The sequence below is a fragment of the Notolepis coatsorum genome, assembly GCF_963971535.1.
Source record: "Notolepis coatsorum genome assembly, chromosome: 16".
Lineage (NCBI taxonomy): Eukaryota > Metazoa > Chordata > Actinopteri > Aulopiformes > Paralepididae > Notolepis > Notolepis coatsorum.
Window position 1 is genome coordinate 10,396,743 of NC_140180.1, and position 144,179 is coordinate 10,540,921.

At 45.7% G+C, this 144,179-nt stretch overlaps 1 long non-coding RNA gene across 1 annotated transcript; it reads left to right on the forward strand.

Annotated features, from left to right (window-relative positions):
* Positions 1 to 65,162: 65,162 nt before the first annotated feature.
* On the forward strand, positions 65,163 to 102,962 carry LOC311242365. Its single transcript, XR_014620614.1, has 6 exons — positions 65,163 to 65,281; positions 79,705 to 79,764; positions 87,736 to 87,855; positions 100,317 to 100,413; positions 101,077 to 101,144; positions 102,094 to 102,962. It is a non-coding gene; the product is annotated as an uncharacterized lncRNA (long non-coding RNA).
* The last annotated feature ends 41,217 nt before the right edge of the window (positions 102,963 to 144,179 follow it).

Below are 144,179 nucleotides of genomic sequence, written 5' to 3' on the forward strand. Positions count from 1 at the left end.
ATAACAGACCTTTCATTACAATACTATAATAACAGTAGCCACTGCCAGAATAGTGACACATGTATCGTGTGTGGTGAGCACACGCATGCATGCACAATGAAGACAGAAGATTGCGTTGTCTCAATCATTTTAACTATAAAATGAGCTCAACGTATGAGCTCAATTTCCAACAAAAAGCATCAATTGTCAAATAATATTGATCACATTAACTAAACTAGATGTTTTTGAGGAAATTAGAAAGGGAACAACAACTTAACCCTTGTGTCTTATCAGATTCTTATTTTTTTGATAAGTTCAAGTTCTTTAAGTTCAAGTTCTTTAATAGTTGTCATACAGAAGTACAGAATACTTTCATACAAAATGCTTCTTACTGTTACGCTCCAGAGACTGTGCTAGACAAGATAGTATCAAATAACATAATAACATAATATAGCATGAATTTAGAAGAAGAAAATGAGGTCACAGTTGTTCGGTATAGACATATGTACAATGTTCTGAGTTACCATATAATATACAATACACAACTATGCAGTGTACTAATGTACAGTACTATCTAGTGCAAAGCAGAAATGGGATGAGGTACAATTTTAGGTACAATTTACAGTAAGGTGTACGAGTTGTAGTGCAATCCTTCATCCATAAATATAAAGTGTGGGGAGTGGGTGCTACAGTGTGTTTGTTTAAAGTGGGTGTGTGCTATAAAGTGTGTGTAGTGGGTGCTACAGTGTGTTTGTTTAAAGTGAGTGTGTGCGTGTGGATGTGTGTGCTATGTGTGTTTGGTGGTTGTTGTTGTGTAGTGTTCATTCATTGTTCGTTTAGCAGCCTGATGGCCTGGGGATAGAAGCTACTTCTGAGTCTTTCTGTGCTCGCCTTGAGACTCCTGTATCGCTTGCCTGACGGCAGCAGTTCAAAGAGGCAGTTGTTCGGGTGGCTCGAGTCCTTAATAATTCTCTTAGCCTTCCCCTTGCAACGCTTGTAGTAAATGTTCTGGAGGGTGGGGAGCCCCCCTCCGATTGTGCGTTCGGCTGAACGTGTCACTCTTTGTAGTCTGCTTTGGTCTTTTGCAGTGCTATTCCCAAACCAGGAGGTGATGTTGCCGGTCAAGATGCTCTCTATTGTACATGAGTAGAAGTTCTTAAGGATCTTCTGGCTGACTTGGAACTTCCTTAGGCGCCTGAGGAAGTAGAGGCGTTGTCGTGCCTTCTTCACCACACTGTTAATGTGTATGGTCCATTTCAAGTCCTCGGATATTTGGGCTCCGAGGACTTTGCAGTGATTATGTTTGTAGCCAATATATGTGGCAAAGGTGTGTAATCTTTGAATTATCTTGGAATTATTTTGACTTTCTCTTTCATAAATTGTTTATTCAACTTCAGCCCCAATCATAACCACCACATATTGATGTCAGATCTAACAACTTATTTCAGAAAAGTGGGAGTATTTCATTTTTTATCTGAAGTTGAATAAAATATTTATGGAAAAGAAAGTGGGAAATTATTGCAACATATAATCTTTTTATGGCGTTTTTCAATTTAGTCCCCTAATATGGTAAGAGTATAACACTTTAGTTTTCAGACACAAGGGTTAAATTATTTATTTGTTTCTTGGCAGGTTTAACATTGGGCTTTTGACAGGGGAGATGATGCATTGCATGGTAACGTTAGCTAGCTAACATCCACATGTTTATTTTTTATCACTGACTAACCTGCTGGTTCCTTGACCTTGGTGCAAGAAAACATTTGATAAATGTTGCCGGATTTAGCAGCATCTCCTGTAAGGGCCTTTCTTTTTCTTTGTTTTATCCCTCTCTGCTCCACCCTTTCTCTTTCTTCCACTGTCCATCTTGACATCAACGTTAATTGACTTTCGCTCTACTGTATCTCTCCCGAGTCCCTCACTACCTGGCTCACTAGATAGTTCTCCAACTCTGTCGCAGACGCGTGAATACTTTCCCTAAGCCAGTTGTACTTTTGCGCGATCTGATTGGCCACTGACGTTTCTGGTCATGTGACATGTGCGCCAATCGTGGGACGGCAAGTGACGCAGACAGTAAAATCCTGGTTGTTCCCCACCCACCTATGGTTATCTAACTATCACACCGCGCCGCCGCCACAACTGGAAACAATGGCCTGGAAAAAATAAATAATTATAATTATAATAAAAAATAATTATAATTTCTTTTTTTTATATACGTTCTTTTTTTTTTTAAATCTGTACAGGCCAGGCCACCGGGAAAACTCCCGGTGCTCCCGATGGCCAGTCCGGGCCTGTTTACTATACTTTACTCATAGTATATATTCAGATTCTAATTATTTATTGCCCAATTCATTAATTAAGATTATGCATCTTGGTCATAATTCAAACAAACATGCACACTTCTAATGACTGCATTGTTGATAGAAAATAGCTTTGAAATTCACACAACAAACTAGAATGAATGAAAGAGCTTGGATCCAAGCTCTCAATACTGAATTGACTCAGTATGGGTCTCAATATGAGAACATTTACAAGCTCTGCTCTGTTTCTCCAGTGATCAACAATGGTGTCACATCAACTCATCACCATTCTGGATGACTTGAAGAAGGAGGAGCTGAAGAAGTTCATATTTTATTTGAAGGATAAAGGGCATGGCTACATTCCCATCCCAACATGCCGGCTAGAGAACACTATCAGACTGGATATGATGGAGGTGATGGTGCAGACCTATGGTCCTGATGGAGCTCTGAAGACTACAGAGGAGATACTGAAGCTGGTTGGCAGGAATGATCTGGTGGCAGATCTACAAACAGGTATTCTTGTCAGCCTGTCTAGATGAGTTCCAGCTGTCCTCTCTGTTCTGTGTAGATGTGTTCCAGCTGTCTTCTCTGTTCTGTGTAGATGTGTTCCAGCTGTCTTTTCTGTTCTGTGTAGATGTGTTCCAGCTGTCTTCTCTATTCTGTGTAGATGAGTTCCAGCTGTCTTCTCTGTTCTGTGTAGATGTGTTCCAGCTGTCTTCTCTGTTCTGTGTAGATGTGTTCCAGCTGTCTTCTCTATTCTGTGTAGATGTGTTCCAGCTGTCTTCTCTATTCTGTGTAGATGTGTTCCAGCTGTCTTCTCTGTTCTGTGTAGATGTGTTCCAGCTGTCTTCTCTGTTCTGTGTAGATGTGTTCCAGCTGTCTTCTCTGTTCTGTATAGATGTGTTCTTACTTATTTTGTCTTATTTGTTCTTCAGCAGTCAGGGATGGGACAGGATCAACCTCCAAAGCATCTGGACCCATTAAAACTGGTAAATTAAATATTAATTCTAAATGAATTTATCCTGATGTACAGTAGGTGGAGAGACTCTAGTGGTGATTGATTTTTGTAAATTATCTGTCTGCTGAATAAATGTGGCCATATCTGCCTGACATCAGAAAAGAAACTGGATGAGTTTGACCTGAAGAAATATTCTGCATCAGAGGAGGGTCTTCTGGGACTGCTGCCAATGGTCAAAGCCTGCAGTACAGCTGTGTAAGTATTCTGTCTAGATAATTAACAGCTCTGTAAGTGTTCTGTCATATTTAGATAATGAATTGTTCTGTCTAGATAATATCTAGATAATTAACAGCTCGGTAAGTGTTCTGTAATATCTAGATCATTTAGTGTTCTGTCTAGATAATATGTAGAAAATGAAGTGTTCTGTCTAGATACTATCTATTTGTGTGCTGTCTAGATAATGTCTAGGTCATATTCCCTTGATTAAATTCTGAAAGTAATTTCTGAAAAAAATTCTCTGAAGATGTTCTATTTTCTATTTACATTCTATATATTTTCTTTCTGCTGCAGGAGAGGAAACTGTAAATCAGTTGCTCTACTGAGTGTTAGGGTTGGTTTAATGACTACTGACTACTTTTTACCTGTATAAATAAATATTTCCTGCATGCTGGGTTCATTCTGGTTTCCTTCACATCCATCTTCCTTCAGGCTGGAGGGCTGTGAACTCTCAGAGAGATCCTGTGAAGCTCTGGCCTCAGTTCTTAGCTCTACTTCCTCCAGTCTGAGATGGCTGGACCTGAGTGACAACGACCTGCAGGATTCAGGAGTGAAGCTGCTCTCTGTTGGACTGAAGAGTCCACACTGTACACTGGAGATACTCTGGTCAGTATTATATTGAGACACATTTTACTCAAAGAAATTTAACAATGTGTAGAATTGTAAAAAGAAAATAAATGTATATTTGTATATATGAAATGAAGTGATTTTAAAACCCAAAGCTTATAGGTGTATCAACTACATTACAAGGTCACTCTGTCATTTCCATATTGTAAACTGTTGCCAGAGAGCTGATTACCAGAGCTGAGGCTTTGTGTAGCATCACCATTGTGCATTTATGTTTACCCTTAATATTGATTTCAATGGGCAATGATAGAAATGTATTCAAATAAAATACTTGTTGTTGATTGCATTTAAACATATTTGAGAATTGTTGGCCTACATTATATGTGCGACATTTCATCCAAACTGGATCAGAACTGTAGGAGCTATGGCTGGTACAGACAGACACACAGACAGAATCACAGACAGGAGTGAAAACAATGCTTCCTCTCACTGTGTGCACTGGTGTAATTAATTCATAATTCACACAACTTCATCTTGTTCTATGGTTGTTGATAAATCCTTCTTAATATTCATGTACTTTCTCATCCTTTCTTAATAACTTTTTTTTAAATTTCCTTTTTTTTCATCTTTGTTCTATTTTCTATTTACATTCTATATCTTTTCTTTCTGCTGCAAGACAGGAAACGATAGTTATATGAGTACTGGCTGAGCGTCCCGCCCTTTGAGATACCCCTTATCTCCTGTACCTATTGTACTCCATCACGAAAACAACTTGTACACCCACACCTGACCGGGTCCTGCCTCTATGGAGGCGTAGCCTATAAGACCATGGCCATGGTCACCAACACACCCTTCCTCGCCAAAATCCCGTTCTCGCGTCCGCTCTAACCCATATCTCAAGCCGCTTAAGAGCGGGACGCTCAGCCAGTAATCATATAACATCGTTATATATTCGTATCTGGCTTATCGCGTCCCGCTCTTAAGCCTATTGAGATATGGGTTAGAGCGGACGCGAGACCCGACAGATGTACCCCCTGAGGACCTGTAAGCCCACATCAAGGGGTTCGGGGAGCCCTGTCACCCCATCCTTCCTAATGAAGGGGTGGCGCAGTCAACTCCACCTGAATGCGAGCAAGAGGGAACTAGAACCCCTTGAACACACAGCACAGGCGGAACCACGTGTGACCTAACACACTGTGGCCCATACCCACACACTCCTGCTACCCTACCAAAGGACGGGAAGCAGGAAAGGCCACAGACCCCAGAACCGCCTGGGAGACAGAACCCCCGGTCATGTCCATGAGGTAAAACCTTACAAAGGGGCCCGGGGAGGACCATGAAGCTGCAGCACAGATGTCCTCCACCGAGGCCCCACCCAGCAGAGCGGCAGAGGCAGCCACCCCACGAGTGGAGTGTGCCCAGATGCCCCCAGGGGGATCCTGCCCAGCCAATGTGTAGCAGAGGGCAATGCCCTCGCACAACCAATGGGACAGGCGCTGTTTCGACAGTGCCTTACCGGCACGAGAACCACCGTAACAGACAAAAAGCTGATCGGTAACCCTGAGGTCCTGAGTACGGCTGAGGTAAATTCCCAAAGCACGGACCGGACATGACAGGTGAAGGCCCGCATCTAACTCACTAGTGTGAGGAGGAGGACGAAACGCCTGAACCACAATATCCCGGGAGCGGAAGGAACTCCGGATATTCTTAGGCATGAAAGCAGGATTAGGTCGCAGAGTGGCACCGCAATCGGCCCGAAAAGACAGGCACTCTGGACGTACCGAGAGAGCACAGAGCTCACCCACGCGTTTAGCGGAAGTGACAGCCAGCAGGAACGCGGTCTTGAAAGACAGCCGTTCCAACGGCGCCTGCTCGAGCGGCTCAAACGGGGCCAAGGACAACCGACCGAGGACCAATTGAAGATCCCAAGTCGGAGCCAAGGAGCGTTGCACCGGGCTTAACGCGTCGAGCGCCAAGCAGGAAACGCTTCACAAGAGGGTGGCTGAACAAAACAGTCCCCTCAATTCCCTCATGATAGGAGGATATAGCCGCCGCATATACCCTCACCGTCGAAGCCGACAGTCTACCAAAAAGAGACTGGAGATAACTCAGGACAGCATCCAGGGGGCAGGAGACTGGGTCCCAGCCCCCCGCCTTACACCACTCTTGGAACGCACGCCATCTGCCCGCGTAAAGCGCGACAGTGGAGGGAGCATGTGCACTCCGGATGGTATCAACCACCGAAGGGTCCATCCTCTCCAGACTCACCCTCCCACCAGCCACAACAACAGCCGTTGGCCCAACATCGGATACTGGAACAGTGACCCGTCGTGCTGTGAGAGGGCCGTCGCCGACCAAGGAATGACCCAAGGAGGAGCGACCAGAAGCTGGATCAAGACCGGGAACCACACTGACGTGCCCCGGTCCGGCGCGACCAGGATCACCGTCCTGCGCTTCCTCCGTATCCGCTCCAACAGCTGACTCAACAGCTGTACAGGAGGAAAGGCGTACAGAAGACTGGGCGGCCATGGAAAGGTCGAGAAGGCATCCACCCCCAAGGGGGGATGATCTGCTCGACTGAGCGAGAACCACAAGGGGCACTTGTGAGAGCGTCGGCACGCAAACAGATCTACCGAGGCCTCCCCGAACCGATCCCAGATCTGTCTGACTATGTCGGGGCGGAGTTCCCACTTGTCGTAATGAGGACCGCCCCGAGACATCATATCCGCCCCCATATTCTCTGTACCAGGAATGTGGAGCGCCCTCAGACTGCGCAGCCTGCGGGATGCCCATAGCCAAAGTTCGACCGCCGCCCGGAGCAGGCGGATGGAACGAGTCCCACCCTGCCTGTTGATATACGCCGCTGCCGTCATACTGTCTGTCCTGACCAAAACGTGTTTGCCTACCACCAGGTGGTTGAACCGTTTGAGGACCAGGAGGACCGCCTTCAACTCCAACACATTGATATGCGGGGTAGCTGGGCCAGCATGAACCCCCGTCCAGCTGCCCCCCACTGCGTGGGTCCGACATGTCCCTCCCCAACCCGTGAGAGAGGCGTCGGTGAAGACCGTGACGTGTGAGCGCCTGCTGCCTATGGGGACCCCAATGGTGAGGATACCCAGCCTCCTCCAGTGGGCGAGATCTCCCCATATCGACAAAGGAACCGTCAACCGTTTCCCTTTGTCCCTCACCGGATCTATTCTCATAGAGAGAAACCACCTCTGTATCCTCCTCATGAAGAGGAGGCCAAGAGGAACCACCGCGTGAGCAGATGCCATAATGCCGAGCAGACGCATCACTTGCAGCGCCGTGACCGTCCCTCCCAGACGGAAACCCCCGAGCGCGCAACGGAGAAACACCCGGCGCTGCTCCGAGAGGGTTGCAATCATGGGCCTTGACCTCAACGTCAAGCCCAAGTACTCCACCTGTTGACTGGGAAGAGGGGTACTCTTCTTCCAATTCACAGCAAAACCCAGGCTGGTGAGGAATTCCACCACCAGCCTGGTATGAGACCTGGCAACTGTGTTGATATTATAATACATAAGATTGGTTCCGCCATGTTGTGGGAGTACCCGGACCGAGGACCGGGGTACAGGAAGAGAGCTTGATGTACGGATGCACAAGAGAGACAGTGCCTTGATGTACGGATAGACAACGTAAATAAAAGCCAGTAAAGAAACCCTAGCCTAGCCTGTTTATTCCTAGTTAGGAATACTGGAAACAACAAACATAACATGGTGTCAGATAATGGAAATGGCGACGCGGAGTTGAATCGACGTCAAGAAGGAATGTGCTGGATTCCGACGAAGGCACAAATGTGCGCACTGCTAGCGAGAGGATCAGCATGCGAGCATGTCTAGTGAAAGTGAAAGTGATCAAGCTAACAACGTGAGTGAAAACGTTTCAACCAATCAAGAAGGAGACCAAGAAAATCCTGCACCCGTAGTGTTTCCCGTCATGGATAAGCTCAGTCCTCCCACACCCATGCAGTTCAGTGGCAATCTTGCTGATAATTGGAAGAGATTTAAGCAGAGATTTAGTATTTACTTGGCTGCAAGTGGGGCGGGGGGAGGAGATGAGAACAGAAAAGCGGCTATATTTTTGCATGTAATAGGAGAAGATGCATTGGATATTTACAACAGCTTTCAGATAGATGAGGGAAATATAACATTGACTGAGCTAGTGACAAAGTTTGAGGAGTACTTTGTGCCCAGTAAAAATGTCACTTTTGAGAGATATAAGTTTTTCTCTGCCAGTCAGAAAACAGGTGACAGTTTTGATCAGTACTTAACTGAACTACTTACGTTGAGCAAGTCATGTGAATTCGAAGATTTAAGAAACTCATTAGTCAGAGATAGAATAATATGTGGAATTCCTGATAATGGGCTCAGAGAAAGATTACTACGTGAACATGATTTAGCGCTAGAGAAAACAGTTCACATGTGCAGAGCAGCAGAAACCACTCGTGCACAAGCAAAGGAGCTGCGCACGGATGAGTCGGCAGCAGTGCATGCCGTGAAAAGAGAGGGACAGCGCCCAAAACAGTTTGTAAAACAAAAGCCTACAGAGCAAAGTCCCAGGAGTCCAAACAGTAGATGTGGAAGATGTGGAGGCAAGCATATGTCTAGGGCATGCCCTGCTTATGGGAAAGTCTGCCACAAGTGTGGGAAGGATAACCACTTTGCGAAGTATTGCAGAGCACAGTGGAAGAAGAGCCAGAGGAGTTCTTTGTGGACTCAGTAGTACAGTCTAGCACGGCAGAGGCGGCAGAATGGATAGTCCCATTAACTGTGAATGAGACCATAATTCCATTTAAGATAGACACTGGTGCACAGGTCAACCTGTTGTCCATAGACGATTACAGGACCCTCACAGTTAAGAGCAAAATACACCCTGTGAAAGTAAAAGTGACTGGTTATACAGGAGAGACTGTTCCAGTTAAGGGGTGTTGTGTAGTGACTCTAAAGCACAAGGGACAGCAGTTAAGGGCACAGGTGCTCATAGTAGAGAAGAGCGTACAGCCAATCCTAGGTCTGAGTACTTGTGAAAAGCTTGACTTAGTGAGGAGGGTGTTTGTAGTGAATTCCCAGACTAGCACAGACCACAAAGCAGTCATGCAGGAGTACAGCGATGTCTTTGAAGGACTAGGATGCTTGCCTGGTGAGCACAAGATATGTGTGGATGACACAGTGACTCCTGTAGTGCATGCGTGCAGAAAGATTCCATTTGCACTGAGAGACAAACTAAAAAAGGAGTTAGCCCGCATGGAGAAGATGGGCGTCATAAAGAAAATAGATGAGCCAACAGATTGGGTGAGCTCACTAGTAGTATTTAGATCCACGGGATCTAAACAGGGCTATAAAGCGTGAGCATTTCAAGCTTCCAACAAGAGAAGAGATCATGTCACAGTTTGCCGGTGCTAAATGGTTTAGCAAGCTGGATGCGTCAACAGGCTTCTGGCAGATGAAGCTGGATGAGGCAAGCTCAAAACTGTGCACGTTCAATACACCAGAAGGAAGGTTTCGCTTTCTGCGTTTACCTTACGGTATTCTGTCTGCGCCCGAAGTTTACCGCAAGACAATCCATATGATCTATGAGCACATAGAGGGAGTGGAGACCATGATGGATGACATCATCGTGTGGGGATCCACAAGAGAAGAACATGATGCACGGCTGAGGGAAGTACTGGATCTGACACGCAAGTCCAATCTGAAATTAAACCGAGACAAGTGTGAGTTTGCAGTGAAAAGCCTTACCTTTGTGGGAGATGTGATTTCAGAGCAAGGTGTCAAGCCGGATCCAAGGAAGACGTCGGCCATAGTGAACATGGAACGTCCACAGAGCAAAGAAGATGTGAGGAGATTTCTGGGAATGGTCACATACTTGGCTAAGTTTATCCCCCAGTTGTCTGCCCAGTCAGCACCACTCAGAGGGCTTCTAGAGCAGAAGAACGAGTGGGAATGGTCTCATGAGCAGGAAGAATGCTTCAAAATGCTAAAAGAGATCTTAACCAAGGAACCAGTGCTCAAGTTTTATGACCCAGAACGGAGCACTAGGATATCGGCAGATGCTTCTCAGTACGGCCTAGGAGCAGTACTGCTACATATGTATGACAACAGCTGGCAGCCCGTAGCCTACGCATCTCGTGCATTGACAAGTGCTGAAGTTAGATATGCACAAATAGAAAAGGAACTTTTAGCCAGCACATATGCATGTGAACGTTTCCATTAGTACATATACGGAAAGGCTTTTGAAGTGGAAACAGACCACAAGCCCCTAGTATCAATAATGGCCAAGCCCCTCAATGATTGTCCTCTGAGGATTCAGCGACTGTCAATCAGACTGCAGAAATATGATGTGAACATGGTCTATACACCAGGAAAATTCATGTTTACTGCTGACACGCTCTCACGCGCAGTCAACAAAATGGAAAGTCCAAATGAACAGAAAAGCATAGAAATACAAGCCTATGTTGACATGATTGTCACATCACTTCCTGTGTCTGCTGAGCGAACAGAGAAGATCAGGAAAGCAACTGAACTAGATGACACAATGAAAGAGCTCAAGAAGACCATACTGAAAGGGTGGCCTGAGCAAAAGCGTGAATGCCCGCGTCAGATCCAAGATTACTGGGCATGCAGATCAGAGCTCTCAGTTGCTAATGAAATTGTTTTCAAAGGAAGCAAGTTTGTCATCCCGGCATCCATGCGCAAGGAAATGCTGCAGAAAGTGCATGAGGGACATTTGGGTGAGGAAAAATGTAAACGTAGAGCGCGTGAAGTAATGTACTGGCCAAGACTCAACCAAGACATCAGCCACACCACAGCTGCATGTGAAATATGTCTCACCTACAGGTCTAAACAACAAGCAGAGCCGCTCATGCCCCACCCTGTACCTGATCGCCTGTACCAGAAGGTCGGAGTCGATTTGTTTGACTGTAACGGTAAAAGCAACATTGTAGTCACAGATTACTACTCCAACTACCCGGAAGTTGTAACACTGCAGTCAACATCCAGCAAAACAGTCATAGCCTACCTGAAAACAGTCTTCGCGAGACATGGAGTTCCCTGTGAGCTGTTTTCAGATAATGGGCCACAGTTTTCCAGCAGCGAGTTTGCTTCGTTTGGACTGGGGTTTTCACCACGCCACCTCAAGCCCGAACTACCCGAGATCCAATGGGCTCGCAGAGAGTTCAGTCAAGATCGTCAAGGCCCTCATGAAGAAGGCTCAAGATGGACAGGAGGAGTTCCAGAGGAGTCTGATGATATACAGGAGTGCCCCATTGGAAAATGGTTTGTCCCCAGCCCAGATGCTGATGGGAAGGCGCTTACGCACTAACCTTCCTATCCATGAGAACCTGTTGACACCAGAAGGAGCGCACAAAATCAGCTCAAGGAAACAAGAACAAAAAGAGAAACACAAATTGCAACATGACAAGAAGGCAAAACACTTACCAAGCCTCAAGCCAGGCGATACAGTCCGTATCCTGGATCACACAACAGGCACATGGAGACAAGGAGGACGCGTGCAAAGAGAAGTTTCACCACACTCATACCAGATCCAGACAGACCATGGTGCTTCTCTGAGACGAAACCGTGTGGATTTGAGACCACAGGTGACAGTCCCAGAGACAGACTCTCAACAACGAAGCACTGCAGAGGTGTTAGATGCTCCCAGGAGTGAGCAGTTTTGTCAGAGTTCCCCAGACCGCAGTGACTCTGTCATGCCAAAAGGGGGCAGTACGCCCTCTGAGACCTGCTGCAGGCCTAAAAGGACTGTTAAACCTCCTGAGAGACTTATTGCACAGTGCTGAAAGGCATGTGGACTGTGGACGTGGATAGGGTAAAGACACTTGATGATGAAGGTTAAATGAAAAAGAAAATGTAAAAAAAAAATAAAAAAAAAAAGGATTGTAAAGAAAGATTTGATGCATATGCTTATTGTTTGAATGCATACGTTCATGTTTAAAATGTATGTTTATTATTGGAATGTACAGGTTTAAGAACAGTCGGAAACGAACGTTTTGTTATAGACGACTACAGGAAAAGAACAAGTTGTTTCTGTTTAAAAGAAGGGAAGATGTGTTGATATTATAATACATAAGATTGGTTCCGCCATGTTGTGGGAGTACCCGGACCGAGGACCGGGGTACAGGAAGAGAGCTTGATGTACGGATGCACAAGAGAGACAGTGCCTTGATGTACGGATAGACAACGTAAATAAAAGCCAGTAAAGAAACCCTAGCCTAGCCTGTTTATTCCTAGTTAGGAATACTGGAAACAACAAACATAACAGCAACCTCCACCGAACGACTGAGGAGTAGAATGTCGTCGAGATAGAATAGAACTCGTAACCCCCGATGACGTAAGGGCTCCAGCGCAGTCGCCACGCACTTGGTGAATGTGCAGGGAGCCAGAGAATAACCGAACGGCATCCTCTGGTACTCGTACGCTACGCCCTGAAACAGGAACCGTAGGAACTTCCTGTGAGGAGGGTAAATGGGGATGTGAAAATACGCATCCTTCAGGTCTATGGAGGTGAACCAGTCTCCCCTTCTGACAGCAAGCAGAAGGAGTTTGACGGTCAACATTCTGAACGGTCTCGCTACAATCAACCGATTGAACGCGGACAGATCCAGTATAGGTCTGACCCCCCCTGTTTTCTTGGTATCAGAAAATAACGGGAGTAGACGCCTGACATTGCATCCTCTCTCGGAACCACAACGACGGCCTGCTTCGCCAACAGAGATTGGATCTCGTCGGCCAGGGCTGTCACTGCGTCTGACCCTGACAATAGGGTCGGCACCAAACCTGAGAACGGAGGGTGGGGTTGTGCGAACTGCAACACAAGCCCCTGCCTCAACGTTCTCGCCATCCACCCCACAAGATGGCATTCTTGTCACCATATGTGAAAATAATCCCACAGCGCACCCGCTGTCAACTGACGCTGGCCCGCCAGGAACAGTGGATAGTTGGCCCGGTCCCTCCCGCTGTGCAACGCACCCAAGGGGGGACCCCGACAGAAAGGGCCGGTTTGATATGGGAGAAGCTGTTATCAAACTGGTTGACACACACCCCCCCCCCCCTGAACACCCCTCTAGCGCATGCTGAGGAGTTGTTCCGCAGCTAGACACGCAAGGCATGAGGACCCCATGGGCTCCTACACGCCGAAGCCCTGCAGTGATATTGCTACCACCCAAATCACGCCCGCCTCTCATTTGCAGACCACTGCCGCTGTGACGGGAGTGGGAGGCATCAGCGTGATACCCCGCCTGGCGAAGGCGAAGCCGGGGTAACCCTTGCTGTGCATTCAACAGAAGAGGCCTCGAGTCCCCCTGCTGACCACTGTAGCTAGTGGCAGCTGTAACACCAGGCTCATCCAACACACAACGTGTGGTGCAGGAACCACGCGACGGAACATTCTCACGGACAGGCTCAGCCATCAACTGGGTGTCAGCCCCTGTCCCCATGAGAAGTGAAGAATGGGGCTGCATACGCTTCAAGGAAGGTTCGCGGCCCGCAGCCAAAGGAGAACGATCAGAGCCCCGCTTCCGTGGGTAACAGAGAGAGGATTGAACGGGGAGCGGGCTGCTGGCGGCAAAGTGACGACGGCTTGTTTTACCAAACTCGAATTCACCCAAAATGGCCGATCCCTCGGCCGCCAAGGCTGTCGGCCTTGTGGTACCCTGTTGACTCTCCACCCAGGGCACCATTGGCGGGGGAAACATGGCCGCCTGTCGAGGATCTCGCCACAGTCGTTGACGAGACCGTGCTCCCACCTCTGGCTGCACAGCGTGAGGCGGTGTAGGACCCAGATCAACAACCGCCTGCGCCTCCACAGAATGCCCAAAAAGACTATCTGTGGAAAAAGGAGTCGTGAGGAGAGAAAACCTATCCTCTTCCCCAAGAGGAGATTGCTCCAACCAAACATGCCTAACAACCAACGTTGATAGCATCCTAATCCTCCCCGCAGTTATAGCTTGCGACTGAGTCAAGATCTCCATAACACCACAAACATGACATGTTTACAATGTCGGCTGGACCCAAAGTCCTACTACCCGACGCCAATGTGGATAGGAAACTAGCCAGCTGAGCCATAACACTGGCCGCCACCAAATACCATCCTGTAGCAGTATACAACTCATCCGTCCATACTGCCACCCTCCGAGCCGATTCGCTATCAAGCATCGGCCGGACGGGACGTCGTTCATCCCCGCCGGGGCACAGGAACAAAGCTACCTGGCTACGTAGCCACGGTACACCCGGCCTGCACCCTGTTGTTAGCCTGTTTACCTGTAAAAAAGGTAAATAGGACTCAGCGAAACCCCCCACATCAACCACCGACTGACCTTCATCAATGAAGCTGGTAAGAGGAGGGAAAAGCGGTATCACGCGGCGGGGATTATTAGAACAACGACCCATTTCAGCGTCAACGTTAGCATTAGCAGAAGTAGCAGTAGTAGCATTAACGTTAGCAGCGTGCTCCAGGATTGCCAGGAAAACGTCCACTGCAGTGGAACGATCACCAAGCCACCCCGGCCCTGGCGCCGAAACATACTCCACAACATTACCAATACTGACATTGATGCCTAATGACACAGGCCTTACATTTGTACAAGCCGACTTGATAGCCAAACCTTGTACGCTGCCCCTCGGTCTGCCGCCGTCAGCCGAGGAAACATCAGCACAGGCCCAATGTGTCGCTGAAACATGCTCCGAAGATGCCAGGGAAAAGCAAACCTCCGGTAAGCTTTCAACATTACGAACTTTCTCTAATCTTTTCATACTACTAGTTACATACGGTGCACCGCATCCAATATGATGGAACGAAAATAGAGGAAGGGTGTGTTGGTGACCATGGCCATGGTCTTATAGGCTACACCTCCATAAAGGCGGGACCCGGTCAGGTGTGGGTGTACAAGTTGTTTTCGTGATGGAGTACAATAGGTACAGGAGATAAGGGGTATCTCAATAGGCTTAAGAGCGGGACGCGATAAGCCAGATACGAATATATAACTCTGTAAATCAGTTGTACTACTGAGTAGGGTTAGGGTTAGTTTAATGACTACTGACTACTTTTTACCTGTATAAATGAATAAATAATGAAATATTTCCTGCATGCTGGGTTCATTCTGGTTTCCTTCCCATCCATCTTCATTCAGGCTGGAGGGCTGTGAACTCTCAGAGAGATCCTGTGAAGCTCTGGCCTCAGTTCTCAGCTCTACCTCCTCCAGTCTGAGAGCGCTGTACCTGAGTAACAACGACCTGCAGGATTCAGGAGTGGAGCTGCTCTCTGTTGGACTGAAGAGTCCACACTGTAAACTGGATACTCTCTGGTCAGTATTATATTGAGACACATTTTACTCAAAGAAATTTAACAAAATGTAGAATTGTAAAAAGAAAAAGAAAATAAATGTATATTTGTATGTTAAATGAAGTGATTTTAAAACCCAAAGCTTATAGGTGTATCAACTACATTACAAGGTCACTCTGTAATTTCCATATTGTAAACTGTTGCCAGAGAGCTGATTACCAGAGCTGAGGCTTTGTGTAGCATCACCCTTGTGCGTTTATGTTTACCCTTAATATTGATTTCAATTGACAATGGTGGAAATGAATTAAATTAAAATACTTGTCATTGACTGATTTTAAACATATTTGAGAATTGTTGGCCTACAGTATATGTGTGACATTTCATCCAAACTGGATCAGAACTGTAGGAGCTATGGCTGGTACAGACAGACACACAGACAGAATCACAGACAGGAGTGAAAACAATGCTTCCTCTCACTGTGTGCACTGGTGTAATTAATTCATAATTCACACAACCTCATCTTGTTCTATGGTTGTTGATAAACCTGTCTTAATATTCATGTCCTTTCTCATCCTTTCTTTCCCAAGACTATTTTTCATGTTCATTCTATTTTCTGCAGCTCACGCCACTGAAGGCCACACCAAAGCAGACAACTTTTTAGGGTTTCTATGACAACCCTTTCTAGTAATTACTATCAAATGTCTATATAAAGTAAAGTTGGTTAACTTTCTGTAAGCTATTATCACATGATCTTACTTTTTTGTACAGTATAAAACCAATATTTATTTAATAGGAATTTACTGTAAATAGATGGGAAAGTAAAAGCGTAATGCTGACAAGATACTTTTAAAGGGATTTCAAATAGGGCAATTTGAATGTAATTTTGAGTTTTTATATAGCAGTTGGGCTGTAAAAATACAGAGAATATATAGCAAATATCTGTATTAAAAATATATATTTCTAAATACTGAAAGTTGCCTTATTTTCACATACAGTAAAATGATGAGTATCTTATGTGTTTTACATATAATTCAATGTAATTTAACATTCAACACAATTAAGCAAATACATGTATTTAAAGAAAAAAGTACCTGTAGAATAACTGAAGGTTTTTACTGTTTTTTAAATTATATTATTTTCTTTTTTTAACATTATTTAACATTACATTTAAAGTTTAACAGCAAAAAAACTGAAAGTTGCCTTATTTTCACATACAGTAAAAGGATGTATATTCTAGGTGGTTTTACATGTAATTTAACATTCAAGACAATTAAGCAATGGAATAATCCTGTAAAAAATATATATAATTTCTTATTAAATCAATTTACAGATTACAACCTTTATTTAATGGTTAATATTTGTGTTATTTACTGTATTTTTATGGTATTTACACTTAATAATAACCCATTAGAACCCACACCTATTTCTACTTCAAGGAAAATTATGAGGGGCATAAGACTGACTAAATAGACTACAAAGAACACATTTCTGAATTTATTTTCAAAATTGCGCCCCCTAATGGCAAATATCTGAAAAGTTACATATATGTCACATTGGGCGTTAAGCATTAAACGTATTCCTAATTCCCATGTAGTGCACTACATGGTACTACATGGTACTACAGCCAGGGTACTACAGGGTACTACATGGCACTACATGGCACTACATGGTACTACATGGTACTACATGATACTACATGATACTACAGGGTACTACATGGTACTACAGGGTACTACATGGCACTACATGGCACTACATGGTACTACATGGTACTACAGGGTACTACATGGCACTACAGGATACTACATGGTACTACATGGTACTACATGGCACTACATGGTACAGGATACTACAGGGTACTACATGGTACTACATGGCACTACATGGCACTACATGGTACTACATGGTACTACATGATACTACATGATACTACAGGGTACTACATGGTACTACATGGTACTACATGGTACTACATGGTAATACAGGATACGACATGGTACTACATGGTACTACAGGGTACTACATGGTACTACAGGGGACTACATGGTACTACATGGCACTACAGGGTACTACATGGTACTACATGGCACTACAGGGTACTACATGGTACTACATGGCACTACATGGTACTACATGGCACTACAGGGTACTACATGGTACTACATGGCACTACATGGTACTACATGGCACTACAGGGTACTACATGGCACTACAGGGTACTACATGATACTACATGGCACTACAGGGTACTACATGGTACTACAGGGTACTACATGGCACTACAGGATACTACATGGTACTACATGGTACTACATGGCACTACATGGTACAGGATACTACAGGGTACTACATGGCACTACATGGCACTACATGGTACTACATGGTACTACATGATACTACATGATACTACAGGGTACTACATGGTACTACATGGTACTACATGGTACTACATGGTAATACAGGATACGACATGGTACTACATGGTACTACAGGGTACTACATGGTACTACAGGGGACTACATGGTACTACATGGCACTACAGGGTACTACATGGTACTACATGGCACTACAGGGTACTACATGGTACTACATGGCACTACATGGTACTACATGGCACTACAGGGTACTACATGGTACTACATGGCACTACATGGTACTACATGGCACTACAGGGTACTACATGGCACTACAGGGTACTACATGATACTACATGGCACTACAGGGTATTACATGGTACTACATGGCACTACAGGGTACTATATGGTACTACATGGCACTACAGGGTACTACATGGTACTACATGGCACTACAGGGTACTACATGGTACTACATGGCACTACAGGGTACTACATGGTACTACATGGCACTACATGGCACTACATGGCACTACAGGGTACTACATGGTACTACATGGCACTACATGGCACTACAGGGTACTACATGGCACTACAGGGTACTACATGATACTACATGGCACTACAGGGTACTACATGTTACTACATGGCACTACAGGGTACTATATGGCACTACAGGGTACTACATGGTACTACATGGCACTACAGGGTACATGGTACTACATGGTACTACATGGTACTACATGGTACTACATGGCACTACAGGGTACTACATGGTACTACATGGCACAACATGGCACTACAGGGTACATGGTACTACATGGTACTACATGGCACAACATGGCACTACAGGGTACTACATGGCACTACAGGGTACTACATGGTACTACATGGCACTACAGGGTACATGGTACTACATGGTACTACATGGCACAACATGGCACTACAGGGTACTACATGGCACTACAGGGTACATGGTACTACATGGTACTACATGGCACAACATGGCACTACAGGGTACTACATGGCACTACAGGGTACTACATGGTACTACATGGCACTACAGGGTACTACATGGCACTACAGGGTACTACATGGTACTACATGACACTACAGGGTACTACATGGTACTACATCACACTACAGGGTACTACATGGCACTACATGGTACTACATGGTACTACATGGCACTACAGGGTACTACTACATGGCACTACAGGGTACTACATTGAAATATGACTGATATTTGTTTTAATATGCTTTGAACAATTGAACAATATAAAATATATTAACTAAATATCATTGAATCAGACAAATGAACTGAACAGATCATAATAATTGTTCGCATTGTGACATATGTGTCACAGCAAATTTTCATGAACATTTTAAGGTGATATGCCCGGTGTGACGTATGTGTCACAACGATTTTTATCAATTGTTTTCTTTATCATTTTATTCAAGAAATGTGTTCACAACAGGTTATATATCATAAAGACCATGTTATGTAAGCATTATAATTCTTAAATGGGCAAATCTTACCTTTTAGCAAGAAAAATCTAGCTTTTGAATGTTAGCTATTTCTGTAATTTAGTCACCACCATCAGTCATCATTGTGGAAAGGTGGTTTATGGGAGCACAACATCACATGGTCTGTCACATGACCCCACCAGGAAGTTCCACTGGTGTCCCTTTGGGACTGCATGAGGTAAAATCAAGAAAAACGCTTTATATGGACATTTCCAGGACATGTAAAGTATGAGTGACACCTGTGTCACGGTGGGTCCTAATGGGTAGTAGAAAAACAAAAGTAATCTGCAAAATAATACAGTGAATTTCCTGTGAAAAAACTTTTTTTTTACAGTGTAGCTGAGGCTTTGTGTAGCACCACCCTTGTGCATTTATGTTTACCCTTAATATTGATTTCAATGGACAATGATGGAAATGTATTCAAATAAAATACTTGTTGTTGATTGATTTTAAACATATTTGAGAATTGTTGGCCTATACAATATGTGCGACATTTCACCCAAACTGGATCAGAACTGTAGAAGCTATGGCTGGTACAGACAGACACACAGACAGAATCACAGACACGAGTGAAAACAATGCTTCCTCTCACTGTGTGCACTGGTGTAATTAATTCATAATTCACACAACCTCATCTTGTTCTATGGTTGTTAATAAATCCTTCTTAATATTCATGTACTTTCTCATCCTTTCTTTTCCAAGAATCTATTTTTTATTTTATTTATTTTTCATCTTCGTTCTATTTTCTATTTACATTCTATATCTTTGTATTTCTGCTGCAGGACAGGAACCCTATGTAAATCAGCTGTACTACTGAGTAGTAGGGTTAGGGTTAGTTTAATGACTACTGACTACTTTTTACCTGTATAAATAAATATTTCCTGCATGCTGGGTTCATTCTGGTTTCCTTCCCATCCATCTTCATTCAGCCTGGACAAATGTAAACTCTCAGAGAGATCCTGTGAAGCTCTGGCCTCAGTTCTCAGCTCTACCTCCTCCAGTCTGAGAGAGCTTATCGAACTGAGTTACAACAACCTGCAGGATTCAGGAGTGGAGCTGCTCTCTGTTGGACTGAAGAGTCCACACTGTACACTGGAGAAACTCTGGTCAGTATTATATTGAGACATATTTTACTCAAAGAAATTTAACAAAATGTAGAATTGTAAAAAGAAAAAGAAAATAAATGTATATTTATATATATGAAATGAAGTGATTTTAAAACCCAAAGCTTATAGGTGTATCAACTACATTACAAGGTCACTCTGTCATTTCCATATTGTAAACTGTTGCCAGAGAGCTGATTACCAGAGCTGAGGCTTTGTGTAGCATCACCCTTGTGCGTTTATGTTTACCCTTAATATTGATTTCAATTGACAATGGTGGAAATTAATTAAATTAAAATACTTGTCATTGACTGATTTTAAACATATTTGAGAATTGTTGGCCTACACGTATATGTGCGACATTTCACCCAAACTGGATCAGAACTGTAGGAGCTATGGCTGGTACAGACAGACACACAGACAGAATCACAGACAGGAGTGAACAATGCTTCCCCTCACTGTGTGCACTGGTGTAATTAATTCATAATTCACACAACCTCATCTTGTTCTATGGTTGTTAATAAATCCTTCTTAATATTCATGTACTTTCTCATCCTTTCTTTTCCAAGACAATCTTTTTAATTTTCTTTTTTTTTCATCTTCGTTCTATTTTCTATTTACATTCTATATCTTTGTATTTCTGCTGCAGGACAGGAACCCTATGTAAATCAGCTGTACTACTGAGTAGGGTTAGGGTTAGGGTTAGTTTAATGACTACTGACTACTTTTTACCTGTATAAATAAATATTTCCTGCATGCTGGGTTCATTCTGGTTTCCTTCCCATCCATCTTCCTTCAGGCTGAGGGGCTGTGAACTCTCAGAGAGATCATGTGAAGCTCTGGCCTCAGTTCTCAGCTCTACCTCCTCCAGTCTGAGAGAGCTGGACCTGGCTAACAACGACCTGCAGGATTCAGGAGTGGAGCTGCTCTCTGTTGGACTGAAGAGTCCACACTGTACACTGGAGAAACTCTGGTCAGTATTATATTGAGACACATTTTACTCAAAGAAATTTAACAAAATGTAGAATTGTAAAAAGAAAAAGAAAATAAATGTATATTTGTATGTGAAATGAAGTGATTTTAAAACCCAAAGCTTATAGGTGTATCAACTACATTACAAGGTCACTCTGTCATTTCCATATTGTAAACTGTTGCCAGAGAGCTGATTACCAGAGCTGAGGCTTTGTGTAGCATCACCCTTCTGCGTTTATGTTTACCCTTAATATTGATTTCAATTGACAATGGTGGAAATTAATTAAATTAAAATACTTGTCATTGACTGATTTTAAAAATATTTGAGAATTGTTGGCCTACAGTATATGTGCGACATTTCACCCAAACTGGATCAGAACTGTAGGAGCTATGGCTGGTACAGACAGACACACAGACAGAATCACAGACAGGAGTGAACAATGCTTCCTCTCACTGTGTGCACTGGTGTAATTCATTCATAATTCACACAACCTCATCTTGTTCTATGGTTGTTAATAAATCCTTCTTAATATTCATGTACTTTCTCATCCTTTCTTTTCCAAGATTTTTTTTTAATTTTCTTTTTTTTTCATCTTCGTTCTATTTTCTATTTACATTCTATATCTTTGTATTTCTGTTGCAGGACAGGAACCCTATGTAAATCAGCTGTATTACTGAGTAGGGTTAGGGTTAGGGTTAGTTTAATGACTACTGACAACTTTTTACCTGTATAAATAAATATTTCCTGCATGCTGGGTTCATTCTGGTTTTCTTCACATCCATCTTCATTCAGGCTGACCGACTGTGAACTCTCAGAGAGATCCTGTGAAGCTCTGGCCTCAGTTCTCAGCTCTACCTCCTCCAGTCTGAGAGAGCTGCACCTGGATGACAACGACCTGCAGGATTCAGGAGTGGAGCTGCTCTCTGTTGGACTGAAGAGTCCACACTGTAAACTGGAGACTCTCAGGTCAGTATTATATTGAGACACATTTTACTCCAAGAAATTTAACAAAATGTAGAATTGTAAAAAGAAAAAGAAAATAAATTTATATTTGTATGTGAAATGAAGTGATTTTAAAACCCAAAGCTTATAGGTGTATCAACTACATTACAAGGTCACTCTGTCATTTCCATATTGTAAACTGTTGCCAGAGAACTGATTACCAGAGCTGAGGCTTTGTGTAGCATCACCCTTGTGCGTTTATGTTTACCCTTAATATTGATTTCAATTGACAATGGTGGAAATGAATTAAATTAAAATACTTGTCATTGACTGATTTTTAACATATTTGAGAATTGTTGGCCTACAGGATATGTGCGACATTTCACCCAAACTGGATCAGAACTGTAGGAGCTATGGCTGGTACAGACAGACACACAGACAGAATCACAGACAGGAGTGAAAACAATGCTTCCTCTCACTGTGTGCACTGGTGTATTTAATTCATAATTCACACAACTATATATTCATGTACTTTCTCATCCTTTCTTTTCCAAGACAAATTTTTTTATTTTCTTTTTTTTCATCTTCGTTCTATTTTCTATTTACATTCTATATCTTTGTATTTCTGCTGCAGGACAGGAACCCTATGTAAATCAGCTGTACTACTGAGTGGGGTTAGGGTTAGGGTTAGTTTAATGACTACTGACTACTTTTTACCTGTATAAATAAATATTTCCTGCATGCTGGGTTCATTCTGGTTTCCTTCACATCCATCTTCATTCAGGCTGGATGACTGTAAACTCTCAGAGAGATCCTGTGAAGCTCTGGCCTCAGTTCTCAGCTCTACCTCCTCCAGTCTGAGAGAGCTGTACCTGAATAACAACGACCTGCAGGATTCAGGAGTGGAGCTGCTCTCTGTTGGACTGAAGAGTCCACACTGTAAACTGGAGACTCTCTGGTCAGTATTATATTGAGACACATTTTACTCAAAGAAATTTAACAAAATGTAGAATTGTAAAAAGAAAAAGAAAATAAATGTATATTTGTATGTGAAATGAAGTGATTTTAAAACCCAAAGCTTATAGGTGTATCAACTACATTACACGGTCACTCTGTCATTTCCATATTGTAAACTGTTGCCAGAGAGCTGATTACCAGAGCTGAGGCTTTGTGTAGCATCACCCTTGTGCGTTTATGTTTACCCTTAATATTGATTTCAATTGACAATGGTGGAAATTAATTAAATTAAAATACTTGTCATTGACTGATTTTAAACATATTTGAGAATTGTTGGCCTACAGTATATGTGCGACATTTCACCCAAACTGGATCAGAACTGTAGGAGCTATGGCTGGTACAGACAGACACACAGACAGAATCACAGACAGGAGTGAACAATGCTTCCTCTCACTGTGTGCACTGGTGTAATTCATTCATAATTCACACAACCTCATCTTGTTCTATGGTTGTTAATAAATCCTTCTTAATATTCATGTACTTTCTCATCCTCTTTTCCAAGATTTTTTTTTTAATTTTCTTTTTTTTTCATCTTCGTTCTATTTTCTATTTACATTCTATATCTTTGTATTTCTGTTGCAGGACAGGAACCCTATGTAAATCAGCTGTATTACTGAGTAGGGTTAGGGTTAGGGTTAGTTTAATGACTACTGACAACTTTTTACCTGTATAAATAAATATTTCCTGCATGCTGGGTTCATTCCGGTTTCCTTCACATCCATCTTCATTCAGGCTGGATGCTGTAAACTCTCAGAGAGATCCTATGAAGCTCTGGACTCAGTTCTCAGCTCTACCTCCTCCAGTCTGAGAGAGCTGCAACTGAGTAACACAGTTGAGTCCACACTGTACACTGGAGAAACTCTGGTCAGTATTATATTGAGACACATTTTACTCAAAGAAATTTAACAAAATGTAGAATTGTAAAAAGAAAAAGAAAATAAATGTATATTTATATATATGAAATGAAGTGATTTTAAAACCCAAAGCTTATAGGTGTATCAACTACATTACAAGGTCACTCTGTCATTTCCATATTGTAAACTGTTGCCAGAGAGCTGATTACCAGAGCTGAGCCTTTGTGTAGCATCACCCTTGTGCGTTTATGTTTACCCTTAATATTGATTTCAATTGACAATGATGAAGATTAATTAAAATATAATACTTGTCGTTGATTGATTTTAAACATATTTGAGAATTGTTGGCCTATACAATATGTGTGACATTTCACCCAAACTGGATCAGAACTGAAGGAGCTACTGTATGGCTGGTATAACAGATACTAGGGATGCCCCGATCACGTTTTTTGCCACCGATACCGATCACCGATCGTCGTGAGCCATATCGGCCGATACCGATCCGATACCGATTGTTTTTGATTAAAAAGAAATTAAAAATTATTTTATATAATTTCTTTTTTTTTTATAAAATATATATATTATATAATTAGACTTGTACTTGTATTATCTGCGAGACAAGTCAAAATTCTCGCTATCTGCAAACAGCTCCACTGTCTGTGTACTCTAGTAGCCTCCAGCTCCAAAAAGGATTCTCCGGCGCTGCAGCTGGACCCTATTGGTAACGTTACGGTTCTTTGGTCATTTCACATTCAGCAAGCCCTCAGCTCCAATACGCATTGAATCAATGTTATAAGACATTGATATCAAGAGCTATCTGTAGCTACTGCTAGCCGGCTAGATGACGTTAAGACAGAACTTTAGTTCAATGGGACATTTCGTTTTGAACAGAGAACTAACGTCAGCTAACGCAAGCTAACGCAAGCTAATGGAGATATCAACATGGACTACTAGACTTCCTGGGGCATTTGTTGATATCCGGAGCTATCAGTAGCTAGCCGGCTAAATACCGTTAGACAATGCCTACTAAAAGTGAATAGTTGACTGGGTCCTTTTGTTTAAACAGTAACGATAGCTAGGTAGCTAACGTTAGCTCAGGTCGAATGCAGAGGAGCCGCCTCCTCTGTGTTTACAAACTACACGGGTGCGGGCGGGGCTAGGGAGCAGCGGCAGTTTGCAGGTCCTGTGCGTCTGAGACAGACAGCGAGTGTGAGAGCTCCACTTGATCAGTTTCCGCGATCTGCGAATATGACTCATTATCGGAATTCCCCGATCGCATATTTATACTGATTATCGGCCGATACCGATCGCTGGCCGATCGATCGGGGCATCCCTAACAGATACACAGACAGAATCACAGACAGGAGTGAAAAGTATGCTTCCTCTCACTGTGTGCACTGGTGTAATACATTTTTTATTCACACAATTTCATCTTGTTCTATGGTTGTTGATAAATCCTTCTTAACACTTTGAGTGCCAGGGACGCGTTTTGTCATTAGTTCATGCCGCCAGTTGAGTGCCACCAACGCTATATAGCGTTTGTTTGTCGTATTTTTTTTTTATTAGCGATTTGAATTCATATTTCATCAATCGAGCCTCACGCTAGTGTTGCAGACTCTCTCTGAGCTCAATTGGGAAAATACCGCCCCTTATCGTTTAGACTGATGGGGGGGGGGGGGGGGGGGGGGCAGTCTCCTCATGTTACTCTCCGGCGAGGCATCTGAAGAGACCCAAGTGATTCGCCGAACCGGAAAACGCGTGGAATACATATGTACAGTACCCAACGCTGAATCAATAAACACGATCGATATTTGGAATGGCGATCAGGAATTGGAATAATCTTTTTGGAGAACATCTGATATGAGGTAAGGAATCTATTTGACCAGTCTTGGGATAATCGGATCTGTTGTCACCTATATATCAACGTGTCCCATATGTGTGTGTGTGGCTGTGAGTGTGTGCTTGCTGATCAGGAAATGAGAGAATATATTTTTCAGATCCAGGGCTGTATGCTAAGCTTTTTCACTAGGGGCACACTAGGGGCAAAGAATATTTTTTAGGGGCACATTTTTAAATAACAATTTTACCATTATAGTAGGGCTGGGCGATATGGCCTCTAAATGATATCGCGATATTTTGACATTTCCTCTAAAGCAGCGGTTCCCAAACTTTTTTGGCCGTGCACCCCCTGTCACCTCCCGACCTAACTGATGCACCCCCCAATGGGTTTCTGTTAGAAAAAATTGTTGCTGGTCTCCGTGCACAGATTTTATTTTTTATTTTATCTCTTCCCACGGCGACTATGGATAGGGAATTTCTTTATTTAATTAAAATGCGCGCACCACAGTTTGGGAACCACTGCTCTAAAGCACTTAAAAATGCTTGATTTAACCCTTTGATGCATACAGTCACGCCAATATGATGATTATAATAAGTCCCTGCAACATATGTTTGCATTATTAAACCATGAAGATGCTTTAAAAAATAATTTAATGAAAATGTACTAAGAGTAGTCGACTAATATAAAAAGAATGTATTTACATCTAAGACCATTTATATAAAAACTCTTGGGTGCCTTTTTTTTGCACAGTACTGTGTTTTCTATCCACTTTAGTCAAACACACACACATATATATATATCGGTTGATATCGGTGTCGGAAATTAAGAGTTGGACAATATCGGTATAGGTAAAAAAGCCAATATCGTTAGGGATGCTCGATATTGGCTTTTTTACCTATACCGATATTGTCCAACTCTTAATTTCCGACACCGATATCAACCGATACCGATATATGCAGGGTTTCCCCCCCCAAAAAATGGAATAATTTCAGGTAATTAATATTACATATCTCTTGTTGTGGAATTAACACAACATTATGCATACTTTTGACAATAAATAAAATCAGAATTTGTTCTTACTTGCTTGCCTGGGTAAATAAAGGTTATAGAAATGTAAAAAAAATAAATAAAAAAAAATTGAAAACCGTTACTGATATTTTATAAATGTCTTTTTTCAGTGTCTAGCATTGTATTATAGTAATAGGAGTTAGTATCAATGTGTCTGTGTCTCTAAATACCATATTGGCGGATTGCCGTCATTCAGGTAATTAATTTCCTGGTCCATTTTAATCAGGCCGTTCTGATTTGACTCGCATGGTGACGTCACATGGCGAGGATGGAGCGGATAGTGATCCGATTGGCTCTGTGGTTGTAGCGCACCAAACAGGGTTTGACAGAGAGCGAGCCAGAGAGAGAGGGAGAATCAGATAGACCCTCGCGACAGAGCACACATGCACACACGCGCTGTCGTCTCTCGGTCTGTCTCTCTCTCTCTCTCTCTCTCTCTCGATTCGGGAGCATAGATAAATAGATAAAGGTAACATATTATACCTCTCTTTTCTTATACTTTTACTATGCCTTTCAACGAGCGATGACAAACTCAAATTTAGCAACAATGCAGATGTTATAATAAAAAAGGCTCATCAGCGTCTGTACTGTCTTCGTAAACTAAACTCCTTTGGAGTCGACCAGAGAATTCTGGCAACATTTTATTCTTCCTTTATTGAAAGTATTCTAACCTTTTAATTTGTATGCTGGTTCACATCCCTCTGTTAAAGAAACAAGAACAAACTGCAAGGTGTTGTCAACCTTAGCTCAAAGATTATCGCCAGAACACACAGATCCCTAGTGCAGTTTTACAGCTCAAGTGCTCAAGAAAGCACATAAGATAATTAGTGACTCCACACATGTCTTTCATGTGTGTGTTGACCAGTGTTGCAGTGCTGGTATCACTCGGTATCACTCGGTGATACCTCACTCACTGAGGCTGAAGTACGCGCAATCGCTTTTTACATGGCATTATCCAACCGGACTCCCGGAGAAGCATGCAGCTGCAGAGCCGCAGAGCCAGCGGCGCTCTCTGGGCCGCGCGCTGACGGCCGCGCTGTGAGGCAATAGTATCCAGCTGCAGGACGAGAGCAGCCAAAAAAAACTGTGCATGCGCGCGCACGCGCGCACGCGCACGCGCGTGGAGCGTTTGACCTACTGTCAATTTGCCACTGCACCACTGGTGTTGACCTGCTGCCCTCAGGAAAGCGCTTTAGACAGCCTGCCTGTAAAACAAACAGAAGGAAGTTTGGGTTTGTTCCAGAGGCCATTCGACTGGTGAATGGCCACAGTACAAGGAATGGTCAGTTTACTAACATGTCATGCACCTTTTGACCCCTTGATTAAGTAAAAAAAAAAATTGTACTGAACGAATTTATTTATTGGACTTGACAGATCAACAATGTAGGGATCCCGTTCTGGCAGTGTCATGTCTATTGTGCTTTGGTAGTGTCATGTATGTCTCTTGTCCCCTGTTTTGTCTTGAATGTGTAGAAGTGCAGCTGTTTTCCGTATCCATGCTCTGAATTGCCCCTTGCGGGACTGTTGAGAGTCACAGCCAGCGTGACCCAGCATTTGCCATCCTGTTCCCCCTCACAGACGTTATTAGGACAGTGACCTCTGTGCCTACTTTCTTTTCTTTCACCGTTGATGATATGATTAAAGAACATGTATTTTCTTGTATATCACAGCAGTGCAATTGTTTTGTTCTCTGTTAATGCTGTGTGCTTCAGGACTGTGTGCTTCCACTGTGTGCTTTCCTCCCCCGGACAGGTCCTATCTACTGCAGGGCACATTCCAAAGGGCAGAATGAGGAGCTCTTACAAGGACAGTTACGCTTTGTGCCTACACTACGTTCTTTCACGCTGTGTATAAACGTATAACTAAAATGATCAGTATATGTTGATTGCACATGTTAAATAAACTAGAAAGTATAATCAATACTTAGTATACTTACATACTATATACATACTGCCAAGCAGGAAGGCTTGTATCAGTATTATCTTTCCCTCCCTTGTGTATGACCTTGTAAGCCTGCTAGCCTGCTCCGGTCGGCGCCCCAGGACCCTATAAACCGCTGTGTGCTGATTGGTCGCTATGACCTTATCTCGGAAGAAGAGTTATAGCTGTCTCACTTTACAAACAGTTCGACCTCGGGTCGCTCCCAAGAATCCTAAAATGCAGCTCACTGATTGGTGCAACAGAGACTTAACCCTTTACTATCACACTACCGAGGGTCGCTGCACAATGTTGTACGTGTGTTTAAAACAACAGGTGATGATTAAGCTTAAACATGATTAAGTATATGTTTATTGTATAAGCCTGTATAGTACCTGTATATATATATCTGTATATATCTATAAGCTTACAGGCTATCCCTCTAAGACCAGTCTCCCTCACTAGCATGCTGATAAGGCCAGGGACCAGTGCGGAAGCACATGACATTGATGAGAGGGATCCTAGGGGAATTCTGAAGTACAGTAATCTGTTTCAGTTAAACTTACTTTTACTTTTTCAAGTTACTAACCATTGGAGTAGCGATAAGCCAATGGCAAGACACAGTTGAAAGAAGGAGTGTTTATCTTTGCTTGCAATATGACGCTACGGAACTGTGTATAAGAAGTAATGTTTGCGCATGAAAAGCTCTTGGGCTTGCTTTTGTGACTCTTTTATATCCATTTCAAAGTTGTGCGGTGTACTGGGACTTTGAAATATGGATGTTTTGAATGTGAGCTTTTCCCTAGGATGGCAGCACTATCTTTTCTGTTTTAGATTTGAAGAGCTGTGCTAGGCTCTTAGCTGATCTTTTGTGATGATTTTTAAACCATAGAACTTTTATTGTTCTTCAGGCAAAAGATGTTGACTTCGACTTTGATGAGTTTTTGTATCCGTGTTTTATTATTTTCCTGGATTGGATCTTTCCAAGACAGTATTATTGTAACTACTTTTTCTAATTAAACTTTGTTAAATACTTTTATTCAACTCTTGGACCACGTTCTTTTACGAGCTCCATCATGATCTTTCAAAACGCTGGCCACGCCTTGCTTTCATCTGAGGTAAGCGGGATGGAATTGATTGGAATCATTATGTCCTGGTAGCCTGATTACAGATTCAATCAATTGCTGGTTACTGCTTCTAGCTAAAGTTATACCAATGACTTCAGTAATCCTTACGTCTGTACCCGGGTTGGAGTCAAAAGTAGGGCTCTGATGCTGATTATTAATAGGGATGTCCCGATCCGATCACGTGATCGCGAACGGGGGCCGATCACGTGATTTTCAGAAGATCGGGATCAGAAAAATATATAAAAAAATCTGGATAAAAAAAAAATAATAATTATTGTTATGACCATGTTCATGTCTTAAACTCATACTGAGGCCTTAGTTTTGGTTTTAAATTCCATATCATCATTCATTTATTTATTGTCACACAGAGCAGAAGAATTTTGCCAAAACAAACGCATTTCCTTTGATTTAATTATAGATCCGCATTTCATTGTATACTTGTATGCCGTGACAAATAAAACTCTTGACTTGAAAAATACATCAAATGATTTATGTCAAGGATGAGGGACATCCACTAGTTGCAGAACTGGCAGTCACCTGATTTTTACAGACGATGGCGCCATTGCTCTCATGAAGCAGCAGGTTGGAGGCAGAGTTTTTAGATTACTCCGGTTGCAATGCCTCGCTTGAATGAAGTTAACTTTTCACCTGGATAACATCAACATTCAGGGTGAATGTAATGTGAGAAATTGGGATGGGAGAAAAAAATGTGATCGGGACATCCCTAATTATTAATATTATACACTAATATTACACTATTATTAATAGTACTACCTATTAAATAGTATTGCTGTGAATATGACTATTCAATGAAAGGAGTTTTCCCAAGCAGACATTCTGTTTATTACAAACAATGAAGAGGTTAACAACTCTTCTAAGTAGGGATGTCCGATATTATCGGCCTACCGATATTATCGGCCGTTATCGGCATTAAAATGTGATATCGGAAAATATCTATCGGTTTAAAAAAATTAATAATAATAATTGTCTTTTTTTTTTACATTTATATAACCTTTATTTACCCAGGCAAGCAAGTAAGAACAAATTCTGATTTGATTTATTGTCAAAAGTATGCATAATGTAGTGTTAATGCCCCCCCCCGCATCCCACCCCCGGTGACATAACTCCCACTCCCACATTACAACAATAACTGTGAACCGGACTTGCATTGCTGCACTATACAATATTTCATCCTTTGCAAGTCAACGCCCCCCCCCCCCCCTCCTTCCATCAACTCACTGGACTGAAATATTTATATTTATTAATTTATTTGCACTAGCACTAAATGCACTTGGGACAATGATGGTATTGGTATGTTATATATTGAGGACATTGGGACATTGATACTTTATTACTATATTACTATTATTATTGACATTATTATTTTTCACATGCTATATCTTATGTTTGTATGCCAGTGGTGATGTTCCTAACAAATTTCGTTGTACCAACAATGACAAATAAAGATCTATCTATCTATCTATGTAATGTTAATTACCTGAAATTATTCCATTTTTGGGGGGGGGGGGGGAACCCTGCATATATCGGTATCGGTTGATATCGGTATCGGAAATTAAGAGTTGGACAATATCGGTATATCGGTATCGGTAAAAAAGCCAATATCGAGCATCCCTACTTCTAAGTTTATATTTCATATGAAATGGATAAAACTAACAAGTGACTATGAAATAAGAATTAAATCAAATACAAACTTGGCCACTTCCATGAAGAATTAAGCAAATCTCCTGGAAGGCATTCCAAGCAAGCACAAGAGACTCTGTGTCCGCCGGTACATGAAATGTATCCAGCGGCCTTGAGATTCTTCACAACAGGACGCTGTGGTGAGGGGTACCAAGGCTAAGTGGTCCATGGACTTGTTGAACTAATCAGAGGTTCTGTGGCTTAATACATGGCGTGATTAGGATTGGGAATTGACTCGAGAACTTGGCGAGTTTAGCACCTCGCTGAGGGATATCGAGCGGCCACAGGGTTTTATCTTGAATCGGTGTTGAGATAGATAGAGACACCTGTAGCTCTTAACAGGGACTATGTGAGGTTTTGTCCGCTGCTCACCAACTTTCTCTGTTTTCTTTAAGCCTACTGTTAGGAATTCCCTACTCACTCTCTCTAGCCCCCACCCTCTCGTTCTTTACTCTCGTTTACTCTCAGTGGCCACACCTGGACTATTTATCAATTACCTCTCGCACCTGTGGTGGCAGGCTAATTAGTTCCCCTGTGGGCTTTAAATACCAGGGCTCTTCCCCTCGTTTCGGCGTGGGGTCGTGTTGTATTCATGCTGAGTCATATTCTCTAACATCTAGACTCTTTCGGGAGATCCTCTGGTCTACCAATGCTGTATATGGATTTCTCCAGCCTTGAGATGTTTTGCTCCAGCCTTCGTCTGCTGTCGCCGTAGCCTGTGGAGGAGACTGTTCTGCGCTCCCTGTACTTCCACGGGAGGCACCCCAGCGCTCCACTGCAGACCCCAGCGCAGCTGTTCGTCCTGACGCACATCTAGACCAACGCGCATCTCCCGGACCCTCGGGCTTGGCACGCTCTCCAGTCACCAGCGCGCAACGCGCATCTGCAAGGGCTTGGCACGCTCTCCAGTCACCAGCGCGCAACGCGCATCTTCAAGGGCTTGGCACGCTCTCCAGTCTCCAGCGCGCAACGCGCATCTTCCAAGGATCCTCGTGCTTGGCACGCTCTCCAGTCACCAGCGCGCAACGCGCATCTGCAAGGGCTTGGCACGCTCTCCAGTCACCAGCGCGCAACGCGCATCTTCAAGGGCTTGGCACGCTCTCCAGTCTCCAGCGCGCAACGCGCATCTTCCAAGGATCCTCGTGCTTGGCACACTCCTCCTCGCAGACGCACCCCGAGGCGTCTCTCGGTTCCGACGTGCACACCAAGGTGTGGCGCGCCACTCTGTTCCTCGGCTCCGACAGCGGCTACCCGGTGGACGACACCCTCGCCACCGCCGCTGTTCCAGCACCCTGTTCCTCGGCTCCGACAGCGGCTACCCGGTGGACGACACCCTCGCCACCGCCGCTGTTCCAGCACTCTGTTCCTCGGCTCCGACAGCGGCTACCCGGTGGACGACACCCTCGCCACCGCCGCTGTTCCAGCACCCTGTTCCTCGGCTCCGACAGTGGCTACCCGGTGGACGACACCCTCGCCACCGCCGCTGTTCCAGCACTCTGTTCCTCGGCTCCGACAGCGGCTACCCGGTGGACGACACCCTCGCCACCGCCGCTGTTCCAGCACCCTGTTCCTCGGCTCCGACAGCGGCTACCCGGTGGACGACACCCTCGCCACCGCCGCTGTTCCAGCACTCTGTTCCTCGGCTCGGACAGCCAGCTACCCGGTGGCGACACCCTCGCCGCCGCTGCTGTTCCTGCACCATTACGCATACGCCTGGGTGAGTTTTGATTGTGATGTCACTCACCCAGCGTAATGCCTCTTGCCCCCGTCCCGCTGCGTTTCCTGTACCATTACGCATACGCCTGGGTGAGTTTTGATTGTGATGTCACTCACCCAGCGTAATGCCTCTTGCCCCCGTCCCGCTGCGTTCCTGTACCATTCCGCATACGCTTGGGTGAGTTTTGATTGTGATGTCACTCACCCAGCGTAATGCCTCCTTTTCTTGTTCTCACGTAGTTAGTAGTTTGGACATTTCATCTCCCACTCTGTTTTTGTTCTCACTTAGTTAGTAGTTTGGACATTTCATCTCCCACTCTGTTTTTGTTCTCACTTAGATAGTATTTTTGGACATTACATCTCCCCCTGTGTGTTTGTCACACGAAGATATTATTACTTTGTTACTTTGTTTATTTGGACTGTTCTGCATCTGCTCTGTTTGTTCCCTTTTGAATATTAACCCTCTCCTCTGTTCTGCAGAGCGGCCCAGATGTTTTCCCACCAGTCCCCAGTTCCTCCCTGTCCCCAGCCCGCCTCCGCGGGCCTCAGTCCCCTCTGTCCCTAGTTCTCCCCTTCTAGTTCCACCTAGTTCCTGGTCCCAAGTTCTCCCCTTCTAGTTCCACCTAGTTCCTTGTCCCTAGTTCTCCTAGTCCCCAGTTCTCCTGTTCCCTAGCTCTCCTTGTCCCGACATCTCCTAGTCTCCTAGCGTTCCTTTAATGTTTCCCCTAGCGTTCATTAACCTTCCCTTAGTGTACCCTTTTCCTGCCCGCCTCTTAAAGGCACCTAGTTTTTCCCCTCTTGTTATATTCCTGTATTTGTGTTCTCCCTTAAAGGGACAGTGCCCTTTTTTCCCTGTCTCTCAATAAATATCTGTTTCTTGGCAAACCATCATACCTGTCTTGTGTTGTGCGATTGGGGTCGGTTACAAACCATAACAGTACGACCCCACCAAATCGACGACCCCAGCCAGCACAGACGGTGTATGTTGAGTTTGCCTTTTTTTTTCTTGTTCCCTCTAGCTCCCCTCTAGCTTCCTTGTTAGCCTGTTAGCTCCCCTGTTAGCTTGTTGGTCTCCCCGGTTAGCTCCCCTGTTAGCCTGTTGACTCCCCCATTTGCTTCCCTGTTAGCCCTGTTTAGCTTCCCTGTTTAGCTCCCCTCTTAGCCCTGTTTGACCCCCCTGCAGCTTGTTAGGCCTCTACTACCAGCATGGCCCTGTCTGCTAGCTTTACCCCGGCGGCTAGCACAGCCTCTATGTTAATGCAGCCCTTACTGCTGGCATAGGCCCTGTAGCTAGCCATGCCCTGGCAGCTAACCCAGTCCCTCAGCAGAGCCCCAGTCTGCTAGCTTAGCCCCGGCTGCTAGCACAGCCTCTATGTTTATGCAGCCCTTGCTGCTGGCATGGGCCCTGTGGCTAGCCAGGCCCAAGCGGCTAACCCGGTCCCTCTGCATGGCCTCCACTTTTTGTGTAGTTGTATTCCCACTGCTAGGACTGCCCTTTCAGCTAGCAAGGTCAGTTGCTCCCACTGCTAGGACTGCCCTTTCAGCTAGCAAGGTCAGTTTTTATCCCGCTGCTAGGACTGCCCTTTCAGCTGGCAAGGTCAGTTTATCTCCCACTGCTAGGACTGCCCTTTCAGCTAGCAAGGTCAGTTTATCTCCCACTGCTAGGACTGCCCTTTCAGCTAGCAAGGTCAGTTGCTCCCTCTGCTAGGACTGCCTTTTCAGCTAGCGAGGTCAGTTTATCCCACTGCTAGGACTGCCCTTTCAGCTAGCAAGGTCAGTTTATCTCCCACTGCTAGGACTGCCTTTTCAGCTAGCAAGGTCAGTTTATCTCACACTGCTAGGACTGCCCTTCAGCTAGCAAGGTCAGTATTCCCACTGCTAGGACTGCCCTTTCAGCTAGCAAGGTCAGTTTATCTCACACAGCTAGGACTGTCCTTCCAGCTAGCTTGTTCTCTCATGCTGGTCCAGCCCTGTCTGCCAGCCTAGCTCCGGCAGCTAGCGCAGCCTCTATGTTAATGTAGCAGTACAGCTGGCATAGGCCCTGTAGCTATCAGTGCCTTGGCAGCTACCCTTTCCCCCTGCTAGCCTAGCTCGGCAGCTAGCGCAGCCTCTATGTTGATGTAGCAGTACAGCTAGCATAGGCCCTGTAGCTATCAGTGCCTTGGCAGCTACCCTTTCCCTCTGCTAGCCTAGCTCGGCAGCTAGCGCAGCCTCTATGTTTATGTAGCAGTACAGCTAGCATAGGCCCTGTAGCTATCAGTGCCCTGGCAGCTACCCTTTCCCTCTGCTAGCCTAGCTCCGGCAGCTTGCGCAGCCTCTATGTTGATGTAGCAGTACAGCTAGCATAGGCCCTGTAGCTATCAGTGCCCTGGCAGCTAACCTTCCCTCTGCTAGCCCTTTCCCGGTGCTACCATGGTTACCCCTTTGCTACCCTGCTTGCCCCTCAGTTCCTCTAGACCAGTTGCTCTGGACCAGTTCTCTAGACCCAGTTCCTCTAGACCAGTTCTCTAGACCAGTTCTCTAGACCAGTTCTCTAGACCAGTTCTCTAGACCAGTTCTCTAGACCAGTTCTCTAGCCCAGTTCTCTAGACCAGTTCTCTAGACCAGTTCCTCTAGACTAGTTCTCTAGACCCAGTTCCTCTAGACCAGTTCCTCTGGACCAGTTCCCCCAGTTGCCCCTCTGCTACCCTAGTTACCCCTCGGCGACCCTGTTTCTTTTGCTAGCCCCACTCTTGTGGTGGCTTCCCCTGCTGGCTTGGCCAGTACCTCTTGTTTTGCCCCCTGCCACTCTGTCTGTATTTGTTTTGGGTCGCCGGGTGGCTCCCGTTGAGGGGGGGGTACTGTGAGGTTTTGTCCGCTGCTCACCAACTTTCTCTGTTTTCTTTAAGCCTACTGTTAGGAATTCCCTACTCACTCTCTCTAGCCCCCACCCTCTCGTTCTTTACTCTCGTTTACTCTCAGTGGCCACACCTGGACTATTTATCAATTACCTCTCGCACCTGTGGTGGCAGGCTAATTAGTTCCCCTGTGGGCTTTAAATACCAGGGCTCTTCCCCTCGTTTCGGCGTGGGGTCGTGTTGTATTCATGCTGAGTCATATTCTCTAACATCTAGACTCTTTCGGGAGATCCTCTGGTCTACCAATGCTGTATATGGATTTCTCCAGCCTTGAGATGTTTTGCTCCAGCCTTCGTCTGCTGTCGCCGTAGCCTGTGGAGGAGACTGTTCTGCGCTCCCTGTACTTCCACGGGAGGCACCCCAGCGCTCCACTGCAGACCCCAGCGCAGCTGTTCGTCCTGACGCACATCTAGACCAACGCGCATCTCCCGGACCCTCGGGCTTGGCACGCTCTCCAGTCACCAGCGCGCAACGCGCATCTGCAAGGGCTTGGCACGCTCTCCAGTCACCAGCGCGCAACGCGCATCTTCAAGGGCTTGGCACGCTCTCCAGTCTCCAGCGCGCAACGCGCATCTTCCAAGGATCCTCGTGCTTGGCACGCTCTCCAGTCACCAGCGCGCAACGCGCATCTGCAAGGGCTTGGCACGCTCTCCAGTCACCAGCGCGCAACGCGCATCTTCAAGGGCTTGGCACGCTCTCCAGTCTCCAGCGCGCAACGCGCATCTTCCAAGGATCCTCGTGCTTGGCACACTCCTCCTCGCAGACGCACCCCGAGGCGTCTCTCGGTTCCGACGTGCACACCAAGGTGTGGCGCGCCACTCTGTTCCTCGGCTCCGACAGCGGCTACCCGGTGGACGACACCCTCGCCACCGCCGCTGTTCCAGCACCCTGTTCCTCGGCTCCGACAGCGGCTACCCGGTGGACGACACCCTCGCCACCGCCGCTGTTCCAGCACTCTGTTCCTCGGCTCCGACAGCGGCTACCCGGTGGACGACACCCTCGCCACCGCCGCTGTTCCAGCACCCTGTTCCTCGGCTCCGACAGCGGCTACCCGGTGGACGACACCCTCGCCACCGCCGCTGTTCCAGCACTCTGTTCCTCGGCTCCGACAGCGGCTACCCGGTGGACGACACCCTCGCCACCGCCGCTGTTCCAGCACCCTGTTCCTCGGCTCCGACAGCGGCTACCCGGTGGACGACACCCTCGCCACCGCCGCTGTTCCAGCACTCTGTTCCTCGGCTCGGACAGCCAGCTACCCGGTGGCGACACCCTCGCCGCCGCTGCTGTTCCTGCACCATTACGCATACGCCTGGGTGAGTTTTGATTGTGATGTCACTCACCCAGCGTAATGCCTCTTGCCCCCGTCCCGCTGCGTTTCCTGTACCATTACGCATACGCCTGGGTGAGTTTTGATTGTGATGTCACTCACCCAGCGTAATGCCTCTTGCCCCCGTCCCGCTGCGTTCCTGTACCATTCCGCATACGCTTGGGTGAGTTTTGATTGTGATGTCACTCACCCAGCGTAATGCCTCCTTTTCTTGTTCTCACGTAGTTAGTAGTTTGGACATTTCATCTCCCACTCTGTTTTTGTTCTCACTTAGTTAGTAGTTTGGACATTTCATCTCCCACTCTGTTTTTGTTCTCACTTAGATAGTATTTTTGGACATTACATCTCCCCCTGTGTGTTTGTCACACGAAGATATTATTACTTTGTTACTTTGTTTATTTGGACTGTTCTGCATCTGCTCTGTTTGTTCCCTTTTGAATATTAACCCTCTCCTCTGTTCTGCAGAGCGGCCCAGATGTTTTCCCACCAGTCCCCAGTTCCTCCCTGTCCCCAGCCCGCCTCCGCGGGCCTCAGTCCCCTCTGTCCCTAGTTCTCCCCTTCTAGTTCCACCTAGTTCCTGGTCCCAAGTTCTCCCCTTCTAGTTCCACCTAGTTCCTTGTCCCTAGTTCTCCTAGTCCCCAGTTCTCCTGTTCCCTAGCTCTCCTTGTCCCGACATCTCCTAGTCTCTAGTTCCTCTGTTTCCTTAACCTTCCCCTAGCGTTCCTTTAATGTTTCCCCTAGCGTTCATTAACCTTCCCTTAGTGTACCCTTTTCCTGCCCGCCTCTTAAAGGCACCTAGTTTTTCCCCTCTTGTTATATTCCTGTATTTGTGTTCTCCCTTAAAGGGACAGTGCCCTTTTTTCCCTGTCTCTCAATAAATATCTGTTTCTTGGCAAACCATCATACCTGTCTTGTGTTGTGCGATTGGGGTCGGTTACAAACCATAACAGTACGACCCCACCAAATCGACGACCCCAGCCAGCACAGACGGTGTATGTTGAGTTTGCCTTTTTTTTTCTTGTTCCCTCTAGCTCCCCTCTAGCTTCCTTGTTAGCCTGTTAGCTCCCCTGTTAGCTTGTTGGTCTCCCCGGTTAGCTCCCCTGTTAGCCTGTTGACTCCCCCATTTGCTTCCCTGTTAGCCCTGTTTAGCTTCCCTGTTTAGCTCCCCTCTTAGCCCTGTTTGACCCCCCTGCAGCTTGTTAGGCCTCTACTACCAGCATGGCCCTGTCTGCTAGCTTTACCCCGGCGGCTAGCACAGCCTCTATGTTAATGCAGCCCTTACTGCTGGCATAGGCCCTGTAGCTAGCCATGCCCTGGCAGCTAACCCAGTCCCTCAGCAGAGCCCCAGTCTGCTAGCTTAGCCCCGGCTGCTAGCACAGCCTCTATGTTTATGCAGCCCTTGCTGCTGGCATGGGCCCTGTGGCTAGCCAGGCCCAAGCGGCTAACCCGGTCCCTCTGCATGGCCTCCACTTTTTGTGTAGTTGTATTCCCACTGCTAGGACTGCCCTTTCAGCTAGCAAGGTCAGTTGCTCCCACTGCTAGGACTGCCCTTTCAGCTAGCAAGGTCAGTTTTTATCCCGCTGCTAGGACTGCCCTTTCAGCTGGCAAGGTCAGTTTATCTCCCACTGCTAGGACTGCCCTTTCAGCTAGCAAGGTCAGTTTATCTCCCACTGCTAGGACTGCCCTTTCAGCTAGCAAGGTCAGTTGCTCCCTCTGCTAGGACTGCCTTTTCAGCTAGCGAGGTCAGTTTATCCCACTGCTAGGACTGCCCTTTCAGCTAGCAAGGTCAGTTTATCTCCCACTGCTAGGACTGCCTTTTCAGCTAGCAAGGTCAGTTTATCTCACACTGCTAGGACTGCCCTTCAGCTAGCAAGGTCAGTATTCCCACTGCTAGGACTGCCCTTTCAGCTAGCAAGGTCAGTTTATCTCACACAGCTAGGACTGTCCTTCCAGCTAGCTTGTTCTCTCATGCTGGTCCAGCCCTGTCTGCCAGCCTAGCTCCGGCAGCTAGCGCAGCCTCTATGTTAATGTAGCAGTACAGCTGGCATAGGCCCTGTAGCTATCAGTGCCTTGGCAGCTACCCTTTCCCCCTGCTAGCCTAGCTCGGCAGCTAGCGCAGCCTCTATGTTGATGTAGCAGTACAGCTAGCATAGGCCCTGTAGCTATCAGTGCCTTGGCAGCTACCCTTTCCCTCTGCTAGCCTAGCTCGGCAGCTAGCGCAGCCTCTATGTTTATGTAGCAGTACAGCTAGCATAGGCCCTGTAGCTATCAGTGCCCTGGCAGCTACCCTTTCCCTCTGCTAGCCTAGCTCCGGCAGCTTGCGCAGCCTCTATGTTGATGTAGCAGTACAGCTAGCATAGGCCCTGTAGCTATCAGTGCCCTGGCAGCTAACCTTCCCTCTGCTAGCCCTTTCCCGGTGCTACCATGGTTACCCCTTTGCTACCCTGCTTGCCCCTCAGTTCCTCTAGACCAGTTGCTCTGGACCAGTTCTCTAGACCCAGTTCCTCTAGACCAGTTCTCTAGACCAGTTCTCTAGACCAGTTCTCTAGACCAGTTCTCTAGACCAGTTCTCTAGACCAGTTCTCTAGCCCAGTTCTCTAGACCAGTTCTCTAGACCAGTTCCTCTAGACTAGTTCTCTAGACCCAGTTCCTCTAGACCAGTTCCTCTGGACCAGTTCCCCCAGTTGCCCCTCTGCTACCCTAGTTACCCCTCGGCGACCCTGTTTCTTTTGCTAGCCCCACTCTTGTGGTGGCTTCCCCTGCTGGCTTGGCCAGTACCTCTTGTTTTGCCCCCTGCCACTCTGTCTGTATTTGTTTTGGGTCGCCGGGTGGCTCCCGTTGAGGGGGGGGTACTGTGAGGTTTTGTCCGCTGCTCACCAACTTTCTCTGTTTTCTTTAAGCCTACTGTTAGGAATTCCCTACTCACTCTCTCTAGCCCCCACCCTCTCGTTCTTTACTCTCGTTTACTCTCAGTGGCCACACCTGGACTATTTATCAATTACCTCTCGCACCTGTGGTGGCAGGCTAATTAGTTCCCCTGTGGGCTTTAAATACCAGGGCTCTTCCCCTCGTTTCGGCGTGGGGTCGTGTTGTATTCATGCTGAGTCATATTCTCTAACATCTAGACTCTTTCGGGAGATCCTCTGGTCTACCAATGCTGTATATGGATTTCTCCAGCCTTGAGATGTTTTGCTCCAGCCTTCGTCTGCTGTCGCCGTAGCCTGTGGAGGAGACTGTTCTGCGCTCCCTGTACTTCCACGGGAGGCACCCCAGCGCTCCACTGCAGACCCCAGCGCAGCTGTTCGTCCTGACGCACATCTAGACCAACGCGCATCTCCCGGACCCTCGGGCTTGACACGCTCTCCAGTCACCAGCGCGCAACGCGCATCTGCAAGGGCTTGGCACGCTCTCCAGTCACCAGCGCGCAACGCGCATCTTCAAGGGCTTGGCACGCTCTCCAGTCTCCAGCGCGCAACGCGCATCTTCCAAGGATCCTCGTGCTTGGCACGCTCTCCAGTCACCAGCGCGCAACGCGCATCTGCAAGGGCTTGGCACGCTCTCCAGTCACCAGCGCGCAACGCGCATCTTCAAGGGCTTGGCACGCTCTCCAGTCTCCAGCGCGCAACGCGCATCTTCCAAGGATCCTCGTGCTTGGCACACTCCTCCTCGCAGACGCACCCCGAGGCGTCTCTCGGTTCCGACGTGCACACCAAGGTGTGGCGCGCCACTCTGTTCCTCGGCTCCGACAGCGGCTACCCGGTGGACGACACCCTCGCCACCGCCGCTGTTCCAGCACCCTGTTCCTCGGCTCCGACAGCGGCTACCCGGTGGACGACACCCTCGCCACCGCCGCTGTTCCAGCACTCTGTTCCTCGGCTCCGACAGCGGCTACCCGGTGGACGACACCCTCGCCACCGCCGCTGTTCCAGCACCCTGTTCCTCGGCTCCGACAGCGGCTACCCGGTGGACGACACCCTCGCCACCGCCGCTGTTCCAGCACTCTGTTCCTCGGCTCCGACAGCGGCTACCCGGTGGACGACACCCTCGCCACCGCCGCTGTTCCAGCACCCTGTTCCTCGGCTCCGACAGCGGCTACCCGGTGGACGACACCCTCGCCACCGCCGCTGTTCCAGCACTCTGTTCCTCGGCTCGGACAGCCAGCTACCCGGTGGCGACACCCTCGCCGCCGCTGCTGTTCCTGCACCATTACGCATACGCCTGGGTGAGTTTTGATTGTGATGTCACTCACCCAGCGTAATGCCTCTTGCCCCCGTCCCGCTGCGTTTCCTGTACCATTACGCATACGCCTGGGTGAGTTTTGATTGTGATGTCACTCACCCAGCGTAATGCCTCTTGCCCCCGTCCCGCTGCGTTCCTGTACCATTCCGCATACGCTTGGGTGAGTTTTGATTGTGATGTCACTCACCCAGCGTAATGCCTCCTTTTCTTGTTCTCACTTAGTTAGTAGTTTGGACATTTCATCTCCCACTCTGTTTTTGTTCTCACTTAGTTAGTAGTTTGGACATTTCATCTCCCACTCTGTTTTTGTTCTCACTTAGATAGTATTTTTGGACATTACATCTCCCCCTGTGTGTTTGTCACACGAAGATATTATTACTTTGTTACTTTGTTTATTTGGACTGTTCTGCATCTGCTCTGTTTGTTCCCTTTTGAATATTAACCCTCTCCTCTGTTCTGCAGAGCGGCCCAGATGTTTTCCCACCAGTCCCCAGTTCCTCCCTGTCCCCAGCCCGCCTCCGCGGGCCTCAGTCCCCTCTGTCCCTAGTTCTCCCCTTCTAGTTCCACCTAGTTCCTGGTCCCAAGTTCTCCCCTTCTAGTTCCACCTAGTTCCTTGTCCCTAGTTCTCCTAGTCCCCAGTTCTCCTGTTCCCTAGCTCTCCTTGTCCCGACATCTCCTAGTCTCTAGTTCCTCTGTTTCCTTAACCTTCCCCTAGCGTTCCTTTAATGTTTCCCCTAGCGTTCATTAACCTTCCCTTAGTGTACCCTTTTCCTGCCCGCCTCTTAAAGGCACCTAGTTTTTCCCCTCTTGTTATATTCCTGTATTTGTGTTCTCCCTTAAAGGGACAGTGCCCTTTTTTCCCTGTCTCTCAATAAATATCTGTTTCTTGGCAAACCATCATACCTGTCTTGTGTTGTGCGATTGGGGTCGGTTACAAACCATAACAGACTAATACATTTTTTTTTATTGAATTGAATTGAGTTGAAGTTAATATAGGTCTCTGAGGTCCTGAAACATGTATTATGCGTGAACTACATATGGGATATGTACAGATATAGTATATAAATATATGTAAAAGGGATTATATGCAGGTATTTGCAGACATAAATCAAATAAAATCCAATTTATTTGTAAGGCCTGACAACACACGTTAATGTCCCCATGGGCCGGACACGTCTTCTTTAAACAAGTCAAGAAGAAACATCACATCAAATCAAGAACAAAACAAAAAACACCATGAAATCCAAAAGAAAATGTCAAATAAATAAATGCAACACTCCCAGACATACCCCATGTGAAGGTAAGGAAAAACTAAAACAAACTAAAAACCTAGCAATAGGAAAAAAGCACCACAGGCAATGTGGAGGGGAGAAACCTTAGAAGGGCCGTTCAAGGGGGGGGGTCTCCCTTCTTAGATGTGGGTGATAGTAGTGTTACTACTGTATAAAACAGGCGAAACAGTTTGTAAGTATGTACATATACGTGTAATGAAACACAAATATGTACATGCAATAGAAACTGGCGTACATAAGAAGATTTTTAAAGATTGAAAATAGAATAGAGCTGATGACGGATCCATTTGATGTATGGGGAGAGGCGGCCATCACCACGGGACGTCCACCACTCCGACTCCGGTCATCACCACGAGACATCCACTCACAGGGAGACGGGGACAGGCGTTAGACAGGCGTATAACACACACAACTTCAAATGATGTGTGGTACCATTGACTGGCATTTCATAAACAATATGTCTGTGTAAGGTAACTATGCAAAAACATAATGGGAGCTATTGTTAGAACAACGTGGTTTGAACAGCTGACTAAGGGGTGATCACCAACCCCCATGGTGCTGGATTGTTTGTGACGCATTCTGTGAGAGCCTCTAGACAAAACCCCCCACTCAAGCAACTGCTAATTTTGAGCATATTATCTTCATTGACATGCAATGTAAACCAAACATATCTACTTCACCTAAACACATAATCAGCACAATATAATTGGTTAGTACAGTCACAAGTATATATTCAGCACAGCATTATTGAACACATCATAAAACATTTCATCTGACATATAGTTTTCCTTAAAGTAATTTCTCCTGTCTTGTGTCAAGCCTGCAGTCGCATAAGTAAGTGTTCACACCTCCCAGGAGTAGTTATTGTCAATATATGTAAATTAGTTACCCTCTCAACTCAGTCGCCACTTGTGTGATTGTTTTCTATCTCTTCTGTATTATAATATTGCAATCAACACTTATGTGTCTATCTATCTATCTATCTATCTATCTATCTATCTATCTATTTATAATTCCATCTATTTGTAAGTCGCAATCTCTGTACAGTACTTATCTACTGTTTTAAACTGAATGCCATAATTTGATGTGGACTTACAACAGTCATCCAATAAACCATTTGGAGGATGTTTTTTCCTCATAGATTATGATAACTATGACAGTTTGGATATTGAATATAGTCAGATATACAAGTTAATTCGGTGAAGACCCGATTGGACTATCCGTTCATTTACAAGTGAGGATTATTTCACAATTTGGGTGGAATATTTTTCAAACCATAGCAGAGTCTGTGTCTGTCTCAACTGTCTCCTATCATTACAAGCTTAGTGAAACTAAATAGTTGCATTGATCAATTCACTTTTATCCAGTATTAACCATCATATCTGAACTTAAAATCACACTAAATCAGTTACACAGCACACTGTTACACAACAACATAGTCAAACAACAAGAGCACACATTATCTAAACCATCAATAAAAACAAATAGAATATATTCAATCACTTCTGGTTTCTATCCAACTGCCACTCACTTATACTTTACAAAATCACGTGTTTCTATGTGTTTATGTGTGTCCAATGGTAGCTCTGATTGTTAAATGTACTGATGAAGTGAAAATGGAGTACACTTTTATGTATCTTGTGTTTTATAAATATAAATATGGGTGTTGTGTGTATGTATGTATTTTAATGTATGTATTTAATACGTAAATTTACTTCTATCAAGCTGATTTGTTAGCCTACAGTATATGCACAAAGTCAAACGTACTGAGTATATCTAAAATGTTCTAATGCAGTGTATTATGATGACACTATTTGCTCTAACTTAATAAACTATGTCCCAAGTAACCAAATAAACACATTCAAACAACATAGCCTAAAATATTGAACTTCATCACAGTGGCCTACATAGATATTGTCTCAACAAAATGCACATACTCAACTCAGTCAGCATCATGACATTAATTATTACCCATCAGCTCACATGTCACTCCTACATTAACTATCCACATAATCAAAAAACTTCCCCTCTGCCCCCTCCCATCCACATTTAAACAAATATACTATGGCTAATTTTACCAAAAACCAAATTTAAATTACGAACGTCACCATGCAGATATTACAGCTCATATAACGTTAGTATTAAGCCAATATGCTCACCCTTTTCATACTTCAGCAAGTTCAGCTGTAATGTAATATGCATTTCTTCCGTCGAATACATAGCCTAAACGCACACCTTGTTACTTTCATACTATCATGCTTAATCGTGATGTTTCCAAAGATTATGTTCCTAGCGTGGCGTTGTGTTTAACCTATGTATTTAACGTTATCACAAGCTATATTTCCATATTAACGTCAGCTTTCTTCTTCAGCTATTAATTCCTAGTTCTGGAAAGGCATCACCACGTATATCCGGTACTCAAAAGCACGGACATTTTACCCAAAACACACCCACTTTAGTTCCGGCTCAAACCTGGGCGCAAATCTCCGCCTAATTACATCCATATTATATAATTCCTAACATACTATAATAGTTCATTATTAACACGAGATTCCCTGATGGAAGGCTAGCATTTTCCAAGAGTAATTGCGCGCTACAATGTCAACTGCACAAACACACAAAGATCAACACATTCTCCATTCATTCAAACCCTCCATGGTACCAGGAAGTAAACCCTGAAATACACACGATCTTCTCTAATGCTGTTTATTTACCTTATTCCAACGTAAATTAACCTATAACCTAACGTTTTCATTCATTCTTTCCTAAGCTATATTATAAAGTGCCATTTTACACTTCCTTATTTACAGGACGGACGTCTTTATTCTGCAAAATAAGTATTACAATACATGGATCCATGTTTTCCTATTTCCACAGAGCTTGAAAATGCGTCTTATCAGACCTCGTCCACTTCCTAACAACACAGGGTCTAGTCAATCAGACTTCGTCCTGTTAGTCCTAGCGTGGATTCATCCAATTACCGTCAACGTCATCGTTTCTGTGCCTCTGAATAAACATATCTATTTACTTATAATAACTTGTCTACGTTACCTGTTAATCCTAGCCTGGATCCATTTGGGTCCAGTTCTTAACAGCACGGATCTAGCTATTAGTAATAATTTGTCTTCGTTACCTGTTAATCCTAGCCTGGGATCCATTTGGGTCCAGTTCTTAACAGCACGGATCTAGCCAATTTAACCTATATCTACACTTTTTATTAAATAATTATTATTTATATTATTCAGAGTATTCAGTAACCATAACTTTGAGAACCCTTAAAACAGGCAAAAAGTTCCCCACCCAGGAGCGACCATAGATTTCAAACAATTTGGCAAGTTTAGCAGGTTTTTTAAACATATATTCCTAATGAATTATGCCAATAGCTCTTAATTAAACAACTCATCGTCCCCAACGTGAGTTGGCGCATTTCCTCCTCTGGCACTATTTTACTACAATGTTCTCTCTTTATCAATAGTATATCATATTTGTCATCACATCTCTATTAGTGTGGGCTCTTCCAATTAACCTATTTAATAATTTGTCTTCGTTACCTGTTAATCCTAGTCTGGATCCATCTGGGTCCAGTTCATAACAGCACGGATTTAGCCAATTTAATCTATTTTTAGAACTCCTACTATTTGGCAATTCGCCTGACAATGAGAGCACTTAAGATAGACTTTTACTCTGTGTACTTTACCAATTCATACTTTGTCTGCTTTTAAATACACCAACCTCTTCCTTCGGCTTTTCTTTCTTGAAATCAGCGCTCTCCTCCATTTCCTGTCCCTGGGTCTCGCCAGCCCCTGCTGTTCTAACATTGTCCACTCACCATTCAATTTGAAGAAAGGTTTCAGGTTCACTCAAATTTGAAGAAAAAAAAACTGGTGGTGTGTCTCCGTTAGAACAGCAGCAGCTAAAAAGCGACTTGGTTTCGGCACCATTTGAAGTAGATTCTTTGAAAGTGGGCGCTGGTTTCAAGAAGGATTCAGACTGGAGATGGTTTTCAGAGGCAATGGCTCAGTTGGTGAAGAAGATGATTTAATTCAGCATACCACAAGCATAAGTTACACAGCAACAGTCGTCCATCTTGACACAGATAGTTTGGTTCTACCGAGTGTGTGTCTCAGTTCAAAATGACTGCCTTATATATTATGTGATCACCCCAAATTTATACTGTTCTGTAATTTGCTACCACTACTGGCCAACTGGATGGGTGGGTTTCTGATGGCTGAAAGTGTGTGGGTCGTCAATCAATTGGTCATGGGGTGTGTTTGATCAGATTGTTCTAAAAACCTGTTTGTCCTGTGTCTCTTGGGAGGACGCATGGAACAGAGTGTGTGTGTGTGTGTGTGTGTGTGTGTGTGTGTGTGTGTGTGTGTGTGTGTGTGTGTGTGTGTGTGTGTGTGTGTCTCTGGGATGTGGGTTTCTGTCACTCAATGTTAACGGCATTATCCCGGGTGTGTGAGTCTTAATCTCTGTCACATGCATTAGTGTGTGTGTCTCTTGTTAATCAGCCAAAACTGGTTCCTAGGGGGGGGGGTTATGTGAGATAGAGTGGGTGTGTGATCACTTCGGTTACAAAAGTCAAGCCAACTGTTGTCTGTTTTCAGCTTAGCCATTCTGAATAATGCTATAATAATGTTGAATAACCCATTAGTCAAATATACACGATAATATCAATTCTATTGACCATATGAACATAAATTGTTACTTCACCATCTATGTGAGTAAATCATGGAAACCCACTGTTTGTTGTGATATAGTGTAAATGTATCTTTGACCAGGTTTAACCATGTATATGGCTCAGTATGTTCTCTGTTCATTGACATAACTGTGTAGTAGTTGGCGCCGAGGAGAGTGGCAGCCTTTTCATAGCAGCTCCCACCCCCTTTACTTCTTATCGCGTTTACTACTTTCTTAATTATTCTTTTTGTGATTATACTTACATAATAGGTGTATAAGTGACTGTGCGTTGCTTTAGACCAAGTTAAGGCATTTGTAACAACTTCTGTGAAGTTAGCTGAGTTAGGCAAGTTCGTCGAGCACAGCTCTGAACAATGGACAACAACACCGGCGGCAGGCTGGTTTACCCGCGGCAGGACGACAACAACAACAACAACAACAGCAACAACGGCGGGCTGGTTTACCCGAGGGAGGCTCTCCTCTGCTTTCGAAACAGAGTTGCAGAACCACCGAGGAATCTACCAGCCGAAATAAGGATTTGCAGACGGGGAAATCGAGCTGGCACGAGCGTGAAGGACAGGAGAGAGGACAGCAGGAGATTCAAGCCTTACCTGCCCGCTGTCGTCATGGGGAACGTGCGATCGCTGGTCAACAAGACCGACGAGCTCTCAGCCCTGATGATCAACCAGCGTGAGTACAAGGAGGCAAGCCTACTGTGCTTCACCGAATCCTTGCTGAACGAGAACATCCCGGACAGTGCAATAGAACAGGAGGGCTTCACGGTGGTGCGCGCCGACCGGAGTAAACAGAGCGGCAAGCGGAGAGGAGGAGGGCTTGTTGTCTTTGTTAACTCCAAATGGTGCCACCCGGGGCACATCACCATTAAGGAACGTATCTGTTCCCCCGACATTGAACTATTGGCACTGAGTCTGCGGCCATACTATTTACCGCGAGAAATAACACACGTCCTGGCTCTCACTGTGTACATCCCACCCAGCGCGGCGGCGGCGCAGGCGAGTGACGTCATACACTCCACCGTCGCGGCGCTTCAGACAAAACACCCGGATGCATTTATTTTTATCAATGGGAACTTCAACCATGTCAGACTGAACAAGACCCTGACAAACTTCACCCAGTATGTCACCTGCAAAACCAGGGGAGACAAAACTCTGGACCTCCTGTATGCTAACGTGAAGGAGGCTTTCAGTGCGACTTCCCTGCCCCCCCTCGGCCAGTCAGACCACAACCTTGTGAGGCTTGTATCCACATACACGCCTCTCATTAAGAGACAGCCTCCGACCACCATGTCTGTCCCACAGTGGTCTGACGACGTCGAGGAGGAGCTACAGGAGTGTTTCAGGTCGACAGACTGGGATATGTTTGAGAGGGCTTACGGTGATGACATTGATGGACTATCCCACTGCATCACAGACTACATCAGGTTCTGTGAGGAGAGCATCGTACCCACAAAGAGGGTACGCTGCTTCTCAAACAATAAACCCTGGATTAGCAAGGACATTAAACACCTGCTAAACAGGAAAAAGAGGGCCTTCATGGCAGGGGACACTGAGCAGGCCAGGGCTGTCCAAAGGGAGCTCAAAAAAGAGCTAAGGGCAGCCAAGGTCAGCTACAAGGACAGGCTGGAGGGCAGACTACAGGCCAACAACACCAGGGAGGTGTGGGCGGGGGTCAGGAAGATCACTGGTTTCAAACAGCAGGGCACAGCTGTGGAGGGCCCTCCAGAGCGTGCAAACGAGTTCAACTCGTTTTTCAACCGCTTTGACCAGAGTGGCCTCCCCACACCCCTCCCCCCACCCATCGACACCAGCACCAGATCACACCTACAAAGCAGCCCCCCCACCCCCCACCCCCCCACACCCATCAGCAACGGCACCCCACCCCCAACACCAGCAGACTGCCCACCACCCCCAACCCTGACGATCACAACCAGTCAGGTCAGTAGGCAGCTCTCCAAAATTAATGTAAACAAAGCCAGAGGACCGGACAACACCAATCCCAGGGTGCTCAAGGTATGTGCAGAGCAGCTGGCAGCACCGCTCCAGCATCTTTTCAACCTCTCCCTGAGGCTGGAGAGGGTGCCCCAGCTCTGGAAGACCTCCTGCATTGTCCCGGTGCCCAAGAAGGGACGTCCCAGCACCCCCAACGACTACAGGCCAGTCGCTCTGACGTCACACGTCATGAAGACGTTTGAGAGACTGGTCCTGCAACACCTCAAGCCCCTGGTGCGTGACTCCCTCGACCCCCTGCAGTTTGCATACCAGGCAAACATCGGGGTGGAGGATGCCATCATCTACATGCTCCACAGAGCGTACACGCACCTGGAGAAGCCGCGCAGCTCAGTGAGGATTATGTTCTTTGATTTCTCCAGCGCCTTCAACACCATCCAGCCGTCACTGCTAGCGGAGAAGCTCTCTGCGATGCAGCTGGAGCACGGCTTGGTGGCCTGGATCAAGGACTACCTCACTGAGAGGCCACAGTACGTCAGACTAAAGGACAGTCAGTCTGACGTACTGGTGAGCAACACCGGCGCCCCCCAGGGAACTGTGCTGTCACCCTTCCTCTTCACCCTCTACACCTCAGACTTCTGCCGCAACTCCAGCGGGTGCCACCTGCAGAAGTTCTCAGACGACTCCTCCATCGTAAGCTACATCACCGACGATGATGAGGAGGAGTACAGAGCCCTGGTGGAGAGCTTCGTGGGGTGGAGCGACAGCAACCACCTCCAACTCAACACCAGTAAGACCAAGGAGCTGGTGGTGGACTTCCGGAGGGGCAAGAAGAGGCCCCCCCCGATTCCCATCTCCATCCGAGGGGTGGATGTGGAGATGGTGGACTCATACAAGTTCCTTGGGGTACACCTGAACAATAAACTGGACTGGTCGGACAACACAGAGGCCCTCTACAGGAAGGGACAGAGCAGGCTGTTCTTCCTGAGGAGACTCAGGTCCTTCAATGTGTGCAACAAACTGCTGCAGTCTTTTTACCAGTCTGTTGTGGCCAGCATCCTCTTCTATGCTGTGGCATGCTGGGGAGGCTACATCAACTCAAGGGACACCAACAAGCTCAACAAGCTGGTGAGGAAGGCTAGCTCCGTGGTGGGAGTCGAGCTACCTAGACTTGAGGTGATGGGAGAGAGGGGGATGATAAGGAAGCTGGATGCCATCATGGAGAACCCCTACCACCCCCTCTACGACGAGCTAGTCAAGATGAGAAGCTCGTTCAGCCACAGACTCATCCCCCCCCGACACTCAACTAACCGCCTCGGACAGTCCTTCATACCAGCGGCCATCAGGCTCCACAACAGTGGGCAGCGACTAGCAGCCTCCAGGCCCCACAACAGGGGGCAGCGACAGCGACTGCTACCAGACATTGACCTGGGACTTATAGGAACCCAAGGGGGACAAAGTAGACTACCCTGGTACTTTGATTAATGTACACTCAGTAGATAGTAAATTATAACACTACCTCTTGCATACTGCACCTCATGTGACACTGTGAATAATGTGAATATTCCTCAGCTAGTCAGATAGTAAATTATATTGACCATATTGATCAAATTGTTTACACTGCCTGTGTTGTCTTTTACTACCTGTATACTGTGTTGTTTTACTACCTGTACCCCTCCCCCCTCCCCCCCATGCTGCTATGATGCCTGAATTTCCCCAAGGGGATCAATAAAGGAATATCTTATCTTATCTTATCTTAACATGATTACTGTTTTGTGTACAAACTTGTTTGATGTGTAAACCTCAACAATCCTTTTGTACAGCATGTTTGATTTAATATGAAATAATCCCTGTATGTAAATGCTATATTCACCTCTTTGAGGCCCGCGGCAATAAATCATTTGAGTTGAACTATAGTTCTGTTTGTCCTGACTACACCGTTATTCTCTACTGGCTATTTTGGAGTCAGATGAGGACCTTTCTATCATTCTGTCCTTCTTCCCTCTAGTTAGCAACCTATAATGCACTGTAATTAACCCTTAGAAATGTACAGAATATACCACAAATGTAATGCGTTTATACAATGGCCAAATTCACCCAACCTTATTGCTATACAATAAACACACAGTAATTGAAGCATAATGGAGATTTATTCACAAAACCATCCACAGAAAAGTAGGTAAAAAAAAAGAAAGAAAAGTTGCCTCCGTGTCTAGAAGCAGAGGGAGGTGCTACAAAGCATGCCATCTAACAAACTTCATATAAATCCTGCGATGTATTATTGTTTTGACAATGGGTCATGACAAACCAATTACATAATCCAACATGTGTAAACAACTAACATATTCCAGTTGACTGTATCTTTTTTTAATTATTCGTTACGAATATATCCATACTTCCATTGTGTCCGGGACATCCAGTGAAATCGCTTTGTGTGACAGTGTCCTTTTGAAGCAGAGGGAGGTGCTACAAAGCATGCCATCTAACAACCAACTTCATATAAATTCCGCGATTTATTATTGTTTTGACAATGGGTCATGACAAACCAATTACATAATCCAACATATGTGTAACGAACTAATATTACATCGGTCCACGACCCGATGGTTGGGGACCTCTGCTATAGAGCCACACTCCGTTATGCACAAGTTTACAGACTTTCGGAGCGTGTATATTATTCAATGAGACTGCCAGCCAGCTTTTGCGCAACGGAGAAATACAATTTCAATTGTGACGAGAGAAGATCAGCTTCCGATTCAGATACAATTTAACACACACGGTTCCAAAGATATTAATGTTTTGCGGCAGATTTTCACCCCGCAATGGATTTAGGTGCGTCTCCTCTTTCCTCTCTCATGTTGTCTGTGCTTCTCTCCTCTCCGACACAGAGACAGAGAGCACTCAGCCAGTGGCCACTCCCCTCAGACGCAAAGTTCTGTCGTTTTTCACACAGCGAGGAAAATAATACAGTCCGCGATTTTTCTTTTGTTTCACAATGGGTCATGACAAATTAATTACATAATGCATGTGTATGTAACGAACTAACATATTCCAGTTGATTATCTTTTTTGGAGGATTTGTTCAAAAGCTATTCATACTTCAATTTGTCTATCTATGGCGGATTCATTCAGACAGAAAAAAAAAGTTATTCGGTTGCGGGAGGGATCTGGGGTCACGTGGAGTGTGTTATACGAAATAACAACGTCTATCTTGACTGTGTCAGCCAATCAGAATCAAGAAATTTGCATGCCATTGTATAAGCAAGCATATATGTGAATAGAATCAGAGAATATAAGAGAATCGCGAAATCAAGTAATAAATAGAACTAAGAACAACTGCAAGCGTATGTATACAGGATGGGATACAAGACGATGGCTCAGGGCCATATGCCCCGGGGGCAGGAGAAACCACTCAGAATAGGTCAAGGCAGAGCAGGTATGGTTCGACGCTGCAGGTCAGACAGAAGGCAGTATGAAGCTGATCCATGATCTCAGTAGTGCACATAACCAATGTGGGGGTAGAACAGGCGGCACGGTGGTGTAGTGGTTAACACTGTCGCCTCACAGCAAGAAGGTCCAGGGTTCGATTCCCGCTTGGGGACCAGGTTTCCATGATGCCAGTTACCCAGGTGGGGTATCTCCCAGGCCTTTCTGTGTGGAGTTTGCATGTTCTCCCCGTGCTCGCAAGGGTTTCCCCCCCGATAAGATAAACCCAATGGAAAAACATGCACAACAATAGATCGCTAACGCTGTGGCGTCCTTGACGAAGACGGACAGGAGCACTTGGATTGGTCCCCTGGCGCGGCTCACGTTGACGCCTGTCTGCTCCCGGCTGCCCTTGGGGGGGGAAGGACGACGGGATGGGTTAATCGCAGATACGAATTGCATGCATGCATCGCATGTGTGCCGATTGATGACCTCGGAGCAGGTCCTAAATTATTATTAAATTATTATTATAACAGTCACTGCAATCTTGGCTATCACCCCGAGACATCCACCACCTTGGCCAACACTACGAGACAACCACTCAGAGACATGGGGACAGGGATTAGAGAGTTCCCATGTTTGTAGTGGGTGGAGTTGGAGCAATACATATGTAGCAGGGTGGATTATCCCTGCTTAGTGGGAACGGTTGCTGGCAGTCACAAGGTAGCTGGACACAGTAGAGCTCCGTCTGACTGCACCCTCGTCTTTGGGTCTGGAGCGTCAAACTGGGGCCCGTTAGTGGGAGTGAATGGGGCCCGGGATTTACCAACCTGGTTTGCGTACTCTGGTCTTCCTCGCCTCTCCGGGGCGGTCAGCAGTACTCCCCAACTCGCTCTCACTTCCCTGATTACCTCCGTTAACCCTCCCACACCTAGTGACTGATATGCATAAATAGATTCGTTCCTCCCACAAGCAGTACCCTCCCTTGATGACCACTAGAAACCTTATAATGAAAAGGGGAGAGTTGGGTAGGAAGGGGTTAATGGTATATACGTTACCCACACCAAAAGAGTTAAGACTAGGCACAGGAATGGACACGCACACAGAACCCCATTTAAGCCTTTACTGTTAATTGGTACTGTTCAGTTACAAAGATTCAATAGGAATGGTCAAATAGAATGCAGTCATACTATTACCCCGTTTGTAACTCAATACCTTATAGACACTTATATTACTCCCACCTCTGGATCAGTACCAGGGATATATGCTCGACTCATCACCCACGTCTGGGTTAGTACCCTGTATAATACCTCTAACAGGCTTTAATTATATGGCAAGCATAATACCTCTCTAAGGGCCCGCGTCCACCTAGCGCATATTTCTCCGTGAAACATGCTGGGAGTGCGCCGGCAGCGCTGGCATGCAGCGCATCTTGTAGATGACAGAAATAAATCTACAGCCATGCCGCGGTTTTGCACATATAGCATATTTGAATAACTTTATTGTATATTAATTATATATATAGTTATTGCCTGACACCACAGTTCGCCCTTTGCTTTTTATTAGCTTTTTAGTAGTGTATTCGTGTAGTTATTATTATTAGTTTTGTCGCAAATCTCAATGGTCTGTGGGAGACAGCCAGACAGGCAGGCAGCTCCGGTGTCAGGTTACAAACAGAGTGGTAGATGAATGGCTGTGATTGGTTGTCTGAAAATGAGCCCAGCGCATCGCTCTGAAAGTTGAGAAAGTTTCAACTTTCAGCCGCACAAAAAAGCTGAGAAAAGAAGCCGACGGCAGCGCACTTCCTAGAGGCGGCCGCATGCGGCCGCATGCGCTCCCTCCCCATTGGAATACATTTAAAACAGATGCGTGCGGTCAGAAATATGCGCCAAGTGGATGCGGGCCCTAAGGCTTTACTTATGATGCACCAGGTCTGTAACCTCCCCACAGGGAAAGGGTTAATTAAATGGGAATTATTATTAAAGAACCACACGTTATCACACTCAAAGGAAATCAAAAATGTGGGCCCACTGTACCAAACAATAGTCCTATACTAATGCCGGCATAGAATGTGTATGGGGTACCCCTCTGAACTATAGTTAGCAACCATTAGCTTCGCCCGTAGGCCGCACCACACTGTGTACTGTGTAATAGATCCAGAGCATCGACGCTCTTATTGTACTCGGGCGCTAGCAAGCGGGGCTGGAGCAGAGGGACCGTAGCTGGCTGAGAGCGTGTGCTGGGTGATGGCGACCTCTGCTGGTCGGGACGAACTCCCGTGCTGGCCCGAAGACAGCCGGTGCAGAGCCGACATTGACGCCGGCGAAAGCTGGTTGTAGACGGCCGGTGCTGGGTCGACGCGCATCCATACACTTGCCCTACCTTACACTGAAGCTACACTCTGGGTCCCAAACAGCCCTCCTGCTAGCCGTGATATATAATAACGCAGGGTGTCTCTAAACACCGGTCCTCTTCACGCCACGCTGGCGGGGCACCTCACTAGAGGGAATATCTTTAACTTAAGCCACACTTGGCTATACCGCCTTTCTTCTAGGATAACTTGTTGTATATCACTAGGGTTATTCAGTGGGGAAAACATGCAATGCTCCACTATGGTTACTTTTCTAAGATAACCCGTCACATACTCAAGTTCAATTCGTCCGCCCGTGTGCTCCACAACGGGGGCTCTCCGAGACACGTCTGATCACAGCAACGTCCACATTCGAAGAGGCTCGTCTTCCCTCTTCCGCCTCCATTCACTTGCTTCCCCGGCTCTCTCGTACGCTCTCTGCCTGCCACCGCCCCCTGCTGGTCGCCAACTAGCCACACAGGGAAACTGAGTGAGTGAATATGATCCAGTGATACTGTTTATGATCCATATTCCAGCCGGTAGAAGAGGAGAAGCCTGCGTCATTGTTCGAGGGAATATTAATGGAAACTAATCAACATGTCTTAGTGCACAAAGGGGAGATAAAAGGCAAGTCAGCACTTCTGAATAATAGCCATATTTTCAGGGTGCTACACATACATGTAGTAAGCATATATATGCATTCATGGTGGCAATAGAATCAAAGTATATAAGAGAATTGTGAAATTAAGTAATAGATAGAACTAAGAACTACTGCACGCGTATGTATACAGGATACGATACAAGACGATGGCTCTGTGCCATATATATATATAAATAAGATCTAGAGGCTGTATGTATCTTATTATCCTGGATCTAGAGGCTGTATGCATCTTATTATCCTGGATCTAGAGGCTGTATGCATCTTATTATCCTGGATCTAGAGGCTGTATGCATCTTATTATCCTGGATCTAGAGGCTGTATGTATCTTATTATCCTGGATCTAGAGGCTGTATGCATCTTATTATCCTGGATCTAGAGGCTGTATGTATCTTATTATCCTGGATCTAGAGGCTGTATGCATCTTATTATCCTGGATCTAGAGGCTGTATGTATCTTATTATCCTGGATCTAGAGGCTGTATGCATCTTATTATCCTGGATCTAGAGGGTGTATGTATCTTATTATCCTGGATCTAGAGGTTGTATGTATCTTATTATCCTGGATCTAGAGGCTGTATGCATCTTATTATCCTGGATCTAGAGGGTGTATGTATCTTATTATCCTGGATCTAGAGGGTGTATGTATCTTATTATCCTGGATCTAGAGGGTGTATGTATCTTATTATCCTGGATCTAGAGTTCAAGTTTCTGTCATAGTCACAGCACGAGCGTACTTCACTCCCCCTCCTTTTCCCCTCACATTCACCACACACTCCTCTCCATCCTCCCTTCCATCCACCATGCACTCCTCTTCATCCTCCTTTCCACCACGGAAGCCTCACGCCCTTATATGGCCAGCATCCCTTCACTTCCCGTCACTCAGCCCAGCTGCACTTCATCCCCCTGATTCACAGGCTGTCAGGCACCTCACTCCTCACAGCTGTATCCCAGCCCCCGTTGATGAAGACCCTACTTCTACCGGACGGCGCTGACCAGAAGTCGTTGTGGTTTTAGTATCACTACCTAGGTACGACGTCTCGGCCTGAAGCCCTGCTAACCCGCTCTTGTGATTATTCCTTGCTCTAACCTGTTTCTTTTGTGCCCAGGACCTCCGCTCCAGTGCACCTTCCTGCCTGGACATCTCGTGCTGCACAAGGAGTGCTCTTGCTCTCTCTCCCGACACAGACCTGTGTCTTCTGCCCACAGCTGCACTGGGAGTGCACCTGTCCTCACCCCCCAAGAACATTCTAACCCCTGTCTGTTGCACATTCCTGATGTAATACTTGTCTGCTTGGGAAATACCATTAAAACCCCTTGAAACACTCCATTCTCCTCTCCTGTGTTCAGCGATTGGGCTGTGTTCAAAACCCACTTCTCACAGTTTCAAGTTTCAAGTTTCTTTATTAGTTGTCATACAGAAGTACAGAATACTTTTATACAAAATTCTTCTTTCTGTTATGCCCCAGAGACTGTGCTAGACAAAAATAGATAAGTATAAAATAAAAAAAATAAGTATAGTGTAGTGCCCGGAGGAAAGAGGAATAAACGGAGGTAACGTAATGCTTGTTTAATGTACAAAGCCACGTCAGTCAACACAGAACAACAGCACATGTAATCGCCAGCACAGTAATGAATGACAACAGCGAGTGCCACCGCAATAGATGTCCCCTCTGGCCGCGGTGCCAGATTAGTAGTTCCCTCCCACTACACAACATAGTCAGAGGAGAACACGAACCAATAATGTAGTCACTACACCAGCCCCCCCAGTGTTCACCTCAATATACTAAATCCTCACGGTGAGGAGGGCGTATGGCCCGGCCCCAACGATTGTAGGTAAAGTCAGGAGGTGCGGGAGGGGGTGTGACAACGTCCGTCACATCCTCCTGCCGAGCAGGATGGGGGGCAGTGACCAGACGCTTGCGAGCTGCAGGGGGTCTGAGGGGTCGCAGGGGGGAATGGCCACGGCGTGGCAGGGGAGGTAGGACCTGGGGCCGGCCTCTGCGCGGCGGCAGGGCCAAGTCCAGGGGCAGTTCAAGGTCCAAGTGGGCCGGCTTGAGGCGATCCACGGACACACACTCAGGCCTACCCCCCACGTCGACCACAAAGTTCTTGGCCCTGGCCTCGATGACGCGGAAAGGCCCGTCGTAAGGAGGACGTAGCGGAGTCCTGTGGCCATCGTGACGGATGAACACGAACCTCGCCGAGTGCAGCTCCGGGGGCATCCTCGACGTAGGGACCCCATGCTGCGTAGTCGGGACCGGGACGAAAGTCCTGGCGCTGTCCAGCAGCGAGGCGCGCTGAGCAGCGGCAGACCAGGGCTCTGTCGACCTGGGAATAAAGTCACCGGGGACCCGTAGCGGCTGTCCAAAAACCAGCTTGGCCGACGGCGACTGGAGGTCCTCCTTCGGCACCGTCCTGAACCCCAGCATGACCCACGGGAGCTTGTCCAGCCAGTCGCCGTCCGTGAGGCTGGCTCGAAGGGCGGCCTTCATGGAGCGATGAAAACGCTCGCAGAGCCCATTCGTCTGCGGATGGTAGGCGGTCGTGCGGTGGAGCTTGACCCCAGACTCTCCGCCACCGCCGCCCACAGTTCCGAAGTGAACTGTGAGCCACGGTCAGAAGAGAGATCAGCCGGGGTGCCGTAGCGGGAGACCCACACCGCGATGAACGCCCGGGCCAGGTCGGGGGCCGTCGTTGAGGAGAGCGGGACCGCCTCCGGCCAGCGAGTCATCCTGTCCACCATGGTGAAAAGGTAGTTGTATCTGTGCGAGGGGGGCAGCGGTCCTACCAGGTCCACGTTGACATGGTCGAACCTCCGCTCGGGCACGGAGAACTGTTCCAGGGGGGCCTTGATGTGCCGATGCACCTTGGCGCGCTGGCAGGCGGTGCACGTGTCGACCCAGGCTCGCACATCCCTCTTGAGCCCTTGCCACACAAACTTCTCCGACACCAGTCGTGAGGACGGCTTCCTGCCAGGGTGAGACAAGCCGTGTATGGCTTCGAAGGCAGGGCGTCTCCAGTTGGTGGGGACTACCGGCCGCGGCTGACCCATGGAGACGTCGGACAAGAGCGTAACCCCCGCGTCACCGAACACTACCTCCTCCAGGCGCAGTCCAGTGTCCGACGACTTGAGAGCTTGGACGGCAGGATCGGCGGCCTGGTCCGCAGCCATGCTGACGTAGTCCAAACCCAGCTGCACCGCACCGACCACCGCCCTGGAGAGACAATCTGCCACCTGGTTGGACTTCCCAGCAACGTGCTGGATGTCCGTGGTGAACTCGGACACGTAGGCGAGCTGGCGCTGCTGGTGGTCGGCCCACGGCTCTGCCGCCTTGGACATGGCGTGCGTGAGCGGCTTATGGTCCACGTAGGCCGTAAACTCGCGTCCCTCCAGCAAAAAACGGAAGTGCCTGACAGCAAGCCACAGCCCGAGGAGCTCCCTGTCGAACGTGCTGTACCTCTGTTCCCTGGGCGACAGCTGGCGGCTGAAGAAGGCAAGCGGCTGCCAGGCGTCCCCAACCCACTGCTCGTACACCGCTCCCACAGCAAAATCAGAGGCGTCCGTGGTGAGAGCAGTAGGCGCCGTTGGCGAGGGGTGGGCCAACATGGCCGCGCGGGCCAGGGCCTCCTTGGTGTCCTGAAAAGCCTTGACCCGCTCCGCCGTCCAGTCCACCGGCTGCTTCAGCGTCTTGCCCTTCTGGGCGTCGTACAGAGGCCGCAGGATGTGAGCGATGTGGCGGAGGAAGCGATAATAAAAGGTCACCATCCCGATGAACCCCTTGAGCTCGCTGACTGTGCGGGGGCGCGGAAATGCGGCGACAGCTTCCACCTTCGAGGGGAGGGGGGTCACCCCCTCTGCGGAGACCCAGTGCCCGAGGAAGTCGATGGCGCCCCGCCCGAACTCACACTTCGCCGGGTTGACGATCAGCCCATGCTGGCTGAGCCGTGAGAACAGGGTTCGGAGATGGGACAGGTGCTCCTCCTCTGTGGCGCTCGCTACGAGGATGTCGTCCAAGTAGACGAAGAGGAATGGTAGGTCCCGGAGCACCGAGTGCATGAGGCGTTGGAAGGTCTGCGCCGCGTTCTTCAGGCCGAACGGCATTCGCAGGAACTCAAAAAGCCCAAAAGGCGTGACGACGGCCGTCTTGGGGACGTCCTCGGGGTGCACCGGCACCTGATGGTACCCCCGTACCAGGTCCACTTTTGAGAAGAAGCGATTGCCTGCCAGGTTCGCCGCAAAGTCCTGGACATGCGGGACCAGGTAGCGGTCAGGCTTGGACGCGTCGTTGAGGCGGCGGTAGTCCCCGCATGGGCGCCACCCACCGTCTGACTTAGGGACGATGTGCAGGGGAGACGCCCAGGGGCTGTTCGAGCGCCGAACGATGCCCACCTGCTCCATGTGCGCAAACTCCGCCCTGGCGACGGCCAGCTTCTCCGAGTTGAGGCGTCTGGCCCTGGCGTAGAGGGGAGGCCCGCTGGTCTCAATGTGGAGCTCCACCCCGTGTTTCACCGTGGCCGCGGAAAAAGTGGGCTTGCCCAGGTCGGGGAACTCAGCGAGCAGCCAAAGGTACTGGTCACTTTCGGCGAGTGTATTGGACCACCCGCCGTAGACGGCCTCCCCCTGCGTACATGCAAAGGAAGCGAAAGTCTGCGAGTTGACCAGGCGCTTGTTCCCCACGTCCACTAGCAGGTTGTGGGCGCACAGAAAATCCACGCCAAGGAGGGGGAATGTGACAGCCGCAACGACAAAATCCCACAAAAAACATTGTCCTCCGAAGCATACGTCCACCGCCCTTGTGCCGTAAGAGCGGATGGGCGTGCCGTCCGCACCCGCCAACTGCGGACCGCGCTCTTCTTTTGCCACGTCCGACCTCTCTGCCGGAATGATGCTCCACTGGGCACCTGTGTCGCAAAGGAAACTACTGAGCGCCGGCCTCGCCGTTTCCCGTAGGTCCGAAGGTGCAGGGTGAGCGGCACCGTCTGGCCTTGGCGCCAAACATGGCATGGAAGAAGCAATGGCCCACTGCGTTACCGTGCTGACCAGCAGGCCTGGCGTCATCCCTCGCTCTCCTGCGACGGTCGGGGGATCAGACAAAAAACCTACCACTCGAGCTGCGGTGGAGCTGCCCAACACTGCCACCGTGTGGTTGTACCGGTCGTCGTCATCATCTACGTTGCTCTTGTTGAAGTTTGCCTCCACAATAGCAAACCATGCAGCCGGAGTCGACTCCCAGAACTCAGGTAGTTTGAGCGTGGGCGTGCGTGCACCACGCGCTTCCCTGACGGGGGATGGTGATGGCTGCCGATGGCCAGAACGTCTTCCTCGTCCGGACATTTTGTAAGAATGTTCGTTCGCTGATTATTGTACACAATTCGCTGTAACAAAAATCCACGTCGGGGTCACCAGTGTAGTGCCCGGAGGAAAGAGGAATAAACGGAGGTAACGTAATGCTTGTTTAATGTACAAAGCCACGTCAGTCAACACAGAACAACAGCACATGTAATCGCCAGCACAGTAATGAATGACAACAGCGAGAGCCACCGCAATAGATGTCCCCTCTGGCTGCGGTGCCAGATTAGTAGTTCCCTCCCACTACACAACATAGTCAGAGGAGAACACAAACCAATAATGTAGTCACTACAATAGCAAGTATAAAATAGAAGTCACGTACGTAGGCACAAGTGTTCAGTATGTACATATGTACAATGTTCAATGAAGTAGAAGTAACTGAGTTACCATACAATATACTATACAATATACTAATATACAATATAGTGCAAAGCAGAAATGGGATGAGGTACAATTTAGGTACAATTTACAGTAAGGTGTAATGAGGTATGGGTTGTAGGGCAAATTCTTTACCAATAAATATAAAGTGTGTTTAGGTGTTCTAAAGTGTGTAAAGTGGGTGCTGCAGTGAGTTGTTTGTTTAAAGTGAGTGTGTGCGTGTGGATGTGTGTGCTGTGAGTGCATTTGATGGTTGTTATTGTTCGTTGAGCATCCTGATGGCCTGGGGCTGGGGATAGAAGCTTCTTCTGAGTCTTTCCGTCTGTCTGTATGTATCTTGTTATCTTGGATCTAGAGGCTATATGTATCTTATTATCCTGGATCTAGAGGCTGTATGTATCTTATTATCCTGGATCTAGAGGATGTATGTATCTTATTATCCTGGATCTAGAGCCTGTATGTACCGGTACCTCTGCCATGGGTGGAGACGTGAGCACCAGTACCTCTGCCAGTGGCGTCCTTTCACTAAAAGGCAAGGTATGGCGAGGAGGGGGTGGGGTGGGGAGGGTGAAGGGGGGGTTTCCCCCCCTTGGTGGGTTTTTTTTTTTGTCAAATCAGTTGTGCAATAGTCACTTTTGGTGAGTTGTTTCTATACAATTCAGTTATATGACATTTAGGTATGACACAGGACTACACAAGCATTTTTAGTATAGAAATGTGTCAACAGACTAAAGCAGGGAACCACAATATTTTGCATACGAATTATGCAGAATGTAATATCATAACTGTCTATTACTTTTCTTGCAATTGAGCCAATTTTCCTTAGGTACGGTTTTGAGGTGTGTGTTCAACAGAATGTAGTATCAAAAACACATTCACAAAAAGTATGCGTTACTGAATGCTGAACTGCACTATTATAATCACTAAGCCAGACCTTACCTGTGTCCCTGTATCACTTGTCTCTGCTGCTATTTGATAAAAAAATTTCCCTATGTCCATTTTCCTTTTTTTTGGGGCATATTTCAGTTAGTCACAGCAAAAGTCACCTAGTAAAAGTGAGATAATTGACAATATCAAAACATGCTAGGGCTGTACCGAATAGTTCGAAGCTTCGTTCATAATGTTGACATTCGAATTCAAAATCAACATAAAAAATTGTAATTTTTTTTTTTTTTACTTTTTTTTTGCCAAGGTATGGCGAGTGCCATACCTTGCCATACCAAATGGACACCCCTGACCTCTGCCATGGGTGGAGACAGAATAATAATAATAATAATAATAATAATAATAATAATAATAATAATAATAATAATAATAATAATAATAATAATAATAATAATAATAATAATAATAATAATAATAATAATAATAATAATAGCTTCATTTTATATAGCGCCTTTCAAAAGACCCAAGGTCGCTTTATATAGGGGGGGAAATAACAAAAGTAACAAACATAGTGGACAGACACAACATAACCAGAGGGTGGGAGCTGCCACACTGAAAGCTCTGTCCCCAGAGCAGTCTGGTTCGGGGGATGGAGAGATGACCAGTGTCCGTGGATCGCAGGGACCGTGACTGAGTGTAGGGGTGGAGGAGGTCAGTGAGGTACTGAGGTGGCAGAGCGTGGAGGGACTTGTAGGTGAGCAAGAGGGTTTTGTAGCACATGAGCACCACTAGCAGGAGGGGAACTCTCTGGCAGCTAACTAAGTTTTACTACACACTGCTCCACTCTGAGTGCATAGTAGTATAGACATATTAGTAGGTGGTAGTATAGGGATAGTAGCATAGTACATAGTAGATGGTAGTATAGACATAGTAGCAAAGTACATACTAGTAAAAGACAGTAAGAAGGTTATTACTATTATTTGAATTTTTCTAATTTAATTGAATGACAGCCAAGATGTCAAGTGAAGTACAACATAATGAACCTTCAAAATATTACAAATGTATTCCTAATTTCTTCATGTCAACTAAGTACGAGACCCATCCTGTTCTCCTGTTATTTCCTGGAGATGGTTCAGCATGAGATCTATGTTTTTCTTCTGTCTGTGGCAGCAGTGATGACATCATGGAGTAAATCCCCCACATCAACCCCTATCCTGACCTCAGGACGGTTACATTAAAAAACGTTAACCAATTACACCAATAAACTACATTCTCGAGACAACAGTGGTAGTTATAGTGTCATTTGTATCAAGTGTCTATGATTATGATTAGTAGATCAAATAGCCTGTTTTGTGTCTTCATGGAATTTCTCATCAAAACATATTACTTGGAAACATGCATACATACAGACATCTTTCTCAGCAAATTGTAGGATTTATTTGAAACACTTCAAATAAAAAATGTATTCCTCATTTACTGTACTGTACATGTACTGCATGTCTGCAATCTGTTAAATAACGTTTTTCATTCATTCATTCTCCTCCCGATGTGTTCGTTCAACTCGCGTCACTGCGACCAGCCGCTCTATCGTACAATACAGTACGGCTCAATACACACAATTGTTAAGGGGATGCAGACCAGAGAAAGACTTTTGTCTTGTTTACATCAGGTTCATTCATTCATTCATTCTCCTCCCGATGTGTTCGTTCAACTCGCGTCTCTGCGACCAGCCGCTCTATCGGAGATAGGATCACATTGTGTCATGTTTTGCTAGAGGGTCGTGTATATGTTTATTATTCCGAATAGATCTACACGGGCTTATAGCCTATAATACGTGACATTTGAAGCAGGCACCACTGCTGTTGTAATTGTCTGGTAATAGCTGTTTCGAGTGTTTATTATTACTGCCTTCCTATACCCAGTTAAATCTGTCTTCATATCTCACGCCCCAAAGGCGATAGCGAGGGGGGTGTACGCGTGTAGGTCAGTGGCCAATCAGAGCGCAAAACAGGAACCCGGAAACACAACTGGGTTGGTAAAAGCATACACGCGTCCAGGTGAGCCTCATCAGCTGATGACCCTCCCAGCTCTCGTGAAAACAACAAGGAAGCAAACAGGAAGTTCAGCAGGCTGAGTGGGAGGGCCGTCGCTCAGCGTGAGTTAGTGTGTGTGTGCGCGTGTGTGTTTGTGTGTGCCCTCCATATACTATTGTAACCTGAGACACAGCAGACCTCGTTGCCGTGACAACCAGTGCCCCGGGGACCAAAGTCCACTAATGGCGGGAAGAACTACGGAGAAGGTAAACACTTCATCTGTCTCTCGGTATGTCTTGTGTTTCTCCGTTTGTCTGTCTCTCTCTCTCCCTCTCTCTGTCTCTCTGTTTGTCTCTTTCTCTCTCTCTCTCTCTCTCTCTCTCTCTCCATCTGTCACTGTATCTGTTTGTCTCTCTTTCTCTCCATCCGTCTCTGTCTCTCTCTCCATCTGTCTCTGTCTCTCTCTCGCTCTCCGTCTGTCACTGTCTCTCTGTCTTTCTCTCTCTCTCTGTCTCTCCGTTTGTCTCTCTCTTTCTCCATCTGTCACTGTCTGTTTGTCTATCTCTCTCTGTATCTCTCACTCTGTCTCTCTCACTGTCTCTCTCTCCCTGTCTCTCTCTCTGTATCTCTCACTCTGTCTCTCTCACTGTCTCTCTCTCCCTGTCTCTCTCTCTCTGTATCTCTCACTCTCTCTCTCCCTGTCTCTCTCTTTCTGTATCTCTCACTCTGTCTCTCTCACTGTCTCTCTCTCTCCCTGTCTCTCTCTCTCTCTCTGTATCTCTCACTCTGTCTATCTGTGAGTGTCTCTCCCTCTCTCTGTCACTCTGTCTATCTGAGTGAGTTTGTCTCTCTCTCTGTATATCTGTGAGTGAGTCTCTCTCTCTCTCTCTCTCTCTCTCTCTCTCTCTCTCTAATTGTATGGCAGTCTGACACTGTTAGCCACTGAGCAGCTCCACCTGAGCAGTTGGGGGTTACGTGCTTTGCTCAAGGGCATTTCAGTGGTTGCTATTGAGGGAGGGGACTGGTATTTATATGTTTAGATGTTCCATTAGGACAGCGCTGCCTAGATGAGTAAAGTCACGGGTTGCTAGTTTAATACTTAAGCTTCAGAGGAGCAACAAGAGACCTGAGAGGTCAGAGGTTAGTGTGCTGCTAGTCAGTTTAACCCTTCACAAGCCAGTGTGGTGCCAATCTCATTCCAGGGTAAAAATCTGTTCGGCTGTCAGTTTATCGCGTTAATTAGATTAATTAATTACACAGCAAATTATCTCGTTATGAAAATTAACACACAATTAATTACAAAAAAATAAAATATTAATTTTTTTTTTATCTCATTCATTCCATAAGAACGTAGAATACACATTTATATATATATATTTTTAAATGGTCCATTTGCATGTTCTTGGTATCTGATTCTAGGGATCTCAGGGAATGTATTCCCAGTGTCAGAAATACTGTGTCTGTTACTAGGCTTGAGTAAATTGTAATGAACCAAATAAGAATATCAATTCAAAATATTTTTTTTTTTATCTTTGACTGTGCGTAACACCATGCTAAAATGTACCAGACCTGAAAAATCTAAGCAAATGAATAAAGGAAAGATGATTAAACAGAAGGTTTTGTAGATATAGTACTGAATTCTGCTATCTGGACACATGCAATTTGAAATATGATTATAGAATATAGAATATCAGGCCTAAAATGGCTATGCGATTAATTCGATTAATTAATTACAAATCCTGTAATTAATACGTTTTTTTGTATCGCCTGACAGCACTAGTTCCTACCCTTGAAAGAAATGTGATAAACTAACAATATATGTATAAAGTGAATGGTTACATTTCAACATGGTAACGTCAATCTGTCATCATCAGGGCCGCCTGGGAGAAATGCGAGGCCCTGTGCGAGATTTTACGGCTGTGGGTAGGGCGTTCCACATTGATGTGGCATAATTGCGAAGTCGTCTTTGCGGACCCCTAGGTTTTTGTAGTAGTCTATGATGTGTTCTACCCCAAAATGCCCTGAGTGGGAGGGTAGTTTATTTAACCAGTGTTGTGGCTATGTTTGTAAACAATATATTTAGGTATTTGGCCACATCCAGCTTGTCTGTAATGAGTGTTTTCTGTCTTTATGTTTGTATGGTTGTTGAGTAATTTCCAAAAGTTCACAGGGTTTGTTTTTGTTTTCCTCAGTTTTGTCATTGATGAAATGTTTTTTTGGTAGTAGCAGTAGTAGTAGTAGTAGTAGTAGTAGTAGTAGTAGTAGTAGTAGTAGTAGTAGTAGTAGTAGCAGCAGTAGTAGCAGTAGCAGTAGTAGTAGTAGTAGTAGTAGTATTAGTAGTAGTAGTAGTTGTAGTAGCCAGGGCCGCCGCTAGGGGTGTGCGAGCATTGCGGTCGCACAGGGCCTCGCGAGATATATATATATATTTAATAAAAATAAAAATAAATAGAATGTTAACAATCACTTTCCATCACAGACCTAAAATCTAGTTTTGCTTACATGCTTATATATTTCACATTAGACACGTGTGTAGAATAGTGTTCTGGGCTCTGCGGCTCTGCAGATATACTATTGGTTTCATTCAATGACCCGTTTACTTTTGTGCAAAGCATCGTGGGAGGACTAACACTAGGGGGAGCTGGTTGGCGTCGGTCTGGTAGTCGGTAGAGAGATGTGAAGAAGACCGGTATTATCCACGAGGGGAGGGGGTACAGGTACGTACGGGGTCTATTCGGCGCTATCCACGGGAGCGAGTGGATGTCTTGGCCAAGAGCATCCTACTTTTGAAAACCAATTGTGCAGCATCGGAGCAGAAGAAATAACGCAGCGTGCCGTAAGCTTATCAATACCAAGTATAGTGATTATGTTATGCCAATACGAAGAGGACGTTTGGCAGATGGACTGAAGATGAAAGTTGTTGCGTGTTAGAACGTTCAGTCAGGCTAGCCATGTCGGCTAGTAGCTTAGCTAAAGGCACGGACAGCTAACTAGCGTTAGCTAACCTAGCTAGCTAGCGTTAGCTACGTTATCGAGTGCTAACGTGTGGCAGATAAACTAGGAACAGACTCCCAAGTTCATCCCAACGGGGGGGACAATATCATGGGACTGGTGAACTTTGTCATCTCCACAGTCGTCTCCTTCCTCTTGGACCTGATTCTGCGTTAGGGTGAGTTTTTTAATGCAATCTATTCTGTTCCCGCCGTGGATCTCTCTCTCTCTCTCTCTCTCTTTCTCTCTCTCTCTCGTGCGCATGCGCTCTCTCTCTCGCGCTCTCTCTCTTGCTCTCTCGCTCTCTCTCTCTTGCTCTCTCTCTCTCTCTCTCTCTCTCGCGCGCTCTCTCGGTCTCTCTCACTCGGTGTGTTGCATCATGCAACAGGGTCTTCTCCGGTATCAATATTGAATGTGCAGTAATGCTATGCACTGTTCTGCTGCCTGGACATTACTGCTCAACATGATCACTCCAGCTTTACAAGTTGCTCCCTGGAAACATTTCACACTGTGCTCGTGCAGTTTGTGACGTGTGTACTAAGCTTATAGAGTTCGATTCAAATAAGGCAAAACTGCAAATCTGCATGTCGTGCTTGAAAGATTAACCTGGCTTTAAGCTTGTTTATCAGGTTCCAGGGGTGTTTTATGCATTTTCCCTGTTACTGCCAGGTGTACGACTGTACAGGTGCATTGCCACTAAGCCTCGGGCAGCGCTATTATTTAAGAATACGTTGACTGTATCATATGCCCAGCCTCGGGCAGCGCTATTATTTAAGAATACGTTGACTGTATGCCCAGCCTCGGGCAGTGCTATTATTTAAGAATACGCGGTTGACTGTATCATATGCCCAGCCTCGGGCAGCGCTATTATTTAAGAATACGTTGACTGCAAATGTTTTCTTTTTTAATTAATGAATAAAAAAAACTAAAAAAATGTGCGGTATTTTCCCTGTTCGAGTTCAGACAGATCCCCACTGGTAACGTGAGGCTAGATTGATGAAAAATGAATGGAAATCGATAGTAAAAAAAATAACTATTTAAAAACGAGATCTCTCGTCGGCTGGCACTCAACGGTTGGCATGAACTAACGAGAAATCTCATCGCTGGCACTCAAAGTGTTAACACTTTGATTGCCAGCATGGCGTGCACTATTTATCCTTGAATGCCACCACCCACTTCAATGATAGCGCTCTAAATGCATAATCTATGTCTTAAATTATGTGTCTAATCTGCTCGTCGCTTATCAATGACTTGTTTGCAGTCAACAAACATTGTCGAAACGGATTGTTTTTTAATCCGTTAATTTCCATTTGATAGCATTTTGAAAAGCCCTTGTTTTCTTGAAAGTTTCAGGAAAATATATAGATTCCGTGATAAACGGCATTTACTGGAATATTCTGGAATACACAAACGTTGTAATTTTTCGGCCTATTTGTGAATAGTTTTCAAATAAACGCTAGATTATCGATAGTATATGTGTACTTATGCACGCTAGAGAAGCGGGCTGAAAAATATATTCTCTCATTTCCTGATCAGCACACACACACACACACATGGGGCAAACGCTGATATCTCTGTGAAAGTAGATCCGATTACCCCAAGACTGGTAAAATAAATTGCTTACCTCAGATCCGATGTTCTTCAAAAAGATTATTCCAATTCCTGATCACCATTCCAAATATCGATCGCGTTTATTGATTCAGCGCTGGGTACTGTAAATATGTATTACACTTTGTTTTGCGGCTCAGCAATCACTTCGATCCTTCAGTTGGCTTGACGGAAAAGTAAAATGAGGAAACTGGACCCCCCCCCCCCATCAGTCTAATCCAATGGGGTGCAGTACCACAGGGAGAGACGATAGGGGGCGGTATTTTCCCAATGGAGCTCAGAGAGAGTCTGCAGCACTAGCGTGAGGCTCGATTGATGAAATATGAATTCTAATCGCTAATAAAAAAATATACGACAAACAAACGCTATATAGCGTTGCTGGCATTCAACTGGCGGCATGAACTAACGACAAAAAGCGTCCGTGGCACTCAAAGTGTTAAATAGTTTCAAAATATCAGTCATTTCTGAAAATAAGTTACAAAAGTTTAAAAAAAATGCTTTTTGGAAAATAGCTCTTTATTTGATTATCATAAAAAGTGTTTTCTATACAGAGATATCGACATCGGTAAATATTGGTATCGACCAGAACAGAAATATTAATATCGGTATCGGCCACAATTTTCACATCGGTGCATCACTAGTAGCAGTACAGTAGTAGCAGTAGTAGTAGCAGCAGTAGTAGTAGTAGTAGTCTAGTAATAGTAGTAGTAGTAGTAGTAGTAGTAGTAGTAGTAGTAGTAGTAGTAGTAGTAGTAGTAGTAGTAGTTATTAAAGGAGCTCCTGTCTTATACGGAGCTACTGAGCGGTTTTGATCCCGCAGCTAGACTGGTTGACGCGCCGTTATACTCCTGGTCTCATACCAAAACAGTCCTTGTCCCAATGACACAATGCAGGCAGCTTTACTTGGAAAATGATATTTATTTGCTTCACCGTGCAAACAGAATATCCTCGCTTTTGTTCCTTAAACTGATTAAATAATAATGAATACAATATCTAATTATCTACAAACATTTCGCCCTGTGGCGTGTTCGCGCGTGCGTGCGGTCAAAAACCATTGCCCTTTTCCGGGTCAAAACTCCTCCTCATACAGGTGTACCTGACTCTTAAATAAAAGAAGCGCCACCCCCTGTTCACATAAATCCACTGCACATTAAACCCATTTTGGCCGTTACACACCGGCCCCTAATTGTTAAGGCAGGCAGACATAACAATTCAAAAAATAAATAAACAAAACAAATAAGAGCCAAAACATGTCATGGATTAAGTGCATCTACATTTCATGAACCAAACACAGTTTGGTCACCGGCCTTACAATGGTGCTACTTTTAGTCTGCAATTTCACAGACGGCACCAGACCTTGTTTGTCTGGAAAGACCTCCAGAACCCCGCCAAGTGGCCAGGACCCACGAGGAGCTGAAGAGTCCATGATGACCACAATATCACCAGCTGCCAAACTCCTTTTCCTCTGGTTCCACTTTTGCCTCTCTTGAAGCAAGGGCAAGTACTCACATACCCATCTTTTCCAGAAAAGATCTGAAAGATACTGGACTTGCCGCCATCGTCTTCTTACATACTGGTCATGTGGATCGAAACACTCCAGGTGGCAAAGCTGGTTTACCCTTCAAGAGAAGAAGATGGTTCGGTGTAAGTGGCTCCAGGTCATTGGGATCATCCGAGAGTTTGGTTATTGGACGGTCATTCAAAATGGCCTCCACTTCACAGAACACTGTATGAAGCCCATCATCATCCAACCTCTGCTGACAGAACTGAGAACCATTCTCACCAGGTGGATCATCCGTTCCCAGACACCACCGTGATGTGAACCTGCCGGTGGATTAAAGCTCCAACGGATTCCAACTTGTGCCAGAACTCCATGAATCTTGTCTTGATTCAAAACGGCCAGAGCCTCCTTCAGTTCTCCTTCTGACCCAATGAAATTGGTACCATTATCGGACCGTAAGTGCGCCACTTGTCCTCTCCTGCTGATAAAACGCCTCAGAGCATTGATGCATGCGTCTGTGTCCAATGACACCGCGACCTCCAGATGGATGGCCCTGCTTGCCATACAGGTAAATATGACTCCGTACCTCTTACAGGTTGATCTTCCTTTCTTCACTTCGACTGGTCCAAAGTAATCTACCCCTGTGTTGGTAAAAGGTGGTAGGTCAGGAAGGATTCTGTCTGCTGGAAGATCTGCCATCTTTGGCTCCACTGCTCTGCCATTGTAGCGTTTGCAAAAGCTGCATTCAGCGATGATCTTCCTAACAGCTGCATGGGCGTTGGTGATCCAAAATCTCTTCCTCACTTTGGACAGTGTGTGAGTCCTTCCACCATGTCCCAGATTCTGGTGTACATGCTTGAGAATGAGCATTGAAACATGCTGGTCCTTGGAGAGAATGAGCGGATGTTTAGCTTCCTCTGGCATTGACCCTCTGCTCAGTCTTCCTCCAACTCTCAAGAGTCCATCTTCAAACACTGGATCCAGCCTATATATGGGACTGTGTCGACTCACTGCTGCCTTCCCAGATGTTAAAGCAGCAATCTCTTCACTGAATCTCAGTCGCTGACAGTAGCCAACGATGGCAACCTCTGCTCTCCGCAGATCCTCCAGCGTCAAAGTGCCGCTCATAGATGTTGCTGTGAGCCTTTGACTTGCAGCCTGCTTTCTCAGACGGCTCTGTTCCAACAACATGACCCTCAACTTGAGGAACCAGGCAACTGCAGTCTTCACCCTCTTCCAGTCTGAGAAGTAGCAAATTAGCTGGTAAGCAGGACTGGCCATGTCACCCACACTGATGGCGTTTACTGTTGCCTCCTTTTTGACCTCCTGGTCATTTGAATCCACTGAGACGTCCAACACAGTTTTGGGCCAACCCTCTTCTGGCTTCCAAAGAAATGCAGGACCTTCAAGCCACCTGCTGCCATTCAGGAAGTCCAAGACCCTCATTCCTCTTGACGCATCGTCAGCTGGATTGTCTTTGGAACAGACATGTCTCCACTGTGAGGGTTCAGACCTTTCTCTGATGGTCGAGACCCTATTGGCTACGAATGTGTGGAAACGCCTGTCCTCATTGTTAATATACTTCAACACTGAAGTGCTGTCAGTCCAAAATACCGACTCCTCCAACTGGAACTTCAGCTCTGCCTTCAACAGTGAGTCCACTCTGACAGCAAGGACAGCAGCCGTCAACTCCAGCCGAGGAATAGTTACAGCTTTCAGTGGTGTTACTCTGGCTTTGCCAAGCAGAAAGGTAACCTGGATGTGGTTTTCCTGACTCAACATCCGGACATACAATACAGTTCCATATCCACCTTCACTGGCATCGGCAAAGTGGTGTAGTTGGGCATGTCTGACCTTCCCAAAAGACACTGGTTTAATGCACCTATTCGCATGGAATGCAGCCAGCTGCTCCAATTCCTCCAACCACCTTTTCCATTGGCGTATGATGTCCCGTGGCAGGTCATCATCCCACCCACATCGTCTTCTGCAGAGTTCCTGCTGCATTATTTTTGCACGCAAAGTGACTGGTGCCAGGAAACCTAGAGGATCGTATACTGAGCTGGCAATGGACAGCATACCACGTCTGGTGAGAGACTGTTGTTTCAACTCGATCTTGAACCTGAAAGAGTCAGTCTCCACACACCATAGTAGGCCAAGAGCCCTTTCCATTGGAAGTTTGTCTCTGTCCAGATCCAACTCCTTTAGATCCTTGGCCCTTTGCTCTGCTACGATGGACTGTAAAACACCACGACTGTTGCTGATCCACTTCTCCAAGATGAAGCCCCCTTTGCAACACAGAACAATAAGATCCGTTATCATCTGGATAGCTTCTTCTTCAGTCGCTGAGCTCTTCAAACAGTCATCCACATAGAAATTCTGCTTGACAGATTGGGTGACTTCAGCTGAGAACTCAGCCTGATTATCATCAGCAGTTTTCCTCAGGGCATAGCTTGCGCAACTAGGGGATGATGCAGCGCCAAACAGGTGCACAGTCATCCTGTACTCCTCAATGTCCCTAGTGACATCTCCCTCTGGCCACCAGAGGAAGCGCAGAAAATCCCTGTCTTCCTCAGCGACCTTCACCTGGTGGAACATGGCTTGAATGTCACCCATGAATGCCACCGGTTCCTCTCTGAAGCGAGTTAGCACTCCAAGCAGTAAACTGGTAAGGTTAGGACCCTGCAGAAGTTCACTGTTCAGGGATGCTCCTTGGAATGTGGCTCCACAGTCAAACACCACACGGAGGTTTCCTTTCCTCGGATGGTAGACACCATGGTGTGGGATGTACCACACTTTTCCTTTTTCACCATGCAGTTGTTGCTGCGGTACTTTCTCTGCATAGTTCTTCCCAATAAGCTTGTTCATGTATGCTGCATACTCCTGGTGCAAGCTTTTGTTATTTAGGAACAGTTTCCTCAAACCTTGGATCCTTTGCCTAGCGACTCCCACATTGTTGGGCAGACAGACCTCCTTGTTCCTAAAAGGCAATTTCAAACAGTACCTCCCCTCCTGAAGCACTGCTGAACTTTCCACAATTTCCAGAAACCTTAAGTCTTCTCTGGACATTTCCTTCTCCTTCACAGCTACTTCATTGAAGTCGTGATTGTACTGATTGGCCAGCATTTCTTCTAGCCTGCACACTGAGATCCTGTTGACCATAGCAGAGGGAAACTCTGTCTCCACAACACCACTGTTTCCATTCAGTGGACCATTAACGACCCATCCCAGCACCGTCCTTATAGCATACGGGCCATTCCTGTGACTGTTGATGACCTCCCAAGGTTCCAATATCTTGGGAGCGTTGGTTCCAATCAACAGGTCGACATTTGCTTTTAGGCGTGGGATGTGTACGTTGGACAAATATGGCCATTCCGACAGTTCTTCAGGTGTCACCATGTTCTCAGCCGTGACTGGCATTTTCTTCTGTGTGAGAACTTCCGGAAGAACATAAAAGTCATCGCTGTCCAAACCAGCTATCTCCAACCCAGTCAAGGAGTAAGCTGGAACAACTGTCTCTTGCCCCATGGTGCTCAACAGGAAGTTGGTTCTTCTGCCTGTGATATTCAGCCTCTGCATTAGGCGTTCAGAGCAGAATGTGGCTGAGCTACCAGGGTCTAAGAAGGCGTAGGTTTGTATGATGGCATTTCCTTTTGCTGCTTTCACACGTACAGGGAGAATGGATAACACACACCGGTCCTTACTGGCCCCTGTATGTCCACATGTTTGCAGTGAAGTTGGTTGCTTATTGGATGGTTCCTTTAACTGTTCTGGAGAAGATGGTTGCCTTTTGATGTGAAGCAGGGTGGGGTGAGTTTGACCACAGACTTTGCATATCAAGCGCCTTTCGCAATCTCTGCTCATGTGACCAACACATAAGCATGCAAAGCAAACTCCCTTTTCCCTCAGAAAGTGTATTTTCTCCTTGTGCCTCTTTTCCTGAAGTTGTTTGCACTCCTCCAATGAGTGACTGCGAGCACAGAAAAGGCATCCAGCTCTCCTAGCATTCATTGTACTTGATGTTGGTGATGTCAGCTCCTTGGTTCTCTCAGCTATGTCCATGGTTGTTACCGTGGTGGCGACAATATTTCCTTTTACTCTGTTGGGTGGATATGATTTAAACCTGGTGAGAGATTTTGTGCCAACCACACCAGAATTTGGATCCTGTATGTCACCAAACAGAGGGTCAGAAAGAATACTGACGCGTCGCTCCACAAACTTGATCATATCATTGAAGTGAGCTCTTTCCTGGGTATTTTCCATGATGCCGTGAGCCGTACTCCTCCATTGCTCCCTCATCTTGAATGGCGATTTTGATATTATGGCCCTCATGTTGACAGGCATGTCCAACTCCTGCATGTACTGAAGCTCCTCCATTGCATTGCAGCAGCCACACAAGAATAAGGAGTAGGCTTGAAGTGCCTTGACATCCTCCGATTTTATTGTTTGCCATGCCAAGGCCTTTTGCATGTAGGCATTTCCTATTTTGTACTGATTTCCAAAGTGTTCTTTAAGAAGACCCTTTGCCACTGCGTAACCACGCTCAGGAGCCATATGCTGGCAGCTACGCACCAATTCTTGTGGCTGTCCTCTTGTGAACTGCTCCAGATAATACAAAGCATCAGCTTCTGTTGCCTTTTCCTCCACTCCTTGTTCAAATGCTTTGATGAATGTTCTATATTGGAGAGGGTCACCTTCAAAGGTTGGGATATTTCGTGGTGAGACCTGGAATGCTGCTGCTGCACCAGAGCAGCAGTTATCTCATTTTGCCTCTCCATGATGGTAAGCATGTTTGCAGGTTGGTTTGAATTGATTTGAACATTATCAGTTGTTCCCATTCTGCTTTCCTGTTCCTTGTGGTTGTGGTTATATTGGCGGTTAGTAGCAGTGCTATGCCATTGACCACGTTCCTTTGGTCTCACATCCACAGGCTTGTTTGGTGGTATTGACAATTGTGTCAATTTACTTCGTTGTGTTAATGTCCCAGGTTGATATTATCTTGCAACAGGATTTAAGACCTTGTGGTGTTCCCTTTCAAAATAGGAATTCATTGCATTTGAAGGTGCATGAGATGAATGTTTACTTTCAGAGGAGTGCAACACGGCCAACCTTGCAGTGGTTGCAGCCAATTCAGTGTCCACCTCCAGTTGTTCCTTTTTTCTTTTCAACTGCAGTTCCTGCTCCTTCAACTTTAGTTCCTGCTCCTTCAACTGTTGCTCCTGCTCCTCCAAAGCATGTTTTTCTTTTAGAGATTCAGCACGAGCGAGAAGTGCAGCTCTATCGGCTTCAGCTAAAATCCTGGCAGATGACCTGCTACTTGTTTTTGAATATTTGCTCACAATGTTTGACACACTGTCATTTGGAGCAATACCATCATCAATTAAATGCAAATCACCTTCAGTTGTTTTACCATCATTTTCATCATGTACATTCATTATACCTTCAATATTTGAAAACCCATAGTTTTGCATTTGAAATACACTCATTGATTGACAACATTTTTGCTTTAAACCAGGTGTCTTGTTCTTCTTTTTCATCATGTAACGTATAACCCAACATATTGTCATGTATGCATTTCGCCTCATAACACACCTGACTCAAATCTGTAAGAGCATTCTCTACTTTTTCCTTCTCATTATTTAACATGAAACCAAGAATTGCATCATTTATCTTGGCTGCCATGTTAAATTTACGTTTCCTGCTGGCTTCCAATTTGCCACAATGTTCTGCAACAGCCTTGGCAGTCATTTTAACGACACGTTTCCCAGTGACGTCACCGCTAGCAGCGGAGGGCACTGTGGTCTCCATGGGAACTTTTGACGCCGGTTTGCGCGTCTCCATGTTATTAGATAGTCTGAGTTAAAACGAGATGGCTGGCGAGTCGCGCAACAAAGTCAATACAAAAAGGTCCGTGTGTAAAAGTAAAAAAGTCAAGTGTTATTCCACTTCAGCAACCATGGATTTATGCTCAACCCCAAGTTATGTGCGCACACAATTTTTACATGGCCATGTATTTATATAGCGCTATAAACATACCTCCTTGCGTTGGGTACCATGCTGTCGCTCACGGACCAGTACTCGCGGTCCAGTACGGATCCTCAGCCAAACTTCGGGTCAGCCCCGGTGTGTTCCTCGTCCACGAACGGCTGCAGGCGGCTCCCCGATGCAGCAGCAAACAGTAGAATCCTCTTCCTCCACAAACGACAACAGCAGCTCCTCGTCTTCCTCCGGTGGAGATTCTCCGACGTCCCAAACGCAGCGAATCTTCCCCAGTCTCAAACGAGAGTCCTACTGGTGCGTGATTTTTGACTAATATTAAAGGAGCTCCCGTCTTATACAGAGCTACTGAGCAGTTTTGATCCCGCAGCTAGACTGGTTGACGCGCCATTATACTCCTGGTCTCATACCAAAACAGTCCTTGTCCCAATGACACAATGCAGGCAGCTTTACTTGGAAAATGATATTTATTTGCTTCACCGTGCAAACAGAATATCCTCGCTTTTGTTCCTTAAACTGATTAAATAATAATGAATACAATATCTAATTGCCTACAAACATTTCGCCCTGTGGCGTGTTTGTGCGTGCGTGCGGTCAAAAACCATTGCCCTTTTCCGGGTCAAAACTCCTCCTCATACAGGTGTACCTGACTCTTAAATAAAAGAAGCGCCACCCCCTGGTCACATAAATCCACTGCACATTAAACCCATTTTGGCCGTTACAGTAGTAGTAGTAGTAGTAATAGTAGCAGTAGCAGCAGTAGCAGTACTAGTAGTAGCAGTAGTAGTAGTAATAGTAGTAGTAGTAGTAGTAGTAGTAGTAGTGTTGTGAAGGGCCAGATTAACACTGAGAATCTACGGTTTATTGTTTATATAACTTGTATATTATTTATATATATAAGCTATATCCCTTTAAGCCTCCGTTTGAATCATAGCATTATTCGCTTTCCTCATTGGACGGCGCCCTTGGCATTGGCGGCGCCAGGCGGTCGCGTCCCTCAGACAAGTTCAAAGACGAGTCTGGACAAGTTCGGACATGCCCTTGGCAGCGCATTGATTCCGGACAAGAGATTCGGTTGCGCCCTAGAAAGCACTCTAAGTATAGTTAAGTTCCTTCTGAAGGTGAAAGTCAAGTGAAACGTCTCTTTCCCTTTCATCAGTCAGTGTTTATTCTAATCAAACGCTCCCTTAACTGATGTCAGGGTGTGTTTGGTTTGTGATGGGGGCCCTCCCTCAGGCAGCCGGGGCCGGGGGGGTTTGCCCCAGGTATGAATGGAGAAAGAGCCTGTTTGACTGCAGGGTCTTTGATACCTCCAGCAGGAAAGACTAATGTGGAACGTTAAAAGCACTCCTGACCTGGGACCTGTGGACTTTCAGAAAGAGTTTACAGCCTCCAGCCAAGCCATGTGGGCGGCTGAGGTCGAAGTCGTCATCAGGCATGCGTTGTTCATGGGACGGGGTAGCACGGTGTGCAAGCTCACTCGCTATTTGCATATCAATAGCGCCGGTCGTCAGGTGTGTTAAATACGTTCTCAGACACATTCACACCTAACTTGTTGTGAAGACGTGTTACATTCCATTCGTAGAGGCAATTAGGCACTGTCTTTAGTCTGTGCCCAAGCGAGGGGACATTAAATGCGCATTCGCGGGAGCGCGCGCACGCGCCGGGAGCGCGCGTGCACGTGGGTGCGTGTCACCCCAGATGATTTCAATAACGCACCACTGGTCGTCATCTAGTATTATCTAAATCTAAAGTATGGGACTTGATCATACTTAGAACTGCCGAAATCATGTTCAAAGCTTCACACAACTCTCTTCCAACCCCCATCCAATAACGGTTCACTGAGAGGGTAGGAACCAGGAATTATAATCTCAGAGGGAAACAGAAACGTCAGCAACCGGGTAACCGGGTGCAAGAACCTCTAAAATCTTCTTTTTTTTAATCAACTTTTTTCTTCTCCTATTTTTCTGTATTTCTCCTCCCGTCCCAATTTAGTCGCTCATGCCAATTCCCCCATCCCCTTCCTGGTCGTTGCGCGCATTTTCCCCCCACTTGCCGGTCTAGGGAGCCCTGAAGTCTATCAGACGCTTCCTCCGATACATATAGGAGACAGCCAGCAGCCTCTTTTCACCTGCCAGCGAGGACTCTCATTGGGTGAAGTGTAACGCGTGGGAGGATCACACTACCTTCCCCAGTTCCCTCCCTCGCTGTGCAGGCGCCCCGACCAACGTGTAGGAGTCGCTGTTTACAACGACCAGGACCCACGCCGCCGGCTTTCCACCCGCTGACACTGCCAATTGTGTCTGTATGGACGACCGACCAAGCCGGAGGCACCACGGCATGAACCAGTGAAACTCCTCGATGTCAGGTGAAAAGAAGCGGCTGGCGATTCCACATGTATCAGAGGAGGCACGTGGTGGTCTACACCCCCTCCCCAGACCAACAGTAGAGCAGCGCAATGTGTTAAATATCTGAAATCTAGCCAACTAATATGACCTCAGTACACTGTGTGTGTGTGTGTGTGTGTGTGTGTGTGTGTGTGTGTGTGTGTGTGTGTGTGTGTGTGTGTGTGTGTGTGTGTGTGTGTGTGTGTGTCAGATGGGGCCGTGGTTGTGCTTGCTGCTGACCTTCATAACTCCAGTCACAGCTAAAGTAGAGGTAAGTCCTGATTCATTAACTATTAATAATAATTCACAGTTACATTTAGCTGACGCTTTAATCCAAAGCGACTTACAAATTGTCAGCAGGACATGGCAGCTATAATAATAATAATCATCGTTAGGGTTTGCCCCCTAGTTGACCAAACGTTAGTCGATGAGAAGAGTTTTAGTCGACCAAGCTGTCATTGGTCGGTTGGTCGCCGGGGAAACAAACTCCACTCAGGAGCTGCTCCTTGTCAAAATGAGGTCACACCTAGTATGGGCCGTGTATGAAACCATGTGATTGGCAAGCGACGTTTGCTCCAAACCCCGCCCCCATCGTTTTCATTGGCTGAGGGCGAGGATTGGTTTTTCTGCTTTTACAGGTTGTCAAACCCTGATTGGCTGTGGAGCTAACGTTAGCTTGTTGCCCCTGGTAGCTATAGCTGATAACTATAATTGCAGAGGGGTCAGACAGACAGACAGACAGACAGACAGACAGACAGACAGACAGACAGACAGACAGACAGACAGACAGACAGACAGACAGACAGACAGACAGACAGACAGACACACACAGACACACAGACACACACACACACACACACACACACACACACACACACACAAATACATGTATATGTAGCAGTCTGGAAAATATGGTATATTATTCAGAACTGCTGACTGTGTTTATATCCCTTTTTGTACACAAAGACATTCTAACTAGTGTCATTGATTCACACGAGCAATGACACAAACGTCCCCTTCCGAAGAGCATTGGAATACGGATTATAAATGACAGTATGGATTCTTATTCTACAATGCGTCTCCCCTTGTGACTGGCAGGCGGGACCTGCAGGGGGCAGTAGCAGGCAGAGAGTGGCGGCGAGAGCTGGGAGATGATAAAGAGAGGAGTCGAGCGGAAGTCGCGCTCTCTTCGGTAATGAACTTGACAGCGAGTAGTCACAGCGAACGGGGCTCTGGATAGCCCGTTGCTGATGTTATGCCAGGGAGCCCCGTAAGAGGACAACGGGTGATAACGAGTACTGGCTAGTGGACACGATAGCCTAGCAGTACCGGCGATATTATATGAACAATGAGTGCAGAGACATGCACTAGCCATCGGGTTATAGCAGTTACAGTATGCGGTATAGGTAACGTGCGGTTAAATAATTATCTCAGTCTTTAAGCACCGGGTTACAGTAGTTACAGTGAGCGGTATAGAGCGTGCGCCCCAGGACAAACGTGGGCCAACAACCAGTCTGCTCCGGCCTACTTCGACCAGACCTGCGACCGGCTGCCTGCGTTCAGCCTGCCCCGGAGAGCTTCACTCAGATCTGCACCAGGCTGCCTGCGGCCGACTGGAGTCCCGCCCATCCCACGGGGGCCGCCATCACTCAGTGCACGCTCTCAGCCGGCGCTGCCTCTCTGCCTAGCTCCGCCTGCTGCCATCCTCGCGAGAGCGCCAGCCGCCATCTTGCATCCCAGACAACAGTGGAGTGGCGAGGCGGCCATTTCGGATGAGTACAAATGAGCCTTGATGCTCCCGGTTTCATATACAGTACACAGTGTGGTGCAGCCCGCGGGCGAAAGTAACGTTGCTACTACCAGTTCATAGGGGCGCCCCAAACTATAAATGCTGGAATTAAGATAGGACTTATAGGTATTTTGTGAGCTCACCCTTTTATTTTATTCCTTTTCTTTGAGTGTTATAAGGCGTGTATTTGATAACTATTTCCCGTTCAGTGGACCCCTTTATTCTCTCCCCTATGCTCCCCCTTCCTTCCCCATATTCTCCACCGGAGACAGTATGAGAGTAATTCCTTAGAGAAGGTAAATACTGTGCTCCGCCCAGACGTGTGCAGCGTTTAGTCTGGGTCCCTGAGAGCACTTGGTGCCTGGGTGTAATATAATAAGTGATACATGCCATTGATTCATGCCAGTGTGATTATTGTATGGAGACCTGTGGTGCAATAATCACCAAACGTAGCATTGTTGTAATTAGGCCGAGCGACAATACACTCCTCCAGCTGACGGGAGCATTGTGTGCGTGTCTTTTATTACTTCTAACCCTAATCTTAACCCCTTCCTATTCTACCTTTCATTTCCATTGTAAGGTTTCTGGTATCACTAAGGGAGGGTACTGCTTGCGGGGGGAACCCAGTTATTTCTTTACCATACGGTCATTAGGTGTGGGAGGGCAAAAGAGACAATCGTGGGGGGGTGAGGGTGTGTTGGGGAGTACTGCTGACCGCTCCAGAGAGAGGGAGGAAGACCAGAGTACCGGACCAGGTTTGTAAACCCTGGGCCTCATACATCCCCACTGCCGGCCTCCAGTTGACGCTCTGGACCCCAAAGACGGAGGTGCAGCTGGCCAGAGTGCTACTGTGTCTCGCTACCTATTGACCGCACCCCACAGTTCCCACAAAGCAGGGATAATCCACCCTGCTACATTTGGCGTCACGAACAGGATCAACATCCTAATCCACTCCCTCGTAAGTGACGACCAAGAGACCCACGATGTCTGAGGAGATGGCGGCGGTGTTGGAGACGCTGCAGAAGCAGTGCCAGACGGCACTGCTACAGCAGCAAGCCGCAGCCATGAAAGAGTTGACTGACCAAGCCCTCCACACTCGGGCGGCCCTACAGGAGCTACGAGAGGGCCGGGACGCCGTCACCGAGATACAGAAAAGGGAGGCTCACGCCGCGCAGGAAAGGGCGGCGGAGTTAGAGGAACTGCAGGAGGAGTGTCGGGCGAAGACGACACTACTGGCGCAGCAAGCCGAAGTGATGAATGAGATGACCGAACTGGCCCTTCAAGAAAAGCGTTACACCCAGGTGGCCCTAAAAGAGCAACGAGACGGCCAGGATGCCGCCGCCGAGGTAAAGGAGGAGGAGGCCGAAACCATGGAGGAATTGACCGCGCAGGTGAAGGCCCTGACGAACAGAACCCACACACACGCCGGCCTCCTGGACCGACAGGCGCTGGTCCTGGAAAAGACCCAAGCCGGTCTCGACCGGGACAGCCGCGAACCCCGCACCGGCCCCTCCACCGTGTACGTCCAACGGGACCGCAAGTGCAGCGAGTTCGGAGGGGGGAAAGAGAGAGGAGAGCCGCTGGTGGAAGACTGGATCCGAGACATGAAAGTGCATTTTCGGAGCAGCAGAGTGCCCGGTGACGAACAGGCGGAGTTCGTACAACAGCATCTAAAAGGCGAGGCTAAACGGACAGTGCGCTTCGTGCTAGAAGGGACCGCCCCGGAGCCGGACGCCGTGTTCCGGGTGCTGCAGGAGACATACGGAGACAAGACCTCGGTCAGTGCCCGCCTGAGAGAGTTTCTCGACCGCCGACAAAGAGATGGCGAGACCGTGAGGGAGTTTGCGTACGATCTACAAGAGCAGATGCGTCGCATACAGGGCCGAGAACCCCAACGAGTCGCGGATCCTGCCGCCCGGCTGCAGGAGCAGTTTGAGGGAGGCCTGAAGGATGGGATGCTGCGACGGGAGATGAGGAAGTCCATAAAAGAGAACGGGGAGCGGACGTTTCTTGAATTGATGCTGGCGGCGATAGACTGGTCGGAAGAGGAGATGGTCCTGCCCCCCACTAGGGGTGGCGCCCAGGCCCTGGTCCACGCCGCAGCCGCAGGAGGACGAGAGGCCCCGATGAGCGGAGACGCAATACAGGAAGCGTTTAAGCAGCTCTTCGCAGGGCAAGAGCGGCTGGGCGCATGTCAGGAGCAACTCTTCCAGGTCGTCCAACAGACGCGGGACGCGACCCAGAGAGGCGGCCCCGGACGGCGACGCAGAGACGACGCGGCCTCCGCTAAGCGGGAACCGCCCCGCCGGGACGAAGAGGGCAGGTTGATTTGCTATGCCTGCAATCAGCCGGGCCACATCAGCAGGGATTGCCCCTGTCACGCCAGCGAGCCCCACCCAGCCCCTGGCCCCAACCCCGAAGTTCCGGGCTCGTCAGGGTACCGACCCGGACCCCGAAGGGCAGTCAACGGCGTCGTAACCGGAGTCGCCGACTCGGCCGCAGGGGGCACTGAGACGCAAGACATGCAAGGGGAATGTCTCACCTTAGACGTCCAGATTGACGGGGTCGAGACCCGCTGCCTCTTCGACACCGGCGCCGAAGTCACCACCATGACTGAAAGCCACTTCCGCAGACACTTCCCGCGGTCGAGGTTGACCCCCTTCAACTGGATCACTCTCTTCGCCGCCAACGGGTTGGAGATCCCAGTGGTGGGGTGTCTCTACGCCGAAGTGAAGTGCCTAGATATGACATTTCCGGGGAAATGCATATTCATACTAAAAGACGATTCAGGCCGAGTGGCCACAGGAGACGCCATCCCGGGACTTATAGGCATGAACGTGCTCGGCGGGGTAGATGGCCTGTTCAAGGGGATCAAGGGGATGCGGCCGGCGAGCCGAAGACGTGTCGAGGCTGGGAGCGTCGCAATCCGCCGTGTGGTCGCCGCCATGGCCCAGGAAGCCCGAGAGTGTATCGCCCCGGGAAGGATGGGGTACGTCAAAGTGGCCGGCAGGGAGCCAGTGGTCATTCCCCCGCACAGCGAAGTGGTGGTCTCAGGGCGTTGTGAGACGACAGCGGGGATGCGGCGTCCCGTGATGATAGAGCACACGCCGAGTGCCAACCTGCCTCCCGGACTATTGGTGGCGAACGTGGTGGCATACGCCCGACAGGGAAGAGTGCCTGTGCGGGTGTTGAACCCGACCAACGTCGAGATGGTGCTCCGACCCCGGGCCAGGTTGGCGGAGATCCACTGCCCCCGTCAGGTACGGCCTAAGGAGAGAGTGACCGTGGAGGAAGTAGACGGAGGCGTCCGAGTGATGGCGATTGAGACTCGGGACCGCCCGCCAGAGGCGGAGCCGGACGGGAAGACCCGCGGGCTCGCCGTGGCCGTACAGGCGAACCTGCAGGATCTCACACCGGCCCAAGTGAGCCGGCTGAATCAAGTATTGGAGAAACACAAGGCGGTGTTCTCCGTTGATGACGGGGACTATGGTTACACTACCACGGTCACTCACTACGTCCCCACCGGCAATCCCTGCGAGACGCCCCTGAGGAGGCCGCGAGCGCCGAGTCAGAGGTGGAGTCGACCCCCTCAGGAGAGGATGGGGAAGGCGGCAGAGACGGAGTCGAAGAGGAGGCCGTGGGCGGTCCACCGATGGCCCCGGAGGGCGAGGCCGTGGTCCATGACCCGCCGACGGACACTGAAGAATCCGACACAGAGTCGGAGGCGGGGGAGGTGGAACCCCCCAGAGTGGAGCCCGCTCGGCCTCAGAGGAGCACCAGAGGTCGGCTACCCGTTCGGTATCGTCAGGACTATGTGCTCAAGAGCGTGTTTGTTGAACAGTGTGTCCAACTCATGAAGGAGTGTGTGAGACTGTTAGCATAATGTGTGATTGTCAATCGATGTGTGGAACTGTTGGTCTCAGGACCGTTTTCATGCATGCGTGTGTTTTGTTGTTAACTTGCAGAGGACTTAGCAAGTTCAAAGTGGGGGGAAATGTAGCAGTCTGGAAAATATGGTATATTATTCAGAACTGCTGACTGTGTTTATATCCCTTTTTGTACACAAAGACATTCTAACTAGTGTCATTGATTCACACGAGCAATGACACAAACGTCCCCTTCCGAAGAGCATTGGAATACGGATTATAAATGACAGTATGGATTCTTATTCTACAATGCGTCTCCCCTTGTGACTGGCAGGCGGGACCTGCAGGGGGCAGTAGCAGGCAGAGAGTGGCGGCGAGAGCTGGGAGATGATAAAGAGAGGAGTCGAGCGGAAGTCGCGCTCTCTTCGGTAATGAACTTGACAGCGAGTAGTCACAGCGAACGGGGCTCTGGATAGCCCGTTGCTGATGTTATGCCAGGGAGCCCCGTAAGAGGACAACGGGTGATAACGAGTACTGGCTAGTGGACACGATAGCCTAGCAGTACCGGCGATATTATATGAACAATGAGTGCAGAGACATGCACTAGCCATCGGGTTATAGCAGTTACAGTATGCGGTATAGGTAACGTGCGGTTAAATAATTATCTCAGTCTTTAAGCACCGGGTTACAGTAGTTACAGTGAGCGGTATAGAGCGTGCGCCCCAGGACAAACGTGGGCCAACAACCAGTCTGCTCCGGCCTACTTCGACCAGACCTGCGACCGGCTGCCTGCGTTCAGCCTGCCCCGGAGAGCTTCACTCAGATCTGCACCAGGCTGCCTGCGACCGACTGGAGTCCCGCCCATCCCACGGGGGCCGCCATCACTCAGTGCACACTCTCAGCCGGCGCTGCCTCTCTGCCTAGCTCCGCCTGCTGCCATCCTCGTGAGAGCGCCAGCCGCCATCTTGCATCCCGGACAACAGTGGAGTGGCGAGGCGGCCATTTCGGATGAGTACAAATGAGCCTTGATGCTCCCGGTTTCATATACAGTACACAGTGTGGTGCAGCCCGCGGGCGAAAGTAACGTTGCTACTACCAGTTCATAGGGGCGCCCCAAACTATAAATGCCGGCATTAAGATAGGACTTATAGGTATTTTGTGAGCTCACCCTTTTATTTTATTCCTTTTCTTTGAGTGTTATAAGGCGTGTATTTGATAACTATTTCCCATTCAGTGGACCCCTTTATTCTCTCCCCTATGCTCCCCCTTCCTTCCCCATATTCTCCACCGGAGACAGTATGAGAGTAATTCCTTAGAGAAGGTAAATACTGTGCTCCGCCCAGACATGGGCAGCGTTTAGTCTGGGTCCCTGAGAGCACTTGGTGCCTGGGTGTAATATAATAAGTGATACATGCCATTGATTCATGCCAGTGTGATTATTGTATGGAGACCTGTGGTGCAATAATCACCAAACGTAGCATTGTTGTAATTAGGCCGAGCGACAATACACTCCTCCAGCTGACGGGAGCATTGTGTGCGTGTCTTTTATTACTTCTAACCCTAATCTTAACCCCTTCCTATTCTACTTTTCATTTCCATTGTAAGGTTTCTGGTATCACTAAGGGAGGGTACTGCTTGCGGGGGGAACCCAGTTATTTCTTTACCATACGGTCATTAGGTGTGGGAGGGCAAAAGAGACAATCGTGGGGGGGTGAGGGTGTGTTGGGGAGTACTGCTGACCGCTCCAGAGAGAGGGAGGAAGACCAGAGTACCGGACCAGGTTTGTAAACCCTGGGCCTCATACATCCCCACTGCCGGCCTCCAGTTGACGCTCTGGACCCCAAAGACGGAGGTGCAGCTGGCCAGAGTGCTACTGTGTCTCGCTACCTATTGACCGCACCCCACAGTTCCCACGAAGCAGGGATAATCCACCCTGCTACATATACACACACACACACACACACACACACACACACACACACACACACACACACACACACACACACACACACACACACACACACACACACACACACACACACACACACACACACACACACACACACACACACACACACACACACACAACCAAACGCATAATCCCTCCCTTTGCTTGGTGGAGATACTGAAGTCCAGTGTGTGTGTGTGTGTGTGTGTGTATACATGTCTTTGTGTGTGTGTGTGTATGTATACATGTCTTTGTGTGTGTGTGTGTGTGTGTGTGTGTGTGTGTATGTTATGTATACATGTCTTTGTGTGTGTGTGTGTGTGTGTATACATGTGTGTGTGTGTGTGTGTGTGTGTGTGTGTGTGTGTGTGTATGTTATGTATACATGTCTTTGTGTGTGTGTGTGTGTCTGTGTGTGTGTGTGTGTGTGTGTGTGTGTGTGTGTGTGTGTGTATGTATACATGTATTTGTGTGTGTGTGTGTGTGTGTGTGTGTGTGGATGTGTGTGTGTGTGTGTGTGTGTGTGTGTGTGTGTGTGTGTGTGTGTGTGTGTGTGTGTGTGTGTGTGTGTGTGTGTGTGTGTGTGTGTGTGTGTGTGTGTGTGTGTGTGTGTGTGTGTGTGTATTGTGTGTGTTGTAGGCAGGTGTGATAGAGCGCCTCCTGCTGGCCGCTCAGCAGCGGCCCTGGCTGTGGGGGGTTTACGTATTCACTGTAGGATTACCCATGATCCTCTTCATCAGCCTGATGTGGCCTGACAAGGTGAGCGCATTTTGAGTTTCTAAAATAAAGTGTATATTTAAAGTATATACTCAAAGTATATTTTTACTATATTATTAAGTGTGTTAAAAGTATATTTCTACCCATTTATAATGTATTTTTGGTACTTCTTATGTGCTTTCATGTACTAATTCTAATATGATAGTCATTAATATGCAATATGAGTAATAAAAAGCGTCATTTCAATATATTTAAGCATCTTAACCCTTTCACAGTGCCACATGACAAAGAGTTAACCCTTTCACTACCACACTACAGAAGGTTAACCCTTTACTATCACACTACAGATGGTTAACCGTCTGTAGTGTGATAGTAAAGGGTTAACCTTCTGTAGTGTGGTAGTGAAAGGGTTAAGTGCAACTTAACGTACGACTTAAGTTTAAATTTAACACACATTTTGTATACTTTCTGAATACAAAGTATACTTTTTAGGAAATATACTTTTTTATTTTCATTTTACTTGGGTTAGTCTTAACATTGAATGTGTGTTAGGTTTAGTCTTAAAGGGGTAGTTTGAACAGTTTAGTTTAGTTTTACATTAAACACATTGGGCGCCATGGGTTATAAGTCGTGTAGCTCCGTCATACTGGAATCCACTTCCATATCAGTACTAGCACTGAATAAATGTTCACATGCACCTTTACACACCCATCCGCCTGGCCACACCCCCATCCGCTCCTCTACAACATAAGCAGGGGTGTGGCCATACTAACAGCTCCTTCCTTGTTTTCACCACGGCGAGTGTCTGTATACACCACTTTGAGATTAGTGAAATGTTGAAGAGGAGCTACGATGAAGGAGCTGCGTTGACATTATATTTTTATTTTCTCTCTCACTATTTTCAAGGAAATACAGCGATAATGTCTTCGCCACCGGGGTGTCTAGAAGATGATGATCATCCTGACCTCCACCGGCATTTTCGTATTAGGAGCTCGCGTCGCTGGCCTAATCCCCACCGGCATTCCTCCAGCTCTGCAGTTGGACAGGTATTACCTCCGCTCTGCAGTTGGACTTTGCTTGAGAGGCGTTCGGCTGTGTGAGGGCTAGCTGCCTCTCCGGGTGGGTGATGGTTTTGATATGCGAGCGCCAGTTGTGTTGCTATGGGGGGAATGGCTACACGACTTACGAAAGCCAGCTCCAGGCTGGTACCCTTTTTTGCTGCCTCTTAGCGGCGTGGAGAGGGTTCTGGTTTGACGCCCACGCTACATGAGCTCCTCATCGGGAGCTCTATTGCCTGGGACCGTATCCGAATCTGCGGTTCAATCCCCCGGATCTCTGGACAAACGGATACTCTCTGTCACCGTGCGAGGCCCCGCCTTTCAAGATGAAAGTTACCCAGCGCGAGGAGGGAGGTGGGTTTGGTGTTTCGTTATAGGAATGTCTCCACGCTCAAGTCGGCTGCAGCCCATGAGGGAATTGTGCCGGCACCGCTGTGTCTGATAATCACCGTTCTGAAGACTGTGTTGACTTCTTTTCCTCTTCTCTCTTCGGATGAGGAGAGGGACAGACAGCGGCTGTCTGAAGTGTTGGCCTATATTATGTTCTCACGTTGTGCAGTTTCGGTGGTAGCCATTTAGCTTGCGTTCTAGTTGGGTTGAGCTACCTGTTAGCCAGTTAGCTGTTAGCTACGACGCTAGCTCTGTACTCTCGCTCGGCTGGGAACGTTAGCCTGATGCTACCAGTTAGCCTGGAGTTAGCTGTTAGCTTGTGCTACACCGTTGAACATTAGCCGTGAGAATAGCAGGCCATAGCACTCTGACTACGACGTCATCTTTGACAGAAGATGTAGTCGGCCCCTGCACCATGATCGGCTGTTGGAGGGGGGGGGGGGGGGGGCATTTAGCCGGAGCCAAGCTCCGGCCTTAGCTTCTTTTGCCCCGCCAGCGAAGGCCTTCGTCAACGGAGACCAGCCTGTTGCGGTCCTCTCAGCCTGCGTTCATTGGTGCAGGTAAGGGTCCATTGGACACTTCCCCCCTCTTCCTTCCTTCCCCTTTCCGAATGTTTTGTAATAATGATGTTTTTTCCAAAACGTATGTTGCTACATTGTTACATTGTTACATGTGTAAGCTCTTGTACCAGGGCCCTTAAAGGGGCCCTCTCTCTTGGTCTGTGTTTTTTCTTCCTTTAGGAAAAGGTGTAAAAATTCAGGTGGCAGGTTCGCACATGCTATGTGAAGCTGTTACCTTGACAGGTGTACAGGCGCTTCATGTAGCACGCTATGACTGGTGTCATGGCTCTACTTTGTCATTGCATCGTATCAGGGGTGAGGGGTCATGAGGGGGTGAACTGATAAAACCTCCCTCCCTTTTTTCTGATTGGTCAGGGGGTTGGGCCTCCTGTCCTTCGGGCTTCCTGTCACGTTGCTGGATCAGCGCGTCACGCCATCACAGGGTAGGGAGGGGGGGGGGGGGGGGGGAGTTTCCTGGTCCCACGACCCACGCCATATTGGGCGGTGGGCCACGGAATTCTCCCCGCCATAGAGTACGTCACTGGGCGCGTTTCTATTGGTTGTGAGACTTTTGTGAGTTATTTTCAGGCTCCATGTTGTGGACCTCTGTTACAGGGAGTTTCAGAGCCTCCTCCTCAGGGAGTTTCAGAGCCTCCTCGGTGAGTTTCAGAACCTCCCTCTCAGTGAGGGAGCCTCCTCAGAGTTTCAGAGCCTCCTCAGATTGTCAAGGTGAGTAGAACTTAAAAAGAAGTTCTGCTCTGTTGTATGTGTATTGAGCTTGGTAGGTGATGCAATGCAGTAGAGACGATTTGTTCTTCTGCTCTGCTCCCTACTAGTAGTGTGTATATTGGGTCAGAGCCTCCTCCTCGGAGTTTCAGAGCCTCCTCGGTGAGTTCAGAGCCTCCCTCTCAGTGAGGGAGCCTCCTCAGAGTTTCAGAGCCTCCTCCTCCTAGTCCAATTGTTACATAGCTCAATGTTGCATATGTCTTTTCAATTTATTGCTCATGTGGGAAGTCTCTCTGGGGGTTCCCCGTCCCCTCTTTTGTGGAGCAGGTTGACGGGGTGTTGTTTATGGAGTTCCCCGACTCCTCGCCTGTAATGGTCGGTTGAGTCATGAGATTCCCCCCGCCATAGGGTACGTCACTCCCCGTCCCCTCTTTTATGGAGCAGGTTGACGGGGTGTTGTTTTCCCTCAACCGCGTCGTATGGGACCCATGTCCGTATTTTTTTCTGTGAAAAAAGCGGCTTCTTGTCGTTCTCCCAGGCGGCTTGGAGGAACGGTATCTGGGTTCTTGTTAGAATGTCCATTGATATGTTTTGGGTCTCGACGTGTACATAGTGCTGGCCCTGGGTGCTTCTGATAGGAACCATGCATGGGCTTGCGCGCCTTGGTTGCTCATCATTGAAACAGCATTTTTATGGGGCAACTGGGATGGAGTTTGTCTCTTCCGAGCGCCAGTGTACTAGGCTTGTCTCGACGAATTCTCGTTCATCTCTGGGGGATGTTAACAGAATAGATCAAAGCATTGGTAGAGGGGTCTCACGCCGTTGGGGTGGGCCACCGGGCGCGGTGCTTTGTGTTCTGACCGTCTGGGTGGAGCCCTCTATAATGTTTTGGATCAACACGCGTAACTACCCCCCTCCTGGGACTGGGGATGGCGGCGTGATTAGGGCACGGGACTGGTTCTGGTCGTGCCGGACCAGGTCAGTTAACCCGTTGTCCACCGGGGTGCAGATCTGCAGTTCTGGTACCCTGAGGGACTTGTGCTTTTTCGGGGGGAAAATGCCGGGTCGGTCTGGGCGTTGCAGGGTTTGACGTTATGGAGATGTTCGTGGTTATGTTACTACGTGTTATCCCTCACTGTTGCTTGGTCCATGTTGTGTTGTACCTTGCGCCGTGCTGAAGGAGCCTGATCCTTCTCCATTCTTTTTCGCCCCTCTCTTCTCCTGCTTGGCGGGGCTGGGAGGGGGCTGTTGAGGTGGTTCTTGTAGAACTCCTCTGGCATCCCTGTGTACGTCCCGGTCCGCCAAGCCCGGGTTCGAATTTGTTTCCGTTGGCCTGGGTTAACCCCTTCTTGAAAACTGAAACACTTGTACTGCTGTATAGCCAGTGTATACCCGCAGTTGTGTTTTTGGAGTTTTTTCTTGGGGGGTTATAGGAACAACCGTCTCATGTTAGAACCAAGGGGGTGGTTGGTTCCCTGGTGTGTTGGTAGCGGAGTCAACTCTCTGGGTAGGCCGGGTTTGGCCCGTCTACCTGTGAGTGTGCCCCCGCACCTTTCATGACGTCTGCCAATCATGTCAGCCTTCTCTGCCTCGGCCCCTCTAGAGAGTCAAGGGTTTTTTGTGGAGGCTGCGACATGGTGCACAGCATGCCAGCATACGCCCCTTCCGCCGGGGTGCTGTTTCAGCAGACCCCTTTGCCGCCTGTCTAGTCCGCAGTGCTCCAGGCTCAGGTCGAGTGGCCTGTTGCCTGGATTGAGGGATCGACCTCTTTTGGGGGTTGTCTCCCCGGTGCACTGCCTGGTCCCGCTGTGGGTGTAGCCTCTTGAGTGCTTCGGGGCGGCGTGCTGTAGGGGGGAAGGGCCTGCTCTTGGATGGGCCCTGTCCGAATACGCTGGCGATGTGGGGGGTGATGTCACTAGTGACCGCCTGGTGGGGTCTCGATGCTGCGGCGTCGTTGGCCTCACCAGGCCCCCTTTTCCGGGGGGGTCCAGTCCCTTCCTGGGGCTGGGTCCTCCTTCGCGCTCCGCTGCTACGGCCTTGCCACGGGGTTGGGTTTTTGCCCTTGACCCCGTGATATTAGGGGTTGTAACGGGGGTTTTATTTCTTCCTGTTCGTTCCCTAGTGGCATGTGGGTTGCGCGTTTGTGTAGTTGTGGGTTCTTCTGTGGAAGGTAAGTCCCACGGTCTGCTCACACTGTGCGTTTGAGTTGCTAAACTCCTCTTCGCACGGTCGGATCTGATACCCTCCCGTCCTCCGCTAGGGGGGTCCGGGGGCTCGGGTCCTCCCCGGTTCTGATGGTTGTGGGGGGCCTCAGCGGGTACATTTGTCGAGCTCCGCTCTGCTCAGCTCCTGTATTCCAGTATGACGCAGAGCGGAGCTACACGACTTATAATGTACGGTTATGTCTATAACCATAGTTATATGAGTGTAGTGACGCTCTGCGTCGGACTCACTGAGGACCCCGTGGTCTTCGCCTTTGTGGTGAAATCAACTTCAAAAGCAGAACTGCTGAGAGGACGGTTGCATTTCAAAGAGCTCCCGGGAAATGTTTACTGCATTGGGCTGCGGTCACGTTTGATACTCACGTTTTTATCAAGTGTTTTATCCGATTGTACCCCGTTTTATCCTGTTTTTACCACTCTCTGCAAAACTTGGCCACACACAAGCAACATCCAGACATTTCGGAGGTTGTTTACTTACCTGGCTTGTTGGCTTGGCAACGCTGACGTGGAAGTATGGCCGCGACTTCGGACATTATAGAAGTACGGGCTGAGCTTAAATCCATTGAGCACCTCATTGTGGAACTTCTCAGTCGTCAAACTGAGCTCCTGTCCCGGCTGGATAGTCTGGAGCCATCGGCCGCTGTCCCCTCGCCTACTCGCTCCTCCTGGGCAACAGTTGTGAGGAGGAAAAGAAAGGTATCCCTTCCTCTCTTCGACCCCATGGACTCCCCGATGCTCTCTAACCGATATTCTCCACTGTCAGAACGCTTAGACGCCTCAAGATCACCTTCTTCTGACGAGCATGGTGTTATCCAAGGAGCAGCTTCCCCAGATCGGACCCTCCGGTGTGGCAGCGCTGCTTCGTTGGCTGCCTACCCTGGGCTAACGCTAGCCGCAAGTAGCAAGCCCCACACCGCATCCTCCTGGGCCTTGGTGGAGACAAAGGGATTGCAGCCAAAGAAAAGGAGGCTGACCCCGCCGCAGTTTCCTGATCCCCTGAGACGTGATGAGGAACCTCTTCAACTCCACGGTGAAACGCCACCGTCTCACTGCCCCGAGATTTCTCCAATTCGGCCACATAGCGCCGCTGGACTAGCTGCCTGGTCCAAGACGGTGAAGGGAGACGGGGCTACCTCACGTAGGAAACGCACCTCTGCCGGCAGCAACGTTTCCAGGTCACGTCTACGTCTCGCTCTCCCTCCGGTAAGCGTACACGAAAATGTTCCCCGCTGGCCCCCACAGCCTCCCTCGATTCCTCGCATGCTGATAACGCTGCTACAGCTAGCATAGCTGATGCTAGTCATTTACCTCCTCAGGCTACCACAAATAATGGCAAGCCCTCTTTATTTTCTCCTCCCGAATACATCCTCATGGGGGATTCCATTGTGAGAAACGTCCCGATTCCCAAGGGCATCTCGTACTCCTTTTCTGGTGATCTAATCCAACATATCCCATCCATTGTGGAGCGCTACCCATCTGCTCATACAGTAATCGTGCATGTGGGAGTGAATGACGTCAGCCTCAGGTGTAAACAATCAGTAGACCATCGCGAGACATACGGGCACATCAAACTCACCAAAGACTACGAAGCGCTGGCAGAGCTGATAGAGAGCCTTGGGAAAACCTGTACATTCTCCGGTCTAATTCCCACCCAGAACATTTTAGTCGACTATACAGTGCCGATCAGTGGCTGCGACATTTCAGCTCAGCTTGTGGACACGGCTTTATCAGCCACTTTGACTCATTTTGGACTGAGTCTAAACTCTACAAACATGACAATCTCCACCCCAATCACAATGGAATTGCAGCTCTGGCCAAAAACTTCTCCAATATCGTGGCCTGACATAACACCTTCTCTGTGTTGGATGCTCAGCTGGACCAACACCCTTCCTCCCCTGTAATTATTGTGTCCCATGGGAACAGTCGCAGCCTTGTTGGTCATAAAATGGACAAACAAACCATGCCAACTAGACAAAGGAATCCAGTTGTGAAAAGACACAGAAAAACTAAATTCTTCAAAACATTGAATGCATCCAAAATAGTCTGGAACCCACAATGTAAAACAAAGGGGCTATTTGGGGGACACCTAAATATTCGGAGTATGATACCTAAACGTGAACAACTACTAGAGCATCTACTCTGCAATTCTAATATTGACTTTTTAGGTCTGACAGAAACTTGGTTAACCCATTCCTCTCCACAGGCAGCAATAACTATGCCTGGCTATAATGTGTTTAGGAAAGACAGAGACCAAGACAGGCATGGAGGGGTTCTGCTGTATGTTAAAAGCTCCTTGAAATGTACTCTAATTGAATGGCCAAGAGAAGTAGATTTGGAATGTATTGGTGTGAACATTTCACTCTCCCCCGAAATGTCCTTCTGTGTCATTTGTATTTATAGGAAACCCTCAACAAAGGTAGACTTCTATAATAAGTTGAAGGTCGCCCTCAATCACTGTGATTCTAAGAAGGAAATAATTGTTGTAGGTGACCTTAACTTTAACTGGGATGTAAATAAGGAAAGGAAAAATCTTAAACAGATTACCGATTACTTGGGTTTTACTCAACTTATAGAAAAGCCTACTAGGATAACTCCTACCTCAAAAACTAGAATAGACCTACTGTTTACCAATCGACTGGAAAGAATAACTAAGACCTATAATTTTTTTACCGGTATATCAGATCACAATGCAATTTTCTTTTCAAGAAAGCTTACAAAACAACGATTCTCTAATTCATTCAAATCTAGACCTACTGTATATCAGAACACGGTTCCAAAGAATCAACAGCACCATCTAGTGGCAGCTCTTAAAGAGCAGGATTGGAGTAAAATTATCCTAAATAAGGACATAGAGAGTGGCTGCGAGTCATTCCTGGCAACAATTAATGAAGTTGTGTCCTCCTTCAACAAGATGAGGAGTCAAAAGAGAAGAAATAAGGACACGTTGCCCTGGTTGAATGATGAATGTAGGAGACAGATGAAAGTAAGAGACCTTCTGCTCAAAACATTTCTGAATTCTGGCCTGGCTGACAGGCAGACAGACAGACAGAAATTCACTTCAATGAGGAATCAAGTAATAAATACTATGCGAATGGCCAAAGCAAATTATTTCCTGGACATGATCAAAGATGCTAAAGGGAATGGTAAGATCATTTGGCAACATATTAATAAACTAATTGGTAGACAAAACAAACATAACAACAAAAAATTTGAACTCAAAATTAATAATGAATTAGTGAAAACCCCACTGACTCTAGCCACCCAATTCAACTGTTTCTTTTTGGATTCTGTCCAGGAGATAACAGTGTTTTACCCCATCTGATGCCATCCATAGCACTATTAATCATGCACAACCTATTTTTAATTTAGAGGAAATAACAGAGCTGGAGGTGACCAATATTATTGGTACACTAAACAGTTCCAAAGCTAAGGACGCCTAGGGCTTGATAAAAATTTTTTGAAAACCCATATAGAATCTTTTGTCCCCCCAATCACACATCTGGTCAATCTGTCCTTCAGGGAATCAACTGTTCCTTCAGCATTGAAGGTGGCCACGGTTGCCCCAATCTTTAAATCTGGAGACAAAAAAATGACATTGCTAACTACCGGCCAATCAGTATTCTCCCGGTCATATTTAAAGTAGCTGAGAAGTGGGTAGTAAAGCTATTGAATGAACATCTAAATAAAAGCTGTACCCTCTTGCACCCCATGCAATTCGGGTTCCGCGCCCATCATTCAACAGAATCAGCTATAACTGTATGTTCTTAGAAAAGGTAAAATACTCACTGGACACACATTACTGTGTTGGTGCCGTCTTCGTTGATCTGAAGCGGGCATTTGACACTGTCAACCACCAGGTTCTATTGTCCAAACTTAGACATTTTAATTCCTCTGAAAGAGCTCTATTGTGGATGAAATCATATCTATCCAGTAGTAAGCAATGTGTTTGTGTTGATGGTGTCAAATCTCCCTACCTTGACTGTTATACAGGCCTTCCACAGGGTTCAAGTCTTGGGCCAATACTGTTCTCATTATTTATCAATGACCTACCCGATGCATGCCATAACACCAATGTCCAAATGTATCCTGACAACTGTGTAATCTTTACATCTGCAAAATCAATACAAGATGCCTCTGCAACTCTGACATCTGCAATGACTCATGTTCAAAACTGGCTAACAAAATCATGTCTTTCACTTAACACCAAGAAAACAGTGTGTATGATGTTCACAAAGTCACCAGTAGAGGTCACTCACTCTAATGTGTTTCTGGGAGAGGCGGAGCTGGACATTGTAAATGAGTTCAAGTATCTTGGGGTCACATTGGACTCTACATTGACCTTCAAAAGTCACGTGAAGAAAGTAACAAACACAGTCAAGTTTAACATCGAAAACTTCAGGCAGATCAGGCCCTGCCTACCAGTTAATGCTGCAAGGATGTTTATGCATTCAATGATTTTATCACACATTGAGTACTGTTTTATCAACTGGTCTCTTTCATATTTCACTACTCTTACACCAATAGAATTACTCTACAAAAAAGCCATAAAAGTATTTGATAGGAAACCAAATTAATTTCACCACTGTAATATCTTAGAAAAACATAACATGCTAAGTTTTGCGAATTTCCAAGTTTTTAAATATACTTGCTTCATGTACAAGGTTCTGCATGGACTTGCCCCTCCCCCATTGAAAGAGTTCATCCAACAAAAAGGAGACACTGGCATTACCACCAGGGCCATCAGTAGAGGGGACTGTAAGGTGCCTTTTCGGTATACTACCTTTGCAAAAACTGTGTTCTCTGTTAAAGGTGGTAACTACTGGAATAAGTTCAAGTTCAAGTTCAAGTTCTTTAATAGTTGTCATACAGAAGTACAGAATACTTTCATACAAAATGCTTCTTACTGTTACGCTCCAGAGACTGTGCTAGACAAGATAGTATCAAATAACATAATAACATAATATAGCATGCATTTAGAAGAAGAAAAATGAGGTCACAGTGTTCGGTATAGACATATGTACAATGTTCTGAGTTACCATATAATATACAATACACAATACTATGCAGTGTACTAATGTACAGTACTATCTAGTGCAAAGCAGAAATGGGATGAGGTACAATTTTAGGTACAATTTACAGTAAGGTGTACGAGCTGTAGTGCAATCCTTCATCCATAAATATAAAGTGTGGGGAGTGGGTGCTACAGTGTGTTTGTTTAAAGTGGGTGTGTGCTATAAAGTGTGTGGAGTGGGTGCTACAGTGTGTTTGTTTAAAGTGAGTGTGTGCGTGTGGATGTGTGTGCTATGTGCGTTTGGTGGTTGTTGTTGTGTAGTGTTCATTCATTGTTCGTTTAGCAGCCTGATGGCCTGGGGATAGAAGCTTCTTCTGAGTCTTTCTGTGCTCGCCTTGAGACTCCGGTATCGCTTGCCTGACCGCAGCAGTTCAAAGAGGCAGTTGTTCGGGTGACTGGAGTCTTTAATGATTCTCTTAGCCTTGCCCTTGCAACGCTTGTAGTAAATGTTCGATTAGAGAGTGCGATTAGAGAGTGCCCCACATACTCCATGTTCAAGACCCATCTTAAACTGCATCTCAAGGCAAACCAGAACTGTGATAATTTTTAATCTAATTTAGTTATGTAACTTGTTTTTATTGTTGTTTTTATCATTGATTGTCACAATGCTTTTACCTTAAGCAGGCTATTTATTTATTGAAAGAGTTTTTTATGTCTCCTGTTTAGGGACTACGGGTGTAAATTAGCTCTTGCTACAACCCTGCATGTCTACATTTTGTATTTTGTACTTGATGTTCATTGATGTGTTGTCCCTACCAAATAAACTATCAAATCAAATCAAATCGAAAGACTTGGGAAGGAGCTGTTAGTATGGCCACACCCCTGCTTATGTAGAGGAGCGGATGGGGGTGTGGCCAGGTGGATGGGTGTGTAAAGGTGCATGTGAAAATGTATTCAGTGCTAGTACTGATATGGAAGTGGATTCCAGTATGACGCAGAGCGTCACTACACTCATATAACTATGGTTATAGACATAACTGTATGTTATATCCATCAATATACCCAGTCTGCAATCGTTGAAAGCCTATGGAGATGTTTACCTTCTTTGCAGGGCTATAACTTTTTAAATTGTATTGCTATATTGACATTACTATGGCCCATTCAACATGGATTATCTATCGTTCAGGATGTGGGAACGTTATATTTTTTCATTCATACATTGTTGTGTTAATACCGTCTAGAATATAAGTATGTTTTTAGACAGTATAGCAGTAATTCCAAAAACGAGAGTTATAGGCCCCGACACATATCGTTTCTTTCCTATATTAAAAAATGTAAATGTATATGATCGGTATACATTATGCTTCATCATGCGTGAAGGAAAGGGGGGGGGGGTTGTTTATAATTCCTTGATCGTCAGTAACGGCTTTATTTTTGTATGGGTTGATATATTGATTAGATGGTTTGCAGTGAAATGAATAAACAATCGGGCTGAAAATAACATTACTGTCCTCTTACCGTTCGCCGATGAGACTGGAGGAAAAAGATCCCAATTATTTGACGCCGATCTCCTACATCCATTTCCGGTTTGTATGGCGCAATAAACGCCGAAATCATATCGATTATTAAGTTTAGAAAGCGATCCAAATGCACTATAGTGTTTGTCTGGAGCCACGTAACAAGATATCACTGCCGGAGGGATTTCCTCGACGCACCGATCGGCACTTCCGGTTTTGGCGAGAGTGTAACTCGCCCGACCATCCACCAGGCGGCGGTATTGAGGTGTTGCAATCTCATACAGGGTCCCGCTGGAGTCCGGAGGTTGGCTGGATGAATTATGAATGCCATGGCGAAAAAATGAAATATTGATCCCAAAAACGGCATAAGTCGTTCTTGGCGTTCAATGCATGGCGGGCAAAAGAGGCGTAACTCGTTCTTGGTGCAGGATGTGTTAACCGTCGGTAGTGTGATAGTAAAGGGTTAACCTTCTGTAGTGTGGCAGTGAAAGGGTTAACTGGTATGAAACACTTGCCAGTAGTGTAATCGGTGAAGTCATGTGGAGTTCTGCCCTGTTCCACGTGAACCAGGAAGCTTCAGACAGGCAGCAAACAGGCAGAGACAGAAACGTGTTCATGCATAACATGCAGGCAACGTGTCGACCATCCACCACAGGGTCATTCCACAAAACTGTGCTATTTCCACTTTGCCACAATTTCCATTATTTATATATTTTTTTATCTGGAAAGTAAACCTGGGGACGGACATAAATGATGCAATTTCTACCTAAACGCCTGTTTTTCTATTGAATAAATATATATTATTGTTATTATTATTGTTGTGGATGGTTAAAACAGCTGTCTGCCTCTTCCTGGTTCACTTGGAACACAGCCTGAATAATAATAAAGAGTTCATTTAAAGTCTGACCTGAAGCTTCAAACATCCCTGTGTGTGTGTGTGTGTGTGTGTGTGTGTGTGTGTGTGTGTGTGTGTGTGTGTGTGTGTGTGTGTGTGTGTGTGTGTGTGTGTGTGTGTGTAGCGGTTCGGACCACCAGATCAGCCCTACTACTACAAGAAGAAAGATGATGACCTGCCACCAACACCTGATCAAAAAGACCCAGTCCTCAAACAACACTGTAATCTCAATCTCATTATCGTTGTTGTTGACAATAGTAGCAGCAGCAGTAGTATCAGTAGTAGTAGTAGTAGTAGTAGTAGCAGCAGCAGCAGCAGCAGCAGCAGCAGCAGTAGTATCAGTAGTAGTAGTAGTAGCAGCAGCAATAGTAGCAGCAATAGTAATATCAGCAATAGTAGTATCAGTAGTAGTAGTAGTAGTAGTAGCAGCAATAGTAGTAGTAGTAGCAGCAATCAATAGTAGTAGTAGTAGTAGCAGCAATAGTAGTAGTAGTAGTAGTAGTAGTAGCAGCAATAGTAGTAGTAGTAGCAGCAATAGTAGTAGTAGTAGTAGCAATAGTAGTAGTAGTAGTAGTAGTAGTAGTAGCAATAGTAGTAGTAGCAGCAATAGCAGTAGTAGTAGTAGTAGTAGCAGCAATAGTAGTAGTAGCAATAGTAGTAGTAGTAGTAGTAGTAGTAGTAGTACCCAATAGTACTCGTAGTAGTAGTCGTTTTTTAGAGGGACATTTTAAACTCAGTCTTACAGGGTGAGGGTTATTATCACTATTCAATCGTATTCTACAACTTCTGATATTGCTATTGTGTGTGCGTGTGTGTGTGTGTGTGCGTGCGTGCGTGCGTGTGTGTGTGCATGCGTGTGTGTGTGTGTGCGTGCGTGTGTGCAGGGAGGGCTGACAGAGATGAGGTGAGGAGAAGAGAGCCTCGGAGTCTGCAGAGGAAGTCAGACCTGGAGGTAACGGGGGGGGGGGGGGGGGGGGGGGGGGGTACCTCAGGCTCTGCCAATAATAACTTGAGTTACCATGAGTTTTGCGAATATGATAAAAATAACAACAGTGGGATCCTGTTTCTGGGATAATTTCAATCTTAACCACTAATAAAATGGTCCGGGGACATAAAGTATATACACGTTACATTTGTGTATCCATATTTGGTATTAATTAGTTGTGTCATTCGTTTTTCAACTTTGCAGCCTTCAAGTCAAGTCAAGAGTTTTATTTGTCACGGCATACAAGCATACAGTGAAATGCGGGGGGTCGTGCCCGCAGCGATTGTGCAATAATACAAGTAATAAGAATAGGATGAGAATAAGACATTTGTGCAATAATACAAGTAATAAGAATAAGACATAACAGGTATAATGTACATAAAGTTTACAAAAAGCATGGTCATAAGCATAAGCATAAGGTCCTGCGATAGTGCAATACACTGTTAGCTACGGATGAGGCACTGGGTCTTATGTACACTACTATACAATGCTATACTATACAATCTACAGTTGTACTATGTACTTGAACATATGTCTATACTGAACACTGTGACCTAATTTTTTACTTCTAATTTACATGCTATACTATGTTATTTCATACTTATCTTGTCTAGCACAGTCTCTGGAGCGTAACAGTAAGAAGCATTTTGTATAAAAGTATTCTGTACTTCTGTATGACAACTATTAAAGAAACTTGAACTTGAAACTACCATGTGTCCTTATGCTAGCTTGCTATATCCATCATGGTTGTTCAGGCACAGAGCACATTCTGGCACCTGCTACTGCTGCTGCTACTAACTATTACTTGTGCTAATACTACTGTGGCTGCTACTATTACTACTACTACTAGTAGTACTACTGCTACTATGGCCAATACTAATTAGTCATGTGTGTGTGTGTGTGTTTGTGTGTATAGGGTCGGTGATCTGTGCAATATCCAGAAAGACGGCCGTCCTCAGAACAACTTTCCTTGGTGTCTTTGATTTGATTTGATATTTTTTATTTTCGTGTCTTACATACAGATGTATGCCCAGCCCATATGGGCTTACAAGACAGATAACAATAAGTATATAATAATATACTTTACCAATTACTTAACAAATGACATATAGACCAAGATGGCCATAAGAAAATACAAGAAAATACAATAAAACGTAATATAACACAAACTCTACTCAATGTAAATAAACAGGAAAAACAAGATGAATTCAAATACAATTATATAGGATACAGTGTGTCTTGTCTCAAGTGCCATGCCTTCTCCAAAAATCCTGCAAAACCGAAGATGTCCTCCACAAAAAAACAACTCAACATACAACTCTCAGACTGCCAAAACAAATCCGGATTTACAATTTGAATTTTCTCGAATAAAGCCCTCCTCAAAGCGGTGTACAAAGGGCAATAAAAAACAAAATGATATTCATCCTCCACCACTCCCAGATCACACAGAACACACAACCGCTCCTCCTCAGGTTTACCCTGGAATCTACCCACTTCCACAGCCAATGGCAGGGTGCCAGACCTCAACTGGGCACACAGAGACCTCCGTCTTCTCTTTAAGTTTAACATTACATAAGGTTCGGTAAAATACTCATTTTTAATTGCAACATATTTTCTAAGTTTAGGTTTTTTCCAAATCTCCACCTTCCATTTATCCTGATGGATTGTTGATAATTTTGTTTTAATTATGTGAACCTTACATTGCAGATTGTTCATAAAAAGCATACTCAAGTCAGTAGAAGAAAAAATCATGGACATCTCTCTTGACCAGGGATGACCGTGTGCTCTGTCCCAATTAAAAATCTTTTTTGTCACCCTGCCATTTGGCAGCTGGACCAGGCGGTTCCATAACCTCACCATTTCACCTTTTTGCTTGACCAAGCAAGAGTCCCACCCCATGTCCCCTTCTATAGCCCCTTTTGGTGTGTATTTATGGACTCCTAAAAAGTATCTTATGGCCCAGTTCTGGATCGCATTACATTCAGGTGCATCATCAAAACCCCATACTCCAGCAGCATAAAATAAAACAGAACCCACCATTGAATCAAATAATTGTGTAAATGTTGATACAAACCTTGGATACAAACTGTTTACAGTATATAACTGTATACAGTTGTGCGTCTATAGATTAGCTATAGAATGATGCAACGTTTGCCTTGGTTTTCAGAAAGTTTACCTTCATCATCAGTATCCTGACGCCTTAGCTTCCATTTGGTTGTTTTTCTGGATTCTCTTTAATTTAAAATAGTTGGCATGTCCCTTTATTTAAGCTCCTGATTCACTACTTAAATCAGTTCTGTTAAATTTGATTGACTTTACACATTTTTATTTGATTGATATATTATAGAATATATTGGTACTGTATATCAGTCTAAGAATGTAAAGATACCAATGCTCTTGCTTGAATAAGAAATATTAATTAAATGCAAGTACACATTTACTAATTCCATGAGGTAATACATTGAGTCACGTTTTGTCTAATATTTTAAGTTGCTGTTCTGACTAAACCATCTACACCCTCCCCAGACACATACTCTAAACATCAAGACATCACATATCCCTGTAGTCTAAACAGCAACACAACATGTATTTATCCAATCCAAGATTTCACTACTTTGTGGGTGTTGGAACTACTTTGGCCAGCAAAATTGTTGTGCCCGAGGATAAAAAAGATATGTTTAATAATCTGATTAATGGTAATATCAGTTCTATGTTCCTTTGTGGGGTAAATTAAATTGTAAGTAAATTCAAAAACAAAACATCAACTGATAAACTCCATTGACATGGTAATTATTATAGAAGTAATTTATTCTATTGTAAAACCTTTGACCTACATATGCAATCTGTCTTTTCAAAGAGGTGTTTTTCCTAATAATATTAAATCAGCAAAGGTAATTCCAATATAAAAAAAAATGGAGATAAGCATCAAATGGACAATTATAGACCGGTGTCTCTACTTCCTCAATTTTCTAAAATATTAAGAGACATTTGTGAAACTGGATCTTTTCATTGGCAAATACAAAATATTGAGTGAACACCAGTATGGGTTTAGGGGAAATAGAACTACTACATATGCAGTGATGGAGATGGTAGAAGAAATAACAAAGGCAGTTGAAAATGATGAGTGTTCTATTGGTATTTATATTGACCTGGAGAAGGCTTTTGATACAATAGAATAATAGATCACAACATATTAGTGAGCTATCCAACTCTTGGCTGAAGAACTACTTGGAAAACAGACAGCAATGTGTGCAAATTAATGACACGGTCAGGATTTACATATGATTTGAGACATTTGTAAATGTACTGTTCAAAAAGCTAAGAAAGGGATTAAAAGGAGATGCATGTATATTGTTGGGGTTAACTTGTGGAACAATGCTGATATACATTTAAGAATGAGTAATTCGCTTTTGGTTTTTAAGAAAATAGTTTATATAGCTAATTTTGAAGATTACAAACGTGAATTCTTGTTATTTTCTTTTAGAATACTGTTTTATTGAGTCTTAATTTTGTTAAGAATATAGGACAGGCATGTATAAGCATCATGCTTCAGTCTGTACCTTTTCGGTCACTGCCAAATCAAAGATTGTGGAATGATTGTGCATATTGTATTGTGTGTGATGACTGAATAAAACCACTACTGTACTACCACCATCTTATTTAATCTAACCAACATGATTCTCTAGAACATGTCGACCCTATAAGGAGAAATTAAACCACCAGGCAAGTTATTGTTAGTCTTTTCCATTTATTGGAAATGTATACATTCATTCATGATACAAAAAGAATGTTCTCTTTACAAAACATAGATCAAACAACAGAAATGCAACTTATTTGTACAGTTTTAGAATTCCTCCCTTTAGTTTAATACAGAGTAACAGTATTTCAAAATAATTACATTCAGGTCCATGAATATTTGGACATCAACACAATTGTCTCTAAACCACCAATGGATTTGAAATTAATCCGGTGTAGGAATTACAATTTCTATATGTTTTTTAAGGGACCAAAGGTAATTGGACAATTGGCTGCTCAGCTGTTCCATGGCCAGGTAACAGACAATATTTCTGACACTGGGAATACATTCCCAGAGGTCCATAGATGTCCCTAGATACCAAGAACATGCCAATGGACCTTGTAGAAGTAGAGCAATCTTCCATTTACTTGGGTGTGTACTTGGGAGAATGTTCTGCAAATATGGCTAGAGCTTAACAGGTTATGGCATAGAAGTGTAACGTTATGCAATGGCCAAGTCAATCTCCTGGCCGGAATCCCAATTGAGCGTGCGTTTCACTTGCTGAGCACAAGACTGAAGGGAAAATGCCCCACGAACCAGCAGGAAGTGAAGACAGCTGCAGGCCTGGCAGAGCATCACCAGGGACAAACCCCAGCGTGTGGTGAGGTCTATGGGTTCCAGACTTCAGGTCGTCCTGGACTGCAAAAAGATTTGCAACAAAGTATTAAAAGTGACAATTTGATTTGTGATCGTTATGCGTGTCCAATTACTTTTGGTCCGTTAAAAAAAAGGGGGAGTGCACATGTAGAAATGGTTGTAATTTCTACACCGTTCACCTGGTTTGGATGTAAAATACCCTCAAATTAAATCTGAAAGGCTGCACTAAAAAAATAAGATTATTGGGTCTCATTCCTGAAAATGTTTCAAAGATATATTCTGGAAGACTTATCTTGGAACCACTGAGAAATAATCAATGACAAGTTCACTCGGAGTCCTGAACGTGCTGGTAATACGTCTTAAGTGGCTGAAAAGGTCGCACAAATTATATGATCTGATATCTGCTTGGAGAATGGCATTCTGTCTTAAACTCGAAAGCGGGTTCCCGTTCAGGACATTTGCATACAAAACACCGCCTCCAGAGCTCCTTATAAGGCAACTAGTGACGCAGCTGTGTGCAAATGAGTTGGCGGAAGTGCATTGCGAGTCTTGCGAGCCGCGTGATTACGAAACCTAGCGTCAGTCAGTGCCAATCAGAGAGCGTCTCAGAGAAATGCGGCTAGGTTTCGTAATCACGCTTGCGTGCCATCAAAACTAGATTAATGTATTGGCATCATATACAGCTTGCGGTACACCTGCCGCAGGGCACGCACACACACACGCGCGCAGTACTGTATATGAATGAATGAAATATAATATATATAGCCTAAGGCGGGAGCGTAATGAATGAACGCAGTATGGCTTATTATTCCATAATTAAGCCTATAGGCTACTGTTCATTCGTAGGCGCACACAAGACTTGTTATGGAATATTAATGCAGTCTATTTCCAGTGCACCGATTAGCTTTAGTTCTTATTTATTTATCCACCGTCATTTCAGTGTTGGTGTATAGGTATTTAAATATACGTTTAATTGATTAATGATATATTCGAAGGAATGCAGGTTTATAGCTATATCAACCCCCTCCAATGTACAGTAAATGACCAAGTATGGTTGTCAATATTCCAATGTACAGTTTTGCTTGTACAGTGTAAGTCTATCCCCCACCCACCCCTCCTCCAACAGTTTCTACGTCAAATGTACTCTTTTCTGGACTCTTTGTATCACAAACAGTACTGTATTTGCAAATCTGGTATGTCATAAATGTATAGATGTAGCAGTACTGTCTATCTGTGTCGTGTGTGTCATATGTTATGATTAATTGAAAATGGGGGACCCTGATGTAAACAAGACGAAATTCTTTCTCTGGTCTGCATCCCCTTATGTAATTGAGCTGTACTGTACTGTACCCATTTTGCAATCTGTTAATAAAGTTTTCAATCAATCAATCAAACAAAGGTCTGTCCCATTGTATACCAATCAATGGGATACATTGCATGTTGACCTGCATTCTTTCAAATGTATATAATTAATCATTCAAACAGATGTGTAACAAATAAGAAATACAAATTCCACAGAAGGCATTAAATAATAATTATTTTCAATCATTTCACAATAATTGCATAATTGTGTTTGAATATCTGAGTAATTAAAGTAATTATACATTTGTCCAAAATAGCTGGTTCAGATATGGTTAAGCAGCTGCCCTGTGATCAGATGAATCCATATTATTTATTTTTCCGACATCAAATGCGTAATTTCTTATCGTACAAATATTGTCATATTTATTTTAATTATGATTAAGTAATTAATTCCAAGGAGGCCTGTAGCGTTGACGTGAAGGAATCACTATGAGAACACAGTCTGTCAAGTTATAATGACATTTTAAATTAGTCAATCAATCATGAGATTTGATCGTGGCTGAGAGCAGATTTTAAAATTTGGGGACTCCCACTCCCAGCCCTAATATGTCTTAAATGGGCCGAAATCTGGCTAAGACGAAATTTTTTGTCGTAACTTCGTTCGGGAATGAGACCCATTCTCTTTCCCAATGAATACCTTCTACATCACACTTAATTCTGTAATTATTTTATACTACCATTTCTCTCCTTCTCCAGGCTCCTCTTGACCTGTGGGAATGTAGCTTATGCGTTTCTGTTTGGATGGTGGATTTCTCTCATCTACTTCCTGGTTTGTCCCGTGGTGTTTCTCACCATCTGTGGTGCTCCTTATGGTACGTAAAGCACATCTCGATTGTTTAATATCAAGTCCATCGTGGTGTAGTGTACAGAGACAAAATTGTGAAAATGGTGTCAATGTCCCAATTATTTATGGGCCCGACTGTATCCGCGTTTGTTTTAACCCGTTAAAGGAGTACCAGAAGGGAGGAGCTTAGCACACAGGAAGTTCAGACTATTTGAAAGTCAGTTTAGTTTAGTTTCAATGACGCCATCTTTGAATCTTCCTAGGTGTAGTAAAGACCACTCATCTGGAACTTGTTTTGGCACAAGAAGGTTAAAACAAACGCTCAGAATGGTACCCACCCGGTATATAAAGTGCCAACACAGAACAGAATCAGTTTCAGAGGTCTTCATCCAACGACTAGCTGACATCATCTCCATGCGCAGAAGATCGGAGCCAGACCAGCCAGACCACTGGAAAAGGGTTAGGGCAGCGACGAGTTAGGGTGAGGGAGAACAGAGAGAGGAGCACCCTCACTCTCGCCTTCATCTCTCTCCTCCTCTTCATCTACCTCTCTCCATGTCGCCGGGTTCTCTTCAGAGCCGTGCTCACAGATAGAGCAGTTGGAGCCTCATTCTCTTCTCCAGACTCCAGGGCTGAAGAGAAGATCAGAAATCACTAGGGGTGTAACGATTCGATTACGATTCTTCAGGCAACGATTCAATGCATCATGAAATCTCTTCATTTGACCACGATTCGATTAGATACATTTTCAGTTAATTCCCCCCAAAAAATGTAATACACAAATGTGGCTGGGGGAACTGATTCACTCAGCATGAATGGACTATAGGTCAATAGAAACAATAGACAATTTTTTTTAAATAAATTTCTTTATTTTGATTATAAAAACGAACACATTAGAATCGATGCATTTCGATTAATCGATGCATCGTTACGCCCCTAGAAATCACCGTCAGAAATCACTCCGAGAGCATCGTCGAGACAAACCAGAATGAGGGATATCAGTAGGTCAGAGTCAAGGACACGATAAAAGAAGGAAGGGTCATCACGTCACTGTGTAGTGCGTGAACACCACCGAGTTGAATGGGAGCAGCCATAACCTCGTTCATGTCATTTAAACAGGTTATTATTACCTCAGATGTCAGAATCCTCTGCAATTAGTTGCTTTGTTAACTAGCTAACGTTTGATATATTGGTTGATGTACATTTCCTCAGATAAGATTGTATATTTAGAAATTTAATACAGGCTTCAATAGAACTGGCACCAAAAGTCTGACACCAGGCTGCAGAAACAAATGAGTGGGGGGCATAAAATGTTCTCGGGGGGACACAATGGTTTTTCAACACAGGTTCCCTTTTATACGTTTCAGCTGGGACAGCGGCGCTGTGGCTTGCTTGGCGCTGCCCACAGTGCTGAACTAAACAGCAGAGAGGCAATTGAAAAATCTAATTTCTCTCTTTTTTTTGAACAAATGTTTTTTTATTTTCACTTTTTTACATGAAACAAGACAAACAATACAGTAACAGTAATAATCAACGATAAATCACAGGACAACAGAAAAAATAACAATAATGACAGTCCAGTAATTAAATCAGAATGAAAGTAGATCAAAAGACATAAAAATAATAAATACAATACATGGGCTCATGGTAAAAGGTGGTAGGTCAGGAAGGATTCTGTCTGCCGGAAGATCCGCCATCTTTTGCTCCACTGCACTGTCACTGTAGTGTTTGCAAAAGCTGCATTCAGCGATGATCTTCTCAGCTGCATGGGCGTTGGTGATCCAACATTTCTTCCTCACTTTGGACATTGTGTGAGTCCTTCCACCATGTCTCCGATTCTGGTGTACATGCTTGAGAATGAGCATTGAAACATGCTGGTCCTTGGAGAGAATGAGTGGAGGTTTAGCTTCCTCTGGTGTTGATCCTCTGCTCAATGTTCCTACAACTCTCAAGAGTCCATCCTCAAACGCTATATCCAGCCTAGTCACTCCCACATTGTTGGGCAGACAGACCTCCTTGTTAAAAGGTAATTTCAAGCAGTACCTCTCCTGCTGAAGCACTGCTGAACTTTCAAATTTTTCCAGATGGCTTAGGTCTTCTCTGGACACTTCCTTCTCCTTCACAGCTACTTCTTTGAAGTTGTGTTTGTCCTGATCGGCCAGCATTTATTCCCGTCTGCACACAGAGATCCTGTTCACTGTAGCAGAGGGAAACTGACTCCACAACACCACTGTTTCCATTCAGTGGACCATTAACGACCCATCCCAGCACTGTCCTTAAAGCATACGGGCCATTCCCGTGACTGTTGATGACCTCCCAAGGTTCCAATATCTTGGGAGTGTTGGTTCCAATCAACAGGTCGACATTTGCTTTTAGGTGTGGGATGTGTACGTTGGACAAATATGACCATTTAGACAGTTCTTCAGGTGTCACCATGTTCTCAGCCGTGACTGGCATTTTCTTCTGTGTGAGAACTTCCGGAAGAACATAAAAGTCATCGCTGTCCAAACCAGCTACCTCCAACCCAGTCAAGGAGTAAGCTGGAACACCCGTCTCTTGCTCCATGGTGCTCAGTAGGAAGGTGGTTCCTCTGCCTGTGATATTCAGCCTCTGCATTAGGCGTTCAGAGTAGAATGTGGCTGAGCTACCAGGGTCTAAGAAGGCGTATGTTTGTACTATGTTTCCGTTTGCTGCTTTCACATTCACAGGGAGAATGGCTAATACACACCGGTCCTTACCGGCCCCTGTATGTCCACATGTTTGCAGTGAAGTTGGTTGCTTTAACTGTTCTGGAGAAGATGGTTGCCTTTTGATGTGAAGCAGGGTGGGGTGAGTTTGACCACAGACTTTGCATACCAAGCGCCTTTCGCAGTCTCTGCTCATGTGACCAACACATAAGCATGCAAAGCAAACTCCCTTTTCCCTCAGAAAGTACATTTTCTCCTTGTGCCTCTTCTCCTGCAGTTGTTTGCACTCCTCCAACGAGTGACTGCGAGCACAGCAAAGGCATCCAGCTCTCCTAGCATTCACTATACCTGGTGTTGGTGATGTCAGCTCCTTGGCTCTCTCAGATATTACTGTGGTGGCGACAATGTTTCTTTTCACTCTGTTGGGATATGATTCAAACCTGGTGAGAGATGTTGTGCCAACCACACCAGAATTTGGATCCTGTATGTCACCAAACAGAGGGTCAGAAAGAATGCTAACATGTTGCTCCACAAACGTAGTCATATCCTCGAAGTGAGCTCTTTCCTGGGTGTGTTCCATGATGCCATGAGCCGTACTCCTCCATTGCTCCCTCATCTTGAATGGCAATTTTGATATTATGGCCCTCATGTTGACAGGCATGTCCAACTCCTGCATGTACTGAAGCTCCTCCATTGCATTGCAGCAGCCACGCAAGAATAAGGAGTAGGCTTGAAGTGCCTTGACATCCTCAGATTTTATTGTTTGCCATGCCAAGGCCTTTTGCATGTAGGCATTTCCTATTTTGTACTGGTTTCCAAAGTGTTCTTTAAGAAGACCCTTTGCCACTGCGTAACCAGGCTCAGGAGCCATATGCTGGCAGCTACGCACCAATTCCTGTGGCTCTCCTCTTGTGAACTGCTCCAGATAATACAAAGCATCAGCTTCTGTTGCCTTTTCCTCCACTCCTTGTTCAAATGCTTTGATGAATGTTCTGTATTGGAGAGGGTCACCTTCAAAGGTTACTTGGGATATTTCGTGGTGGCAGAGACCTGGAATGCTGTTGCTGCACCAGAGCAGCAGTTCTCATTTTGCCTCTCCATGATGGTAAGCATGTTTGCAGGTTGGTTTGAATTGATTTGAACATCATCAGTTGTTCCCATTCTGCTTTCCTGTTCCTTGTAGTTGTGATTATATTGGCGGTTAGTAGCAGTGCTATGCCATTGACCACGTTCCTTTGGTCTCACATCCACAGGCTTGTTTGGTGGTATTGACAATTGTGTCAATTTACTTCATTGTGTTAATGTCCCAGGTTGGTATTCTCTTGCAACAGGATTTAAGACCTTGTGGTGTTCCTTTTCAAAATAGGAACTCATTGCATTTGAAGGTGCACGAGATGAACGTTTACTTTCAGAGGAGTGCAACACAGCCAACCTTGCAGTGGTTGCAGCCAATTCAGTGTCGACCTCCAGTTGTTCCTTTTTTCTTTTCAACTGATGCTCCTGCTCCTCCAAAGCATGTTTTTCTTTTAGAGAATCAGCACGAGCGAGAAGTGCAGCTCTATCGGCTTCAGCTAAAATCCTGGCAGATGACCTGCTACTTGTTTTTGAATATTTGCTCACAATGTTTGACACACTGTCATTTGGAGCAATACCATCATCAATTAAATGCAAATCACCTTCAGTTGTTTTACCATAATTTTCATCATGTACATTAGTTATACCTTCAATATTTGAAACCCACAGTTTTGCATTTGAAATACACTCATTGATTGACAACATTTTTGCTTTAAACCAGATGTCTTGTTCTTCTTTTTCATCATGTAACGTATAACCCAACAGATTGTCATGTATGCATTTCGCCTCATAACACACCTGACTCAAATCTGTAAGAGCATTCTCTACTTTTTCCTTCTCATTATTTAACATGAAACCAAGAATTGCATCTTTTATCTTGGCTGCCATGTTAAATGTACGTTTTCTGCTGGCTTCCAATTTGCCACAATGTTCTGCAACAGCCTTGGCAGTCATTTTAACGACACGTTTCCCAGTGACGTCACCGCTAACAGCGGAGCGCGCTGGCGTCTCCATGGAAACCTTTGACGCCGGTTTGCGCGTCGCCATGTTATTAGATAGTCTGAGTTAAAACGAGACGGCTGGTGACGAGTCGCGCAACGAAGTCAATACAAAAAGGTCCGCGTAGTCAAGTGTTATTCCTCTTCAGCAACCATGGATTTATGCTCAACCCCAAGTTATGTGTGCACACAATTTTTACATGGCCATGTATTTATATAGCGCTATAATCCTACCTCCTTGCGTTGGATACCATGCTGTCGCTCACGGATCAGTACTCGCGGTCCAGTACTGTTCCTCAGCCAAACTTCGGGTCAGCACCGGTGTTTCCTCGTCCACGAGCGGCTGCAGGCAGCTCCCCGATACAGCAGTAAACAGTAGAATCCTTTTCCTCCACAAATAACAGCAGCTCCTCGTCTTCCTCCGGTGGAGTGGCCCCGACGAACCAAACGCAGCGAATCCTCCCCAGTCTCAGAACGAGAGTCTAACTGGTGCTGGGTTTTTGACTAATATTAAAGGAGCTCCCGTCTTATACAGAGCTACTGAGCAATTTTGATCCCGTAGTTAGACTGGCTGACGCGCCGTTCTACTCCTGGTCTCATACCAAAACAGTCCTTGTCCCAATGACACAATGCAGGCAGCTTTACTGGGAAAATGGTGTTTATTTTCCCTCACCGTCAAACAGGATGTCTTCATAAACTGATAAATAATAATGAACACAATAACTAATTGCCTACAAACATTTCGACCTGAGACCTGCGTCGTGCGTGCGGTCAAAAACCATTGCCCTTTTCCGGGTCAAAACTCCTCCTCCTACAGGTTTACCTGACGCTTAAATAAAAGAAGCGCCACCCCCTGGTCACATAAATCCACTGCACATGAATCCATTTTTGCCGTTACAGCATCGTTTGAACACAAGGAGCATCGAGAGTCCGGTCTGAGACCCATTAGGTGCAATCGTCTAGGGGTCAGGTAAGTCCTATGAACAAAGTTAAGATTAATCTGTTGGTGATCTGGGTTGCATGATGATAGCCAAACATTTTCCCAGACTGCATCCCAATCAAAATCTACTTCCAGGTTTGGGATATCTTTCCTCCAAACCGAGTCTAGGGGAAGGACCTTATATGAGGACGTAAGTAAGTGGCTATAAAAGTCAGAGATGAAGCCTCTCGACGTCTCCTTGTCATAAAATAATTTGTGAAATCTGTGGTGCTCAAGTGGAACATCTAATGGGACTCTGTGAGCCTTCAAAGCTGCTCTTATTTGTAGATAGAAGAGATAAGTGGAACTGGTGAGGTCAAATTTGTTGAATATATCTCGATAACTGCGGAGACCATGGTCATCGAAGATATCCCCCAATGTGTGTATGCCTTTCTTTTCCCAACCAGGGTATCTGATAGGTTGTTGTTGAATAAGGATTAAATTGTTATTAAATAGGGGAGATTGCCTGTGCCATTTATGGTGGTTAGTACACGTTTTCTGTGTGTCACACGATATCCGGATCACATGTGTAATAAGAGGGCCAAATCTTCAGTTGCATTGCTTAATTGATAAGTTGGTGTACACTATAATCCTGCAGTCTATGTAGTGCCACTATGTTCTCCTCTAATGGTCTCCAGGATACCGCTGATTGAGAATCAAACCAGGTGATCAGTGGTCTCAAAGAAAACGCTTTAAAGTAATAATTGAAGTCTGGAAAGGCTAAACCCCCGTCGGTTTTATTTCTCTGTGCAGTGGATCTTTTTAATCGGACGTTTGTTGTTCCAAATACATTTATATGCAGCGGAGTGTAGTTTTTGCCAGTAACCAGCAGGGGGGGGGGGGGGGGGGTAACGGTAACATCGAGCTGACGAAGTTAATTCTGGGCAAGACATTCATCTTAACTATTGACGCTCGGGCCTGTAATGAGTTTTTTAATTTTGACCACCTGCCGACGTCATTTGTGATCCTGTCTCGCAATCCGGAATAATTATACTTCACCGTTTGGCTTATAGTGGGGAATATTTCAACTCCAAGACATTTAAAGTGTTCTACCATGGGTATATTTTCTGGGAGGGTGGTAGCCTTCGCAGTCACATTGAGTGGAAGGAAGGCCATTTTGGCCAGTTTATTATAAATGTCATTTTTCAGTCTCTAGCATTGTATTATAGTAATAGGAGTTAGTATCAATGTGTTTGTGTCTAAATACCATATTGGCGGATTGCTCTGATTCAGCTCAGATCATTTCCTGCTCCAGTAAATTAGGCCATCCTGATTTGAAGGCCTGAGTGACGTCACGAGAGAAAAAAAAAAGACAGGCCGTTATTGATAAGGCCCCCTCTCTCTTTCTTTCACTCTCTCCCTCTCCCGTTCGGGGGTGTGTGCCGCGCGGCAGATCCCCCCCCCCACCCCCCCCCCCCCCCCCGAGGGAGAGAGTGAAAGAAAGAAAAAAAGAAAGGAAGAGAGAGGGAGGGAGGGAGAGAGGGGGCCTTATCAATAACGGCCTGTCTTTTTTCTCTCTCTCTCCCACCCCCCCCCCCTCTCTCTCTCTCTCTATCTCTCTCTGTCTACCAGTCGCAGACTGTGTGGACCGACTGTCACTCAAAGTGCTTATGGGCGGAGCCAGGCCATAACAGCCTGAAATCGTGAGGCTGAAAAATTATGGTTTTGAGTACTTGATTAGAAATATAAAACAATGCATTTTTTTTTGAAAAAAAACCTTACAGATGTCTTCAATAGACTCACAGGAATTGTGTAAAGTTGCCAAAATAGTGCTAGGAATAGCAATGCATGTCCCCTTTAAATCCCGATGGATTGCCAAAATCATCTATTACTTTAAGAAGATGAGGTAGGGAAGTGGCAGGGTTTTGCATGAACAAGATTACATCATCTGCATATAAGCTAATGTGATGCTGTGTGCCCTTAATTGAGATCGGTGATATGGACTGGGATTGTTTTATGTACTGTGCTAAAGGTTCAAGGGATAGAGCAAATAGTCCGGGACTAAGGACAAAATTCTCGCTCTTAACCCTTTATCTGCCAGGGATTATTCTGATCTTAATCCACTGTCTGCCACCACTATAAGTCTATGGAGATGTTCCCCTTCTTTGCAGGGCTATAACTTTTTAAATTGTATTGCTAAATTGACATTACTATGGCCCATTCAACGTCAAGTATCTATCGTTTAGGACAGGGGTAGGCAACCCTAGGCACGCGCACGCGGGGGCATTTTCATAGGCACAGGGGACAGCATTAAAAAAAATTAATAATTTAGCTGGAAATACATTGCTACATCATTCAGTAACATTTGCAGAGCCTTATAACAAAAACATTATTACGGTCACCATTGTGACCAGTGGGATTAATCAACACATTTTATTATTTATTTTTCTATTTCATTGAACATTGCACATGTTAAAAGCCATTTTTTTTACTCAAAATGTGAGTATTACCAAGTCAACTTGTGTTCTTAAAACAATGACAATAAACATAGTTTTATTAGGTTGAAATAATGTGGTTGTGTACTTATTTTTCTGTTAACTTATTATGGATTGAAAACTGAAAACCTTAATGCACAGTAACTGAACTCAATATTTTTTAGTTCTGGTAACTTATTATTATAATTCTTTTTACAGTGTAGTCTTGCGATCAATCAAAACTTATTTACACGATATACCTCACATTCACCCTCCATTCACATCCTGGTGTTCTCCATTAGGCCTGCAGGTGGAGCTATGACAGCACACGTACAGTACACACACCGATGGTGTGTGATGTGTCCAAAAATGAATGGGCAAATGTGAGTGAAATGGTCGCACTGTATGCAGCTGTTTGTCTGCATTGCCCCCCCCCCCAACTCAGATTTAGGGTTGATACAACCATCATAATAATATTGTTAACACTTTGATCGCCAGGCTTAAATTCATAATTTACCATCATTCGCCAGCCCTATTTAATGGAGAAGTTCCCCTTCTTTGCAGGGCTATAACTTTTTAAATTGTATTGCTAAATTGACATTACTATGGCCCATTCAACGTCCTATATCTATTGTTCAGGGTGTAGCAACGTTATACTTTTTCATTCACATATTCATACTAAAATACGGTCTAAAGTATAAGTATGTTTTTATCGTTTTCTGCAGCTTTCTCCAGAACGTGATTTATAGCCCCAAATGCATTATATTGATGATCAAATACAGTTTGATAGCAATCTGCGCGAGATAAAAAAATTCAAATGGACGTGCTTCTAGAAGTTACTACTGATCATCTGATGTTGACCGGATGGGGGGGGGGGGGGGTCGTTTATAATTCTGTGGCCAACGTTATATGATTCATCTAGTGTGGGTGATATGATCATTAGAGCAGTTAGTATCGAACATGTTAGAAAATAACGTTGAATCTTACCGTAGCTTCCTCGTAGCGTTGGGCGATGAGCGTGGAACAGAAATGTTCCTATTATGGGATTTAGAAATATGCTATCCATTTCCAGGTTGTATAATAGTATATACGTCCAAATCATGTTGTTTATCGAGTTATTTGCAACCGATCGATGTCCAGTGTATCAAGATGGAGTCCCGCTAACGATAGCGAGTGCCCGGACGAAATATGGGAGAGCACCACTTCCGGCGCATCACTTCCTGTTTGGGCGATCCGCCGATCGGCCACCAGATGGCGCTCTTGAACCGTTGAAGAGTTGAGAGGGGATCAACAGTATATCTCAAGTGTCCGGGGGAGAAATATGATTTCGATCAGATTTTTGAAATATTGATATCAAAGACGTGGTCCAGCGTCTTTGGCAGAATAAGCATGGCGGGGAAAGACGTGTCCCAGCATTTTTGGCGATTAAAGTGTTAATAATAACTAACAATAATAATGTAATAATGTAAAATTATCATAAAAAATACCTGATTATGAGAGAAAAATTGTTTTACGATGCATGGAATATTGTTGAGGCACACTAGTTATAACTATATTTCAAACAGGCACTCCCATGTCAAAAAGGTTGCTGACCCCTGGTTTAGGATGTAGCAACGTTTTACTTTTTCATTCACATATTCATACTAAAATACGGTCTAAAGTATAAATATGTTTTAATCGTTTTCTGCAGCATTCTGCAGAACGCGAGTTATAGCCATAAATACATATATTACATCATCAAATGTAGTTTGATACCGATTGACGTCAGATAATTTTTTTTTCAATTGTACAAGGTCCTAAACGTCATGCCTCATCATCTGCTGGTGACCGGAGGGGGGGTTTATAAGTCCGTGGCAGACGTTAAATGATTCATGTAGTATGGGTGATATGTTGATCGGAGCAGTTTATATGGATCATAATAATCAAACATGCTGAAACTCACCACAGCTTCCTCTGACCGTTGGGTGGTCAGCGTGGAGCAGAAAAATCTCGATTATGGGATGTTGATATATGCAATCCATTTCCAGGTTGTATACTACTATGTACGTCCAAATCATGTTGTTTATCGAGCAGCGACAGCGAGTGGCCGGACGAAATATGGTTGAGCACCACTTCCTGCCGCGTCACTTCCGGTTTTGGCGATTCGCCGATCGGCCACCAGGTGGCGGTCTTCAACCGTTGGAGAGTTGAGAGGAGATCAACAGCAAGTCTCAAGTCTCCGTGGGTGAAATATGATTGGCATGACAGATTTTTGAAATATTGATCTCAAGGACGCCTTACGGCGTCATTGGCAGATTACGCATGGCGGAGAATGACGTGGTAACACGTCATTGGCGATTAAAGGGTTAAGAACATTCACTTATACAAAAACAGACTGAACGGATATAACAGACCTGCTGGGGCAGCGGACTGAGAGCAGGGGACTGTCACGTACGTGGGTTGTTCATTATCATTATTGCCATATATTTTAAACACCATGTAACATCAGGTTAGTATTATTTTGTGTGTGTGATGTTGCGTCATCTCCTTATCTCCTGTTCTGTTTCACAGATGCCACTCATCTCCTTGATTGGATTGATTGCACCTGGTTGGTGCACCTACAGACAGTCAGTTGAGATGAGTGGATATAGATTGGGAGATGACACATCCTGGCGCCTCATTCTGTGTCAATTGCCAGTGACCAGAGCGTTGGAGGTTGCCTTTGTGTTCCACTGTGTGTGGCTATATATATATATTGTTGGCCTCTGTGCCATTCACCACCAGTGATGGGAATAACGGCACTATAAGTAACTTCGTTACTAACTGCGTTCGTTTTTTCAGTAACGAGTAATCTAACGGATTACTCTTCCAATCTTAATAACGTCGTTACCGTTACTACAAAAAAATGCGGCGCGTTACTATGAATGAACCCGTTTCTTTCATCAGACATATCTCTGCGCCGAGAGGCAATAATATGTTCTTCCTTGTTTAGTGGACAGTGCGCGAGCCAAGCATACATGCTGACGATTGGCTGAGGTTGAATACAATGTCATGGTAAGCCAATCAGAGGTGGAGGTGGGCGGGTGTCTAAAGCATCCAGAGTCTGACACACAGCGCGACAAGACAAGCGATCACTGATCAGTCAGCATGAGACTGCGGTCCGTGTAGTGTACGTTTTGAGCTCAAAAACGAATCCAACGAACAACACAATGTCAACATGAGACCGCGGGTCCATGAGCGTTTTGTGTTCACTCTTTGCAGCGCAGGGCACTGAGTGGCTTTACTGCAGTGCTGACAGCCTTATCAACAGTGCTGCACTTCCTGGTTTAATAGCACAGGCTTCAGCTGCTCAGAGATATATATATCTCTGTATGTCATGCATGTCTTAAATGTAATGATTAGATTAGTTTAGATGATTCGATTAGATTCTTATATCTGTATGTTGTGTATGTCATTGATTGATTGAAAAGTTTATTAACAGATTGCAGAATGGGTACAGTACAGTTCAATACATACAATTGTTAAGGGGATGCAGACCAGAGAAAGACTGTGACAGTTGGCCTTTGTGCCTATTTTCTTCCCTGTTAAGGGATTGCTATCTATATACATATTGTTGGCTTTTAGGCCATTTTTGCCACCATTTCCCCAAGGGAACTTTATACTGTGTTGGCCCTTGCCAACACTTGTGTTTTACCTATATTACTTGTTTGTTCTCCCCTTACCCTTCTCCCTGTTTGTTAATTGTTTGTGGGGTTTGAAGAGGTTTGAATTCCTGCAACAGATAATAAATATCATTTACCTTTTGAAAGTGCATTTGTGTTGTTTCCTACCTGCCCGGGACTGTGCTTTAAAAGCATCTACTGAGAGGGGCTGTTTTTTGTTCATGTGCAGCCTGCTCCAGTTTCTATTCTATGTGGTCATCAGACCTTTGTACATGACAGGGACAAACAGGCTGGATAAGATGGTCAGGAAGGCCAGTAGCGTGGTTGGGGTGGAGCTGGACTCTAGCGAGGGTGGCAGAGAGGAGGAACCTTGCTAAGCTCCAGGCCATCAGGGAAAACCCCTCCCACCCACTATACACAGACTTGGCTGACAGGAGGAGCATGTTATAGGCTCACACTACCTAAATGCAGCACTGAACGGCACAGGAAGTCCTTCATTCCGACAGCCATCAGACTATACAATGCATCATTGTGCCTCACCGAGCACAGTGACAGTTACCATCTTCCTGGACTCGTACTTTTTAAACAGCACTGCAATATTACACCTACTGTAGACTTCAGTATATTTTTACTGTATTTATTTACTGTATCTTTTATTCTATTTTTATTCCATTTCATTTTATTCTATTCTTAGGCCATTTGTTTTGTTATTCTTCTCAAAACAAACATGGCCACCGTCATTAGTCTTCCCGCTGCTCTTCAGGGGAATGTTACCTCTGTTGACTCCATCCGTCTCTCCGTCGCTCTCATTATGTAACCCGTCAGATGGTACGTCACACTGACCCACCATCGATGTCGGTCACCTTCACGGGTGATGTTTTGGGCCGGGGGGGGGGAAGAGTTTGCATGTTCTTCTCTCCCCGTGTTTGTGTGCGTTTCCTCTGGGTACTCCGGTTTTCCCCCCCACACCAAAAAAAGACATGCATGCTGGGTATATCCGCACTGTGTGGCTGCCCGCTGCTCCTAAATAGAACAGAATGGACTGTGTTTATATAGCAGCTCTTATCGAAATCGCTTTACAACTTAATGCCTTTATGCGCTTTACAACTTAAACCTGTCCAATCTTTCGCCGTCGACTAAAGACGCACTTCTTCAACCATTATCTGAAATAAAAAATTTAAAAAAATCTAACCTTACGGTCATGGACTTGTCCTAATATACTAACGGTAACCTACACTGTAGCACTCAACACTTTGATGAACATTGTTACTCAGCTGATAGAGTTGTGCCCTTCCTGATCACTCGTCGTACAGAACTTGTAAGTCGCTTTAGATAAAAGCGTCGGCTAAATGACTAAATGTAAATGCCTCACATTTGACCCATTCACTCACAATCACACACCACAAGGTGCCGACCCGCTCATCAGGAGCAGTTAGGGGTTAAGTGTCTTGCTCAAGGACACTTCGACACGCTGGAATCGAACTGGGAACCTTCCGATTACCAGGCGACCGCACTACCTCCCAAGCCACTGTCGCCTCGTCATATTTAGGATGGGCCCAAGGGGATTAATGAAAATGATGATCATTATTTTACATTAATATTATGAAATAACATTTCTATACTATGTTATCCCTAAGTAAATACACATGGGTGTGTTTAAAAACAACACGTTAATAAGTGTTCAGTTAGGAAAAGGAAATCAGGTGTCATTTCAACACATTTGAATGAATGAAAATGAATGAATGAATGAATGAATGAATGAAAAAGTTTATTTTTGAACATGTATTCTCCATATTCCTCCAAACAAATCACGGTATCTAGCTCCGTCAAACAGAACAATCATAACAAATTTTAAAAACATTACAAAAAAAAGGAATTATAAACAAAAAGTCAAGAGCAATGTATTTAGTTAGCAGACATGTCCAAAAAAGGAGTAGAGGGAAGCTAAGCTTATTGATCCCTACCCCCTTACATTTACATTTTGTTCTTCCATTAACAGTTCGAGTGCCAGCCATTTAACATTGGAAACCCTGTTGAATGCCACCACCCACTTCAATGATAGCGTTGTGAACGCATATTCTCGGTCTTAAATTATGGCTGTGTCTAATCTGCCGGGAAACACATTTGTGTGTATATGCAGGCTATATAATGCATTATTAACAGGTGTTTCAGGTATAAATGGCTTAGTACTGTTGACATTACACTGCTTGTAGTAGTAAATCAAATAGCACATCTCTTTAAATAAAATTACAGAAAATTATCACTAAAGTGCTATCTGTTGCAGCTGCACTGTTCTCCATAAAAATAGCATATTTGGATACGTTTGACCATTTCTTGACCATTTCTCAAAAACAGAAAATCATGTATTTTTTTTTTAAATACAGAAAAGGATCACCAAGTTACCATTTCTCAAAAAATATAAATAAATACAGAAAATAAGCACTCGTTCACTCAGTGGACATTTGTGGCACCCCTGTTGAGAACCGCTGTTCTAGAATACACAAAAACGTTGTAATTTTTCGGCCCATTTATGAATAGTTTTCAAATAAACACTAGATTATCGATAGTATATGTGTACTTATGCACGCTAGAGGCGGGCTGAAAAATATATTCTCTCACAGCTCTGATTATCCTAAGACTGGTGAAATAAATTCCTTACCTGAGATCAGATGTTATCCAAAAAGATTATTCCAATTCCTGATCGCCATTCCAAATATCGATCACGCTTATCGATTACAGTGTTGATACTGTAAATACATAATCCACGCTGTTCTGATGGCCGGCGATCACTTAGTCTCTTCAGATGGCCTCGACGGAAAAGTAAAATGAGGAAACTGACCACTCCCCCTGCATCAGTGTAAAGTAATGGGGTGCAGTACCACAGGGAGAGACGATAGGGGGCGGTATCTTCCCAATTGAGCTCAGAGAGACTCTGCAGCACTAACCCGAGGCTCGATTGATGAAATATGAATTCAAATCGCCAATAAATAAAAAAGGCAAACAGACGCTATATAGCGTCGGGGGCACTCAAAAGTCGGCATGAACTAACGATAAATAGCGTCCGTGGCATCCAATGTGTTAATTTGACTAGATAACATAATTTAGTATATTACAATATAGAATATACTTTTACTTATAGTACGAAAAGAAAAAAAACTTGATTCACTTGACAGCAGTGAATACAGTACAGCACTACATAACACAATATAACATAACTTTGTTTATCCTCATTACTCATTTCTGTATTTCTCTAATGTGTATTTTTTTAGCTGCTTTTTAAATTGAGCCATATGTTTACTCAGTTTGATGTATTCAGGTAAATTATTCCACAACTTCACTCCACACAGATATGCACATGCTTTTCAGCGTGGTGTGTACCATTGGTTGTTTAAGATTCCCTCTCCCTCTTAAGTTATATTCTCCTTCCCTGTCTCTGAACCATTTTTTAATGTTGCCTGGGATTAGTTTGTATCTGGCTTTGTATACAATGAGGGCAGTTTTTAAATCAACTAGGTCCATACATTTCAATGTTTGTAGCTTTATAAATAAGTTATTGGTGTGTTCATAATATCCTACATTGTTGATTATTCTTATTGCTTTTTTTTGCATGGTGCATATTGGCTGTAGAGTGCTTTTGTAGGTATTACCCCACACCTCCGCACAGTAGTTCATATATGGTAGGAAGAGTGTACAGTACAGTGTATACTAGGGCTGCCGCGGTATTGATTTTTTGCTTACCGCACAAATTTGCGAAGCTATTGAAACCGCCGCGGTAACCGCAAAAAAAATAATAATTAGTAGTTTATTCTTTATAGCATATAGCCTGCATCTAGTCTAAATGTCTATCTTTAGAGGATGACTTTGCAGCATGAATATTGTTTGGGATTCGGCAAGCACGCATTCGTTATTGAAAGTGAAACGCATCTGCGAGACATCGCCACCACGCAACAAGTCAAAATGCTTGCTATCTGCAAACAGCTCCAGCCTCCACTGTCTGTGTGTATACTCTGCTTTGGTCAAATCACATTCAGCATTGCCATCTTCCCAGTGTTGTTATGAAGCATAATAGCTAATTAGCCAATGTTCAGCTGCAAAAACTAATAATGTCAATTATGTTATAAGACTGATATCAAGAGCTATCTGTAGCTACTGCTAGCCGGCTAGATGACGTTAGACAATGCATCATGTATTAAATAAAGTGAACTATTTAGTTTACTGGGTTTATTACGGCAGCTTATATCCGACTATTTTTATGTAATCTCTGTGTGTTTGTCTGTATTTAACTCCCTCTGTCTGTCTCCGTTTATAGCTCTGTGCTCGCGACGAGTACCTGCCCGCGCATGCTCAGTGTTGAATTCTGTACCTGCCCACGCTTGCGACATCCTTGCCGTCTGACCTCGCCTAGGCTTCTAACGATCGTCTCTAACCTGACTGTGTTTCACGAGTGAAAATGCAACGTCGCCGTTTTCTTGTCATGTAACCCTGGCCTAAGTCTTCTGCTCCTTGCAGTCTGACCCCTCCTTGTTTTCTGCTCCTAGCAATCTGACCCCTCCTTGTTTTCTGCTCCTAGCAATCTGACCCCTCCTTGTTTTCTGCTCCTAGAAATTCCCCTGTCCGACGTGCAAGATAGTCTTCACCACTAACTATAATCTGGAGAGACACATCCACACAGGAGAGAAGCGCTACTCCTGTGTGCGGTGCGGAAAGGAGTTCAACGACAACTCAGCTAGAAAGAGACACGAAAAAACAGAAGTTCTCAGACGACTCAGTTCGAAAGAGACATGAGGACAAGACATGTAGAGACACATCTGCACCCACAGTGTCCGGAATGCAATCTAGTCTACAGCACTAAGGCTAATCTCAAGAGACACATCAGATGCGCCCACACAGGAGAGGGTCCAACCTACTCCTGTGTGGGGTGCACGTACGACAGCTCGGATGTCTCAAACTTCAAGAGACACCAGGGCACATGTAAAGGTGAGCTCTCAGAGCTCTAGGTTCAGTCAGACATGAACAGTTAGTTAATTCTATCTATTTAGTTCATTGTTACGGCATCTTATATCCAACTCTTTTTATGTAATCTCTGTGTTTGTCTGTATTTAACTCCCCGTCTGTCTCTCTGTTCCAAGTTTCTTTAATAGTTGTCATACAGAAGTACAGAATACTTTTATACAAAATGCTTCTTACTGTTACGCTCCAGAGACTGTGCAAGACAAGATAAGTATGAAATAAAATAACATAGTATAGCATGTAAATTAGAAGTAAAAAAAATGTTTCAGTGTTCAGTATAGACATATGTACAATGTTCGATGCAGAATAGACGTAACTGAGTTACCATATAATATACAATACTATGCAGTGTACTAATATACAATAATATATAGTGCATGGCAGAAATGGGATGAGGTGCAATTTAGGTACAATTTACAGTAGGTGTACGAGTTGTAGTGCAAATCCTTTATCAATAAATATAAAGTGTGTGCGTGTGGGTGTGTGCTGTGTGCATTTGATGGTTGTTGCATAGTGTTTATTGTTCGTTTAGCAGCCTGATGGCCTGAGGATAGAAGCTTCTTCTGAGTCTCTGTGCTCGCCTTAAGACTCCTGTATCGCTTGCCTGACCGCAGCAGTTCAAAGAGGCAGTGTGTGTTTGTCTCATTATTCCATTAACACTTTGATCACCATGGTTAAATTCATAATTTACCATTCCTCGCCAGCTCTATTTGTCTATGGAGAAGTTCCCCTTATTTGCAGGGCTATAACTTTTTAAATTGTATTGCTAAATTGACATTATTATGGCCCATTCAATGTCCTATATATATTGTTCAGGGTGTAGCAATGTTATACTTTTTCATTCACATATTCATACTAAAATACGGTCTAAAGTATAAGTATGTTTTTATCGTTTTCTGCAGCTTTCTCCAGAACTCGATTTATAGCTCCAAATGCATTATATTGATGATGAAACACAGTTTGATAGCGATCGGTGCCAGATAAAAAATTTCAACTGCACGTACTTCTAGAAGTTACTACATATGATCTGATGTTGACCGGATGGGCGGGGGGTCGTTTATAATTCCGTGGGCAACGTTATATCATTCATCTCGTGTGGGTGCTATGATCATTAGAGTAGTTAGTATAGAGGACTTTAGAAAATAACGCTGAAACTCACCGTGGCTTCCTCGCGCCATTGGGGCATGAGTGTGGAACAGAATTTTTCTATTATGGGATGGAGAAATACCCGATCCATTTCCAGGTTGTATAATAGTATATACGTCCAAATCATGTTGTTTATTGAGTTAGGGTGAGCGATCGATTATCCAGTGTGTCAAGATGGCGTCGCGGGAGCTATAGCGAGTGGTCGGACAAAATTTGGATGAGCACCAGTTTCCCGTTTCCGGTTTGCTGTTTGGGCGATCCGCCGATCGTCCACCAGATGGCGCTCTTGAACCGTTAGAGTTGAGTGGAACTCAGCAGTATATCTCAGGTCCCCGGAGGAGAAATATGATTTCGATCACAGATTTTTGAAATATTGATATCAAAGACGAGTTACGGCGTCTTCGGCAGAATGAGCATGGCGAGGAAAGACGTCCTACGGCGTTTTTGGCGACCATAGTGTTAAGACCAAACACTACAAAATATACAATATACAAAACAAAACAAAAAAGTACAAAATGATGCAGAGTGCCTGTAATAACATTTGTTCTCGTTTTTTCCAACAGGCACCTTGAAGGTTGCGGCTTCCCAGTCTACCTCTATTGTTGTTCCGGAGCTGATCCAGCGGCCCTTGTCTGGCACCGGTACCTCTATATCACCGGTTACCCCGGCTTCTGTCAAGTCCACTGTAACCACCCTGGTCGTCAAGGGAACCACTGGTAAGGTGGAACTTTAATAAAAAAATATATATTATTTAAATTTGTATTGTGTTTAATAGATTCATTCCGTTACATATCTTTTGGTGTACCAACGCTCACCCTTTTTTTCCCCGTTGAGGAATCCTTTTGGTTGCTACTTACTCTTGTTGTCCTGTACAGTGACTAGCTACTTACTCTTGTTGTCCTGTACAGTGACTAGCTACTTACTCTTGTTGTCCTGTACAGTGACTAGCTACTTACTCTTGTTGTCCTGTACAGTGACTAGCTACTTACTCTTGTTTGTCCTGTACAGTGACTAGCTACTTACTCTTGTTGTCCTGTACAGTGACTAGCTACTTACTCTTGTTGTCCTGTACAGTGACTAGCTACTTACTATTGTTGTCCTGTACAGTGACTAGCGGACATGCAGTGTTTATAGCTCTGTGCTCGCGACGAGTACCTACCCGCGCAATGCGCGCATGCTCAGTGTTGAATTCAGTACCTGCCCACGCTTGCAACATCCTTGCCGTCTGACCTCGCCTAGGCTTCTAACGATCGTCTCTAACCTGACTGTGTATTTCACGAGTGAAAATGCAACGTCGCTGTTTTCTTGTCGTGTAACCCTGGCCTAAGTCTTCTGCTCCTTGCAGTCTGACCCCTCCTTGTTTTCTGCTCCTAGAGATCCGACCCCTCCTTGTTTTCTGCTCCTAGCAATCTGACCCCTCCTTGTTTTCTGCTCCTAGCAATCTGACCCCTCCTTGTTTTCTTCCAGTGTCCAACGTGCCACAAGACCTTCGGGACCAACGCTCATCTGAAGACACATACACACGCACACAGGAGAGAAGGCCCACTCCTGTGTGCGGTGCAGAAAGGCGTTCAATGATGACTCTAATCGTCGGAAACACCAACTGAACTGCAAGTGCAAAGGTGAGCTCTCAGAGCATAGGTTCAGTCAGACATGAACACAGTTAGTTCATTCCATCTATTTAGTTCATTGTTACGGCAGCTTATATCCAACTCTTTTTATGTAATCTGTGTGTTTGTCTGTATTTAACTCCCTCTGTCTGTGTTTATAGCTCTGTGCTCGCAACGAGTACCTGCCCGCGCATGCTCAGTGTTGAATTCAGTACCTGCCCACGCTTGCGACATCCTTGCCGTCTGACCTCGCCTGGGCTTCTAACGATCGTCTCTAACCTGACTGTGTATTTCACGAGTGAAAATGCAACGTTGCTGTTTTCTTGTCGTGTAACCCTGGCCTAAGTCTTCTGCTCCTTGCAGTCTGACCCCTCCTTGTTTTCTGCTCCTAGAGATCTGACCCCTCCTTGTTTTCTGCTCCTAGCAATCTGACCCCTCCTTGTTTTCTGCTCCTAGCAATCTGACCCCTCCTTGTTTTCTTCCAGTGTCCAACGTGCTTAAAGGCCTACGGGACCAAGGCGCATCTAAATAGACACATAAACACGCACACAGGAGAGAAGACCCACTCCTGTGTGCGGTGCGGAAAGTCATTTAATGATAACTCTAATCGTCGGAAACACCAACTGAACTGCAAAGGTGAGCTCTCAGAGCATAGGTTCAGTCAGACATGAACACAGTTAGTTCATTCCATCTATTTAGTTCATTGTTACGGCAGCTTATATCCGACTCTTTTTATGTAATCTGTGTGTTTGTCTGTATTTAACTCCCTCTGTGTTTATAGCTCTGTGCTCGCAACGAGTACCTGCCCGCGCATGCTCAGTGTTGAATTCAGTACCTGCCCACGCTTGCGACATCCTTGCCGTCTGACCTCCCCTGGGCTTCTGCTCCTTGCAGTCTGACCCTCCTTGTTTTCTGCTCCTAGCAATCTGACCCCTCCTTGTTTTCTGCTCCTAGCAATCTGACCCCTCCTTGTTTTCTTCCAGTGTCCAACGTGCCACAAGACCTTCGGGACCAACGCTCATCTGAAGACATACACACGCACACAGGAGAGAAGACCCACTCCTGTGTGCGGTGCGGAAAGTCCTTTAATGATAACTCTGTTCGTTTGAAACATCAACGGAACTGCAAGTGCAAAGGTGAGCTCTCAGAGCATAGGTTCAGTCAGACATGAACACAGTTAGTTCATTCCATCTATTTAGTTCATTGTTACGGCAGCTTATATCCGACTCTTTTTATGTAATCTGTGTGTTTGTCTGTATTTAACTCCCTCTGTCTGTGTTTATAGCTCTGTGCTCGCAACGAGTACCTGCCCGCGCATGCTCAGTGTTGAATTCAGTACCTGCCCACGCTTGCGACATCCTTGCCGTCTGACCTCGCCTGGGCTTCTAACGATCGTCTCTAACCTGACTGTGTATTTCACGAGTGAAAATGCAACGTTGCTGTTTTCTTGTCGTGTAACCCTGGCCTAAGTCTTCTGCTCCTTGCAGTCTGACCCCTCCTTGTTTTCTGCTCCTAGAGATCTGACCCCTCCTTGTTTTCTGCTCCTAGCAATCTGACCCCTCCTTGTTTTCTGCTCCTAGCAATCTGACCCCTCCTTGTTTTCTTCCAGTGTCCAACGTGCTTAAAGGCCTACGGGACCAAGGCGCATCTAAATAGACACATAAACACGCACACAGGAGAGAAGACCCACTCCTGTGTGCGGTGCGGAAAGTCATTTAATGATAACTCTAATCGTCGGAAACACCAACTGAACTGCAAAGGTGAGCTCTCAGAGCATAGGTTCAGTCAGACATGAACACAGTTAGTTCATTCCATCTATTTAGTTCATTGTTACGGCAGCTTATATCCGACTCTTTTTATGTAATCTGTGTGTTTGTCTGTATTTAACTCCCTCTGTCTGTGTTTATAGCTCTGTGCTCGCAACGAGTACCTGCCCGCGCATGCTCAGTGTTGAATTCAGTACCTGCCCACGCTTGCGACATCCTTGCCGTCTGACCTCGCCTGGGCTTCTGCTCCTTGCAGTCTGACCCTCCTTGTTTTCTGCTCCTAGCAATCTGACCCCTCCTTGTTTTCTGCTCCTAGCAATCTGACCCCTCCTTGTTTTCTTCCAGTGTCCAACGTGCCACAAGACCTTCGGGACCAACGCTCATCTGAAGACACATACACACGCACACAGGAGAGAAGACCCACTCCTGTGTGCGGTGCAGAAAGTCATTTAATAATAACTCTGTTCGTTTGAAACATCAACGGAACTGCAAGTGCAAAGGTGAGCTCTCAGAGCATAGGTTCAGTCAGACATGAACACAGTTAGTTCATTCCATCTATTTAGTTCATTGTTACGGCAGCTTATATCCGACTCTTTTTATGTAATCTGTGTGTTTCTGTATTTAACTCCCTCTGTCTGTGTTTATAGCTCTGTGCTTGCGACGAGTACCTGCCCGCGCATGCTCAGTGTTGAATTCAGTACCTGCCCACGCTTGCGACATCCTTGCCGTCTGACCTCGCCTGGGCTTCTAACGATCGTCTCTAACCTGACTGTGTATTTCACGAGTGAAAATGCAACGTTGCTGTTTTCTTGTCGTGTAACCCTGGCCTAAGTCTTCTGCTCCTTGCAGTCTGACCCCTCCTTGTTTTCTGCTCCTAGAGATCTGACCCCTCCTTGTTTTCTGCTCCTAGCAATCTGACCCCTCCTTGTTTTCTGCTCCTAGCAATCTGACCCCTCCTTGTTTTCTTCCAGTGTCCAACGTGCTTAAAGGCCTACGGGACCAAGGCGCATCTAAATAGACACATAAACACGCACACAGGAGAGAAGACCCACTCCTGTGTGCGGTGCGGAAAGTCATTTAATGATAACTCTAATCGTCGGAAACACCAACTGAACTGCAAAGGTGAGCTCTCAGAGCATAGGTTCAGTCAGACATGAACACAGTTAGTTCATTCCATCTATTTAGTTCATTGTTACGGCAGCTTATATCCGACTCTTTTTATGTAATCTGTGTGTTTGTCTGTATTTAACTCCCTCTGTCTGTGTTTATAGCTCTGTGCTCGCAACGAGTACCTGCCCGCGCATGCTCAGTGTTGAATTCAGTACCTGCCCACGCTTGCGACATCCTTGCCGTCTGACCTCGCCTGGGCTTCTGCTCCTTGCAGTCTGACCCTCCTTGTTTTCTGCTCCTAGCAATCTGACCCCTCCTTGTTTTCTGCTCCTAGCAATCTGACCCCTCCTTGTTTTCTTCCAGTGTCCAACGTGCCACAAGACCTTCGGGACCAACGCTCATCTGAAGACACATACACACGCACACAGGAGAGAAGACCCACTCCTGTGTGCGGTGCAGAAAGTCCTTTAATGATAACTCTGTTCGTTTGAAACATCAACGGAACTGCAAGTGCAAAGGTGAGCTCTCAGAGCATAGGTTCAGTCAGACATGAACACAGTTAGTTCATTCCATCTATTTAGTTCATTGTTACGGCAGCTTATATCCGACTCTTTTTATGTAATCTGTGTGTTTCTGTATTTAACTCCCTCTGTCTGTGTTTATAGCTCTGTGCTTGCGACGAGTACCTGCCCGCGCATGCTCAGTGTTGAATTCAGTACCTGCCCACGCTTGCGACATCCTTGCCGTCTGACCTCGCCTGGGCTTCTAACGATCGTCTCTAACCTGACTGTGTATTTCACGAGTGAAAATGCAACGTTGCTGTTTTCTTGTCGTGTAACCCTGGCCTAAGTCTTCTGCTCCTTGCAGTCTGACCCCTCCTTGTTTTCTGCTCCTAGAGATCTGACCCCTCCTTGTTTTCTGCTCCTAGCAATCTGACCCCTCCTTGTTTTCTGCTCCTAGCAATCTGACCCCTCCTTGTTTTCTTCCAGTGTCCAACGTGCTTAAAGGCCTACGGGACCAAGGCGCATCTAAATAGACACATAAACACGCACACAGGAGAGAAGACCCACTCCTGTGTGCGGTGCGGAAAGTCATTTAATGATAACTCTAATCGTCGGAAACACCAACTGAACTGCAAAGGTGAGCTCTCAGAGCATAGGTTCAGTCAGACATGAACACAGTTAGTTCATTCCATCTATTTAGTTCATTGTTACGGCAGCTTATATCCGACTCTTTTTATGTAATCTGTGTGTTTGTCTGTATTTAACTCCCTCTGTCTGTGTTTATAGCTCTGTGCTCGCAACGAGTACCTGCCCGCGCATGCTCAGTGTTGAATTCAGTACCTGCCCACGCTTGCGACATCCTTGCCGTCTGACCTCGCCTGGGCTTCTGCTCCTTGCAGTCTGACCCTCCTTGTTTTCTGCTCCTAGCAATCTGACCCCTCCTTGTTTTCTTAGTTTGAGTGTCCAACGTGCCAGAAGACCTTCAGAAGAAAGGCTCATTTGACAAGACACAATTTACTGTAATACACACAGGACAGAGGTTCTACTGTGTGCGGTGCGAAGCATCTTTTAGTGACACCTCCAATAAAACGAGGCATCAGAACAAATGTACAGGTGAGCATAGGTTCAGTCAGACATGAACACAGTTAGTTCATTCCATCTATTTAGTTCATTGTTACGGCAGCTTATATCTGACTCTTTATGTAATCTCTGTTTGTCCGTATTTAACTCCCTCTGTCTGTCTCTGTGTGTTTGTCTGTATTTAACTCCCTCTGTCTGTCTCTGTGTGCGTTTGTCTCATTATTCCATTATTAAGACCAAACACTACAAAATATACAATATACAAAAAACAAAAAAGTACAAAATGATGCACAGTGCCTGTAATAACATTTGTTCTCGTTTTTTTCCAACAGGCACCTTGAAGGTTGCGGCTTCCCAGTCTACCTCTATTGTTGTCCCGGAGCTGATCCAGCGGCCCTTGTCTGGCACCGGTACCTCTATATCACCGGTTACCCCGGCTTCTGTCAAGTCCACTGTAACCACCCTGGTCGTCAAGGGAACCACTGGTAAGGGGGAACTTTAATAAAAAAATATATATATTATTTAAATTTGTATTGTGTTTAATAGATTTATTCAGTTACATATCTTTTGGTGTACCAACGCTCACCCTTTTTTTCCCTGTCGAGGAATCCTTTTTGTTGCTACTTACTCTTGTTGTCCTGTACAGTGACTAGCTACTTACTCTTGTTGTCCTGTACAGTGACTAGCTACTTACTCTCGTTGTCCTGTACAGTGACTAGCTACTTACTCTTGTTGTCGTGTACAGTGACTAGCTACTTACTCTTGTTGTAGGAACAAAGAGATTCAGAACTGGTACAACCCTTCATGGGAAGAACCCGTTTCTCACCGTACCATCTCTTCTCCCGGAGACAACAGATGGATCCCTCAACTACCTTGGTATCCGAAGAGGTCATTAACATAGCCGAACACCTAGAGTACATCTATAACACCACAAGCGGGGGCGTGAAGTCCGTTGAAGCATCTGAAGCAGTCAAACAGCTCAGAGCAAATCAGAAAGATGTCCGAAGACTCACAAGCGCCATTGGCGCCTTTGCATCATTCGGAGAGCTCGGGGAACAGACAGAGTATGAAGACGACGGTGACGATCACAGGGGGGGGTGCACGAGGGGGGAGGGACAGCCTCGAGGGCGACTGGAACAACCAACTCCAACGAAGACAGTCTCCGGCCACTGGCGGCAGAGAGGACCAGGCCCTCGGAAGGAGCGACGAGCGTCGCTCTCGCCCGAGGTCTCCGACCCGACAGCGCACACGGGACGACAGGAGATCCACGTCTCAGCTCGGCATCTTCGAGAGCCCGAGGAGGTCGAGCGGGAAGAGCATGGCACCCAGAGCTAGCGGGTGGGAACAAGACAGAAGGATGTCCTTCCCCCTCTCAGAGGGTGAACGGTCCGGTGGGCCAAGAGGAAGAAGAGGAGATCAGGAAGGACCTGGTGGCTCTTCAGGAATGAGAGAACTCGAAGGGACCCAAGGCACCGAGTCTGACCTTGACGACGACAGCTCTGGACTAGACAGGAGGCCTTTGAGAGGAGACCAGCCAGCGTAAGAAGGGTGGGCCAGTGATCAATCAAACCACCTACCCAGAACCACTAGAAGAGATGGCAGTCCCGAGGCCAAGAAAGGGAAAGGCGCGGCTCAGAACAACTCACATACCTCAGGCCCAGTGCCCCGAGATGCACGGCACTCCCAGGCCACTGCTCCAATCCCACTCCCTCAGGTTTGTTGGATCCACACCTAAAAGGGGCGACACCGGTCAACCCGCGACGAGCACCCTCTCCAGGAGCCAAAGACACCGCGCGACCAAGGTCCAGACCTGGATGCAAGAACCCGACGTAACCATCTTCTCAGCCAAGACTGGGCCCATCTGGGGGGATGTCGCTCGGATGGACAACCAGGACGGCTGGTTCCTGGCGGACCTCAATGTCGATGACCAAGGGATCGATCTCCTGTTCCAGCACGCACCGACTCCCGCGCCGGTAGAGGACCCAGCGTCCGACACCCGGCCTCCTCAGATGAATCCTGATGCATCCAGGCTTACGATGATCGGGATTGCCATGGTTACAGAGATACTCAGGAATCAACAAAAGCTTGAGGACAACCTAAACAACCAAGATAGATTGCTCGCCAACCTGGCAGCAGTGGAGAGACGGGTCACGGAGTGCGAGCTGAGCTCCCGTAGGACCCATGATATAATCGCATCCTCCTACCTTCTCCTCGCGAGAGTGAGAGAGGGGGAGCCAGATACTAACGCCGAAAAGGCAACCCTAGTCGCATCCCACAAGACCAAGCTTGGAGGAGTGTGGAAGTCCAGACCGAGGGAAAGAGAGGTCGGAGCTGTCCCCGGGGTTACGGCCACGCTGGAGGGCCTCGAGCTAGGCAGCCGCGAGCAGAGACCTAAACCCTCTGACGCTACCGGCTTCAGACCGAGATCGAGCCCTGCAGCACTAATCACGCTCAACAAAATCATAGAGACTGATCTTGTACACCCTACCAAAAGAGGTCTTCTCCTCAAACAGGCCTCAATGATTAAGAAAGACAAGGAATTCAAGATTCTGCACAGAGAGATCTCAAGAGGGAAATATAGGGAACCTTGAAGCCAGTCCGTCCTCCTAGTCGAATCCATGCAAATTGCCCCTCCAGACACAAAAATCCCCCCCCCCGACCTGAGACCAGGACCCAGACACAGATAGAGATCCGGATTAAATTAAAACAGATTAGATCCGGTCACATAGGCGTCATGGCCAATCAGAGAAACGCGACGCACTCTTCGGCTCGGATTAATATAGACTCTTCCCAGTCTACCTCTATTGTTGTCCCGGAGCTGATCCAGCGGCCCTTGTCTGGCACCGGTACCTCTATATCACCGGTTACCCCGGCTTCTGTCAAGTCCACTGTAACCACCCTGGTCGTCAAGGGAACCACTGGTAAGGGGGAACTTTTTTAATAAAAAAATATATATTATTGAAATTTGTATTGTGTTTAATAGATTCATTCCGTTACATATCTTTTGGTGTACCAACGCTCACCCTTTTTTTCCCTGTCGAGGAATCCTTTTGGTTGCTACTTACTCTTGTTGTCCTGTACAGTGACTAGCTACTTACTCTTGTTGTCCTGTACAGTGACTAGCTACTTACTCTTGTTGTCCTGTACAGTGACTAGCTACTTACTCTTGTTGTCCTGTACAGTGACTAGCTACTTACTCTTGTTGTCCTGTACAGTGACTAGCTACTTACTCTTGTTGTCCTGTACAGTGACTAGCTACTTACTCTTGTTGTCCTGTACAGTGACTAGCGGACATGCGCGCTCTGTGTTTATAGCTCTGTGCTTGCGACGAGTACCTGCCCGCGCATGCTCAGTGTTGAATTCTGTACCTGCCCACGCTTGCGAGATCCTTGCCGTCTGACCTTGCCTGGGCTTCTAACGATCGTCTCTAACCTGACTGTGTATTTCACGAGCTGTTTTCTTGTCGTGTAACCCTGGCCTAAGTCTTCTGATCCTTGCAGTCTGACCCCTCCTTGTCTTCTGCTCCTTGCAGTCTGACCCCTCCTTGTCTTCTGCTCCTAGCAGTCTGACCCCTCCTTGTTTTCTGCTCCTAGCAATCTGACCCCTCCTTGTTTTCTTCCAGTTACAGTGTACAACGTGCTTGAGGACCTTCGCAAAAAAGTCTAATGTGACCAGACACATGTTGACACACGAAAAAAAGACGTTCCAATGTGAGCTGTGCAAAGCACCTTTCACTGACACCTCCAGTAGAAAGAGGCATCAAAACAAATGTACAGGTGAGCATAGGTTCAGTCAGACATGAACACAGTTAGTTCATTCCATCTATTTAGTTCATTGTTACGGCAGCTTATATCCGACTCTTTTTATGTAATCTCTGTTTGTCTCTATTTAACTCCCTCTGTTTGTCTCTCCGTTTGTCTGTATTTAACTCCCTCTGTTTACAGATGGATAGTGAAGATGGGGGTCTAGACCTACCTAATATTAGACACTACCAGCTGGCGGCACACCTTAGGGTGCTGGTCGGCTGGTTCAGAGCAGACCCACTGTCAATATGGCTGGACGTTGAATCCTCGCAATCTAAGTCCCCCGTGGAACCTACTATTTATCAAAGACTTTAGGTCTGTGAGGAAGATGTGCTCCAACCCCATCACATTATGTTCCGTCAAGGACTGGAAGACTGTCCGTAAGGTGGAGGGCCGAGCCAAGCTGACCTCTCCTCTTACCCCGATTGTAGGCAATCCCGACTTTAAGCCAGACCAAATCGGCGGCGGCTTCAAGACCTGGTATAAGCAGGGCATAACCGATCTTGGCCACCTGTTTGATGGCCGGACCCTAATGTCCTTTACACAGCTGCAGCAGCGATATGGCCTATTGAAAGCGGAATATTTTAGGTACCTACAAATTAGGCAGTTTATCACCAAGGACACCTCACTTGTACAGTTCCCCCCCCCCCTACAATGTAGTTTCTTCGTCAAATGTATATACTCTTCTTTTTGTATCACAAACAGTACTGTATATTTGTAAATCTGGTATGTCTGTATAGATGTAGCAGAACTGTCTATCTGTATCGTGTATGTCATTATGTTATGATGAATTGAAAATGGGGGACCCTGATGTAAACAAGACGAAATTCTTTCTCTGGTCTGCATCCCCTTAACAATTGTGTGTATTGAGCCGTACTGTATTGTACCCATTCTGCAATCTGTTAATAAAGTTTTCAATCAATCAATCACGTGTACATGACGTTACTGTATGTGTATCGATCAGATCTCCCTGCTCTTTATTACTAGCACAACCAACAGCTGCTTGAAACCCAAGTTGCCATTAGCAATTATTAATACGTTAATAATATAGAACGAACGTGATAACGTCAGTCACCAAGGGGGGGGTGGGAGGGGCTTAGTGGTTACAGTCTGAATTGTCATCATCATTAGGTGGCTTCTTCGTTCCGAAGGTTGCCTATCACTCTCTACACAACCGTTAAACTGATCAACCAACTGGAGAAAGCACCGCGTCTGGCAGCAAGCACTGAATCAAGAAAAAGTAAGTGAAGTTCATATAATTTCATATTATTTTGGTAAGTTCATTAGTGTCCGATTGAAACATTAATTAACATCTCATTCATATAGTCAATTGAAGTGAAGTGTCGTTGAACTTGTGTCGAGAGAAGGGATTCAATTATGTCAGTTGGTAATGGAAGACTTGTGTTTCATATAAAAACGATAAGATGAAAAAAAGTTGAAGTAATCTACATGAAGTTATTATAAGTTATATAGCCCAGATATTGCCTCTGGGCTATCGTATATTATTATTAATAATATACGATAGAGTATAACCATCTCTCTCAACGCAGTGACGGTTACTCTCCGGTGTCGAGAGAAGGGATTCAGTTGGTAATGCAAGACCTGTGTTTCATATAAAAACGATAAGATGAAAAAAAGTTGAAGTAATCTACATGAAGTTATTATAAGTTATATAGCCCAGATATTGCCTCTGGGCTATCGTATATTATTATTAATAATATACGATAGCAGAGTATCACCATCTCTCTCTCCACGCAGTGACGGTTATACTCTCCGCAGCGGCGGCGACACAGAACATACGGCCTCTCTCGAACTTTTGTTTGAATCTTCGACAGTGAATAACACCACGCTAATAATGACCAGACATGAGAAACTGACACTGAGCTCGTTCAGTACCTTCTTGAGATCATGTGTACAAAAAATCTAAGCTTTTTACCGGTTAATTTCCCAGCGTGGAGAAGGAGAACAGTCGGACCGGACACACCCACCCACCCAGTGAGTCGGCAGCAGGCACACGGAACACGGAGAAGTGTTAACGGTAAGAGACAGACCATAACTGCGGCTTTAAACAGGTTATCTGCAGGTTTAGCCCAGTCAGATTTAATGCTTGACTTTTTTAATGCCAGTCAGAATTAAATTTGAATTGAAACATTAATTAACATCTCAATTATAACGTTACGTTCCTAATTTATGCAAATGACATGTCGTCAGCTTGTGACTGCAACTTGTTCCTGTTTGCGGACGACCCAGCCCTGCTGGTCTCTGACAAGAACAAGTTACAGGTTGAAAAAACCCTCAGCTCGGAACTAGGCAAAATCTGCATATGGCTCGCTGATAACAAACTATCATTACACATGGGCAAAACAGAGTCCATTCTCTTCGGTTCAAATAACAAACTCAGCAAGACCGACGGCTTCTCAGTTACAGTGGGTGACAATATTGTCACAAGGAAAGAAGATATTACCTACCTGGGTTCCATCCTAGAGGCAAATCTTTCCTGTGACAAAATGGCATCCAATGTAATAAAAAAAAGTCAACCAACGAACTCGATTCTTGTACCGGATCTCCTCACTGGTAAACAAGAATACCCTGAAGACTCTGGCAGGAGCACTCATTCAAGGTTACTACGACTATGCTTGCACCTCATGGTACCAAAGCACCTCAAAGGCGCTAAAAACAAAATTACAAACATCTCAAAACAAACTAGTCAGACTACTGCTTGACCTTACTCCTAGAACCCACCTCACCCCTGCCCACTTTGACAACCTAGGATGGCTTAGAGTAGACGACAGAGTACAGCAACTTGCAATGGGCCTGGTCTACAAGATACACTACACGACCAAGGTACCCATGTACATGTCAAAATACTTCCCAAAGGTCAGTGAATACCACGATCACAACACCAGAGGGAGCTCCACAAATCATGTAAAACCCAGATTCGGCTCAAACAAGGGACTAAACACGTTTCGCAATTATGCCACATCAATGTGGAACGCCCTGCCTAAAGCTGTAAAGGAATGTGAATCACTACCCACCTTCAAAAACACTCAAAAACACCTACGTGAGACTGCAATTCGAAACTGGACCCTACAAATGTCCTAACCTAGTTGTACAGTAAATGACCACGTAAGGCTTTGTCAATATTCCAATGTACAGTGTAAAATGTGTGTGTGTCCCCAACCCCCCCCCCCCCCCCCCCCCCCCCCCACCTCCAATGTACAGCCCTCACCCAACCCACCCAACCCCACCCCACCAACCTCCTCCAATGTACAGTTTCTACGCCAAATGTATATACACTTCTTTTCTGGACACTTTTGTTTCACAAACAGTACTGTATTTGCAAATCTGATATGTCATAAATGTATAGATGTAGCAGTACTGTCTATCTGTATGTCATATATGTTATGATGAATTGAAAATGGGGGACCCTGATGTAAACAAGACGAAAGTCTTTCTCTGGTCTGCATCCCCTTAACAATTGTATGTATTGAGATGTACTGTACTGTACCCATTCTGCAATCTGTTAATAAACTTTTCAATCAATCAATCAATCAATCAATCAATGACTAGCTACTTACTCTTGTTGTCCTGTACAGTGACTAGCTACTTACTCTTGTTGTCCTGTACAGTGACTAGCTACTTACTCTTGTTGTCCTGTACAGTGACTAGCTACTTACTCTTGTTGTCCTGTACAGTGACTAGCGGACATGCGCGCTCTGTGTTTATAGCTCTGTGCTCACGACGAGTACCTGCCTGCGCATGCTCAGTGTTGAATTCAGTACCTGCTCACGCTTGCGACATCCTTGCCGTCTGACCTCGCCTAGGCTTCTAACGATAGTCTCTAACCTGGACTGTGTATTTCACGAGTGAAAATGCAACGTCGCTGTTTTCTTGTCGTGTAACCCTGGCCTAAGTCTTGTTTTCGGCTCCGAGCAATCTGACCCATCCTTGTTTTCTGCTCCTAGAAATCTGACCCCTGTTCTTACAAGGGGTGCAAGAAGATCTTCTCTCCTGCTTCTCTCAAGAGACACAGCCACACCCACAAGGGAAAGAAGTCCTTGAAATGTGTGGGGTGCAGGTACAATACCACGGATGCCTCACATTTAAGGAGACACAAGCTCACATGCAAAGGTGAGCTCTCAGAGCTCTAGGTTCAGTCACCAGCACTAGAAATCTGACCCCTGTACGGTGTGCGGAAAGACCTTCAGGGATAAATATGGACTCGATAGACACATCCGCACCCACAGTGGAGAGAAGCTCTTCCACTGTGGCAAGTGCAGGAAAGACTTCGGGGATGTCTCAAACATGCAGAGACACGAGCTCAACTGCAAAGGTGAGCTCTCAGAGCTCTAGGTTCAGTCAGACATGAACAGTTAGTTCATTCCATCTATTTAGTTCATTGTTACGGCAGCTTATATCTGCCTCTTTTTATGTAATCTCTGTGTATTTGTCTGTATTTAACGTTAATGTTATTTGTTCAATTTAGTTTTTTGCCGACATTTTTCCACCTGAAATGTTATTTTCTTTACTTTGTTCTGGTTTGTCCAGACATGACACGTTTTTGGGTAATTAATGAATCAATAAAGAAAGCCTTTGTTGACAGTTAACACATTAAGTGCCATGGACGCTTTTTGTCGTTAGTTCATGCCGACCATGTTAGTATTTTTTTTTTATTGGCGATTTGAATTCATATTTCATCAATCGAGCCTCGGGTTAGTGCTGCAGTGTATCTCTGAGCTCAATTTGGTAGATACCGCCCGCTATCGTCTCTCCCTGTGTAACTGCACCCCATTACTTTAGACTGATGCAGGGGGAGGTCAGTTTGCTCATTTAACTTTTCCGTCAAGCCACTGAAGAGACCAAGTGATCAGAACAGCATGGATTATGCATTTACAGTACCAACACTAATCAATAAGCGTGATCGATATTTGGAATGGTGATCAGGAATTGGAATAATCTTTTTGGATAACATCTGATCTCGGGTAAGGAATTTATTTTACCAGTCTTAGGATAATCAGACCTGTTTTCACAGAGCTATAAGCTTTTGCCCTATGCGTGTGTGTGCGGTGATCGCTGATGAGGAAATGAGTGCATAAGTACACATATACCATCGATAATCTAGGGTTTATTTGAAAACTATTCATAAATAGGCGGAAAAAATTACGTTTGTGTATGCTAGAATATTCCAGTAAATGCCGTTTATCACAGAATCTATATATATTTCCTTGAAAACGAGGGCTTTTGCTATAAAACGAAAAGGAACCGATAAAAAAACAATCCGTTTCGACAATGTTGACTGCGGGTCTAACAGCCTGCAAACTACCTAACGCCTAGTTTATCACTGGTTAAGCTTAGGCGACTCTTTCGAAGTTGGTTAAGGTTAGAGTTTGGAATCAGGGCTGGTGTTCCATCGCCCTGCTCTAAGACAAACTCTAACCTTAACCAACTTCGAAAGAGTCGCCTAAGCTTAACCGGTGTAGAAACAGGCGTCACACGATTGGGCGCACATGTCACATGAAGTGGCCAATCAGAGAGCGTCTCCGCAAAATGCGGCTACGAAATAAAATTACGCGCCTCAGGTCGTTGAGACAACCAGGTGTGCTGTGAAGACCCGCCCTCCTCTGCCTCTGATTCGCAGACTGTGGGTGGGGGAATGTGATTGGACCAAAGCAGAGTCACTCACAAACAGTGGCTCCAGTCACTAATAGTTGCGATAGCCGCTGGACTGATTCTTGCTTCTAGGCTACTGGCGCATGCCTGTGGCGTAAGCAGTACGCGACGAGAGCCTTGAGAACCCTTTCGTCATAGTTTTATGCGGTTTGACTGTTCAGATGATAGCGCGGAGGTGTATCGTTTCTGGGATTTCCACCCAGGAAGGTGGTCTCACTTTTTTGCAGATTCTCCCTGCAAATACGCCGTTGCCGTATAAACAAAAGGCACATCCGAAAAAATATTTTTCCGGATTCACCTGCTAGCGTTTCCGTCTAAACATGGCCTAAGAGTACAACGCTTGTCACCAGGGCTTGACATTAACTTTTTGGCTCGTGGTTTTCCAAAGTCACTAGCCACTCAGCATTTTCACCAGCCAAAAATCACCACACTAAATAATCTTTTCATCAATACGTTCCCATTTTATAGCGTGATGATGAATAGGTTTAAAATCTAAATGCATATGATCGATATCATGTTCCACCATGAATGCATGAAAGGGGGGGGGGGGGGGCGGGGGACGTTGTTTCTGATTATTGATTACCAATAACGGCATTCGTTATTGTAGCGTCATAAATGTCACTATAAATTGAAAATGGGGGACCCTGATGTAGGGCTGGGCGATATGACCAAAAACGTTATCGCGATAAAATGATAAAATTATTTTCATATAATTCGATATCGATAATTATCGTCGATATAATGTCTGTCAAGTTTAATTAACTTCTTATGCTGCTGCGAATGTCTCGAGTCGAGTTGATGTCGTCATCAGTCCGCGCACGTTAGCAGTTAGCCGACAAGCGGAATATCTCATGACAATGTAATAAATATGACACTAAAATACTCTCTTCCGCCACAATATATTGAAACGACGTCCACTGTATACCCCACACTACTATAAACGTGGCCTCAGAATTCACGCCACAAACATACTCGGCACATAAATATATAAAACATCGCCGTGGGGCGGCTAGGTGGTGTAGTGGGCAAGGCACTCGCCACCAATGTGGAGACGCTGGGTTCGCATGTTCGAATCCAGCTCTGGTCGTCCGTACTAATACAATTGGCAGTATTAGAGGGTGGGAAACTGATGGGTGGGGATCGGGCGTTGTGGACAGCGACTCCTACAGGTCGGTTGGTGCGCCTGCGCAGTAGAATCAGGAAGTGTCGGGGGCAGTGTGAGCCTCCCACGCGTTACTCCTCGCCACTGAGAGATCGAGCTGCGCAGGTGAAAAGATGCGACTGCTGTTACCTCAAGTACCGGAGGGGACTTGTGCTATGTATGACTTAGTCCACATTGCAGCCGGCTTGTGGGAGGCAAGAAACAGCGTTCGTGACATGATACGAAATTGGGATGGGAGAAAATATAGAAAAAAAAAATGGGAGAAAAAGTGGACCAAAAATAAATAAAACATCACCGTGCAAGCTAGTTATCCTAGCCAGCCTGTTGTTTCTAAGCGAATGTCTCGAGTCGAGTTGATGTCGTCATCAGTCCGCGCACGTTAGCAGTTAGCCGACAAGCGGAGTATCTCATGAGACAATGTAATAAATATGACACTAAAATACTCTTCCGCCACAATATATTGAAACAACGTCCACTGTATACCCCACACTACTATAAACGTGGCCTCAGAATTCACGCCACACATACTCTGCACGTAAATATATAAAACATCGCCGTGCAAGCTAGTTATCCTAGCCAGCCTGTTGTTTCCAAGCGGTGTATTCCATGACAATGTGCTAAATATGACACTAAAATACTCTCTTCCGCCACAATATTTTGAAACGACGTCCACTGTATACCCCACACTACTATAAACGTGGCCTCAGAATTCACGCCACACACTCGGCACGTAAATATATAAAACATCGCCGTGCAAGCTAATTAGCCTAGCAAGCCTTGTTGTTGAGTGAGTCCTACCTCTGGGTCTCCTTCCGGGTCTCCTTCGCTCTCGGCCATCTCCTTCACTGATTGGTTGTTAGTGCGTGCTCATATCCAAGCTTGGAAAATCGATATATCGAAACTTTGCGACCACGTTTCATGTTTATTTCGAGGAAATAATTTATCGCGATAGTTATCGTTATCGTTTTATCGCCCAGCCCTACCCTGATGTAAACAAGACAAACGTCTTTCTCTGGTCTGCATCCCCTTAACAAGTGTGTATTGAGCCGTACTGTATTGTACCCATTCTGCAATCTGTTAAATAAAGTTCTCATTCATTCATCGGCTGGTTGGCTATGCTAACCAGGCCTGATCAGCATGAAATCGTTCTTAGCTGTGGCCGGTTGGATCCCAAAAAGGATTTCCCAGTTATTGATCGCCATCTATATTCCTTTACTGCATACTGAATTCGGCGTCACAAAAGGTATTCCATGCGATCTGATGAAGGCATAGCTTCACGCCAACAGAAAAAGTAGGCATGAATGAAAAAAATTTACATCTGGTCTGAAAACAAGGAGTACTCCATTCTCGAGACCAGTACCAGGATCTGGCCGGTAATGCACTTTTCAGAATTGTTGAGAGAGTTGTAGTATTATGTAGTATCACTTGGATTGACTTAATTATTGCCGATGCCTTTTGTAGCCTACAATGTTTTTTTTCATAGAAAAAAAGTCACCGGCCACTGTGGCCGGTAGAATGACAGTTACCGGCCACAGCCGAATTCTACCAGCATTTGGCCGGTGGTCAGGTGTTAATGTCAAGCCCTGCTTGTCACAGACACTCCGACATTTTCTAAAAAGAGAGTATATACATTTGAGGGGGAAGCAACTGTACATTGGAGGTTGGTACATGCCTTTTCATGTTTATATGTTACTACTTTTTTTAAACGGAGCTCACTTTTGCTAATGTCGCGGCAGTAACACGTAGCGAGAGAGCCCCCCCCCCTAATCCACAGTAATGCACCGCACAGTACAGGCCCCCAACGCACAGT